Raw genomic sequence first — 124176 nt, forward strand, 5'->3', positions numbered from 1 at the left:
ATGTGAACATGTCTGTTTCTTGGATCGTCCTTTCTTGCCCTTCTCGGACTCTCTTGTTGGCCTGTTAGCGCAATCTGCATTAAATTGCTATCATGGAAACCATAGCGATATTCAGATGAGATTATACTAACTGTGTGCGTGCGCTGTACGTGTCGGCCAAGTGTGCAACAGCGCTTGTGACAAATTCACATTGGGGCAAGCCCTCCCAGAGGCCATAGAAATGAATTGTTGAGTCCAAAATTAGAAGAAAAAAAGACTCTTACCATGATTGTGTATGGGAGTGCCTGAGGAGATTTTCAACTTGACTGAAATCGCTCCAAAAGACGGGGTTTCTGTTTGGAAGTGGCAGGCTGCTGAATTTCGCAACAATATTCAGGCTGCTGATTGGACAATGTTATTAAGTGGCAAAATAAACTCCTTTCCCTGTCTTTTTTTATGTGGTTTAGGGAGGGCAGTGCACCATATCACTTGCTATGGGTCAGCCGCCCCTGCTGGACACTGACCCTCTGTTCTGGCTCTTGACCAATCCCTTTGCCCAGCCCTCTGGATACCTCTGTATCTGTCTCGTGGTTCTGACCCTTGACTGGATTCTGGATTCCCACCTCCCTAGCCCTGTTTCTGGTCGTGTTAAGCTCAACATTTGTGCTGTCAGCTGCACCCTTTACAGCACTGTACTGGAGCCGTCAAACCCACGGTTCAATTCCTGCACAACCTCCTGGACACTGAGAAGGTAAGTGGCTTTTATTGAGTTTTCTGTCACCTTCAGTGAGTTTTCACTCCCCTGTACATTGGTTCCTGTGTGCAGTCTCACCAGTTTCCTGACTGAGCTCATCCTCACCATATTAAATAAATCATTTGTAGCTACTCCTGTTGTCTGGCTGAATTATTGGGTCCAAACTCTGCGCATTTCAGCATTAACTTCTTCACAACTTTCTCCCTGACCTGTCTGCTGTGTTTATTGGTCTTCATGATGCTGTTTGTTCTCTACTGTTCTCTAACAAACCTCTGAGGCCTTCACAGAACAGTAGGATTCATTCAGAGAAGGCATTATTATTGCACATGTGGACTGAATTTATGAATTACACAACTTCTAAAGGCAATTAGGTGCATCAGCTTTTATTTTGAGGTATCGGTGAGCGTTTTCTAATTTTACTTAAAAGTATTGTTGTTGTTTTTTAAGAAAAAACAGTAGGTGACAATTTATTTGAATGGTTGTGCATATGTGACATCAAACATGATACAGAACCTGTCATGAACTTGAAGGAATATTAATCAATGTTTTTGTTGTCGTTAAGTGTCATTTGGTAAATTATGACACTTTAATGCAAAGTCTTTCTTACAAGAAGTTGACATTAACAGAATCAAACATTTTTTTTGTATTGACAACTTGATATTAACCAAGAAATCATAACCTATCCTAAATATGTCCTAACAGGTCTAATTATTAACATTTAAAAAGCTATTTAGATGTATGTGTTAACATTACATTACACAGTTATATGTGATTGGTCTTAACCTTGGCTGTTGTGAGACCATTTTAATTGTGTCATTAATATTTTCCCTTACTTTGAGTAAAGTGGAACATGTAGTTGTAAACATGTTATTAAATGTTTTATACTGAAAAATGTTTTAATAACAGTCATTATAAGCGCAATATCTTCCTTGACCTTAGTTATAATCCAACAATTTAGACATGTCATTAAGATGTCATTACACATTATTACAATGATAAATGCTTATAAATGCCTGAACAACACCAATTGACAACTAAAGAGATACACTTTCTCTTATTTGTTTTGCACGATACGTGCATTTTCTTCTTCCTAAAACCCACATCGTCCCACCACTATCTGTTCAAAACAAGCATGCATCTAAATGACTTTGTAAAGGTTTATATTTAGACCTGTTAGGACATATTTATTGGTTGATGTCAAGTTGTCATAAAAAAGACATTTTAAACAATGTCAACTTTGCATTAAATGTGTTGTAATTTACCGAATGATACTTAATGACAAGTCATGAACATTCAAAAAGACTCCTTCATGTTCATGACAGGTTGTTTGACAGTGTAAAGTCAATCTTATGCACACCGCTTTGAATTGTGTCACCAAACAATGGATTATTTCCTTTCCACCTCAGAACTATCCACCGCCTTGTGTTGGCCGGTTCTGATAAAATACGCTGAAGTTTGGGCTTCTTTTAATGCGACAAAACTGTGAAACGTTCTTATTTTACAAGACCTAGCCAAGACGACAGCAGTTTAAACCGCTAAAATACAGCACAGGTTAAAATGGGTCACTAATATACTTATAGGTCACTAAAAATGTAAAGTAAATGGTCCCACTAACTTGATGCAGTGGTTGAATTAAACAAAATCATCCGATAAAGCATAAAATACTCACTCATTTGATGCGAGTTCCCTCAAATGTAGCTCATTTTGGAGCTGATTTACTTTTTTTTTGTGAGACTGGAGAATTTTTATTATGAACAGGAATGCTAAAATAGCTACATAAATGAAGGTGTGCAAGTGGTTTGATCAAAATTATAAAACAAAGTAGTCTTGAGTTGGATAATCTTTATACTTTTTTATTAAACTTTTGTTTATACAGGTTTTCTCACTGAGATCCAAGATCTCATTCACAAGAGACCTGTCTTGTCGGTAGGATGAGTCACTGGCTGATTTAAAGTATCATAAAGAGATATTCATATGAAATATATAAAGTATTTAGCAGATGCATGTGTTTAATGTTGCGGAAGGGGGGGGGGTGCTCAAATTTTAGCTCCAGTTTTTTTCTCACTATCTGCTTTGATGCAATACTTAAAGGACAAAGAATAATCGGTCAAGATTTGCAGGTATTTACATTCAGACCCTGATTCAATCTCAGAGTCATAAAGGGTGGTCAGATAGATTGAGGTTTCAAACATGACATGATTTTTATAAGTTTTGATTTTTCTTTGTATTAAACTAGTTTAGAATTGCACAAAGTGCACTGAACAGTATTGGAAGATTGGAGCAAATTAAGTGCCCGATGAGATGTGGATGAAACTAAGCACATCACAACATCATCAGGAAAGTAATGGAAATCAGCTTTTAATCATTCTTGGTCAAGATCGTTGATGTATAAAATCAATGAGCGCAGGGGAACCCTCAGCTTTTAAAGTCCTATTAGAGAGAACTTTCTAAACGACTGACACCATCATTTCCACATTCTGATACAGACCATTTTTACTCTAATACCATTTGATCCACGGCATTAAAAGCATTGGAGAGGTCACAAAATGCCAAGTGTTTAACGCTGTCTAGAATCTCCACACACTTCTATTTATTTCAAGGCAGCAGCTGTGTTCTTGTCTTTTAGACACAGAGAAACACCATGAGTAGTTAGATACTCATTCATTTTAACTCAGTCATCTAAAATGCTGTCTTTTATTTACAAGTTTATGAAATGTGAGCTAGAGTTTATTCTGGTCATGACATAGCGAAGGAACGCTCCTATTATGACTACAGCTTGTCCAGGTAGCATGTCTTGTGCAATTCTTTATTTTTCTTTTACCCTTGCCCTATGAAAGAGTAGAGGACCATCATCAGCCCCAAAGGTCTCCACATTTAACCTTAAACCATAATAATAAACCAAATAATATCTTTGCACAGCAAAAATTAACTCCCTATTAACTCCCACAATCCTAAAGGGCTTAAACATCCACTGAAACTGTGGGGCACAGCCAACTTTCTATGAACATGTGATTGAAGTCTGTCTGCAAAATATTTACCCCAGTGCCACCAGATCTCAGTGCAATAAGACAGCCAAAACCCTGCTTATACAAAGACAATGTTTTTTTGTTTTTTTCCTTTGCAACTTGACTATATTTGGATGACCTACAGGAGTTTTTATGTATGAGTGCACACCATATTAAAAGAACATTAAATTACAAATTACAATCTTAAAAAAACACTAATCAGGGGTCCGTAACTTAGTGATAGCAAGGGAGGCATTAAACATAATAAGCTAATGTTTAAGATCCTTTTTTCATTAACTGTTAGCAGAAAATTGTAATTAACAGAACTAAAGGCTTGAAAACGTCAATCTGTGTTTGATGGAGCGAGCTGAGTTACGCAGAAAATTTTACTTTTTAAAAACATTCTAATTTACTGAATATGGCTGTATTTGAAACATCTTTATTTGGCCAACATTTAGTCCACAATCAAGGAATCTGACTTTGGTTTCAGAGCTCACAACATACAGACATCAGGAACACAATATTAAAACTGTATGATTTTTTTTTTAATATAGATAAAAGAAAAAGGGCATGAGTTATGAAGGTACAATATGCTTATTTTTTCACAGCAGTGTAGTGGAACAATCCGGCTGTAAGGATTGATGCCATTCGACTGACAGCTTGGGGAGAAAAACTGATCTGATCTGATCTGAAGGTAAAACTATAATCAGCTTGTTTCCAGGATATGTGGGGTCTGCAGAGATGTTGGCTGCCCTTTTCTTGACTCTAAACCTGTACAAGTCCTGCATGGAGGGAATGTTAGCCCTGACGATCTTCTCTGTATTTTAATTGTCTGTTGCAGTCTGGACTTGTAGTTTTGTGGTGGACAAACACAGGGCAGACTGAACCAGCAATGCAAAATATGACCAGCAGCTCCTGTGGAAGGTTTCACCTTGTCTTATAAATAGGAAGAACAACAGAAATGCATAGAGTTTTGATACACTAATCATAGATGAGTGTGTGGGAGGTATTATTTGCAAGCACAACAACAGTATAGATTGCATATTTTTCAACATTAAATATTTAAAAAACACTACAAGCATTATATGGAAGCCAAACATTTTAATACCGCAGTAAAGTTTTTATTTTAGTGCTTTTAGCCAAAAACTGAACGTTGGCTGTCCAATCACAGAAATGTGTCTCTGGAAAGTTGAGAGGAAGGAAAAGGTGTGGGTGGAAAAACTTAACAAGCAACAGGTTTAATCTCAGCCTTGAGAGGTTCTGGAAGCAAAGCCCATTCAAGACTTTAGGAGAGATTCAAAAGGTATGCACTGCAGTTGGACAACCACAGCCCAGGGGACGGACTATATGTCCCTTCTTCCCAATTTATGAAAGTATTATACCTACAATAAAAAAATAACCGTGCACCGAATGGTTCAAGAACATATAAAATACTTGGTATGGGAGAAGGAATAAAATTGGCAAAAGGGTGAACTGACATGGCCTATATATAGCATGCACTATCCATCATTCAAAAAAAAAAGGCTATATATATATATATATATATATATATATATATATATATATATATATATATATATATATATATATATATATATATATATGAGCTAAATGCAGAGCTGTTTTCATTTACAGCGCTGTTCAACTAAATAATACATTGAGATTATGAACGAGATTATTATAACTGAGAATTATCTGTGTTGTTTAAATACGTTTAGGGATCTTTTTGCCCCTCCATTGGAGAACTAAACTTCTTGAAAATAAGTAACAAAATTTGTAAATCCTTCCAAAGACAACTGATCAAAACAAAAATGCTAATAAAGAGGAAATGAGTCGTTTTAAGTCGATTTTTACAGCGACCTGTCCAGCTCAGGAGCGCCCAGACTCGTTAAATGACGCTCAGACTGAGCATGCGCGCTGTCCTCACTGAAGAAGAGCTCCAGTCGGGGATCTGCCTCCTGCATCTTTTAGTAGCTGGCTGACAACAGCAAGAGGAAAATAACAAACACATGTCGTAACCAAAAAATGGTGAAGCATTAGCATAAGACTCGGGCGAGAGTTTGTTTTTTTCTGGCTGAGGTACGAGGCTGTGTGCATGCGGTGCGGTGGGCTGAATGTTTTCCCCGGGTGGCCAGTCGGAGCGTTGTAGCGGTGCAGCGGTGTGTTAGCTAGCAGGCAGGGACGTGTTGATCTCTGTAGGACACCCCGCAGGTAGCAGATGACAGCGATCATCACCTCTGGGTTAATGCAGCTGCGTTAGTCATGGGGGACAAATGTCAATTCTGTGCGGCGTTGGTCGCCATGAAGCTCTGGTTAGCTTAATAGTCCTGCAGTCTAACAACTGGTGGCTAAGCTAAACATTAGCTTTGTGAAATGATGGCTTGCATGCAGACCAGGCCGATTTAAACGGTGTATTTTTTGCACAAATTTTCTGTAAAAAATTATGTTTTGCAGGAAACTTATTCAGTTGCATGTATGCATCGTGAATCTTGAGGGGAAAAAAAATAGATCAAGATAAAGGTTTTGTTTTTAAAGGCTACCTTGAAATGTGTTTATATACGATGTTATCAGTTTGCAATCAACTGGTCTAAAATGTGTAGTGATTGTTTTAGGACTTCCCCAGAGGTCCATATACTTGTTTTTGAGATGCAATGTTATAGCCTGAACCAGAGAAGGGATGCACTAAACCTCCATTCACAGCCATGACATGGATGTTGATGTATATAAACAGAGAAGCATCTTTCTATAGGCCAGATGTCAGAACCAGAGTTCTTCCCCTTGACTAGCTAATCAGGACATATACTAAATAAAATCAGATTTATTTTTTATTGTGGCTACATAAAGCAACTACCCTTGCAAAATTAATAGCAAAATATGTTTTTGTAATTTGTGGCTGGTATTCGTTAGATTAAAATTATTAATTGGATACAATCAGGGACGTCAGGCCTTTAAAGAAAACTGGAAATTGGTATGGGTCAGGAAAACAGTGACTGGAAAATCTCAAAAACTTAAAATCCTTTCTGCATGATTAGTAAAAACTTCATGTCATCATTGGCCCTTCGGCTCCCTCGGTTTCTTTAAGACGAAAGCCGATACCAAAATGTTCATAGCGTCTTCATCTTACTGTTTAATGATCCTTTTGGCTTTAAAGTTTCATTTCATTATATGATAATGGGTATAGTTTGATTATTTTTAATCCTGATACACAGACTTCAGTCAGAATATTAACACCAGCTATAAGCAATTTTGTTTACTGTTAGCCTCCAAATGTAAATTATTGTACCTTTTTTTGCCATTTTTGTCATGATAAATTTCTAGAGGTCTTTTAACAAGCTAAACTTAGCTGGTTAAGTAGTTGGGCTATCTGCTCAGGTAGCCAGCCTCCTGTTCGCTCTTTAACAGAAATGCCACTTGTAGCTTTCCACCGGTAGTCTTCAACACTATTAAATCAAAAATAAGGATGGGCGCATTTTCTTGTTTGTTTTTTTTGTCCCTTTTGTGAGTGAAGCATGTTAGCCTTCATTCAGCCAGCTGACTGGCAGTGCTTAGTGCCAGATTGGGGCAGGGTCAATGCGTTTTAGTAGTGTTGAATGCATGTAAACCTCTGTGAAACGTGATTATTTATCTACGATTGTATGTGATAAATATCGAATTGTCGATTTCTTTTTTTTTTTTTTAAGCTCATGCTTTAGCTGTATTGATCTGTGTCGCTCACAGGTTAAGAATGGCAGACAGAAAAAGAAAACCAGCAGCTTCCATCAAACCCATCACCAAGAAAGAAAAGGTCGAGCTAAAGAAAAAGGTATGGATGTATTAGCTTTTAGATGTTAAACAATTTTAATTTAATTTATTTTTTGGTAAATTGTTCTTGGTCATTTTAAAACTAATAATTTTTTTTAAATGCTCACTAGTAATTGGCAAAGTTAAACTGTTTTCTCTGACCGCTGGACCGTGATAACGGGTAAGTTACCGGTAGACGCGTGTTTACGTTTTTACCTTTTGTTTCACATTCCAGGAGCAAGAGAAGGCAGCTGAGGTTTTTGAAGAATTCGTAGCATCTTTTGAAACCAGCGAAAAAAGCAAAGTGAAGACTTTCGTACGTGGGGGAATTGTAAATGCAACTAAAGGCGAGTATCAACCGCTCTGGGATGTTTGACCTTCAATCAGAAACTTCAAATTAGATTTTTCTTGCTGTCAGTTTCTGGCACAAAACATTTGTACAATGTTTCTAATAAATGAAAGACACAACAAGATCAGATCATGTTGTGTCTGCGTATTATGTGTATTTATGTTCATTCTGAGCTTTTATGTTCATTCTCTGCTTTACCAAAAAAAAAAAAAATTCACTATGCTTACGCATGACGACAATAAAGATTCTTGACGTTCTTCTACTCGTCTGCTCAGGCGTCAGTTCATCCCACTTTTTGAGAGGTGGAGGTGCCATACTGTTGATTATCTCAAAGAGTAAACATAAATCAGCATATTTAATGCTATTCTCAAAATGCAAAGTATTGTTTTTCAGAATTTCACAATGACAATGTTTCTGTTTCTTAAAGTAACTCTGGTGGTTTAATAGTTGTCGTATTCGCTCGCTCGCAGCATTATAAACTGAAAAAGACGTGAGGTAGAATCGTTGTTTTTATTCGGTTTTGGCGCCTTTTGTTGCCAAAGTTTCTTATACATCTAAAATTAGACAATTTTATTTTAGTATAGGGCTGGGCCTTGATAGTATTATTTTTATAGTTATTGTTAAAAAAATTCTTATGATTATAATTTGGACTTATCTTGTCAACCATAAATTCCAACTAGTGCTGTCTGGAAACCTCCAAAACTGCCAGGATTGTTATTTTTGCTGTTTTAAACCAGTGTTGGTTTATTGAGAGCATCAATAAATAGCTATAAATTCAAAAATATAATTAAATGCAGTTACTATCTGCAGTTTGGTTAAAAAAAAAACACACACTTCTTTATGTAACTTTAGTCCTGATAAATCATATTTCGTATTTTGTTTTAATGCGTTACATTTTTAAGTGTTTTTTAACAACAGTATTTGTGCTTATTGGGCTACAATTGACATGCAGTCACAACCACAGCTACCTGAAAAAGACCGCAAGAAGCTGTAAATACTCTTTTATCGTTTTTGCAACATTACTACAATATATTGTGATAAAATTTAAAGTCCCTGTCGCCCAACCCTATTTTAGGGTATTGCAAATGTTTTTCACTTTTTTTTCTTTTTTTTTTTTAACTGGGTGCAGAGGCTAAATTAATGCTTGGATATTCATACTTGTGTCATTTTTTTCTCCTTTTTAGGAGATATACTTGGGTGAATTTGCTGCTTTCCCCTTAATTAAAGATAATCATCAATCACTCCACCCTTTGGCAATTCTATCCATTGCCCATAATAATTTAGCCGCCACTTGGAGAAGATTAGATTGACCTATTACAGGGTTCCAGCGGATCCTTAAAAAGTCTTAAAAGGCATTGAATTCTGTATTATAAAACTAAGGCCTTAATTGGCATTAAAATGTCTTAAATCAGTCTTTCTTAGTTCTTAAAATTGTTACCAGGTCATAAATAGGATTTTATTTTTGTAATCCTTACCATACGGTAAAATAATTGACACAATTATATTTTTTTAAATTTACCAAACGGCTCAATGTAACCATTATTGGTTCCGTCCCGATAGCAGAATCAATAAAAACTGTTGTGGCCGGACCATAGCTGCCAAAAAGAGTTGGCATTGGTTATGTTGCGTTTTTAAAACTGATTTATAGTTTATTTTAGTAGGGAACAAAACAAAGTTTGTGAATTCAGTTCAGTAGTTGTTAAAATATATATCTGTAATTTGTGTTTGTTTTTTTTTTTGTTTTTTTTTTTAGCTTTCTTCCTATATGGAATGTTTTTCAAATTGGAAACATGTCTACTGGGCCAGAAAATAATGGTTTATGTTAAAATAAACATTTGGGTGAAGTTGTCGCAACCAGGTTTGTCTTGTTTATCGTGAAGTTGGTCCTAACTTTTTATTTCAAGTGGCATCTTAAAAAGTCTTGAAATTAATTTGCCTTATGCTGTAGGAACACTGTATTACTGACAGTGATTGTATTACCTGTGCAATCACAACAGTGATTGCATAGGATGAAAACTGAACTTTTTGGTCCTCGGGATGCGGCGGTGGCGGCATCGTGTTGTGGGGATGTTTGCTGGGGCGCTGAATAAACACTGCGGACCTGTTAGAGGCTGCAGATTCCTTAATTCCATACAGCCCTCGCTACAATGAAAACATTGAAACTCGAAGGATATTAATGCGCTGGAACGGCCCAGTCAACGTCCAGACCTAAATCCAATTAAGAATTTATGACGAGCCTTGGAGTTCGGGCTTGTAACGTGACAAAATGCGAAACGGTTCAAGGGAATCGAGTAACTCATGTTGCTCTCAACTGTACCCCAGATACGTTTTGACTGAGAATGTAAAAGTTTTTGTTTGTTGGGGGGAAACTTTCCGCAGAGGAGGAAGAAGCGGAGATCAAGAAAAGTAAGCTGTACCGACCCTCCACAAAGTTTGTCCCCGTGTCTCAGCATGGCTCGCCAACGTCGTCGTCTGAAAGCAAAAGGGCTGTAAGTTTGTACCCATCGACATCTCTGCAGTGTCGTACTTCCTGTTTGTTTTACAAGTTTTGCTGAAGTGTACCATGAGGCAGCCCTAAATTCTGTATTCGCTACCTGTTTGGTGAACAGGCTTTCAAAAAAAAGGCAGATGAAAAGAAGAAGAGTAATCTTGAACTTTTCAAGGAGGAACTTAAGCTGTAAGTCTGTTGAGATATTTTTTTCCCCCCAGCATTATGCTTTAGTGTAATATGTGTGATATATATTTACCCGCATACACTTATTTTGCTCTGTTAAAAAAAAAAAATTATAGAATACAGGAGGAACGAGAGGAAAGACATAAAAGGAAGAGAGGTGACCCTGAGGTTGGAGGAGAAGGGGCAGGACTCGCAGATCTGGACGTCCCAATAGCGGGACGGTCAAGTAAGTGTGTGCTGTCAATGTTGGAGGTCTATTCAGGAGTCCCACAGAGTCTGGAAGAGTCAGATCTGGGTTTACTGGTTTTCAGGTAAGCTTGGGTGTAGAAACAAAAATAAGAGTGTGGAATAAATCTTTGTATTTCTAGACTTCACTCCCTACACCATTGTGTTAATGTCCGTCCTTCTTTGAGTTTGTCGTTTCCTTCTTGGGTACTATCATCCATCCTCCCTTCTTCCTATCCTTTATTCCTTTCTCTATTTAATCTTGTGTCCTTCATACCTCCACTACATCATTCTTGAAGTATGTCCTTCCTTTCCTGCCATTTCTTTCTGTCTTCCTTCCTTCCTTCCTTCCTTGCCTCCTTCCCATCCTTTTGACATCGTGGCTCCATCCGAACACCCTTAATAATAGCTCCTAGCTCCTGTTCCTTGGATCTTTCACGGGTCAACAGTAAGAACTCTTATCGTGGGGAGGAAAGGAGTTTCGGACTGCTGTGCAGAATTCGGACAGCCTTTAACTCTGATTACGTGACGGAAACGCACACATAAGATGTGAGTCAAACCTGGGACTGCAACTTTCCAAAAATGAACTACAAAGTGCGCTTTCTCTTCTCTGCGGACATTTTGCTTGATTTCCGTGAGGTGCCCGGCTAATATGTCATGTTATGCAAAGGATTATGGGATACCTTAAGGCTTCTTAGCGCCGGTAATGGACGTCGTGGGGTTCCTAGGCAAAACTAGCCTAAGGAGGGAGCATTCAGGCTACTTTTCCTACCTCCTTCCTTACTGACTGCACTATTCGGACAGCACTTATCATGGTGACCACTGACGCACTTCCGCTTTGGCTAAAGAGTCCTTGCTCTATAAGGGCATTCGGATGGAGCCTGTCTTCCCATCTTTTTTTTTCTCTCCTTCTCTTCCTCCTTCCTTCCATCCTTCCTTCCTTCCTTCCATCCTCCGCATATTTCTTTTTCTTTCCCTCTCTTCTTTTGTTTTTCCCTTCTTTGTGACCTGCCTTTATTCCTTCATTGAATCCTTCACCATCTTTTCTTCCTTCCTTCTAATACCACCTTGTCTTTCTGTCGTTCCTTCCTTCCTTGTTTAATATATATCTTCTTTTAATGTGCCCTTTCCTCCCCCCCTCCATCTCCTGTCTGCTCTGGTTCTTATTGTTGCAGACTCTAGTCCCACTGTAGAAATAGCTGGCATAAAGTCATGGTGAACAGTAGTCATTTATATTTTAAATTAATGTAAAAATGCTGTAGAAAAGCCTGTAGGAACCGAGTCTATTAGAACGCCATCAGTCACTTACCTCCGTTCTGCTCCGTCCTGCAGTGCTGTACGACGACCTGAGCGGCCCGGTCACCACTAACCTCTATATTAACTGCATTAGCCCAAAGGTAGTCGAGCACACACAGTTCTTTTGGACTTTGTACCGTCTAGATGTACATGTCTCACCCCTCGTTCTGTCTTCTCGTCGTTTTCAGATGAACGAAGAGCTCCTCTGCAGAGAGTTTTGTAAATACGGCCCCTTGGCCAGTGTGAAGATCATGTGGCCGCGAACGGACGAGGAGCGCTGCAGGACTTCAAACAGAGCTTTTGTGGCTTTCATGACTCGGAAAGATGCAGAGAGAGCCATGGCTGCTCTTGATGGTGAAGGGGGGGCTTGGAACATGGTCCTAATTTATCAAACTATCCTTATTCCATTTGCTTCACAAGCAGCGTGTCTCTGACAGCAGAAATGTGTTTGGTATCCCCAGGTAAAGTGATTATGGGCTTCGAAATGAAGCTAGGATGGGGCAAACCAGCCCGTATCCCGCCTCAGCCTCTGTACACGCCGGCTGGGGTGAGAATGGCACCTCCTCCCCCGTCTGGTCTCCCTTTCAACGCTCAGCCGAGGGACCGCTTCCGCAACGACTTCACAAAGCCGCTGGGCTCGTCCAAAGCGGAGCTGGACAAGGTAAAGCCGCCTCAGCTGGTTGCTGGCGTCAAACTGAAAATGTGTTGATCAAGCTAACGTACAAGACCAGGAATGGTAACCTGTGCCGTGCCCTGAGAAAAGCCTTCATACTCCCTGAACCCAGTCGCATTTTGTTACGCATCAGCCACAGACTTCTGTCTGCGTCCTAGCAGCGATTTCGAAGTTTTACCTCATGTAGATTTAGGTTTAGACAGGGTGGTCGATACAAACAGATAAATACGCATCAAATCAATTAACATGCCTCGGGTTGTCCTTCCAGATTTCTTAAAGGGGACATATGCTTTTTAAAGCCTTACTTTACACATTGAAAGAATTCAGTTGTGGTCTATATAAAGTGGAACTGCAAAGCTTTGGTCTGAATTCCTGGTTAATTTACCCCAACATTGCCCCTTTTTGTCCCGTTTTGAGGTGCATCTGAGAGCAACTCGTTTCGGTGCCGTCTCTTTAAATGCAAAGAAGGCACCTCACACCCCGCCCCCCTCCAGGTTCGCAGAGCGTTTCTCTCCACCCCATTCGGCCATTTTTGTAGTATGCTGGGGGACGGTGTAGTAAACTGTGACTTATAGACCAGTTCACGCGTGACGTCAGCGCTACATCCGGGTCCAGCGGGTAGGCAAAAAACGGTACTGTTCTCGTCTACTACATGACAAAACGGGTGATTTTTGTCATGTAGTAGATGACAAAATCTACTACATACATATGTAGTAGATTTGTAAAATCTACTACATGATGCGGCGTGCTGCAGCACACCGCATCATTTTAGTTTTCTTCGTGCAGTGTGCAATAATGTGCTCCAGACAGCGGCTGCATTACGCCCCCGTTCACGGGCGCTAGTACGTCTGTGTTTACGCTGCAACGTCGCCGACACCCCCACCCATTTTAACAAGACAAAAACACCCAAATAATCCGTAGTAAACAATGTTTATTTTTAACCTACCGGTGGCGGGTCTTCCTCTCTGCTGAGGCGCGGTCTGTGTCCGACTCCGCTTTCTGCTGTTACACAAACATGTCTGAACATCCATCCATTCTGACCCTCTTAATCCCTCTTGGCGTCGCGGGGGTTGCTGGTGCTATGTCCACGATATAAAATAATTGTGGCCGTCCAGTGGTTTCATGGCTTTCATGTTCTCTCGTCTGTACTGGCCTGCCGTGTTTATAAGGCAGCTGTATATGTCGCGGTACGAAACCCTTGGCCAGCATTTCACAGACTCGCTCCGTCCCTTCAGGCTTTTGCTGTGTGGATCTGGCAATCTGACACCATCGACTTACTCTTAAAACGATCTTGTGATACGCTATCTAAAGAAGAAAAATACATGGAAAACTCGTCAGTTTCTCTGTTTGCGTCCGCCATTGTGTTCGCCTTTTGCCTACCAGTCCGGCGCGCATGCGCGAAAAACCCGCATCAAACCAATTACAATGAACTGGTCTATACACCAAACAACCAAACATTTTGACTTACCCACTTGTGGCTTCGCCATCCTTAAGCCTGGACTACAGAATCCTGACCAAAAAAAATAAAAAATGGCAGATTTGCGATATTGGTTAGGTGGAAGTCCATGGCCTTGTTCAGCAGCTCCACAGCAAACACTGTCACATAATCGTAATAGAGAATAGAAAAAACTGAACGGCTTGAAAAATATGACCCGAAACAGAATATAAAGATATCTAAGCTGCCCCTGGAGAGACTGCGTTCAAATTTTCTGCACTCCTAGAGTCTAGAAGTGCACAACAAAACGCATCGAGGTGGATTTTGCATGATATGTCCCCTTTAAAAGCAGCTAAGACAGACTAAATGTGCAAAGGTTTAGGGAGTATGAATACTTTAGCAAGGCTCTGTAGATGACTGCGGAAATCAAGCATAGAAACCGTCTGTTTTTAGATCCCGTTTGCAGAATGCATGAAGGTTGATCATTTTGGCCTTTATGATCATTTAAGCAAAGTCATTTCAAAGCTTAGCGAGCAGCTGATCCATAATCAACGAAATTCCCAGAGTCACCCCTAACTAATGCCACGTGACTTGATCATCTTACCCGGCACTGCGCTGTTACAAGACGCAGGGTCACCTCTTTTTTTTATTGAGCATATTCCCAAATTTCCTCTGCCCTCTTTGGACACAGTTACTAATCTGAGAGTCCTGAGATTTGAAAACACTTTAACCTCCATGTTAAAGTTTTTGCCATCCCTTCCCCAGTTGTCTGATCATGAATGCCGCCGTTGTTTTCTATGCTGTATGTATCCTGCAGTGTTTCATCTGTACAAGTGCTCACTTTGTAATATTTTCACTATTTGATTTGACTTCACAAACAGACTCTGTCCGAAGCCGTAGTCAAAGTGGTTATCCCAACCGAAAGGTACACACTCTCTTCTTCCTACGACTGACCAGCTGTCATAGCACTAGTGTCTTAGGACAGAGGCTGAGGTGCACTCATCTTGTATCCATGCTTGTTCGTTAGGAGGCGGAGCTTTTATTGCACACACACACACACACAAACACACACAAGCAGGTCACATGAAGAGTGGAAGTTAGTGAACATGCTAAAATAATAAACACTCTGTGTTTTGTGGACAGTGATTATTTTAATTACTTGTTATTTAATTTTTTTTAGGCAACGCGTTTGTCTCAAATGTGTATTTTCTTTTCTTTTTTGTTAATGATTGTTCGAGATCGTGATTTTATACCGACGTCTTCCGAGTGCTGGGGTTCACGCGGGTTGGCTGAGACACTGCAGACCGATACAGCTAGAAGGCAGATGGGTTCAATTTCGACCCCCAGTCCGGATGCCATCTGCACGGAGCGCCGGTTTTTTTCCTAGCGTGCCGATCAAAGCGGGTCCTGCCACGTGCCGAAGGGGCGTGTCAGAGTCAGCCGCAGGAAGGCGTAGAGGTCGCAAGACTAGCACAATATTACACGATCACACTTTGCTTTAGCGATGGGGCTCCGACGGGTTTTACGCAGCAATCTGCAAGGAGCGCCTCTGGATATTTTCTTTTACATTTGAATAGTTTCTGTGTTGATGCTTTCATATTTGATAATTTTAATTGTACAGCTGTCTTATACTGTAGTACTAACTGTTAATTCAAAACTATTGAGGTATCCTAATACTGGACTTTGAATCTGAATTGGCTTATTTATAAGGTCTTGTAAGGGTTAAATTGGTACCCTCCACAATAACCGGCACTCCTGATGACATAAATTCACCTTTTATCGCAGTAGTATAATCTCACAGTGCAATTTAGGGAAATCCTGACTATTAAATTGTGTCATTTGTTTTGTTGGGTGAGAAATGGGGATTGAGGAGCCATTTTTCTGTTGTCTTTTATATCGTTATCCTTTCTGAAACACCCGATCATGACCTATTCGTAGTTTTTTTTTTAATTTTTTGGCAGTGGGTTTTTACTTAAATTGTCCTGGTGTTTCAAAGGTGTTCCCTTAGCAGATTTTAGGAAACTCAGCATGTCTGTGTTTGTCAGGAAATAGCTGCGAGCAACAAGATCCTCGACAAAAAAACATGTGTCTGCAGTCAGAGCAATAATGCTCTTTAAGACATCTGGAAATTGGCTTAAAGAGGAATCAAGTTTTTCTCCAGATACAGTAAGCAGGATGGTAAGGATGTAAAAAAACAAACCTCCAAGGCTCGCTGTCACCAACAGCCATTAGACTTTATCCACAGGTTAACCATTTAATTGGTAAACCCGCTGAAAAAAAAAAAACATTCCTATCCTTCCGTCGTGAAGAAAATTAAAATCAACAGGCACCTGCCTTATTTGAACAGCATGTTCTCTAGTCTTACCCATTTTGAAGTGCGGCTAATAGAAATGGACCTCTACGTCACATTAGGGCTGGACGATATAGAAAAAAAGCTTATCGATTAAAAAAAAAAAATGCATATTGATCGATATCGATAATTACTGAAAATATTTAATTTTCAATTTGCAAGTTTGATTTGCAAGTTTTGCAAATCACTGTGGTTTATTTCTGTCAGACTGGCGAACTAGTAAAACCCCGTTTTGGAACAATTTCCTCCACCGCTACTTGCTGCGGCGGCGCTTTGTGACAGCGTGCCTGGGTCCGCGTTTACAATTGGTTGAGAGGAAGTAGTGACTGTAGCATCAACTAATATGATAGGCTGAAAGGAAGAAAGGAAAACTGTTTCTATATCGAAGTCGCGCCACACGTCTATTGATCGGTATATATTGTTATTGAATTATCATCCAGCCCTACGTCACAGAGTATTTATCCACTTGGAAGCAGGAAGTTGTGCATTACTATTTTAACATTTGCTCCAGTTTGATTTGCTTCCTAGGCGTTGTTTGGGATGGTGATAATTCGGGACGTGGCGATTTTGTTAAAAACAATTATTTACAAATAATTTTTTCCCCCATTCAACAAATAAACTAACAAACAGAATCTAGAGCGTAGATTATTTCCGTCTTTTGTTTTTGGAAGATGCTACTGCAGTAAAAGATGAATTGATCTTCAGGTTTTTACACATCTGCCATTAATGGTCCCGTTGACCCAGTAGAGCTCATATGTGGGGATGAATGTTTGAAGTGGAGAACAGTTACTGAATTGTAGATGGGACGACAGGAAGGCGACATTTCTATCGGACTGTAGTTCAGTAAGGAGGTAATTGTTGTCTGACGTATCCTGTTTGACTCAGGGATGAGTGTGTACTCTGGTCTGATACACTCTTTTCTCCCCCCCCCCCACAGGAATCTGTTATTCCTCATTCACAGGATGATAGAGTTTGTGGTGCGTGAAGGCCCTCTGTTTGAAGCAATGATTATGAACAAAGAAAAAAACAATCCAGATTACAGGTAGCTATGCTGCAGACGGTCTCATGATGGTTTGGTTAGAGGAAGAAGAAGAAGAAAAAAAAACACTCGGGTTAATTTGTGTATTCTTCTTCTTTTTCTCAGGTTTCTTTTTGACAACAAAAGCCAAGATCACGTGTATTACCGCTGGAAACTGTTCTCCATCCTCCAGGTAAACTTGCATGTCTGGATTACAAAGACACAGAACAAGCCTCAAAGTCTTCCTCTTGCCTTTTTATGAGAAATGACTGGTGTCGGTTTAAAACGTCTTTGCTCGTCTCGACGCGTCCCACAGGGCGAGTCCCCAACAAAGTGGAGGACGGCCGAGTTTCGGCTGTTCAGAGGAGGCTCGCTGTGGAGGCCGCCCATCCTCAACAGCTACACGGAGCGGTGCGACGAGGGCGCCGGGGTGGAGGAGGCAGCTCCCCCCGCGGAGGAGGAGGTGAAGAAGGGCCAGCTCAGATCCGAGTACGTGTGCCCGGCTGATTTAGAGACACGGCGGCTCCTGGCTTTACTGCAGCTGAGCCTTTTTTCTTTTTTTTCCTGTTCCTGCACGTTCTAGGCACCGACAGAGACTGGAGGCTCTTCTGGAGGAGCTCAGCCCCAGCAGAGAGGAGATCGCCAGAGCCATGCTGTTCTGTCTGGATCGGGCGGATGCCGCAGAGGAAGTAGTGGGACACATTTCTGACTCTTTCTGTCCGCTTCAGGTTCCCCTCCAGAAGAAGGTGAGTTCTCCTCTTTACAGGGCCTTAAAAAAAAAAAGTATCCATACCCCCTTAAACCTCCTCACGTTTGTCACGTTACAACCCTAAGCAACAATTACATTTATTGGGATTTTATGCGGAAAGCCAACACAAAGTAGTTTTTCTCTTTTGTTCAGTCCTTTGTTTTTGTTTTTCTAATTTTAAAAGCTATTTGCTTTATTTCTTTAAAGTGCAAGTTTTGACGTGACGTAAAATTAGTTATCCTCTATTCACTGCAGTTGCCTCTATAGGCTGGGTATTCAGTTTATGAGAGAGTGAATTGAGTCGAATCCTCTGGACGTGGCTGTTGCGCCGCACGCTCTCGTTCACCTGGCTACTTTGTTGAGGCTCTGCAACCGTTGACGCTTTAGCAAGAGAACCCGTCAACTTCAGTATTTGTAACGTTCTTACCTCAGATGACATTACGCCTCTGTACAGAAGACGTGCGCAGATGCAGATGCTTTTCCTCTTCTCCCATGATGCACGTGCACAACTCTGGTGTCATTTCAACTTGTCACCAGAGGGGGCAACTGTCTGCAAATAACCTGGAGTTTACACTATGCTCCTTTAAATAAAGCAAATAATGCTAATGGATATTCTTCCATTTAAGAATAAATTTCCCCTAATAAAGTCTAATTTAGCAAAACATGGCCTCTTCATCTGTTTGGAGCTCTGCAGTATGCTTTCTGTTTTTGGATGAGGGCTTGAACTGGACTGTATGAAACAGTCAAAGCTTAGGATATCACGCTGTATCCTAACTTTCTCCCCTGACCCGTGTCTTCGTTTGCAGAGGTTTGCAATGCAGAGGTTAGCTGGATAACATTCGTTTGTTCACGAATGTTATCCAGCTAACCTCTGCATTGCAAAAACGGAACTAAAAATAAGTAAAATGTTCTTAAAATGAGTGTATTTGTCCTTGATTTTATCAGATAAATAAGATGATTTGCCAATGGAATAAGATTTTTGCCCTTAAATAGGAACAACTCATCTCCATCATCTTATTTCAAGTGCAGGATGTCTAATTATCTTATTTTAGGGGTCAAAATACTCATTCCATTGGCAGATAATCCTATTTACCTGCTTAAATCAAGGACAAATACACTAACTGTAAGAACATTTTACTTATTTTTAGATCCGTTTTTGCAGTGTGAGGCCTTCAGAGAACAGCTGCGTTCATACTGACCACACAAAGTAGCACCCCAGTTTACAAATTGTTCTGCAGGATCATTCTTGCCCTGGATTTTATTTAGAGATATCAGTGTAAAGGGGGCTGAATACAAATGCACGGCACATTTGAAAGTATTAATTGAGGAAAAAAAAAAGCTTAAAACTCACATTTTTCCACCAGCTGTGCATTATTTGGTGTGAAATCCAAGTACATTCAGGTGTGTGTGAAGATGAAGGTGCCGTGAATACTTCTGCAAGGCACCGTGTGCGTCTCTGTTACCAAAGGTCACCAAAAACGTCTAAAAAGTCAAATATGTGCTCCCATAATTTCCTTTCCTCCTGAATCCCACAGCTTGCTAGAATATATCTCGTGTCGGACATCTTGCACAACTCGTGTGCCAAAGTAGCCGGGGCATCGTATTACCGCAAATAGTAAGTGGCCCGTCTTCGCACTCACTTTTAACAACCTGACTTTTCCCTTGAACTAACTTCCCGAAATAATCCGGCTCCCTGCAGCTTCGAAGCGAAGTTGCCGCAGATATTTGATCATCTGCACGCGGCGCAGAGAAACATACAAGCCCGACTGCAGGCCGAACAGTTCAAGGTAACCTCTCTACAAACACATTCCCCCAAAACCAGGACAACAGAAGGAAAGCTTCTAAACATTTGAACGTCCCGTCCCCGCAGCAAAAGGTCATGGGCTGTTTCCGAGCGTGGGAGGACTGGGCCATATATCCCCAACCTTATCTAATCCAGCTTCAGAACATCTTTCTGGGCTTCGCCAAAGCAGGAGAGGAGGACGCGGAGATGGCCGAGGTGAGCTTATCTGCTCGTTTGCAGACCCCGCCGCTGCTTTGTGTCGTGTCACTGCCTGCAGATGTCGGTACGTCCAGTTAGACAAAGCGACTTTTAAGTGTTTGTCTGTCTCTTTTGTAGGAGGTGCCTTGCGAGATTGATGGTGCGCCGCTGGACAGCACGCTTATAGATGGGCTCCCTATGGGAAAAGCGGCGGTGGATGACATAGACGGTTGCCCCCTGGGCTGGGACCCCCTCAATGGAGTCCCTGTTGACGACATCGATGGTATGCCCTTAAGCGCTGCTATCGATGACATCGACGGAGTACCCTGTGAGTCCACCGTCTCCAGTTACGATGCAGAGTCTGACTTTGTCTGCTGCCTGTTGAGCTTTGTTTTGTCTCCTCAGTGGATGAAAGTAATCTTCCACTCTCCAGAGTGCCTCTGTCTAAATGGGAAAAGATCGGCGACACTGGTAGGACATATCGGGATGCTCCTGTCACTATTTTGACCCCCAAATGTCCCGCCAATGGTCCTTTTTTTTTGTTCTTCTTCTTTCAGTCCAGACTGACTCAAAGTGGGATACTTTAAAGGAGGAGGAGGGTGAACGTAAGGTTAATACGAGGTAAGGTCTAGCGTCGCCCATGTACTGTGTGTCATGTTGGAAAGAAACGCTTAGACGATTGCTCTTTTCTGCCAACAGCTGTAACCTACAGGACGAAGACTCGGACTCGGACAGCAGTGCTGATTCCTGCAGGTCGCCGAACTACGAGGGTCCAGTCTTCTCCCAAATGTCGGAGAGTAAAAGAAAAAGGCTGAGGGAGGTGGAAGTAGGTGTTTGCTCCGTCAGAGACCAAATCTGACCGCCTCATTTATCCAAAGCTGCTCTAGAGATGATTTTTTCCCTAGTGTGATTTCTGACGCCGTGCACATATAAAACCTGCAGATGTTTTCAGGCTTGAAGGTTTTTTGTTTTTATATACAAGTATCTCATCTTAGGATGCAGACGGTTTTAATATTGCCTTAAATTTTCTACATTAGTTAGACTGCTACCGTGTTTTCTGGACTATAAGGCGCACTTAAAATCTTCTCAAATTGATGGTGCGCCTTATAAATGATCACCTATGTGCTGACTGACTTTATGTGGTACAATGCGCTCAAATACCTTTTAAAATGTGTAAGTACGACTTTGGTTAGCAATGAAGCCGCTCCAGTCAATGGGTACACTGAGGTCACTACCTGATCGGACCCCTGAGCTGTCTACAAGACTGCCTGACTGTAATGTTAAAACTAGAAGTGCATTCATTTAAGGCCCCCACATTCTCAGGCGTACTTCACTCCGGTCCACGCATACAGCTACGTGCAGAGCTCAATTTTTACCGCCGTGTACGAGGTGTCACGCTATAAACTTCTCAGATGGCAAGAAGTCTTTAAACCAAACTGTTTTATTTGACACCGAGCTTCATACACTGTTCTGTTCTCACTGACGTGCTGGAAAAGAAACGGCTCTAGTTGCTCAGCTCGCTAATCACACATTTTACCATCCGTTCCCCCGCTTCGTCCCACTGCCAGACAGTGTGGGAATTGTAGGAATTTGTCACAAGAAATGTAGGCCACAGTACGCCTGAGTATGTGGGAGCCTTTAGGCAGCCCGCGTCCGAAGTATGCGCTAGCAACAATAAATCAAGTAAGTTAATTCAATATGAAAGTTAAGTTTATTTTGGCCTCATATTAGAAACAGGGCAGTGTAGTTCAACTACAGATAGCTCTCCCTCTCAGGAGATAGACGTGTACGTGAAGGGGCGGAGTGATATTACACACTTGGGGAGAATATTTAGTGTGCCTTATGTGTGGATAAAGACACATTAATTCGGTGCTTCTTATGGTCCGAAAAATACGGTATATTAAACCACTTCTTTACAAAAGACTATCCCTCAGCAATCCTGAATGAATGAAAGGAAGAAAAACATGAATAATTGTCCTCCAACAGATGTCCTCTGCTGCTTCGCTAATTCACACCGGTATGAACGTGTGTAGGGTCTGAGACCTGGCACATGGCGTTTGAGCACATCCTACAATCATAATTTAAACGAGCGCACGCAAACTACTCAGTCAGACGCACATTTCATAAATGTGTCCAATCGGTCCCTCTGTTAGGAGAGACACTGGCCTCTTGTGGAAACACCCATCACAGTTAAACAGCTTGGTATCACATAGGATGTCATTAAAACCACTTAATAGGAGTTAAACAGTGGAACTGACTTAATGCCTCTGATGCAGGTAAAGGTTATGAAGCTCCAGGATGAGCTGGAATCTGGGAAAACCAAGAGGAAGTCTGGGATGAGCATACAGCAACAAGTGGAGAGCTACAGAAAAAAGCTGCTGCAGAAGGTGGGAATCTCCGCTTGGTGTAGTTTTTATTTCACAATTTGAGATTTATGGATCTTATTGCTATTTGTCACACCTTGCATACTCTACCATAAGCCCAAAGTGTGTCCTTTCATCAGAAACCTTTTGTTTTTGAGCTCCGATTACTTGTGCTGTACAGAGCAGCTGAGATTTTCAGCCAGATGTGCGCCATCTAGTGGAAGGAAAAGTGTACCTACAGGCCTTTTCCCCTGGTCTGTGTGGGCCTAGGTTAATGTGGGAAGGTAGTGCCTTGCTCAAGTGCTCATACGACCACAAAGCTCACTGTGATTTGGGGGATTTTCTGTTACAAAGTATCAAACAGTTGAAGTAAAAGTTATTTTCTAGATTCCCAGGTTTACTAACCATCTTTCAGACCAAAGCAGCGGAGTGAAAGCTTTAAATGATTACAGCGTCTTTTCTCAGCGTGGTAGTTCGGCATCTGTTCAGCTTGTCTGGTGTCGATTAAATAGTTTATTTTGTGAGGAATCTGCCAGACCATTGGAGCATAGGTCGGTGTGGAGATGTTTGAGGCTGATCGAACCGTCCGCCTTCACTGCAAAAATAGAACTAAAAATAAGAAAAATCTTCTTGAAATGAGAGTATTTTTTCCTTGATTTGAGCTGGTAAATAAGATTATTTGCCAATGAAATTAGATTTTTGCACTTAAAATAGGGACAATTCATCTCCATCTTATTTCAAGTGCTGTATATCTAATTATCTTATTTTAGGGGAAAAAATACTAATTCCATTGGCAGATAATCTTATTTACCAGCTCAAATCAAGGGCAAACACATTTATTTCAAGAAAATTCTACTTATTTTTAGTTCTCTTTTTGCAGTGTTGATTCAGTAGAAATCTTTTCCGTCTGTTGTAGGAGTTTCACAAAGATGAAGAAAAGAGCGAGAGGTCAAAGTCTAAAGACAGACAGAGGGACGACAGGAGACACAGAGACAAGAGCAAAAAGAACGAGGAGGGAGACAGAAGGCAGAGCGGTAATCCTGGAGAGAAGCCTCGGAGTTCAAGGAGCATCTCTCCTTCAAGGTAAGTGGCAACAACAAAAAAAAAAAAAGAAAAGCTTTTATGGGATGAGCGCCGTATCCTTACAGCTACTCTGTCATGCGCTCATGTTGCAGAACGAAGTCTCCGAAGCGGTCCAAACGCTCCAGATCGCCGTCTCCAGTCCAGAAGGCAGGCAAATCCAAGTCCCGGTCCCCACATCGCTCCCACAAGAAGGCGAAGAAGAGCAAACACTAAGTTGATTCAGGACCCGTCGGCTGCTGTTCTCTTTGGTTCCACCTCAAACAATCCATACCAGACTCGGCACCTTTTTTTCTATCGTCAAGTTTCTCCACTGTAACTACTTATATATATATATTTTGTTTTTAAAGTTCTGAGATGTCGCCGCAAAGTTCTGACTAAATAAATCACCGTTGGTGATGAACGCTTCTGTGGACGACCTTTCCTGAACTCCACAGTGTGACTGGAGGGGGGGGAGAAAAAGAAAAGACAAAAGGGCCGGCGAGTGTTTGTGTGGTTTATGCAGATTTTTTTTATTGAGGAAAGTACATCTTTGTCTACAAAAGCTGTAAGGTAGCAATCTGAAACGCGGGTTTACAGTGCCGTCGTGAAATGTGCTTCTGTGGGACAGGAATTTCTCAGAAACAAATGTTTTAGGAAACGTTCAGGACACCCAGTTCAGGTTAGTAGCTGCAAACACGCCTGCTGTACTGTGAATCCACTGAAATGATTTATTTAAAAAAAAAAAAAAAACAGGAGCCAGAGCTGGAAAACAATGACGGTGCTTTTGTGAAAACATTCGAATCTGAAAGTGTTCTGCTTTTCTTGGACGAAAATCTTTGTCTGAAATGTGAAAACCAAGGAAGGTGCTCATAATGGCCATACAGCTAGTAAGATGTTGGTGCAGATTCAGTTCCTGCTTCAACATCTGAGTGCCAAACCGTTCAGTTATCTGGTATGAAAGATAAAAAATAGAACTATGACAAGGAACCTCGCCTTGCCCGTTTTGTACAGTCTTTCTCCACACATTGTCGGAGGAAACAACCATCAGGCAGGTAAAGGAACGCCGTCTCCTCACCGCCGTCCTCCATCTTTAGAGCTGACCAGGCCCGCTCAGTACAGGTCAAGTGCTCAGTACTTTTTGACGTTGATGAAAACCTTAATCGCTCCGGTGAAGTCGGCAGAGAGCAGAACCTCGGTGTGGTCCGTTTTCAGGGCCCCTGCAAAGAAAGCCAACAATCCGCAGCACTGAAAAGCCGGTCGTCGCTCTGAGGCAAACCTTTAATGACTGAAACGAAGGGGGGGGGGGGGGGACAAACCTGATGGTATCGTCTCCGAGTCTGTGGAATCCAGGCTCTTGCGGTCTGCCTCCGGTTTCTCTGCCGACGTTTCTTGAGGAACGATGAGATCTGGATGTGGCGCAAATATGGCTGAGGTGACCACCGCGTTGTGTGCTGGAGGACAAAACCAAACCATTTTAGAAACGAGCTGCAGGATATTTATAACAGTCAATGCAGCACAGTGGCTACCTTTAATTCCTTCCCAGAAGTCATTGCGGTCTCGTCGTACAGATGTGAATTTGCTCAGATCATGGTAAGTGCTCCAGATGTACACGTATTTATCCTCTGAGCCGCTGACTATAAAGGAGTAGTCATGGCTGTAAGACAGAAACATCACGCTTTGAATGAAATGTATAAAATGATTCACAAAAATGGTCCAAATTCCAGATTTTTCTAGATTGAAATTACTAATCACCTCAGTCTATTGGTCCCGTTACTAAAGTACACATTCATAGATTATTCATAGTTTTACTACAGATAATTCAAGAGCTCTGACTCTATATACAGAAGCAAGGAAGGAACCGACAAACGGTAAAAGGAATAAACGAAGGGAAGATGGAAAAATTAATAAGAAAACAGCAATAAAAGGCAGAACAGAAATAAAGGTAAAAGAAATAAAGGTAAAAGAAATGAATGACAATAGGGAAACATTCAAGAGTAAAAAAAAGGTACAGGAAAAACTAAATGGAAGTGGGGAAGGAAGCAAATGGAGGAGAGGAGGAAATGAAGGGTGGCGATTCAACATTTAGACAATGGAAAAGGAAAAGTCAAGAAACAATTATTCTCCACCCCCCCCCCACCCCCCTGCGTTGTGTTGCAGCCACGCCATTAAAACATCCTATGAACCCTTTGCGTTAAAAAGTGTCAGAAATAATTAATATAATAATTTTTTTATAATATAATTTGAAATTCTCCTTGCAGGAATCATAATAAAGCTATTTACAAGCATAAATCAAGTGGAGCACTATGGCGAAAGCCATTTGCTCCACTTGTAAAAGCAAAATCTGTCGAGCTCTATCTGGCATTGAGACATCAATTCCTATTGCCATATTGCTAGACAGGACACTGGGGGAAAAAAAAAAAAAAAAAAGTGTCAAAACTAAATCATTTTCTCTTCGTAAATGTAGACGCAGCAGATTTCTGATTGGGTCGAAGTGATGGGAGCGTCTCTCACCTGAAGCTGGCTTTAATCTGGCTGCTGCTGTTGACGTAGCCCTTGTACTTCATGGACAGAGAGAGGTCCCGCAGGTCATAAAGGCGAATGCGGGAATCGTTTGAGGTAACCAAAATCTAGCGGAGCGGATAAAGTCGGACACTTAGCAAGCCTCCCTGCGAGGTTATCCGACATGCTGACGGAGGAAGACATTACCTTGTTCTCTCCAGGCAGAGGCTCGATGCCCGTAATTTTCCGGCCTACTTTGTTCCTTCCTCTGGTGGATCTCACGTGAATTTGAGTGTGGTATTTCAGTCGCTGGTGAATAAAGAGGAGAGCCGCATCAGCACAATGACGACTGAGGCTATCTCCAGGGTATAAAAAAAAAAACAACAGCACACCTCTGTGTCGTAAAAGATGCAGCGTCCGTCGTAGGTGCCGATGACCGCGTATTTCCCGTTCTGGCAGAAGTTGGCGGCGGTGATGAGTCGCGTCTGGCCGTCCACCTCGTTCCACAGAGCCACCTTCTTGTCTGGAATGTTCCAAAGTCGTAGTTTGCCGTCCAGGGAACCGCTTAAAAAGTATCGGTCGTCCTGCAAAAGACAAAGGAACAAACGCACCTGCTGCTGTAAAACTGGAAAACACGGCGCCGCATGGATTCACTCGTGGGATTAAATGTATGTTAAATCTGGACACACGAACAGTTCTTTTTCCCTAAAACTCATTTTGGAAAGACAATACATCAAACAACTAATGTTTAAAAAGAAAAGACAAGCAGACACGAGTTGTGGATTTCCTCTAATCTACACAGGGTCAATATTAAACCTGCTTTATCTAGTCTAAAACAGGTTAGGGTCATTACCTTGGAGGACAACCCATTTGATGTCAGGAGGAGATGATTAATTTATAGATCGGGTTCCCATTTTCATTATTTTATACACTTTGTGTAATTCCCCTGTTCCACTGCTAACATGCTGAGCATCAACATAATGCTGCTGCCACCATGCTAGGCAGCAGGCACGGTGTTCTTACGTTTTAATAGCTCTCTTTGACGCATCCAAACATTCTACCCATAGTGGCCAAATCTTTGTTTTCTCCCAACACAGCTGCTAATTTAAGTTGAGCAGACTCCCTCTGAGCCTGTGGCGATGTAAAACCAACCATTTTAAGTTCAGTTGTACACTTGGTAGTTCCTGAGCATCCTAACCAAAGCTCTTTTGGTTGTGGGTGATGGTTTGGGTGAGATGGTTGAAACTGGGGGTGATTTAACGAGCAATAATGGTAACATGCAATAAAACTGGTTTGGATTTACGTTTGCGCCTCAATCCTTTTTGAAAACGTAGAGAGAGAAAGTCTTCTTGAGAAATCCCACAAAGACGAGAGTTAAACTAACCAGCCAGGATTATGTCAGAGGCTTGTTGATGGCTAAAGTGCTTCTCTACAGGTCTAGGGGCAGGAAGATGGCAGCTAGCATGTCTGCAGGCCACACACATCCTGCACAAACTGTTTAGACTTTTTTTTTTGTGAAAAACCAGCCGCCACAGAGATTGTTGCTTCCCCCAGGCTGTCCCGCTGATAAACACCACTACTTGTTTAAGATATAAAAAGGCCGTACATTAAGAGCCAAGCAGGGTCTAAAATTAACACTCGCCAGACGCCAAATGCGAGTAATTTTCCGAGGGCTAGTTGCCACATAGCGAGTAAATGTTTGCACAAAATAAGTCTTGTTTTTCAGTCATTTGGGTGGATGCCTCCTTATGTTCCTCTGCTGTCAGCTCGTATGATGGCAACCGTACACGTACACAAACACGAGAACCACAGCAACTACTCCATGTTCGTTAGCTAACAGCTAGCGTTTAGCCCAGGCTAATTACGTAGCGGGATTATGTGGAGACATTTAGCAGGAGTCAGTCACAATTATTTATTTTGGCCGGCAAAAATATGCTTGACAAGTTCAGTATCTACCAGCCAGCTTGGCCGGTGAATCAGGAAGTTAATATCGGACACTGCAGCAAAGTGAAACCAAAGTCAAAATCCTTGTTTGTGTTCACAAACCTGGCTAATAAAGCTGATTCAGATAAAAGAAAACACTGTTTTCACGAAACTTGCTGAATGACTTAATAGTATAGTATTTGACCCGGATAAAAACAGTTCAAATGCATCGTTTAAAGCCTAAAATGATTATGACATCCATGAACCTCTCACTAGCGCTATAATAATACACGTGCGATCGGTGCCGGGGAAAACGCGTGGTGATCCAGCTTACTCTGGGGTGGAAAGCGATGGCTGTGACGAAGTCGATGTGCTGGAAGCAGCAGAGGCACTCTCGCCTGGATATGTGCCACAATCGAACCGTTTTATCCATGGAAGATGAGAGCAGGAAAAAGTTCTGGACAAACAGAATAAGTCGAGTTAGAGAAAAAAATGCAAAGGCAGGAGCAAACGTGTGTTATCATGGTGACCAACGTCAGTACCTTTGACCAGGACAGGTCCAGCAGATCAGCTGTGTGGCCCTTGTACTTGCAGAAGGGGACCTGACGGAAAGGAGCATTTCTGTCTTCTGTGTCTGGGTCCTCCGGGGCACAACTTGCCTAAAACGCAGGCAAACCATTAAGCAATATATCCTTGTAGGAAGCCGCTCTGTATCCAAAGTTAATCACTAAAAGCTGTGGCCAAAACAACAGATCATCAGAAAGCATCGCCTCGTGAAGTGCTGCTGAACTCACCCCTTGGTCTGTGTCGGATTTCGACGAGCACAAGCTTTCCTGAGAAGGAGAAGGAGAAACCCGACCTGGAGGACCAGAACGTCGAGGATGAGCCTCCGTCATTGTGCCGTACGTCCAAATCGGCACCGAACATACAATCCAAGCTGAAAACAAACGTACCTTCAGTGTTGTACTTCAACCTCATATTATTGAAGTAGTCGAAGGCACTCTTGAGGACCCAGATGCGAACGATGTTATCCTGGCCCGCAGTCGCCAGCAGTCTCCCACAGTGAGAGAACTTCATCGTCCAAACCGCTCCCTTAAGGAAAAGACGTGGAAGTTAAAAAAAAAAAAACACCGGCAGCGAGCCCTGATTTAGGGATAAATATGAGAGTCTCACCGTGTGCTCTCCGCTCAGGTCCTGCACAACCTTAATCTGGTCAAAGTCGAAGGGGCCCTTGAAGCTGTGAGCTGCCTTGAACTTGGCCGGCCTGGTGTACGGCATGCCCTCGTCGTCGCTGGATGAAGGATCGTCCTGATCCGTGTGGAACACTGCAGAGAGAGCACCACAATATTTACCTTACATCCGTCTGCACGGCTAAAACTGACGTAATTTAACACTTTCTATGGTGTCTGTGTCTCATTCGTCAGGGAAGTTCCCAACATGCACTCCTCCATGTGGGCTGATCACATGAAACCCTGATAAAACTGAAATTTGGGGTCGAATTTTGAGAATTTTTTTTATATATACTTTTTTAATGGAGCATCAGTGATACATTATATAATTTCAATTACAATAGACATGATACTCATATTTATATTTTAACCCCCCATCCCAAGAACATTTGACACCAATCTAGCAAGAGTAGATAATTGAAGGTAATACAAAAATTATATATATATATATATATATATATATATATATATATATATATATATATATATATATATATATATATATATATATATATATATATATATATATATATATATATATATATATCTCAAATAAATAAAGTAAGAATTTTGAGAATTTAAGCAAAAAATAATACTGGGAGTATGATCTCTATCACAAGGCACTGGAGCTCAATGTAAACAATCCAGATCCTGACTAGCTGTTCTAGCATGAACCTGCTAACCGTACCTTCATCGCGCACACTTTTCACTTTATTGACCGCCTTCTCCCCGTATTCCTCGGCGAGGTGCTTGGCTTTCTTCACCGACTTGCCCAGGAATTTTTTTAACTGGGTCCTGGATGAAAACACACAATTATACATTTTGGATCAGACCATCGGATGAAAAACAGAAAAAATAAATAAATCAATCAATCAATCAAAAATCAGCAGGATTACGTTCTCTGCTTGAGTTTTCCTCCATCCACGTCGGACAGCGGCGCCTGAGACTTTTCGTCGTCGTCCGACTGAGCCGCATCATTACTGGCAGGAGAGGAGGGAGGAAACATGGAGGCTTCCTTTAGGGTTGGTTAGAGTTTTAACCAGAGTTAATAGACTTTTTTTTTTTTTCTTTGCCTCACGTTATGTACTCCTTGGTCCTCCTCATGATGTGCAGCGTTAGCGGGTTGATCCCTGTAGGAAGTTTCTCCTCCGCTTGAATCAAGGGAATCTCTTCTCCAGTGTCTAGGTTCTTGATCATCACGCTGGCCAGGATTTCCTGAAGAAAAACGCCACATGGAAGTCGCTTTTTAATGGCAAAATAGACTCTGGCTGTGAATGTGGAGCTCTATTTGTGTAAAAAAATATTCAGGACAAACTTATTATTCAATAAAAACGTTAGCGGCTTATAACTGGAGCTCTGCTCTCGATAGACAGCGGTTCGTCGCTGAACAGTTGTGAATCCCGCGGTGTCGACTGTGGTCTGTCACTTAAACTCTGAGGACGGGCGTTTCCTCGTGTCACACAGGCAAACCCAGACCGCACGCTTTGATAAGTGTGGGGAAAATTAAAGTCACACTTTCAGAGCAGGGGCGTGATTTCTTGTTCCTCATTTGTAATGCCGGCCAGCCAACAAAAAGACGAGCAGAGAGAGACTTTAAGAGCGCAAAACAGTGCGATGAAACAAGAAGGTTAACGTAAAAAAAAATAAAAAATCTACATGATTTTCATTATTAAAAAAGGAACCCTGAAAAGTGTGCCAGTCATTTGTACTCATCCCTACTTAATTGTGTTGTTGACCCATATTTCACAACACTTACAGCTGCAAAACCTTTGCTGTGTGTCTCTATAAGCTAATCTATGCTAACATGCTCTGACCCTCAGTAGCTCTGGCTCTTTATTTAGGGAAGGTGAACCTCCATCCCAGGCTAAGCTCTTTATCAGCCTCTAACAGGTTTTCTGCCAGTGAGCGGCCTGTATACACCTCCATCCATCTGGCAATAGCCCTGACCAGCTTCCCTGTCTCTGCTGAACAGCGTAACACTAATAGTTGGCCAGCCAACAGATTCTCCCTCCTGAGCTGAGGCTCTCTGCAGCTCCCCCAGAGTTACAGTGGACCTCTGGGCTGTTTTTCCCTCATTCACGCTCTGTATTCTCCTCAGCCTGTCGGTTTAGGTAGATGGCAGTGATGGCAAAAACTGAAAAGATGGTTTCAACAGAGCATCTTGTTTTATTACCCACCTCTGCTTAAAGGTCACTTTCTTTCAGGTGTGTTGATCCGTCTTTATGAAGATGTTTGTGATGCGGACGCCATTTGTAATGAGTAACTTCTGAAGGTAGCTGGTGGCACTGGACTTTATTTAAAGGTATCAGCGTAAAGGAGGCTGAACACAGCGCACTTTCCCTTTTTTATGCACCGCTTTGTATCGCTCCATCACATAAAATCCAATTTAAACACTAAAATTAGTAAATGGAATGTGATAAAATGAGAAAAACTTCCAGGTGGTATAAATAGTTTTGCAATGCATTGTAAATGTGTTAATTGTGCTTTTTTCTATTCCATTCTAGCTATAAATTCCCTTTTGATTATTATCGGCAGGAGAAAAAAAAAATTGTTTTTAGGACAACCATCCCAGAAAACGTTAAAATTAGTGACGCCTCATAGGGCTGGACGATATAAAAAAAAGAAAAAAAAAGCATATAGATAAAATAGAAATCGTATTGATCGATATCAATAATTATCAACAAATTCAAAACATGTATTGTAAGTGCAGCCCTGGTCATTTTATGCTGTTGTTTAGCGACCTATTTTTAGATACAGTACTAACAAACACTGAATTCAAACTCAACCTATTATTCAACCAACTTTTTACCAAAACTAAGTTTAAAAAAAAAAAGAAAAAAGAACACGGGCTCTCTGAACTCTTTAAAGGGGGCGGAGCTTGGTGACGGAGCTTCTTTTGTCTGCGTTTGTGATTGGTTGGGAGGTAGGTTAATATTACGACTGTAATATTAACCTACATGATAGGCTAGAATGCAAAAGGAAGCAAAACAGTTATTCTATTGTATGTTTTATTAACCTTTTTTTCCTATCATCGACATACGTCTATCGATCGATACATATCGTTACTGAATTATTGTCCAGCCCTAACGCCTCGCTTCACTACCACCCGCCACAAACCGAAAGCAGGCGCACACAGAGCGACTCTTACTTCATCGGTCAGCTCTCGGCCAGAGTTGGAACGTGGACGCTGAGGGCCGGGGGTTTGTCCTCCGCTCTGAGATGACGCCTGTTCATCCTCATTTTCCTACAAATCAAACAAATGAAAAGAGAAAAAAAAGAAGGAATGGTGCATTAGAGAAGCGAATTTCTCCACCTTAGATAATGTTGTGCAGTAAATACAAGCATGAATAGAGAAAAACTATTTAAAAAAAACCAGCCCAGTCACCAGGCTCACTGACCTGTGCCGTCACCACCTTGTCTCCGCTGGTGGCGCTGGCCAGGTCCAGGGAATGCTGCAGATCTTTAGTGAGACACCTCACTGTGCTGGAAGGCGACATCAGGCCGGAGGGCTCCAGAGAGTCGCAGCTCACCGCGCTCAACGCAGACACTGGCCAAATCACACAGGCAAGACACGTTCTCAGAAACCAGTGCTGGTGTTTTTGTTTTCCAACAGGATGACGGACGAGATTCAAAACGAAACGCCACAACGTAACAACACGTTTTATTCATTTCCCCGAGGGGAAACTGAAACGGTGCGCTGTGACGTGTCGTCAACGTGAAGGCGTGCCGTCAAGCTCGTCTGCTGTTCTACCAGAACCGAACCGTAGACGAGCTCCATTCTCAAGCCCCTGAGGGTGAGGAACGCATTTAATATCTTTGAGAACTATTTTTATTTTCATTTATTAGATTACTTTTAGATACAGCGGCTGTCAGAAGTGTACACACCCTGTTAAAATCCCATTTTGTTGTGGTGTGAATAAATCTGAACCTTTCCCACCTATATATAGAATCTGTTGGAAGGAAAAAAAATAAAATAAAATAATCTGATTACCTGGTTGCACGAGTATGCACACCCTTAAACTAATACTTCTTTGAATTTAACTTTAGGTGACCAGCATGCTAGATCTTTAAGGATGTTTGTCCTCTCTACCTTGGTAAAAATCAGACACTGAGGACACCGCCGCCGTCTGCAGGAGACCCCTCAGACTGTCGGATGTAGTTCTGGACTCCGTCTGGGTCTGTCTGAGAGTGCATTTTGCTCTCATGAATCATAATATTGGTTTTGGCTTTTGTCTAAATTCACAGTGTGGCGGAAAACTAAACTCGTCTCCAGCGAACACATACCTGAAGGTTTTGAGCTGACAGAGAGATATTTGTAACCGTTTATCATTTCTTTATCCACCTTGGTAAAATTCTCAGTTCCATCTGGGGGGGACAAAAAAGTAACTAGAGCATAATATAGAGCAGACACCCTGTCTACTTTTAAGACTAATCTTAAAACTTTCCTTTTTGACAAAGCTTATAGTTAGAGTGGCTCATGTTACCCTGAGCTACCTCTATAGTTATGCTGCTATAGGCTTAGGCTGCTGGAGGACATCAGGGTCTATTTTTCTCACTCCACTGATTTCTCTCTCTTTTCTCTTCATAGTAGGTACACCTGGTCTGGCGTTCTGTTAACTGTGACATCATCCAGAGAAGACATGTCACCCGCTATTACCATCTAATGTAGAACAGATTACTGGATCAATGTGAGCTTCTGTGCTTTTTTGTCTCTCTTGTTGTGTCTCTGCTCTGTCTTCTGTAACCCCAGTCGGTCGAGGCAGATGACCGTTCATACTGAGCCCGGTTCTGCTGGAGGTTTTCCTTCCCGTTAATGGGGTTTTTCTTCCCACTGTCGCTTCATGCTTGCTCAGTATGAGGGATTGCTGCAAAGCCATGGACAATGCTATATATATATATATATATATATATATATATATATATATATATATATATATATATATATATATATATATATATATATATATATATATATATATATATATATATATATATATATATATATGTTGTTTTTGACCCGTTTCCACCTTTTGTTTTCAATTACTGTGGAGGAGATATGGTTAAATAATGCAGGTGTTTTTCAGCTGACCTGTGTCGTAGAAATGTTACATTAAAGTGGAAAAGGTCTTGAAATGATTCACCATGTTGTGACTTTCTATCCCCCGAAAAACCTGGCATTTTACCAGGGGTGTGCAAACGTTTGAGATGAGTTAAAAACACGAAGATAATCTGAGGGGGGAGGGGATGTGTGAGTGTTTGCAAACTTTCCACGCCTCAAACTTTTCACCAATGTTTTCAGGCACTGGAATAAAGTTTCCTGCTCTCCTGTTAATAATTTGCTCATTCTTTGACTTGTTCAAACAAACCAGAAGCTTTAGACCCTGTGTCCATATAAAACAGCCCCTGCTCTAAGGATTTACATGCGGTTCTATTGTAAACACTTTAAAACTGCTTCTACATTATTGTTGGGGTTGAAGGATGGGGGGGATTTAGTCTTAATTGTTGAGGAACCCTCCCATGTTCTCTCACCTCCCAGTCCACTTGGCCTCACGCATTCCTGAGACATCCTGGATGGCAAGCTGCGGCAAGACGGCGGCGGGGGTCTCGGCGGGGGAGCGGCGCCGGGAGGCGGCGGCCGCGTCGGCGGAGGCTTCTTTGTGCTGGCGACGATGTCGGGCTCCACCGTGAATTGCCGGGGGGGCTTTAAAGGCCCCGGCGAGTCCGCTTTAACCGGCCTGTCTGTTAAGGGAACCTGGTCCAAGATGTCCGCCGGTCTCTGCTCCGTCTCGCCTTCCGTCACCACAGCAGCGCCGTCGGCCTGGCTGTGGGCGATGGTGCTGGTGAGGTCCGGCGGCTGCACTCGGTCTTGTGACTCCGCCGACGGTCCCGGCGGGTTCGGGGGTTCGGGATCGGCTAGAGGGACCTCTCCGTTTGGGGTTCCGCTTCTCTGCTGCTCCTCCGACCCCTCGACCAGTTCAGGCGCAACAACCAGGACCGTCGTCTCCATGGGAACCTCCTCGGCGTCCCGCTCCTCCTTGGGCTCTGAGCCCGCATCGACCTGGAGCTGATCGAGCAGCTCAGCCACCTCACAGACATCAGCAGCACATCCCTTCTGACTCTCCTCAATGATGCTATCGATGATCTGGCAGCAGAAGACAGGAGTTGGTTTAAACAGGACTACAAATACTAGTTGTCAAACCAAACCATAACAGAGCCCTGCTTTGTTTTTTTTTCTTTTACCTGCAGAGGATCATCCTGCTGAGTTTCCGACGTGGCGCAGCTTACGTTTTCCACAGCATTCACTGAAGCTTCTGGTGTCTCCTTAAAAAACGAGAAATAAAAAGCGATGTTTAAGTTGGAGAGGACATTTAGAACATCTTAATGATTTTAAAGTTGGGGGTTTCTGTTTGCTAAAGCTTGCCATTCATTAGAATAAAACCCACAGCTTTTTTAATGTAGAGGGGCCACACTGCAAAAACGGAACTAAAAGTACGTAACATTTTCTTAAAATGTGTGTCTTTTTCCTTGATTTGAGCAGGTAAATAAGATGATCTGCCAATAGAATAAGATTTTTGCACTTAAAATGGGAACAATTTATCTCCATCATCTTATTTCAAGTGCAGTATGTCTAATTATCTTATTTTAGGGGTCAAAATACTCATTCCATTGGCAAATAGTCTTATTTCCCAGCTCAGATCTAGGACAAAAACACTAATTTTAAGAACATTTTACTTATTTTTACATCAGTTTTTGCAGTGCAATGTTTGATTCTTTTATGTTGCACTTTTTAAAATAAAAAACTTAATTTAAAAAAAGCCAACAATCAGGACTGATTCTCCGAGGTCCCAGCTGCCAAATCCAAATTTCTTTATATCCTCAAAAATATAAAAACACACAGAAAAGTGCTGCTAGTTCCTTGACAGACCTACATCTGCATCCAACAGAAAAGGAATTACAATGGCTCAAATCCTCTTAATCCTTATATAATGTTTGCTAAGTTCAAATACAACTGCTTCCAAGTACCTGTTACTGACTGATGGAATTACTTATAAAAACAACTGAAAAGATTAAAGTCATCGGCAGCAGTTTCTTAACACAACATTTCATAAAATCGTGGAAACAGGGGAGGACACCCTGTTCGAAGCATCCTGCAGAAAAACCTCCAGGTTCATGCAGCAGGTCTTAAGCGTACAAAACATTAGTTTTTAAACTTGGAGGATCGCGAGTCGCCGCTTCTGGACCCAATTCGGGCTCAGATCCACCTGTTCACTTCCTCTCTGCACGGACGGAGCTAACCAAGCCCAAATCGTCTTGGATGACTTCATCCCGATATGTCAAGTCGGCTTTTCACCAAACCCTTTGCTCAGTATCAAAGGCAGACGATCTCCACGTCGGCCGCATCTGTCTAAAAGACGTTGTTTTATAGAAAAAGAGTTCATCTGGCTACGATTCTGCACCTGCAGCAGCCGCTCCTTCTTTCTCCACCTGTGCTGCAATAAACGGTAGCATCTAACCAGCAGAAACTAGGCTAGCCAACTCCGACGTGGAGTTCTCAAGAGCATTGCACAACTTGACCTCAGGAGGAACATGCAGGGACATGCACTCCTGGGAAGACTGGCAACAGTACTAAAAAAACAAAAAAAACAACAACACATGAAGCTTTGTCTCAATAGTCCAAAGGTTTCCCACAGATACAGGGGGAGCAGCGGTTGCCTCTTTAGGCGTCTGCTGCTCAGGCCTGGCAGTGTGCTATAAAAGGGCATTAAAAACTGAAAATAGACATGAGGGGAATCAATAAGGCCATGTGATCAACCAGGGAGGCGTAGTTGTAATAAAACACGAAGCAACGCAGTAGCAGCCCCAAATAAGCGAGAGTTAAAACAAACTTCTGATGGACCACATCTTCTCATTTTTTTTTAGCCTGAATTTCTCTGGAAGCAGCAGAGAAGCCTTTATTTATCTTTTTTCTCCACCCTCTGCCTTTTATCTTAGCTCTTGGTGGCTGTATAAGGACAGGGTCCTAAAAGCTTAGGACTTTAAAGGAGCATCGCCATCATTTCAGCAGTATTTTGAGTTCAAATAAACATACCTGAGCTGAAGGAATGACAAACTTTGCAGGCGACCTGAAACGATAAAAAAAAAGATGGTTGCAGAGATAAGTGCAGTGAAAGGCAAACATAAGAAGAATGTTAAAACAGAACGTGTTTCTCTTTAATAATTACTGCATAAAAGAGCCCCTTTAAAGCTGATCTGCAGTACTTTGTTCCCAGCTGGGCTCTACGGTAAAGGTGTGAATATGACTTTAAACCCTTCTAGCTGATATTTAGTAAATAGGAAGTAGGGGGGGGGTTGAGTTACAAGGAGTGATCCAGACACCATGGAGGCCATCGCCGGTGGCTGTATCTCTGATGTTTTTTTTCTGGTCATTCCTGACAGATAACCTTTGGGGTGTGGAGGTGGAAATTCGCAGAGCAAGCCTTCTCCTCCTGGCTGACGGATCCCCCAGACTGATCACGTGACCGAGCCTCTCCCTCTTCTGACATTTACCAGCTGCTGAGCTCAAGCAGCGTACGACACGTTTAAACTAAAACATGTATGGTGGAGATGTGGGAGGAAAACGGTTATGTAAACTCAAACCCGCTTCTGTGTGTGTGTGTGTTTTTTTTTTATGTTTTGGAAACTGTTACAGAGGTTGTAAATTGAGCGGCGCTATTTGCATATGCAAACAGGAGCTGTCACTGAGTATTTGCATGTGACCCACGGTTAAAAAAACGAGCAACTGTGCGCTGAATTCAAAGAGGAAATAATTTTTAAAAAATGGTTTTCTTACTCTTTTGGAGTCAAGCTGACGTCCTCTGGAGCATCGTAGAATTCTTCGTTGTCGCTTGTATCCGACGCCATGCTAACGCCAGCCTAGCTCATCAGCTAGTCCGACTAAGTCGCTAGACAGCTGTGTCAAAGCTTAACCGGAGACTCCCGCGGCGTTGCACACATGCGCTCTCTCTTTGAAGTCCTGCCTTTTATTAAAACTAGCAATGTAACTGCGGCCGAGGCTTGGAAGGGGAACAGCCTCTCGCTCGGCTAACCTAGCGCCATAGTGTTAGGATATGCTAACCAGCTGACAGGCTAAATGTATCCCGATGCTAACGTAGCCTCCTGCCTGTTTTTAAATCTGTCCCAATCACAGCAAAGCGCCGAGCATGAAATCACAGGTTGGAGGCGAACCTCTCGGCCGCAGGGTCGCTCTCGGACAGCTGTTAAAGCTCACGAGGACGCGGTGAACGACGCCGCGAGCCAACCGTTAACTTAAAACAACAATATTTTAACGGTGAATCCATGGAGCGTAAACGGGTGGGTCAATAGGCGGGTCGCAGCTCCTTCTACTCCGCTGTCAAGACACTTCAACGTGGTTTAGAGACATCACTGCCCTCTAGCGGGGCCACGAGGAACAGCAAGAGAAAGCAACAGCGGAAGAACAAAACAAAAAACTATGTAAGTGTAACGAAAAAACGTTTGAATTCTAAAATATTATATTATATTATATTATATTATCCATCCATTTTCTAACACGTCTATCCCTTGTGAGGTCGCGAGGGGTGCTGGTGCCTATCTCCAGCTGTCTTTATTATATTATATTATATTATATTATATTATATTATATTATATTATATTATATTATATTATATTATATTATATTATATTATATATAATTTTATATTATATTATACATAAAAGAGTAAGGAACCTTTATTTTTATGTAGCACACATTAGGTCGTATTATATTATATTATATTATATTATATTATTATATTATATTATATTATATTATATTATATTATATTATATTATATTATATTATATTATATTTATTATATTATATTATCCATCCATCCATCCATCCATTTTCCGAACCGCTTAATCCCTCATGGGGTCGCGGGGGTTGCTGGTGCCTATCTCCAGCGTTCACTGGGCAAGAGGCGGGGTACACCCTGGACAGGTCGCCAGTCTGTCGCAGGGCATATTATATTATATTATATTATATTATATTATTTATTATATTATATTATCCATCCATCCATCCATCCATTTTCCGAACCGCTTAATCCCTCATGGGGTCGCGGGGGTTGCTGGTGCCTATCTCCAGCGTTCACTGGGCAAGAGGCGGGGTACACCCTGGACAGGTCGCCAGTCTGTCGCAGGGCATATTATATTATATTATATTATATTATATTATTTATTATTATATTTTATTATATTATGTTATATTATTATATATTATTTTATGTTATTTTATATTATATTATATTTTATATTATTTTATATTATGTTATACATAAAAGAGCAGGGAACCTTTATTTTTATTTAGCGCACATTCGGTCGTATTATATTATATTACATTATATTATACATAAAAGAGCAGGGAAACCTTTATTTTTATTTAGCACACATTTGATCGTATTATAATATATATATATATATATATATATATATATATATATATATATATATATATATATATATATATATATATATATATATATATATATATATTATATTTAATGAATATGTTTACTATGTTATATTGCACTCTGCCTGCAATAATAACGAGACTGGGGTTGCTGCTGCTTATCCTAGCGGTGCACCCAAGACAGTGCATGTCACTGTAAATCACAACTTATTTCAGTTGAAACCCACATATATGGACCCCAATAAATATGTGGGTCCCGTTTATTTTCTTATTAGTCCCTCTGTTGGATATGTCCCGGACCATATAATTGAATCTTTAATTGTCAGTATTGATTAAAACTCAGAGTCTTAGTTGAATGCAATCTGCAGTACAGAGCTTAAAGCACAACTCTCAGGGATGTTAAGTTATCAGTCCATCTGATTATATAGCCATACACAGTAATGAATTTAATCAGTGAATTTAATAAGGGCTCAAGTCTGTGAAGCATTTTCTTATAAGCGTTTTATCATTTTTCTGAAGGTATTGCAAATGTTCTTAGCATCCTCCCAGCGACACCTATAGTAATTTATTAGAAGCAATAAGTGAGAAAATGTCGGACCACTGTTGAATCAAACGGGTGAAACTTTGCATAAAATGACAAAACATGTCTGATTTACCCAGGACAATAGTTTAGTTTCATAAACCTGATACAAAAACACTACAGAAGATCACTTTGGGTCTAGCAGCCGCCAGCCATGCCGAGATTTCTCATTTTATTACATTTTCAAGTGAGAAAATAATTCTGCTTCATCCATTGTTTCTAACCATTTACAAATATGTTCATATCTTAGGAAAATTTTAGCAAGACTAACTCTTCCTGCAAGGTAACAGAGAACGTATTGCAGTAAAGCAACAGTGGCAACCTCTGTTCAACCAAGTAGCCCACTTCTGCTTCATGCCTTTTCCTTTTGTGCCTTATTTCATCCTCACTAATATCATCATTCCCACTGGCATCTTGAATCATTACTGTGTCTACCTCTTTGTCAAGACAAAATTACCAGCAAGCGTGATACATCTCCAACAGTTGGGCGTATCCACGGGACTTGGGACATTGTACACAGTGGAATATATATTTACCTGCAGATCACAAGAACATTCAACAGTGTGGTCCTTACTGAAATCACTGATTTAGTAGTAAAGATGCTCACATGTTATCACCAAATTTAAGGTGTCTTTATTACGCTCAGTCAATGCATTCATAGTTTTAAGGTCAATAAGTTTGTTTTGTTGACTACACTAAAGCACTGGGGTGATGCAAGAGTTGAAACAGTGAAAGGCTCATATCTTCAATAAAGACACACGTTATCTAGGTCCCTGTTTATGTATACTTTTAAAGCGTAGACTTCGGCATTGAACAGCTTTTTTTTTCTGAACAGTCTTTTATTTCCTTGATGTTGAAGAACAACATTCTTGATTCTAGAATGAAACATGATTTTGTGTCGAGCACAATCATTTTTTGCGACTTCGTGTGTTTTAATAATACAACTGATATGAAATATGTGTTATCTGCTCAGGGTTCACATTCTAGCACATCAGCGTTTTTGAGGCTGCAGTGTTGTGTGTCTAACCAGGTCAGTAGCACAAAAGCACCTCAGGGGTGGGTACCTCCTACTTTTCCTGAGTAAACCTCTGACTTCAGGAAGAAGCCAGCGTCCTGTCATCTGCAGAGACTTCTCAAACACCACTCCCATCGTAGGGGAAGTAGAGGTGAAGGAACAGTAAAAACACATCTCAGTGTTGAGGCTGCTGTGGTCAGTACAGTCTCAACTACAATCATCAAGCAGTTATAGAAAGCCAATGCTGGTCTGAGGATAGATCTGGAGTGCCTGTAGCTGATTGTTTTGATTTTTTCCTTGGCCTTCAGCGGAGCTTGAATTATTTGTTTTTTTCCCTCATTAATCAGCTGTGTACTTTGTTTTCATGTCTGTTTTATTTTTATTTTTTTAAAATGTCATTATTTATTGATATGTACAGCATTTTGGTCAATGATCTGTTGTTTTTTAAAAGTGCTTTATAAATAAATTGGATTTGGATTTAAAGAACAATGCTTCATAAAATGATTAACACAATTGACAACTTTGAGCAGCTTTTTCATGTGACTGGAAATTAAACAATAAATTCTCTTTAGTCAGAGGCCTCGTCAACAGTTGAGATTTAATTTATTTTTTTTAGTTCTGGTGAAAGGAAATCTTTAACGCTCCAGCCTACCAAGAAATTTTGGGAAACTTTTTGGTAATAGTGTTGGGATGGCCCCTTCCTGTTCCAACGTGACCTGTAGCACCTGCACACAAAGAAAGGCCCCGAAAAACAGATGAACGAGCTCGATGCAGAAGAACTTGACCGGCCAACACAAAGTCCTGACCTCAACACAGTAGAAACACCTCTGGGATGAGTTAGCGTTGACATCAAGCCAGGCCTTCTTGTCCAACATCTGTGTCCAACCTTACAAATGTGTTTCTGGAAGAATTGTCTCACCTTTCCATAGACACACACCTCAGCAATGTGGAAAGCCTTCAGAGAAGCATTTAAGCTGTTAAAGCTGCATAGGGCATCAAACCTTACAGCTTGAGAATGGCATGTGTGTGAAAGTGAGTGTCCCAGAGTACTTTAGGCAATATAGTATGATTTAACTTCAATGTTAGTAAAGTGTTACTGAACTGGATTTAATTGACTTCCACATTCAAACACAAATAGCTTCTGAGACTCATCAAGATATATGCAGTTCTATTGCAAAAAAAAAAAAAAAAAAAAAGGTTTTACTTCTGCTTTTGTACACCACATTATGTGTTATGTAGTAGGGTAATGAGGAACAAGGCACAGATGTAATACTCTACCACATTTACATTACTTTCCTTCATCGTTTCTTTCGTTTCTCTTGAACTATTTGTATGTAACACACGTATGAGTTTTTTTTTTTTTTTTAATACCTGAAACGTTTTAATATGCAGATTTATGCAGGGTTCATTGTCGTTTCGCTACCCGTTTAAAGAGCACAGTACAGCCTGTTCAGCCTGCCTCAGCATGCCGACTCTTCCTAAAACCACTTTATTTAGTAACGGAAGTTTTGAACCAATGGCAGAAGATTGCCAGAGCCTTCAGCCAATGGGAAGTTTCGTTGTTCCCAGCTCTGCAGTAAACCACCACGGCATTGGATTTTAGGGAGGAGGAGGGCGGCCCCAGCCTCGTAAGTGGATTTCAGGGGCTTGGGAAGGAAAACAAGGACGCTGGTAACGTTATCTGGCTTCGAAAGGTAATGGAAATATGTTACTGAAAAGTTCGCGGAGTGCGTGGGGGGAAAAAAGCGGGACGAAGTGTTGGGAATGCCGTGCGTTGCGTGTCTGACTGAGCCCACACCAGCTGACAGTTGGGCACAGGCATCTGCTGGCTGTTGCATATCAATCAACCAGCCAGACTAACTAAACCAACTAACTTATGGCTGGACACCGGTCAGCTACGGACCCGGAGAGCAACCGACCCAGCCCGGCCACATTTGGAGAACCTTTTCCAACTCGTACAACCATATCGTGGGCGAGTCTGTTACCGAGATTGTTTCGGCTAAGCCCCAGCGCCAACGTTAGTGTCGGCTAAGCTAGTTAGCTGGAGCCTGAATCCCAGAGGAGGAGACTGGACCGACATTGAGAAGGCAACAACATGGCCAGAAACCCAACGAAGGCTTCTGACAGCGTCGGCCGCTTCTGTCCGACTAGTTTCGTTTATTGTTTTCATCATTTTTTTTTTTAGCTTTTAAAGCTAGCTAGCAGACAAGTCCGCGCCCAGCCTGAGGGAAGCTTTTTAAAAAAACAAAACAGTTTTAAGTTTTAAAAAACACAATTCCAATGAGATCTGTTGACATCGCTCTGTTGTTGTTTTTTCTTTTTCTTTACCAAACTTAAAAACAGTGTGTCATAATAACAAGGATCAAACTTGAACAGCAAGAACCAGGTGAGATCACTTAAAGGGACAGGACCATGGATTTGCCACTTTGAAAAAGACGAAACAAAATTAGCTTTAAAGTGGGAATAAATGTAATTGGATTAGTTATCATCCCTTTAGATAATTGTTTACCTTTAAATGAACCTAGTTCTACACATAGCAACAAGTTGGAAATATGATGCCTCAAAAGCTTTTCATCAAGAAGATGAACACTGATTTTATTTTTTTATTATTTTTTTTAGATTAGATAATATATTAATGTTTTTTTTTTTTTAAGGCAGCTTTATATCTGGTCAATTTTATTCTGACTGTTTTCTCCTTTTCTATTTTCATGTACTGTATGTGTATTCTGATTGTTGCGACTCGTGTTTTATTCGTACTTTTTGTTTTGACGTCCTGGGCTGTCTTGAACAGAAAACTTTTAGACATGGTTAAAATATCAGAAATCCTGTGGGAGAAGGGGTTGTGTCTAAGTCTCATAAGGTTTATACCCCAGGGAAGTGATACTAGACACCATCTCCTCGGCGAAAGATGGAATTGTCTGTAGATGTTACTAAGTCAAAATGTGGTATATGGATCTACTCCTACCAAGAAAGTTTGAATGCTGAAATTGAGAATTACTAAACAAAAAAACTGATATTTAACAGTGGAGTGTACACCTTTAAGAACCGTGAATATATTTTTCAAAGGATTCCAACTACATGGTCAGCACAAAAAACACCTATAAATAGATAGTTTAGTAAAAAAGCGCGACCCTTTGACTCTCAAGTTACCAAAACACGTGTTCCTGACATGGATTTGTTTAATCCGACTTAAAAATAACACAAAGAACTTTGCTCCGGCTGCTGGTTACTCACGTTGTACACAGCAGAATAAAAAGCACTGTAAAGTCTTTTTAACACCTGTTTCATAGATGTTGCACAAAATAAAGAAAATATACCATCCAAAACCATTTAAGGTGAATCTCAGAAGAAACAGACATGGGGGTATTTAGTTCAGTATGTTATTGGGTCAAGATGCAATAACTGGTCAGTTCAAGAGGAAAGAAGCTGCTGCTCTACTGGCTTGTTTTTTTTATTTTTTTTTATTTTTTAATTTTTTATTTTATTTAAGGTTTTAAAGATGGGTTTAATTCTGCGGGTTGAATAACTGTGCTTACATATTTTTTTTTGTCCAGGTGTGCTTTTGGGGAGGGTATGGATCACCCTGCACACAGAGGGGAGACGATGCCTGTCGGACTACATGACAGGTAAAGTGATGTCACGTTTTGTCTTTTTTTTTTTTTTTTTTTTTTTTTTTTTTTTTTTTTAATCTTTGCAACTATCGTGAAATATTTGATTCTTAGATTGTTGTTTTACTCTTTGACTTCAACGTTTAGTAGACCATCTTCATAATTAATTATAAAATTACTGTTTTCTGTTTGATTTTGTTTTTTTGTTTTTTTGCTATAAAAGAAAGAATTTCACAGAATAACAAAGCGGACTTCATGTAATCCGGCGAGCAACAGGCCTGCTTTCAGATGGGGATTGGCTTTAACATGACATGAGTTGAATTGGGTAATCCCTGATTACTCTTCGAGGAGGAAAAAAAAAAATAGTAGACCTCGCTGCACACTGACCAGGAGTGAGAGCTACTCCTCAGTCTTACTGGAGTACCTCCAGTTCTTTGGAAAGACCTTTTAGTTTTTTTTTTCATTACAACAGCTAAGTGAAAGCCATTAATGCTTGACAGACCTGGGCTAAGTGCTGGCTAAAGTTGTCAAAGTTTCACTGTAGTAACTGTAGCCTTTTAAATGGTTTTTGACTCACTTGGGACGCGACAGCTGAAACGTTTGAACAAGCCTGTTGCAGTGTTTGATGCATGTTGCAAGAACGCTAGAGGAACGCCACACAGAACTGCCTGGATTGTTTCATGTAGTTATTTTAGTTTCTGCCGTCTATGATCGCCTAAAGCTGCATCCGTGAAGCCATGCGTTATTCTTCCGTGACCCGTTTTAAAAGCAGCAAAGAAAGGTGTTTTTTAACGAATGAAATGATTAAACATAAATACATTTGGCCGTTGTCCAAACGTCTCAGACACAAAGCTTTAAAGGATCTACTCTGTGGGGCTGAAGCCAATCTACTAAGACCCTACCTCACAGGTCACAATCCACAGGGCTCCAAAGATGACTTTGCTTAATCTCAGTGCCCAAAAACCCACAGAAAATAAGTTCTTTGTCCAACCCTAAATGTTCAGACTTTGGCTGCACCATATTAGGAAGAGTTGCGATATGCAATAATGATAGTAAATGAACATTTAAGCGTTAATGTCTTTCTGCTTTAGGATTATAGCAAACACAGACCGCAAATGGTGTGTATTCAGCTAATAAAAAAGAAAAACATTCATAATTTCCATCTCAAACACAAGGTTTTAAAGAAAAGGTTGTCTCTCTTTGACGTTATGTTACTTTGGCAATGAAATAGCTTAGATATAGTTTCTTGTCAACTTTACCACTTCTTTACCTTCTCAAACTTTTTATGTTGCATTAAACTAATGTCACCAAACATATTAGGAGCTCTGAGAGCCTGAATGCAGGTTGCTTAAATATTTAGCTAATGCTTATTGCACCTGATATTGTGATGATGATAAACTTGCGATATATTGTGCAGCCCTAGTTTAGACATTTCTCAATTTCAAAAAGGGTACTTAATCTCATAATGATCTTAAACTTATAAGTGACTGGTTTATGGTAAAATTGTCCAATCTTTGTCATAAAAGCATATTTCATCTTTGAAACAAAGTTTTTTTTTTTTTTTTTTTTTTTTCCCTCTTCAGAATTGATTTTCCTGCAACCTTCTATTTTATCGCCGTCATCATGTATTTCCATTATGTGGTCCAAAATGGCGCTCTTTATGCAAACTATATATGCTGATGTTATTTTCAGCAATAAAACTATAGGCAATGAATCTGTCACAGCTTACAGCTTAGTTAAAGTCATTAAAAACGATAAAAGAAAGTGTGACTTTGACAAACGTTACGAGGATTTCCCTGATTGAGACCTGAGAGGGCTCCAATCAGAATTATAAAGTCACATCTAGTGATTATATTCCAGCAGCAACGTTCTGAGAAAATTATAATTGCTTTAGTTGGAGGAAGTTTGTAACATTTACTTTGTTTAATGAATGGAAGCAATGCATAGTCGTGCACAGCAGCATGGTGCCTCGTTTCTTAAAGGCTGGTTCACACGGCCAGATTTAAAAATAGTTTGCTGATTTTTCAAAGCCTGAGAGACACCAAACGATTGAAAAAATCGTAGCTAGAACAGGTTGGCTCGTACAGCGTGTGGTGTCCGGTCGGACTGCAAACACACCACACAAACAGATTTCACTCAGGATCATTCAGATGTCAGACGGCAAATCTTGGGAAGCCTCTCAAGATCAAACGAGAGTTCTGTGTAAAACATGGATGACCAGGAAGAATAATGGCAATTGTTTGTAGCCTAATTTTAACAGGAAAAAAAAACATAAAAAGAAAAGGCAACGGTTAAAGGAGTGAAGATGGCGTAAACGGGGGGGTCCCCTGAGTCCCCTGAGTCCCTGTCATTCTGATTTTATTAAGTGGTGATGCCTTTTTAAGCCGGGAGTGTTTGTGAATGTTGTTGAGTTTCCAAGAACATACCGCCTGCTAGTGGCGTGGCAGGGAAACACCATTTTTCAGTTTCTACTAGTGTGTTGCAGACGGAGATGAAACGAAAACGTCATTTAACTGATTATGCACTCGGGCTGCTCTGAGTAACGGTCTGGTTGGATCTGGGGATAACACATTTCAGAGAAAGACCATCATACCGATGTGTGACGATCCCGTGCTTCTTTGCTGGCTCAGGACGCAAAAGACTTGCCATTTTTCATGGAGCGAGTGAGTTTTGCTCTCTAGCAGCAACCCAGAAGGAGAATATTCAGGCACCAGTTTGTGACCTTAAGCTTTAAGCACACTGGTTTATGGAGCAGGACCAGCAAGTCCACCTCTGCGCTGCTCATAACAAAAATGGAGGTTTTAGAGTGGCCTAGTCAAAGTTTAGATCTCAGTCTGTTTAGGATGCCATGGCATAACCCCATGAATGAAAACTCTGTATTGTAGCGATGTGGAAGAGTGGGACAAATGTCCTCCACATCTACGTGAATAAATGAAATCATCACTTGAAAGCTGCTCTTTGTATGTACTCTGGCCACGTCTCTGTGGAGAAAATGTGGTTTCTCTGAAACCGCTACGTGTGACAGAAAAGCAGAAACCAGAAAACCGTAAGGGTTCAAATACCTTTCACAGCTGTGCATAAGCAGGATAGTTGAAAGTTTGCTGTCGCTAGTTGCCTGACTGTGGTAACTTTTGATTCGTAACCCTGTACAAAAGGTCAACTTATGTGCTCCAGTCACAGGCTGCAGCTCTTGAGGAAGTCTGCGGTTCGTGTTCTTACTCACCGTCTTTGTTGTGGTCTGGGCGCGTGCAACTGCGCTCCAACATTTCTGAACTGCATCTAAACGAAACCGCTGTTGTTGCCCACACCGCACTTAATTAGAGCTTGCTTGACTCTTGTGGAACGTGGCAAACGTCTCGCCGCAGTTTGGAAATGTTGTTGCTGCAGCAAGCAGCGAGTTCAGTCTGGACATTTTACCTCCTTGTTGTTGGCGTCGTCCCTATTATGGATTCATTTGTCACTGCTGTAATCGCAGCATAGCGACGACCATAGCCACATGAGCAACGATGTCTCCGTCACCCCATGAATAATTACTATGATAGTCTGACTCTAAATAGGAAAATGACCGCTCCCTGTGAGGACTGTCCTCACAGGGGCAATTTAAAACTGTATTATCTCTAACAGTAGTGCTTTGTGAACACCATCTGCTCTAATTAGTATTTATTTTCCACCTAAAATGTTTTGGGGTTATGCCTCTGTGTTCAGCGTGTCATTTCTGTCACTGGCTTCCCACCCTGGTCTGGTTTAAACAGTCAAAGCGGTCCAAATGAGTTCTGCCGTCTCTGTGAACTCGCGCCTCCTTTGCCGTGGCACGGTTCTTCCTCTTCCTCGTCTGTAAAAGTTCAGCTCGTGCTTTCATCTCTGAGCTCGAGGGGAACATCCTCCATTCAAGTGTGCAAAGGGAGGGGGGGGTGGGGGGGGGATACTTCCTGGATCTCCCAGCAACTGGTGCCAAATTTGGGAGTGACTTGTGCGTGCACATGCCGCTTTCTGTGTGAAGGTGCCGAGACTAAAATAGTGGAGCGCAGACTTGCGTCGTAACCAGCGGCCCTCTATGACATACTGTACTACTTGAAAACTTTTTAAATTCTGGGTTTTTACAACGTTTTGTACATATCTAGGGTTTTGGGGTACACTTTGGATGCATTGTTGGCTTTACCTTTTGATTGCTTAATGGCGTCATAGTGGAAGAGGAGACGGGGGCAGTTCATGGTATGATAGCGTTAGGTTAGGTAGAAATAATATGTAACCTAGCTTTTTGAACAAAATGTATGAGATGATCTAACCCCGGCTACATCCAGCTCCCTCCTGCCATTTGTTGACCTCCCTCTGGGCAAGGCACTGAACCTCAGGTTCCCCACCGACCTGTGCGTCTGTGGGTGAATGTGGCTCTAGTGTAAAGCACTTTGAGTGGTCAGTATGACTAGAAAAGCGTTTAGCATAGAAAATTAACAGAAATCTAACTGGAATGTTACAAAAATAAGCTGTTATTTATTTATAACTTCTATTTATTTTTAGTAAAGAGAATTAAGCAAAAAAAAAAAGTAAAAACAAAACACCGGCTAAATTAGTTTTGCCTTTCAATTGCTTACTGTTTCTACTCATAGGTTGCAGACTGTAGTACAAAAATCCTGGTGCTCTAGTGAAACTATTGGTGTTTTTTGGGAACATAAATATTCCCAAACAGCAACATTTGTCTTTTGACTCATGCCAAAAGGTGCATTTCTCTTTTTCTTTCGTTTTTCTTCTGTTTTTTTTACCCCATCTGGATGGCTGGTGGCAATGGATGGAGAAGTGACACAAAAATCTACTACATTAATCTTTTTAAGCATCATAAGTTTTTATTTATTTTTTTGTCAATTTGGGTATACTTTAACATAGGTAACCCAATAACGACCTGTGATATCTTTGGGGTGCTGTTTTGTAAACTTGAGGTCAGGTCTAACAGAAGATGTTCAGCTTCTGATCAGAAGCTGCTTATAATCAAATGTTAAAACCGTCGTCCCTTTTTACTATGACTCAGGCTTCCCTGCACAATCTGGAAAAGTTGGCAATGGAATTTGATCATTTTCCAGGCCTAAATAGAAATGGCAAAATAAAAGAATATGGAAAAATATTTCTATTTGCTAACCCACTGTCTGTCTTTTCCTCTTAATTCTTAACTTCTTCGTATACTTCCCTCTTTGTTTCCTTCCTCATGTCCTTCCCCGCCTCTGTCCTTTCTCATGTTCTTTCCTCTCGTCTTTGTGTCTGTCCTTTCTTCCAAGTTTCTTTTCCCGTTCTTCGTTTACTGTAGTTTCCAACTTTCTTCCTTGTGTCCTTTTGACCAACATCTCTTCTTTTTTCTTATCTTCCATTTCTTTTGTTTTTCCTAGAGCTGCACAATAAATGAAACTGTAGCCGTCGATGCAACGTCACCGTCTGCAACATCACAAAAATATATTACCACAGATCACTAAATTTGATATCATTATAGCAAATTTTATTGATATAGCAATACTATAGCAATTTAAATATTTCCCTGAACCCCTGCAGCTCTAGTTTGGTCTATCCTTTCTCCATATTTAATGCCTACCCACTATTGAAATATGTGCCAGCAGGTTATAGTCAGATTCACAGTTTTTTTTTATTATTATTTTGCAATGAACAGTGTTCTCTAGAGATTTAAACTCTGAAATATTTCCATGAAAAATGTGGACTGTAGATACAGATACAGAAAGGAAACCACGGGAATGGCGGTGTTAAAAAGTCGTGGCGTGAAAAGTAAAGACGAAAGCCATTCTGAGTCAAAGTATAAAAAGTTTAAAAACCTTAACAGCGATAGTTTTTCTGAACAGCGAAAGCACCGTATCGGGGAGCAGAAAACGTACAGATCACGATGCGCTAAATGGCAGAATCTACATCATTTACAGACGTGGACGGTGTTTACGGACATTATCTAACCGAAGGGGTTGTTTTTAGCCTGGTTTTTACGGGTTAATAATCGGTGCATACAGAAGGTCTACCTGTTCAACAGAGAAAGGTTGTCGTACAATGGGAGTGGAATGATCTGCACTGCAAAAACGGATCTAAAAATAAGTCAAATGTTCTTTAAAGTTAGTGTATTTATCCTTGATTTGAGCAGGTAAATTATCTGCCAAGGGAATGAGTATTTTTACCCCTAAAATAAGATAATTAGATAAACTGCACTTGAAATAAGATGATGGAGATGAGTTGTTCCTATTTTAAGCGCAAAAATCTTATTCTATTGGCAGATCATCTTTTTTACCTGCTCAAATCAATGAAAACTACACTAATTTTAAGAACATTTTACTTATTATTAGTTCCGTTTTTGCAATGTAAAAGATTTGTGGAGGCCTGAGCTAGCGTGTAGAAGAAAGGGGTTCTGCACTGCAAAAACGGATCTAAAAATAAGTAAAATGTTCTTAAAGTTAGTGTATTTGTCCTTGATTTGAGCAGGTAAATAAGATTATCTGCCAATGGAATAAGTATTCTGACCCCCAAAATAAGATAATTAGACATCCTGTACTTGAAATAAGATGATGGAGATGAGTTGTTCCTATTTTAAGTGCATACATCTTATTCTATTGGCAGATCATCTTTTTTACCTGCTCAAATCAATGAAAACTACACAAACTTTAAGAACATTTGACTTATTCTTAGTTCCATTTTTGCAGTGTGAAAGGGTCCAGATTCTTCGCACCTTCAGAAACTATCTGCTCTCTCACTTTGGCTCCCAACTGTAACCCGTAGCTCTGTAGAAAGGTGGCACTGTTGCATAGCTACATTCTTTTCAGAGATCCTGAAAGGGTGATGAGAAGGCAGGGCTCCCCCCCCCCTCCCCTCTCCTCCCCTCCGTCCCTCCCCTCCCACCACAAGACAACTGTGAATGCAGCAGGGCAAGCAGTCGCGTCGAGCGCAGTCCATTGGCTTCCCGGTGCTGCCGCTAAAGTCCCAACCCTGACTGTAGCGCCTCGCCAGCGTTCCTCCGCAGCTGCTGGTGCCGCCGCCGCTCTCTTCCCTCCCCCCCCCCCCTTTCAATGGTGTGGGCAGAGTGGGATGGAAGACCGCACTGGGAGTCTTTTCACGGAAATGGTCTTTGCTGCCGGTGCTGCCGTAGCACCATACCGGTGACAACAACATGCCGTTGAAATGGAAAAGCGGTTCTCCCGTCAGCTGGAAATTCCCAGTGCCAGTTCTTAAGACATCCAGGTCCTCACCCCTGTCGCCTGCCTACATGTGAGTACGTCGCACAGCTGTGGTAGTGCATTTGTCCGTTTAAAAAAAAAAAAATGTATTATTGCTAGCTCTCTTTCTTTAACTAGATGAAGGTGCTATTGTATACGTTGTGCCCCTTATTGGGCAGAATGCGACTGAGCTTTGTGCGAATCAAGAGATTACCTTCTTCCAACGAGGTTTTTATGCTTCCACCTTGGCATACCTTTTTTTTTTTTCCATTAAAGAAAAAAAAAAAGCAAAGCTTGTTATGCTGCAAGTCCGGACATGGCAGACGCCACATCCCCTGACTCTTGCCCTCTTCCTGTGGCTGTGTTTATGTGGGAGCCGGGAATCAGCGGCTTGGGAGGAGTCTGCCTTTGTCAGGATTTCTGACATGCCCTGGTTTAGAAGCTATTGTCATCCGCCACTGTTCCTGAAGGGGGAAGGGTAGAAAGCGCATGCTTCACCCAGCCTCTCGCCATCCTTGCTTTTACCCCCCTCTGTCAGAGCTCCCGTCGGTTCTCCGCACGGCTCGGGTTTACGGAGGGGGAGAGCCGGATTTTGAAGGGGGGAAAAGGAAAAACGGTTTTCAAGGCAACCCGTGCTAAGTGAGCTAACTCGCCGCCTGCGGGGAATCTCTCATGCTAGCGCAGCTTACTGGGATGGATTTTTACTAAACTGGCTTTTTGCATCCTCAAGTTGTCTTGTAGTTCCACTTGGGAGCTTAGAGGCATAACCACAATAGTCTCCCCCCTATAGTTGATACTAAGGTCAACAAAAGGGTCGTGTTGTCATCCGTTTTAGTAGAATCTCTTGTAAATGTCTACAGGTATCTGTGAATGAATGCCCTGCACATACGCCGGCAGCTATACTCATTGGCACACCTGGTGAAGTCTACTAGCATCTCACACAGAGAGAAATACAACTTTTACATTTAAAGCTTATTTTAAAATGCTGTTTCACTGTTGAATACTTGTTAATTTAGAGGCAGTTGACCCAATTGATTCGGATCGGTAACATCATCGGTGATTTGTAGCGTTTGTCTGGCAGGTGCTCCCAGCGACGCTGAATTTATAACATATCGATGGCGTTTGGTCGTTCATCAGTGCGTTCATTTATCCCGAACTGGGCAGGGGAAACTTGCCGCAGTAGATCTGAGTCACTAATTGGATTTCTGTTTTGCCTGCATCTAGAAATGTTTCTCTTGTTGAGAAATAAAGCTGCTTAAAAAAAATAAAATAATAAAAGCAACGCATGCATTAATCCAGGTACTAGTGTCTTTTCCTGCCACACCAATTAAAAAAAAAAAAGACTGTGAGGAGCTGTAAAGATTGTAGACGTCGCATTAACTTTATTTTTGCCAGTGGACGTTGTGTAAATTTAAGGGAGAGGATCTTTATACCAGCCTTTGGGAGCTTTTGACAGCTCTTGCCATGAAGCTGCAAACCTTTAAGTACACCAAGTGTGCTTAATTGGCTGAGGAACAGCGGCTACATACGGTATCTTCACGGCCAATCATGTGCACTCAATGATCAAGCCAAGTGTACTTGAGCATTAAGATGCCCCCCTTTACTTTGCTGCTTGCAGCCAGACCGCTTACTATTTTGAAATGCGAACGGTTAGCTGCGTTTTTACAGGCTGATATTTGGGGTTAGTCTGTGGTGAGGCAGAAGTCCCTCTTTATAAACCCGGCTGCCCACTTGCCTTATAACATTTAGAGCCGGACGTGCTGCGTCGGTAGGGTCATTTCTGTTGTGTTCTAGCTAGCGACTGACGGAGGACGCCGTTTTTAGAATAGGTGGCGTCCGCGTTCATCGAGTTCACAGCTGAAACCGTCCAGCTCTGTTCCCGTACCTTTCAAAAATGATTTACACGCTTTAAGCGGTTTCCGGTCCCGTCATCAGACAACAGGCAGCGCAGCAGATGGGTCATGGGGATTAAAATGTGGATAAGGTTAGAGTAGAATTAGGTGATAAAAAAAATTTATATATGGCTTTGAGCATTTCACTGAGCTCTAAACGATCCATTGTCTAAAAATGGAAAGGGTGAGACGACCGCAAACCTACCGAGATAAGGCGGTCTACCTAAACTGAGCATTAATCAGAGGAGCAGTTACGAGGTTGTCATTTTGAAAGAAAGCAGTAAGAAATCACGTTCGCTGTTTGACACAGACCTTGTCGGGGACACCCGTGGAAAAAAAAGTGCTCTCTTCAGATGAGACCACGTTTAAATTGTTGGGACTGCTTTAAGAGCACTTTGCCCTGTACATCACCCCTACCACACAATCCTCAATATAAAAAAACAAAAACAGTGGTGGCAGTATTATGCTGTGAAGATGATTTCTCTTAGCAAGGACAGGGAAGCTGATAGGAATTGTTGGAAATGAGGTAGAAGCTAACTAGAGGGCCATTTTTAACAGATTTTACAAAGGATCCACTACTTCAGCCTTTAGACGTGCAAAGCTGGTAGAGACGCCTTAAGACTTGCAGCTGTAATTGCAGAAAAATGTGGTGCTATAAAGTTCAGTCTAAAAAAAAAAAAAACAATCTTTTCGTTTCACAAAAACTCACACACCGAAGCAACACCAACTTTAGTGACCTCCGATCGGCGTGATCGGGTGTCATTACCGCCAGCGTGAATAACAATCTTACTGTATTTACGCTTATCCTTAGCCAGCAGTTTTAGATAAGATTCTATGTCGCCCGTTCTGGCCCCTGGCAGGCATTTAACTATGGTCCCTGGTGTATCTAGTGCCACGTTTCTGACTATTGAGCTCCCAATAACCAGGATCGGCTTCTCAGCGGGTGTGTCGCTGAGTGGGGAAAATTTGTTTGAAACGCAGACGGGTTGGTGGTGAACTGGGGGCTGAAATCTAGAGCTATGCTTCCTACGAACTGTCACCCAGCCGGCCTGCTTACCCGGCTGCTCGGGTGCTTCTGGAGGACCACTAAGTGAACTAACGCTAGGTCTATGTGGCTCCGCGCTAGCAGAGGGGCGGCTATCAGCTGGTCTTTCCATAGCACGGAGCCGGGACTCTAATTGTGACACCCTCGCCTCCAAAGCTACAAAAACACTACATTTATTACAAGTACCATTATCACTAAAGGAGGCAGAGGAATAGCTAAACATCTGACACAGAGAGCAGGAGATAGGAGACTTAGTCAGAGACGGAGAAGCTGAAGTAATAGTTGGAGAGGAAGCCATTGTGGAGCTAAAGCTAGGCTAGGCTAAAGCTAGGCTAGCGCCCTTCTACCACGCCAAGAGAGCAAACCGTGAAACACGAGGAGTTCCCAAGCGTGATGTGCAGCAACAGAAAATGTTTTAAAAGTGCTTATGTGTTAGAAACAGATGTTACAGCAAAGAGATTAAAGATAAAAGCGAGAGAATCTGGAGCAATAAACCGTTGCTCACGCAGTGAAAACAGGAAGTGATACAATACGCCTTACCTCAAACAGGAAGTGACGTCAGCTCACAGTCCAAAAAAAAAAAAAAAAAAAAAAACCCACTACTTAATATCGGTTTATCACAGTCCAGATAAGATCCATGGAAGGATGTGATTTTGAACGCGACAGAATGAGGGAACGAACAGTTCTGCGAGGCGCTATACGTCTTCTCCCGCAGATTGCCTTCTGCAGACGCCTTTGAGAAACGATTTCGATTCGCTGAGAACAACAGCCTGCAGACTGGCTCTCACTTCCGTTTGAGTTATGCTCTATTTTTATTCAAATAATGTCGGTAAATATCACTGAAAGGACCAAGGACTATATTTTAGTCGGCAGACCTAAGCCGTAAATTCCCCAGAGGTGAGGATTTGTTTTTTTTCCTCTCGCAGCACTTTGAAGCACGTGCTTGATGTCTCTTCATCAGAACTGTTTGGTAGAAATTAAAGCTGACCCACTGCCGACGCTCCTCAGATCCAGCAGTAGGTGTGGGCACAGAGATGTTTTCAGTGTGCGAATTGTGAGGTGAGGCTCTCACCAGTGGCATTGCTGGGCTCTCAGCTGATTCAACAGCACCAAACGCTTTCACGTAGCGCTTAGCTTTCTGTGTTTGGTTTAGATTAGATACCAGAGGAGAAGCCGTGGTGTCTTGGTGAGTAAAGGCGTTTTTGTGTGTGTGTGTCAGTGAAGCCTGACTAATGTGTGAACGGGCTGTGGTGATCCAGTAGTCAAACTGCCACAAATTCTGTTTGATTCTTGTTAGCACTTGTCATATCCCTCTGTTTTCCCCCGCCCTGTTCTATTCTTGCTCTTTGTCAAGTTTAATAGATGCAAACTGTAAAAAGTCCAATCAATCTAAGAATGCATATTGTTTTTGTTCCTTTTTTTTTTTAGCTTTCTATTTAAAGTTTAGATTTCCAAACACAAATCTTTGTTTAAAGTCAGACATGATTGCTGTCGGCCTTTGTTTCCTAATGGTATCTGAATTTTAGTGCGCATTAGACATTTTTCTCATTTCCTTCAGTAAATATGTTGACTCCTTTTTTTTTATAAAATGGCTATCTGAAGGTAAAGGTTTCTTTTTTTTTTTTTTTTTTATACATAGAAAGTGTTGATTTAAAGAACCTAAAACTCAACAGTTCTAAAGAGGCTGAAAAGTATCGGTTTAAAAATAGGAAAGAAATGCGTTGACACTCCTATTTTATAGATTGTTGCAAGAACATGTCATATGTGTGGTTTGGGTGCCAAGTCTGCTGTTAAAAATGCAATAACAGGATCTTTGTTGTCCCTGTAGGAATGTGTTTGAAACCATTTCAAAGTCGATAGTCATTTGTGTATCAGTTTAAAGAAGTCGTCTTTTTTTGAGAAAAATCACTGGATGGCTAATTTAAAAAAAAAAAAAAAGAAGGGAGCTGGTTTTCTTCTCTGGAGGATTTCTGGTCCGAGTTGAGTTTGAACATAGCCATTTGGTGGAGGAATAAAAAAAACATCTTCAGGGTTAGAAATATAGAAATTGGGTAATTTTATTTCCTCCTAAGGATCCCGTGAGATGCATCTACACCTTCCTTAATTACACTTACTCAGGGAATATGCCAACAGGGTTAAACTTATTTTGCTTTTTCCAAACTACTGCAATATTATAAACTGCAGCATAAACTGAAGTTTCTAATTTAATCTAGTTTACCATACCAGAGTTGTTGTTTTTTGTGGCAAAGCAAATTCTTGAGGGAAAGAATATCTGAAAAAATGGACCAAGACACAAATATTCCACCATTTTTGCCTCTTAAATGCATTTAACAGAATGTTCATGATACCTTTTTTAAGTTTTAAAGTTAAATGATAAGACAGGACTTGATTAATCTCACAATGGAGAAATTCATCAGTTACATCAGCTCTTATAAATTAGTTTAAGCTGCCATGACATCACTGCATAAACCAGTTCATGTAGTTGATAGCTGCATACGTAAAGTCTCAATTTCCATTATCAATTTCGTAAAAATAACTTCAGCTTGTGGTTTTTGTCAGGCCAAATGGCCTTCCTCAGTAAAAGGGTTGAGTACGGTATTGATATGCAGCTACAACCATATTTGGAAAACCAGTGAAACGCGCCCCCACATCCCCTCCAAACAGCTGGTGGAAGTTGACCAAAGGCTTTAACCCAGCGGCGCGATTCACAGTGCGACCGAAATAAAGCGGCTGACAGCGGCGTTGCTCGTCGGTGAACTGTATTTTAGTTACCAACGCACCGGTCTCACAATCGACAGCATTTAGAAATGGAATAATTTTACGTTTAATGACAGCGCTGTGGTCGCCACCTTCCGTGTTGGTACAGAAGTTTTTCAAAATCTGAGCACCATCAGACAAATCGGCTCCCCTTTTTAGTAACCGCTGTGAAGTCAGTTTGAGGTTGAATATGGGATGTTCATACTCTGCGGTGTCTGGCTAGCATGTCTCAAAGCTGGCTGTATCGGGGGGGCTGTTTACTTGATGGTGTGCTCCGATTATAGAAAATTAAACTGTTTTCTGATCGGACTGTTTTTTGAGGACAAAGACGACTGCCCTTGAACAGGACCTTTTGGTATTGAATTTTGACGTTCACACGGCCTCGTTGGTGCACAACAGCGTTTTGTGTTTAGGACCTGATAATTCACCCGTTCACACAGAGCAGGTTTAAAATGTTTATTGAAGCAAAACGTGAAGCCGGTATATTCTCAGTGGAGAATGGCGTGCGCTGAAGGTGAACCACTAACCTTTCTTGAATCCGTAACGTGGAGTCCAGGACCCTGGACGGTCCTGGGGGCAGTCCAGGGTCATACAATGATTTGGAGGCAGGCAGAGGTAACAGAGGGGAAATCCAGAGGTCCGCACAGACTCCGCTCCAGGGTCTTGTTCCACAAACGCAAAGAGGCAGAGGTAGCAGAGAGGCTGAGTCAGGTACTTGCACGGGTCGCTGTCCAGAATCTGAAGACCCAAAACGAGAGAGTCGGATGAGGCAAACATGCAGGAAGCCACAAAGACCATCAGAGTCACACTCTCTTAATGACTCTCGAGAATCCGGCGGCTGCACGCCGAGGAGGTCTGGTATAAATAGTGCTCCACCCAGGTGTGGCAGCGGCAGTAATCAGCGCAGGTGCAGGTAATCAGGGATAATTGCTAGAGCAGCACAGAGAGCAGCAGAGACAGAATCACAGCATTACAAGTACACCCCCAAAACCTCCGAAAAATGCAATATGTTGTCATGGCCCCTTTAAGAAATATTGAACAAAATGAAGAAAGAAGCACAGATGTATAGTTAAGATAAATTAAATCAACAAAGACAAATTAATATGTATATGCACACATACTTGTACCTAAAAACAAGACACACATGGCTATGCATACGTACACTAGGTGACTGCTAGAAACATTTTAACATAGTCATTTCTTGAAGATTAGATCAAGGTTAGAGACACAGGCTTTGGTGGAAAATTTGGGATATTCCTCTTATGTCTTCAGCGTATGTCTCTGAGATCTTTTTTTTTTTTTTTTTCAAATCAGTAAAAGTTTGAATTGAATCAAAACGTCAAACAAAGACGGAAACCGGTGTCGGCCAAAAAAGCCTGATATGTGCAACTCTTCTGTAAATGTCTTAACTGTTGTCTCAATTAATGGCTTTGGAGGGAAAAACACACACGTACAACGGAAGTGCATTGGTTTTGTTTTCTGGCTCCACGCTAATGATCTCTACTAGGCTGGAAAAACGTTAAAGCTTCAGCTCTTCTGTTGTTAGCGTGAAAACTTCCCAACGTTAAACGATGCCTTCCTGTGAGAAACATCTGCTGCTGTTTTTCCATTATGAACTTTTAGTAATAGTTTTCTATTCATCTGTCTGGCCCTGTGTATACACACACAATGCAGCGTTTGGATGCACACCGATTGCGTTAGAGTTTTAATATACCTGTCCTTTGGAAACGGCCGTTGAAGTCATGCTGATTTGCGGCCTCTTCTCAGAAATGGCAACAGCCGCCCGGGGATTTTTGTTTTATTTTTATTGAAAGGCCAGCAGTAGGTACAGGCGGTCTCAAGTGGGTTTACTCAGGTGACACTGGTATCTGTCTCTATCCATCTCTCTCTCCTTCTCAAAGCCTATTTATGATGAAGTGGAGTTTGCTTTCTCAAAAAATGATTTGCCAGCCAAGATCTATTGAAACGGATTGAAAATAAAATGGCATAAGAACCCAATGCATCACAGATAACTGGTTAAACTCTTCTATATCAAGTCTATTGCATCAGATCCAACGCGTTTCAGTCCGAATGGCAGAGCACCATGATAATAAAGCGAGAAGTCTGTTAGATTTGAACTTGCATTTGTGCAACGAATGGTAGCTCTCCTAGAACTGATGGAAAAGCTGAATTTGTCGAACATTCAATATTCAACTGCTAAAAAAAAAGACAGATGGACCCATAAGAAGCTTGTGCCCTATTTCACCTTACTGATCGCCAGCCAATTTATCAGCGCAAATCTTAAAAAAAAAAAAAAGTATACACGTTTGACGACGTAACTGAAATCAGATCTCCACAGCAATTGTTGCCAAACCTTGAGGTGTATTGCCTCCGCTGAGGTCAAACCAGACCACCTTTATGTTTGAAAGTTCTCTCTCCTTGGGTTTGTGTTTTCAAGGAGGCACAAAGTTTCCCTCAGCCTTCCTCATTAAAGCCTAATGCGTGGTACTGTTTCGGTATGGCGCCTGCATAGCGGCAGCTTCTGAGGTCATAATTAGCCTCATATAATGACAGGTGTGCCCCACCAGAACATTCAGGGTAATTAGATATGGAAATAAACTAGAATAATGCTGACCTACGTGATTATGACATGATCTGCTACTAATCGTGCATCTCTATTTGCGGAGTGACAAATTAAGCTCCTTTTGTATGCAGAGCTGTGCCTCCACTTATTTTTTCATAGCTTTATGGCTTTTGCATTTCTCCTGCCTCTTTGCTCAGATTCGGTCTTGAGGTGAATCTCCTCGTCTCCACCGACCGATGCTTTAACAGGCCTTCCCACGAAGACCATCGCTTATTTCTTCACGTTCTTTTGGAAAAATAAGTGTTTTTATAAAAGCTGGTTATTTTTATTTGGCTTCACTTTGTATGTTGTGTTTTGTCATGTTTCTCCTGAAACGGCTTTTCTCAAAAAGTATCGACAGGGTTGCGGCTTTACTCGCGACCAAACATTTTATAAAGGCAGTTTGGCTTAATGACTTTCTATTAAAACATTATTTATTTATTTATTTTTAAATACTTAAGAGTAGGTACACCATGGCTGAAAAAGTTGCTGTGAGTACTTTTAAGTTTTTAGGATAATAAGTAAATACTGTGAGATCACAGATTCCTTTAGACTAAGTGATATTCGTGGAAATGGGAAGGAATATTTGTATTTTTTTATAAATTTTTTTTTGGTTCAATACGCCCGACTCCCCCACAAATTAATCTTTTCAGCCTTTTTTCCCCCCGTAGATGCTTTGTTTCAATATGTAAATCTATCCAACTCAATAAAATAAAAGCAGCGAAGCAATTTTGGGCCGGGGAAATGTCATGGTAAAATTTTAACTTGATGACATCTATGACGGGTAAATAGTGCATCATGACGACTGATTTATGAGAAATTGGCTAAACAGACTAACACTGTCGCACTCGGGACATAATTATTTAAAATGCTCAGTAAATAACACCGAGTTAGAATGAATTATTAAATAAATGGAGGCAATTCACTCTCACATTCTAAGTTTTATATTTCTGGTAAATTGTTAAATTAACATATTACAATGTTATGTGTTGTTTTCACCATTTATTCAGGTAATATGCAAACATCATAGCTTTGCACTGTTTTCGCACCGGTTTCTTGGTCTACTTTTCTTTTCTGACTAGAAATGCCTGTGAAAGTGACCTGCAGACAGCGTCACTGAATTGAATTATAGTCTACTGTCCTTGAGCACTGCTGACATACGAGTTGTGTGTTTCTCTGTGGTCAGAAGTTGGTCAGCATGTAGCTTTATTACATTTCTGCGGTCAGTGATTGAAAGGGCTCTCGCTATCGGCGTCTTTTATTGCTCCTATTAGAGACAAATGGGGGTTTCCTTCCCAGCTCGACTGGCAATAACTCTCCATTCAGAGGTTTTCCACTCCATCATTGTTCATGCAGTTCTGCTGTTGGGTTTATATATACATTCCCTACCTCTGCTCTAGGAACCCCGTGGTCTTTTCTGAGCATTACGCCGACAAAAACTGACACCAAACTCATCAACATTACAAATCTGTGTTTTCATACCAGACACAGCGAACTAAGAGAAGAGTAAATATATTGCCGTCAGATTGAACTAGAAAAATGTTGCCCTTGTCTCTCCAAAGATATTTAACGCGTACACGGATCAACCTGTTCCCAAGGCTTTTTTTTTTTTCAGTCCTATATGGTTTGTTTTGAGTCGGTTATTTGAAAAGATCAAGCCTTAGCTTTCATCACTAAGGTCAGATCTCAAGCTTTACGCGATGTTTAAGCGAAACGTCCCCTACAGTTTATCCATTTGTATTTTTTATTTTTTTTCTTGTGTCCAAATTTGACGCTTGGATAGTATAAAACAATGACTATGACTGCTGCAATATACACTTTTTAGTCTGAATTATCAAGCATAGATCGATCAATGTTAGCTTTAATCATTTAAATTTTTATAAAAGTTAGTCTGTGAACTACCGTGCAGTGATTTTATTCAAGCTTTTGAATTTCATTATAACGGAACATATTTTAAATAGTGGCCCATGGGAATCAGACCTTGTATGTTAATCAGAATTACAGGAATATTTTTTTTCTTTTAAAGGCAAAACGCCACATGAAGGCTTTCTTATGAAAAAAAATCACTTTGTAATGACTGTAGGAGGCACATTATGTACTATAATGTAGGATGTGTTTTCTCATTATTGCTCATTAGTTCATCCTTCAGTCCACCCACATTGTGTTAAGTGTGATTTGCTTCAATTTATCATTGAACATTAATGTTATAAGCTGTATGTCTCGGTTTAACTTTTTATTCCCAAACACAATGTAGCAACCAATAATGTAATAACATCCAACAAATGTAATGCGTAATACCAATAATTTGAAATGTACTAAAATCAATAATGCAAACACTTTACAGTAATGTAATAAACATTTTTAGCCATTAACATCACAACAATTTGACTATTATAATTTATTATGTTACTGGATGGTTATTACAATATTGGTGTAACACTCAAATAAAATCCTTTTGAAAATGTAATAATTGTGGAATACATTCAAGTCACACAACCACTGTTCTTTCTACATTTTATCTCTTTCTACTGAACAATCTAACTACCAGTAACATTTATCCTGAAATTGCAGATAACTCTCAGAGTCTTATGCACAGCTCATATCCTTGAGTTAATTATGATTACACACTTCACCAAATTCAGTTTTGTTGAACAAACAGTAAAAAAAAAAAAAAAAAAAAAAAAAAAAAATGCAAGAGAATTTCCAGAAAATGCAGCCCTATTTAGGTTTATCACATCTGTGGCTACAGTTATCAAAATCACTCATAATAATGCTAAGGGGGGGGGGGGGGGAATTAGTTTAACACTAGCATTACCAGGGTTTTAGACCTCCCCCCTGAAGTCCCGAAAGAGGGTCAAAAGACCCTGAGTCCAAACTGACGACTCTGGTGGCTCAAATTAGCATCCCTTGTTCAATTGTAAATAGGGCCATTGCCTGAGGAATCAGCAAGGGGGGAGGAGAGCCGAACTCACAAAAGCATTCTTCTGTACTGTCAGGCCAGAAGGTACGTGTGAATAGTCCATGTTGGGGGTGGGTGCGATCTATGATGGAGGCAGCTCTACAGTAAAAAACTAACTAAATTAGCAACACGGGTTGGCGTTCAAAGTTACTGCAGGGCTATCATTGGATGGGGTTAAATAATAATAATAAAAAAAGACACATTTTACTGTAGGCAACCCGTGTTTTCCTTACAAGTTTTCCTTGAAAATTAAGGAGCTGTTTGCTGATTTCATACATCAGAACACCCAAGAAAACAACTTTTATTTCATTAGATTATAATTGCACTGCATTTAACAAGGTCCCCTTTTTTTACTCTGACCAGTTTCCCTGTATCTAGTGAATATAGCATCCCCCAAAGAATAAAAGCAACCAACACTATCACTTTACAACTATTACCCTGCAGTGTGGATAAAACTAAATACTATAATAATAAACATCCATCCATCCATTTTCCGAACCACTTTATCCCTCATGGGGTTGCGGGGGTTGCTGGTGCCTATCTCCAGCGTTCACTGGGCGAGAGGCGGGGTACACCCTGGACAGGTCGCCAGTCTGTCGCAGGGCAACACAGAGAGACAAACAACCATTCACGCACACACTCACACCTAAGGACAATTTGGAGAAGCCAATTAACCTAACAGTCATGTTTTTGGTCTGTGGGAGGAAGCCGGAGTACCCGGAGAGAACCCATGCATGCACAGGGAGAACATGCAAACTCCATGCAGAAAGACCCAGGAGTGTACTCGAACCCAGGACCTTCTTGCTGCAAGGCAACAGCGCTACCCACTGCCACACCATCGTGTGTGGTTTATTATGTATGTATGTAATCAACTAGCTGCTTGGGAGTCAGGGTAGGAAAAAAAAGCCTACTCTGTGCTACCATCACAAACAAGGTAGTTCTGAAAATTATTTTAAAGAAGGAGATGTTTGTCTGAGTGATACCCTGTCAGTTTAGGCTGATGACCATGTCCTGGTCATGTCTAAGTATGCCCCTCTCTTTCCGATTTCAATCGAACAATAACAAGCTTATTGTTTCAATGGAACAGTAAGTTTTGTGTTGACTAGAATTTAGTAATTAAGCAATTTTTTTTAATCTAGGATTGTCAGGCCCTGAATACAAATGCAGTCCACACTTTTTCAGATTTGCCTTTGAAAACCACTTTTTAAACCACAGATCCTTTTCTATTCACATTACAATTATGCACTAATTTGTACGAGTCAATGTCATAAAATACCAATGAAATACACTGATGTTTGTAATCATAATTTAACAAAATGCATAACAGTTCAAGTAGTACGAATACCAAATTGTCCAAATTGCCATTGCCTCTTATACCTTTGTATATTTCTCATGCTGGAATTTCAGTCCTCTTGACTTAGAAACAAATACTTCTGGTCATTGCTCACAGCTGTACCTGGCAGTTAGTAGGGAGTTAAGCTTCCCCCTTCCTTTGGTGCACCAGTAATGGCCTTATTTACAGAACAAAAGCACCGGGTCACAACTGCTTATAGGATGCTAATTAAAATCCTTCAGGTCAGTCGACCCGTCTCTGGGCTCCAAAGGTAGAAATGTTAAATGACCCTTCTCTGGTAATTCTAGTGTTAAACATGGTGTGTTTCAGCAGGGTAATATGTCCTCGTTTTGTTATGTGTTAACGATACAAACATTAAGTGTTGAGCCTCGCTAGCGCCTAGCGATGGACGATCTTCCCTATGGGCGTCGGTGTCGGGTCGAGCAAAGCAGAACGTCTGTGGCGGATGCTGTAGCTTCTGTCTCTCTTGTTTTCGTCCCGGCAGCCACCAGCACTCCTTTATGGTGTGGACAACCCACTCTCTCCTCGCTCCGGCTTACCACCTGACGGGGTAAATGAACAAGCTCTTCGCCTGTGTGCTCTGTGTCACTGTTGTTGCGACTGCTGTATAAACCATCCGTTGCTTAGTGCTGACGCCGTTCACAGACTCCTACTAGACCTAGTGAAGCACCATCTCCGTGTAAGACGTGACCCTTTTTTTTGTTTTATTGTTTTTTTCCAGTCCCACGTTGTAAGTGTTGGCCATCTTGTTTGTAGCAAACCTTCAGCAGATGTGGTCAGATTATCTGTATTTTTTTTTTTTAACCTAAATTTCCTTACCTCTCGTTGTAGTACAGTTTGCTTCTTTATGTGCTTTTCTTTTTCCTTTTTTTGCATTTTCTGTGTATTTATCATTTTTTGCCTTCCTAGGTGTTTCTCAGTTGAGCATGTCAGTGGAGTCAACCTGATTTTTATTTTATTTTTTTTCCTAATGTTTCTACATCAGCGAGGTTAAACATGTTTGTCCTAATGGTAAATCCTTGAAGAAAGACACCAGGCGACTTTCAGTCACTTCAAGCGTTCATGATGTCAAGAGGAGGCGACGCAAAAACACGGCCTTCTGTTGGATTTAAGGTCACCTCAGCGGATCCCAACCATAAAGTAAAAGCCACGCTAAAAAGTTGGATTTCTTCCCTGTTCCATTTTTTTCTAATATTCATCAAATTGTGAAACTTTTCATTCATCACTAACTAAATAATAAAGCAAAAGCTACGTTTTTCTTTCTAATACTGATGTAAAAGAAACGTTCTCGCTTTTCTAGAATATTTAAATGAATAGTTTCCCCCTTTATTGAAGAATGTTCTGTTTTGATATTTTGCAGGGAAGACCACAACTCAAGACTTTTTTTTTAAATAAGTATAATTTATAAATAACTATGTATAATAAATAAATGAACATTATAAAGGGATTTTGCAACATAAACCTTAGCAAATGTATAGATTAAACACCAGCTATGCTTATTAGTAGTGTTCAAGCGCTTATTCCACTTTTTCTAGACCAGTGGTCGCGAACTCAAATCCTCAAAGTCTGGCGTCCTCGCAACTTTTAGACGTTTCCCTACACGTTTAGTTCAAATGGCTAACCATCCTCACTAGCGTGCAGCCGAGCGCTACAGAGCTCTGCTGGTGAGCTAATGTTTAAAGTCGGGCGTGTTGAAGCAGAGACGCATCTAAAAGTTGCCGGACACAGGCCCTCGAGGACTGGAGTTTGAGATCACTGATCTAGAGTAAGACTGGAATCACAAGCCTACTTTCAGCCAGCTGGCCAGCAGTACACAGCATTATACAGTAAGTTGAACGGTGTGTAATAGTCTAAATATATAGTCTTCTTCTGACATTTTAACTAATCAATAAACAGTAAAAAGGAACCGGCTTCTCAAATCTGAAGGAAAGAAATGACAATTCCTTAAAAGCACAGGAATCTTCTGCCTGTGTTTAAAAGCCCCTCTCTCCACTGTTCAGCCAGGCGAGGGTTTTGCATTACTTCATTATATAAATGGTCCATTCAAAAAGCATTAGTCTTCTACATCTGACGAGCGCTGCCTGTCGGAGGACTGGCGCTGAAAACCCTGCTGAGCAAGTCATTTGGGCTGCAGAATATTTGATCAAAACTGGGCCAATCTTCGCATGAAAATGAACGCTTTTCAAACCGCCACGCAGCACTCATTGACTACTCTGATATCGCTATGAGCTCCTCGGGGAGTAGTAGTAGTAATTTACGCCTGGTTTTCACTCAGTCTTTATGCAAGTCCTGTACGAATAAGCTTTTACCAGGAAAAATGCAGCGTACCCAAAACGATGCCGTCATTCACAAGTCAGTGTTTAGGTATTTAAATTCCTTTAAAACACCTTTAAAACCTTTCTATTTTGTGATTTCCTTTTTACTTTCTTTTTAAACATATAGATCTAATTCAAAGGGTTTTATTTAGTGTTTTTATTTGCATGAACTTGCTAAAACATATATGGAAGAGGCTGACCGGTTTTGCTTATTCTGCAGATTAATTGTTGTCCATTCAGTGTGTGTGTGTGTGTGTGTGTGTGTGTGTGTGTGTGTGTGTGTGTGTGTATGTGGTATAGAGTGACATTTTTCCCATATTTCTTCTCTCTGGAGCAGTTAGACTTTGCATCAGGTTACATCACATGTTGAGGTCCTACTGCTATCGTAATCTTTATCCCCCTTTTTTTTTTTTTTTTTTTAAATGCTTTTAGTTCCACAGTCAAGGAAGACAAGAATGTGTGGATTATGAAAAACACTGCAACATCGCTGCTTTTAACCCGACAGGTCTTTACTGGCCTTCAAACGGGTTTGTAACGAATCCCGTATCTCAGGATGAGGGAGCCGTTGCAAACCATTCTGAAAATCTCTTCAGTCTCTCTCATCCTGACGCTTTTAACAAATGCGCAACACCACATATTTCCGTCACATTAATTCTAAAAAACACTTGTTTTTATTTTTAAAGATTGTTCCTTATTTTCCAAATAAACTGAGATGGGATTCGCCAAAGATGAGCAGTTTATCTAAAGCGACCGCTTTCTCACTCATTAGTATTCTGCTTGAGTCAGAGGTGTCGCCACATGTAAAAACAGACAGCAGTATGGGAGGTTTATCATGACGCCTCTCGCAGTTTTATTCTTTCTGAAAAGAATCATTCAAATTCAACTTTTTTTTTTTTTTTTTATAAAGTAAAGCACTTAATAAGGAAACTTGGGCTCAAAGTGCTGGACACCAACGATTTACCACAACTGGTTAAGAGACTCTCTTGTATATTTTAGCATAATTTTGATTTAAAACACCCAGATTCATGCAGACACACTTCACTAACGCTACGCTATTTCTCAGTCACATGCACATAACATGGTGCTTGCTGTGTGGGTATTTAGGCCACACCCCCTACATGCACTGTGCATTTATTCACCACATAAAACACAAAACAATTTATTGACGCTCGGATTACTGAGGACAGCTTCTGGAGCCAGGAGCACAAGACCAGAATAACCAGAAATGTGTGTCGTAAAGCTAAAGTTTGATATTGGTAAATATATGTGATTTATGGTATTAATTGGAGATATTACATGTAACAAAACACTTAATGGATGTGAAAACCTTTATTTAATTACCTCCATCCACAGGTAATTCCACTAATTAACATGGGACGTTCCTTTTTTCATGGAAAGTTTCCAGAAATCTTTGCTCCACAGTCGCTACAGGGTTGTGTAGAAGCTCTTAAAAAGTACTTTAAAAACTAGGAGTGTTGAGAAAGGAGGTTGTTAGCGCTTTTGAAAGCATTACCTTTTACCTTCATACTGGAATCTAGCCTATTTCTAAAAACAAATAAAAAAAATCATATAAAGCCAGTTAAAACACCAGGATTGAATTCAATATCTCACACATCACTGCAAATCAGCCGGTTCCATTCCTCTTAAATGTTGTTGATGTTGATGGGATCTAAATAATGTTTAGCTTGCTCTGGATGTGGAGAGAAATATTGGCATTTTCTAATTGGCTTTTCCATTTGCTTTGCGTTTCTGCCAATGTTGGAGAAAACCTTTTGAAAAGCAAGCGTTCAGCCAACAAGTGCAGCTTTTTTTTTATTAATTTTTTTTATTAAGGCCTTTTTAATGAAAATTTTACAACTCTCTGAAGAGCTTTGTGAACAGAAAACGTTTTACTGTAACATATTTCCTCGGTAACGCTGGGTTGTCTCCGTAAGTGTCGAGCAAATGGGTAGCATCGTTTTCGTCCTTGTAGAACTGTGTTTTCAGGAGGCGGGACCCGTCCCAGCAGAGCGGGAGTGTTCAGTAGCAGGAGAAAGGGGATCCACGCAGAACAGCCTGCTTTTTGGTCTGATGTAAACCTCCTTCAGACTGAAGGGAATTCAGGATGGCCGCAAAACTGGGGGGAAAAAAATCTCTGATTGGATCAAATTGTCCCTCATCAGGAGCACTTTAGCGTTTAATGCCTGATTCACGGACCCTTTGGTGGATCGAGGGGAGGCCTAGACTGAAAAACGTTGATAGGGAGGGTCGAAAACAAGACTTATTCTTTCTACAATGAAGAGTCGCATGTTAATCTAGGCCGATCCAGTCACACCACCTCCTTTAAATTTAAAACTTTTTTCTTCTTCTTCTTCCAGATCCCTCGTGGAGGACGACGACCCTCACATGAAAGTCGCTCTAGGCTACGGTGAAATGGGCATCCCTGCTCACCTTCAGGCATCAAAGACGGGAAACACTCGATTTTTCACAAGCAATACGCACAGCTCTGTTGTTCTTCAGGTGAGCACTCACGCTGGCTTATAAGCCAATTTTTATTTTTTTTGTACGTGGAAATGATCAGTGTTTATTCCCCTTTTTCATTTATGGTGAGTTTAACTGGAGCCTTTGGGATTTGTTTGTCTGTTGGTTGTGTACCACCTGAGTACCACAGGAACCTTAAAACGTCTACATCGTCTTCCATCGTCTTCCATCGTCTGCACTGTGTAAGGTTGTGGAAAAACTTGTTGGCAACGTCTGTAAAGAAGTAGAACAAAACAAAATGTATATGAGTTCATCTTTTATTGCAGTAGCATGGTCTCACATTGAAATAGAAATCATAGGACAGCACCTTTCCTCTCTCTTCACGTTTCACAGTGTTAAATCAACCAGAGAGAGGAACTTTGACCGCTCCTTCGCACAACGTCCGGTTCACAGTCCTGGCTCCTGTCCTTTATTCATACACCTGGCAGATTTGGGTTTAAAATAAAATTTTCATTCAGCCAAGAAATGTGTTTCTGTTTGAAAACAACACGTTTCTCAAAAACAAATTATGAAATATAAAAGGAGTAATGTAGAATTTTCTTTTTCTTTTGATCAAGTTTCTCTTTTAAAAGCTGTCATGTCAAAAAGGATTTCTGATCTCCTATTAATAACCACTGTCAAATCCTTTTTATTTCTTTTTGTTTAGTTAATTTAGCCATAAGTTTTGCATCATTATCCTGCTGAGTGGCATTTTTGAGGGTCGCAGATTTGTGTGGACTTCCTGATGCCATGCTGTCTGAAAAGGTTCTCTGGGCCTTTGAAATAGAAACGGTCCCACAGCATCAGGGATCCCCCACCGTACTCGGCCATATGCCACATATTTATCTTCTGTTTAACACCGTGGCTCTACTACGTTACATTTTTACTTTTGTAGCCACAGGACAGGAAAAAAAGGATTTTCTTTACCGACATTACCCACCTACAGGTAGGCGTGCAAAACAGTAACTACCATAATAGTTGCTATCGAAGGTATGGGTGAATATTGGAGACGGTGTAAATTTCCTGGAATATAAATGTGCTTCAGTTTTATTTAGAAGCGATCTTTTGGCGGCGTAAAGCAAGTTGCTACAGTAGTGGTTTTGTTAAAAACAACCTTTTTTTTAATATTTCCAATTTTTCACCGCTGAATAAATGCCCTCGCACTAAAGGTTGAATTTTTCAAACCTTTAGTGATAAACTTCCCCTTTTTTCTCAATAAAAGATTTATTAATTTTAATGCTTTTGCACACCTGTCAACAAACCTTTTGTCTAAATGTGTGTTTACGCCTGTTATGTTCTGCTGAAGGACTCTTTATTCATATTGACGGCTAACCCTGCGCGTCGGGGCTGATCTGGTGTAAAGTGACGTCGGGCCTGAAAATGTGACGGACCGCGCCGTTCGCTGCAGCGGTTGTCCTCGTTCTCCAGCTTCCTTTCAAAACGAGAAGCCGTCGGCTGTTTTCGCCGTTCATTAATCCTTCGCTGTCAAAGCACAGTGGGGGGGAATGATAATGATTTTTCTTGCCCATCTCCCGTATATTACGTCCTCATCCTGGAATCTGTTCCTTGTGGTGAATTTTGAGGCAGAGTTTAGCCGCTGATTATAGCGGCTCGTGTTGTTCTAACACTATCGACATGTTTTCATACTTTCAGGCTATTTGTACAAGCTACTAAAACCCTTGTTTCGTTTGATAATAATGGGTAGAAATATCAGGTGCGCATAAGTGAGTGCAATATGAATAATTCACTGGAGACTACAGAAAAGGGTGAATTAATTTTATTTCTGTCACCAGGAGCTTTGGTTAGCACGTGCTCTTCTTAGTCTGTTATTGACTCAGCTGAGGAGGGGGGGGGGGGCTACTTAATTTAGGTCCCGTAACGCTGAAGCCAGAAACACTTCCTGCTCGTATAACTCTCACCTCTCCTCCCTTGTGGATTCAGGGATTTGATCAGCTGAGAATAGAAGGCTTGCTGTGTGACGTGACGCTGGTTGCTGGGGACGGCGACGAAGCTTTCCCCGTTCATCGCGCCATGATGGCCTCATCCTCCGACTACTTCAAAGCTATGTTCACAGGTATGTGTGCAAACCCCTCCCTCTGACCAGAATTATGCAAATACACCTCATTTAGGTATATTGGTTGTATTTTTTTCTGCTTTCTAACCCCGTACTTATTGTATTGAGAAATGAATTTGTGTTCTTCCCTGTGTAAGTCATGGTTTTGCATTTATGTTCATAATAGTTTTTCACCACAGTAAAAAAAAAAAAAAAAAAAAGTGTTTTGGTTTTATTGGACTTCTCTTCTTCCTAGCAGACAATTGAGCAGCAAAGGAACCTTGAAAACTTTAAAACGCACACATGGACACTTGGATGGCTGCCATACCCTTGATTTAGTGTTAGAAATGTCTGCATTCTAATTGCGCATAAAACCCCGAAAAACTAAGAAATGATCGTAAACAATGGAAACGCAAGCAAGATATTGCTTGCGTGGCTACACTCTAAAGTTTATTGAAGGTCTAATGTGGAATTAAAAATTAAAAATAAGATTCTGTGAAAATATTATCAGTAATAGTTACATGTAGTAGATTGGTATAATATTGCAGTGGCTTTCTAGATGAGTGAATTCAGTGAATAGCTGTTCATTTATTCGGTTCTGGAGCTACAACAGGAGGACTAATGATGAATGATTTGACGGGGCTGAATTAAAACGTCTTTTTTCAAAATCAATCTTATATTTTGATTGAAAAAAGCTTTGTCTCCGCTGCTCTTTTCACCCTGTGTCGCAGCCAGATCCATTCGCTGATTGGATGCCGTGACATGTTTTGACAGAAAAGTTCAGATTTTTTAGCTCCAGCGAAACTCGCCATTCTGCGTTGACCGCGCGGATCTCGCCGTGGACCGCTTCACCGCTCCTGACCGCGGCGTTTGCATCGGGATAGGCCGCCTCAGTCGCGTCCGGTGTGAATGCACCATTATGATTTAAAGCAGTCAAGGTCATTATTATTATTAAGTTAACATTTTCTAAAATTTACAAGGAAAACCGTCTGATTGTATCAAGTAAGGATTAGCGCAGACTTTGGAGAAATCCACTTAATTGTATTTCATGGAAGTTAACTTTTTTTTATTATTATTATTTTATTTCAGGCATCTTTTAATTTGCTTGTTTCCATTTCTTCTGTTTCCCTTTCATGTTAACTCAACAAGTAAACCCAACAGTGAGCGGCGCCCGTCATGTAACGTTGTTACGTGGCGATCCGAAAGCCTTCTGTTCTCCCCGCGCTCCTCGCCTGTATCGGAGCGCGTTGAGCTGCTTCCATAGCTATGTATAGCTTCTATAGCTTGATCTATATGTGTCCGTACAGCTTCACACATTTGTGGGTGGTGGCAATACTTCAAGCTGCACAACCAAAGGAAAACTGATCTACAGTTAACTGCAGTTGGACTGAAAAACATTAGAAAAATGTTTTTTATTGCGGTATTATGGTTAAATATTCCAATAACCATGTAACATGCATTTAATTTGCCTCACGGAGTGGAAGTTCATCCAAGTGACCAAACGTATTGGGAAGCAGAATAATAAGGATTATAAACCACCTAAAAGTTGCAGTTGTTTGCAATGATGTTCTTGCACATAATGCGGTGACAATTGGGTTAGCTATATTGTCTATATATTGTGCAGCTCTACTCTGCAGTGTAATTTCCCCGGGTGTAAAGCTGCAGGGGCCACTAATGATAAATCCAATCTTTTAAGCAACATGGATCCACGCCTCCTCCTGCTTGTCAGAAACCACGTTGAAAAGCTGTCTTTTGTTTTCTCTAATAATTAAAATGAGGCACCAGCATGTGGGCTTCAGATTCTATAAAGTCCCGGGTAGTTGATAATCAAATCAAATGTCTGAATACAATATTTTATCCTCTTGCCGTCGGCACCTTAAGGGCGCTTGCTCGCGACTTATTTATCACACTGTCTTTGAAACGCACCGGTGTATAAAAGCAATGTTTGTTTTTTATGTTTACCACATAATATTCAGCGGGTAAAATAAGTATTAAACATGTCAACACAAGTCTCATACGCATAAAGAAATCAATAAAATGAGTTCACAAATGAAGTTAAGTATTGAATATCCATGCAGAAATGTAATAAATACTTTGTAGAAAAGCCTTCTTTTTTTTTTTTTTTTTTTTTTTTTTTTTGGGCCATTACCACTTTAAGATGTTCTCTGTATGGAGAAACTGGTCACTAGTATTGTTCAGGTCGGGTGGGATATTGAGCCACTCTTGGCTGACTCTGGTTTTTAACTGGCCTGTTCTTGCAGTCTGACTTTGCTTCTCTGAAGGATTCCTTAACTATGTTTTTTTTTTTTTTTTGGGGGGTGATAGTCTTGCTAGGAAATCTTCACATATCGCATCGTCTGCTTGTTATCTAGAATGTCCCCTTAAATGTCCCCATTCACCCTTCCTTCAGTTATACGCCATTGTAATATAGTGTAAAACAGCAAACTCTAAACAGCCTAAACATACTTTTTCTTCAGCAGTGGAGTTTGGCTCTGTGGCCGTAGTGGCCGTTGCACTTCAGTGGATTACTTGTTGTTTTCATATGAAAACCCGAATCCGCAGAAGCTCTCTGGGGGTGCTGCTTGGCTCTTGATTGTTCTTTTTGACACCCGAGCAATGAGAAGTTTAGAAGTACCGCTTTAGCCATTACAGTCACCATGTTTTGTAACATTAAGAATGTTAAGGCGAGCATATTTTTGCTCTTACCAAATGTTCCGCTTAGGGCTGAACGATTTTGGAAAATAATCTAATTGCGATTTTATTTTATTTTTTTCTTAATATTGCGATTTAATGCGATTTTTTTTTTTCCAGTTTAATTTATCATGTCTTTTTAAACTTATACAAACAACAAATCATTTTGTTTCCTTGCACAGCAAGGAAACAAATTGACAACGTTAACCACAAGCAACAAAAATGGCGTCTAAATAAAGACGTTTGTAAACAAGGACTGTTTAAAACAAGAACTTTTAATGTTTCTATTAATCCGAATATTATTCAAGAGAACAGTTTTTAGTTGATTTGGACATCAATCCTTGTTGAACATAAAGTGCAACCAACAAACAAATCTATGTATTAAACTGATTGACCTGTACTTAATGCTATGTATGATTATATAAACTCTAAAACAAGTAATAAAAATAGATTATCTCACTGCTGCAACTGTCTTCCCTTCCATGTGGAGGCAAACCCACTTTAAACATTTTACCAACACCTAATGGACGTGTCTAATTCCCTAATTGTTACATAGCCAAAAATTGCAGACTCTTCGATTTGGAAATTGCGTTTTTTTTAAATCGCGATTATATTGAAAATGCGATTAATTGTTCAGCCCTAGTCCGCTCTGTGCAATATTTTGGTAATCGTTTTAGAGACCGTCAGTTAATATTAAAACGTCTGATATCAATTTGCACCTTACAGCAGGGATGTTTTCTAAATACTGACAAATTTTAGCTGGTTTCTTTGCTTTCTGGCTTTTTTGCACGTCTTTGTGTGTTCACCACTTATTCCCTGAATCATTCCATTTCTTTTTTCTTTTCTTTTTTTAAACCTATAACTTAATTTGCTGACTAATTTGCTGCTGACATCAGACTTGCATGGCAATGACCCTATCGCAAATGTCTAAACTGGAAAACCTGTCGCCGTGTTTGCTTATTTCACCTGCTGTCATGCCACTTACCCAGACCCCCGCCTTAGTAGCACCACAGGATCTGAGCTATTGAATGCTTTTCTAAGGTGTGTGTGTTAAAAATCGCCTGAGAGTGAGGTGTACCAGTCTCCAGTGGCTGGTATCTCTGATCTACAATTGTGATGATTTGTACCACATGTAATCATAAGTGTATTTCTTTTGGGTTCCCCTCCCCTACCCCTGATGCAGGTGGAATGAAGGAGCAGGATTTGATGTGCATCAAGCTCCACGGGGTAAACCGGATAGGCCTCAAGAAGATCATCGACTTTATCTACACGGCAAAGTTGTCGCTCAACATGGAGAATCTGCAAGACACACTTGAAGCTGCCAGTTTCTTACAAATCCTTCCCGTGTTGGACTTTTGCAAGGTTTTTCTCATATCTGGGGTAAGGAGATAACAAAGGAGCAGCTACATAGAAATGCTTCAGAGCTCATTTGGAGCTCACTGCAAATACAGTTTTTGCTGCAAAGAGCTTTGGCAATTTTATTTTAAATAGGATTTTGAATTTAACATATAATGCGAGAGGATGTACGGAAGCCTGGATAATTGGAACGAATAGTGACTAATTTCTTTTGTGACCTAATACAGGCTATTTATAGCATCATAAATCTGGATTTATTTATTATTTTTTTGCGATTGTGTATCATTACAGCCACAAACTTTGTTATATTATAATAATTTATGTGACAGAGCAACACAACAGGCATGGGTTAAAGTTTTGCACGATGCTGCCACCACCAAGTTTTATCTTTTTGGATGGTGGGTTCAGGTCTTGGGAGACCATTTTAAAAAACTTTACTCTGCTTTAAAGTCTTCCAAACTCTCTCTCTCTCTGACCTGTCTGCTGTGTCCCTTGGTCTTCATGAGGCAGTCTGTTCTCCAATAAACCTCTGAGGGCCTCACAGAACAGCTGGATTCATGCAGAGAGGGAAGAAAGTAGGCTGAATACATAGGCAAGCCGCACAATTTTTAGTTTATGTAATAAAAAAATTAAACCACGTATCCTTTTCCTCGATTTATTAAAGGCATACTATGCAACATTTTTCAGTTAATTAATGTGTTCCATACCGTTTTGGATGATTAAATGAGTCATTTCAGGTTTAACAAAGGTTTTCTCGGCCGCCCTGGTGGTCTGTGGGGGAAATACCGTACTTGCAATTGCAAGAGCTCACGGCCCGCACACACAGATGTCTCGTGTGCATCGCGAGAGTCGGTCTTGCTTTACGGCAAGAACTCCATGTGTTTTTGCCCTGCCATTCACTATATGCACGTGCGCAAAAGCAACAACAAAGAACCGCGTGTTAACGTCAAATAAACATGCAAGCATATCGAGTTTTATTTATTTTATTTTTTTTTGAATGTTGGCGAGACGCTACTGCGGCGGCCGCGGTGGGGCGGCGGCGGCGGCGGCCGCCCCACCAAGATAGCGCTGCGGGAAACCCTGATGTTCATACCTTCACTGTGTTAGTCATTGTTTGTTCTGCCGTTTTTTTCCACTTTTCGTTGCGTTCGCCTGTCTGCTAAGCTCAAAACAACCGCGCCTGGCTTGACGGAGAAACCAGAACAGCTGAGCATCTTTATGACAGTGCACTTTTACTTCGCCCTCTGGGGGGAGCCTCGCTGGAAAATCAACCCCGGTTGCATAGTATACCTTTAACTGCTTTTTCACACGACCGTCATGTAAAATCCCCCAAAAAAGCAGAAGTTTGTGGTTGTGATGAGCCGTGTAAGTGGTTTAAATACTTGGAATTACTATTGTTCATAATTTTGGGTTCCAAAAAACTCTAACTAGCACGTTCCCTTTGTGATGACCAGTCATCTTAATCGTCATGTTGGCTGGATTTTATACTACGTGTAATTTCGCAGGTTTCCCTCGACAACTGCGTCGAGGTGGGCCGAATCGCCAACGCGTACAACCTGACCGAGGTGGACAAATACGTCAACAACTTCATCCTGAAGAACTTCCCGTCCCTACTGGGCACCGGCGAGTTTGTCAAGCTGCCGTTCGAGCGGCTGGCCTTCGTGCTGTCCAGCAACAGCTTGAAACACTGCACCGAGCTGGACTTGTTCAAGGCCGCCTGCCGCTGGCTGCGCTACGAGGACGGCCGAATGGAATACGCAGCCAAGCTCATGAAGAACATCCGCTTCCCCCTCATGAACCCGCAGGAGCTCATCAATCACGTGCAGACGGTGGATTTTATGCGCACGGACAACACTTGCGTCAACCTCCTCCTGGAAGCTAGCAACTACCAAATGATGCCCTACATGCAGCCGGTGATGCAGTCTGAACGGACAGCCATTCGCTCGGACAGCGCCCACCTGGTCACGCTGGGCGGCGTTCTGCGCCAGCAGCTCGTCGTGAGCAAGGAGCTGCGGCTCTTCGACGAGAAGGCGCACGAGTGGAAGGCGCTGGCCCCCATGGACGCGCCGCGCTACCAGCACGGCATCGCGGTCATCGGCAACTTCCTGTACGTGGTGGGCGGCCAGAGCAACTACGACACCAAAGGAAAGACGGCGGTGGACACGGTGTTCCGGTACGACCCTCGCTACAACAAGTGGATCCAGGTGGCGTGCCTTAACGAGAAGCGGACCTTCTTCCACCTCAGCGCGCTCAAGGGACATCTCTATGCCGTCGGTGGGAGGAACGCGGCGGGAGAGCTTGGTAAGTCCATATCCAGCACTTCATTTCCTTTAAACTAAAGGAGGGGAAAAAATAAATGGTTTCCCAAAGGAAAGGGACACCATTAGGCGCCGGTTTTTTGTTGAGGCTTGGATCATTAGCCGCACTCATTCAGAAATGTGCATCACAATTATGTCTAAATGTGTTTATTTTTCTATCGGCTGCTGCAAACAGAAGTCATTGCGTCTGAAAAATCAAACGAGACTCGCCAAACTAAAGACCTAAAGTTTATTTATTGTGTGAATCATTCTCTTAGAACAGGGGTGTCAAACTTTTGGTTTATGGGCCGCATTCAGCTTAATCTGATCTCAAGAGGGCCACACGAGTAAACTCATTGCAAGATTAAATAGAACTTATAAAAGTGAACGTGTTGATTTTTATATTAAATGAATTTCACTTTTACACAATATATTATGAATAACCTCAGCGTTTGTGCAATTTCAACAATACTTTTACTCAGTTAAACATTTACTTAAGTGCATTATGCATAAGAACTGATCACAGTGATTATACAATGTTGAAAAACATTTATTCACATTTTTTGGAACTTAAAAACACTGTCCTGCATGACAAAATGCATCAAACAGATAAAACTTAAGAAATTATTCAAAATCAATTTTACACATCTGAAGCTCAGTGCTACCATCTGCTGATTAAAACAGCGCCCCTCGTGGACAATATAGGAACTACATATTTTCAATTAAACGAAGTACATGTTTTTTTTCAATAATTGTTTTATCATTCTCTTTTTATCTCCTCTTTCTTTCACCTTTTCTTTTGTTCTTCTTGTTCTTCCTTTCCTCTCCTACTTTCCCATTGTAGTGTCCATATCATTTGAGATATTCCCCGCATGAATCATAATAAAACTATTCACATTCATAAATCAAGCGGAGCACTATGGCAAAAGCAGTTCTGCTCCTCTCGTGAAAGTCAAATCTGATGAGCTCTTTTTGGCATTAAGACAACAATTCTTATTGCCACATTGCCAGACAGGACACTGGATAAAAATATATATATATATATATATATATATATATATATATATATATATATATATATATATATATATATATATATATATATATATATATATATAAATCATTTTATTTATTTATTTGAATAATGATAATGCCACTGGGCCGGACTAAATTGTTTGGCGGGCCGTATGTTTGACAACCCTGTCTTACAAGAAGAAAAAACTGAAACATGTTGAAGTTCTTGTTTTGCGCCCGATCGTGTTAATTCAAGCTATAATCCCTGACAACAGCAGTCTGTTCTCCGCAAACAGCCACGCTTTCCTTTTGACTTAGGTCTGCACAACCATTAGGCGATATTAAGGCTTCCAACGCGCTTTGTGACATTTAGCATCTGGAGCTCTCGCGTCTGTGTCAGACGGTCACATCTGCTGCTGCGAGACTCCATCCAACAGGCTGAATATTTTCATTCGAGGGCCGTATTTATAATTGGAAAATGCCAACCAATGAATATTGCTTACCAAACAGTCCTTGAATAACATTAATATGCGCTGATACTGTGATATTTACATGTAGAGCGTTTGCTTAGTTTCCAGTCTGTCTTTTTTTTGTTGGCATTAACCACAGTTACTGAGACAAGGACGCTAATGCAGCTACCAAGTTGTCTTTGATGGTCTGGAAATGTATTTTTCAGGTCTGGATAAGTGTGGAAAGCAGAAAACGGAGCATGAAAAAAGTTTGATTCCTGGCCTTTTATTGCGTTTTCTGTAAACGAAAAGATTTTTTTTTTTTTTTTAATCGGACTTTGTAAACAATAAAGTTTGTCCTAGTTATATGTAAAATTCCTTCTTTATCAAACTTCCTTACCTCAAACTTTTGTCAAATCCAGGCTGGTGTAGGCAAAAGGTTCTCCTGGACATAACCTAAAAAATAGTGATGAAATAATCCCAAATCCCAAATATTTTTGGGATTCATTTGGGTAGACCTCCTTAGATCTGGGCTTTAAACTTGGTTTTAGACGTCAAGCAAAACACAGAAACTCAATTCATTCACTTTCACAGAGTAACTGCAAAAGAGAGCTTTTTTTTATAGTGAATCTATTTTAATAGAAAATGTAATTTAAAGTGGACTGACCTTGCTAAAAGGTAAATATTATCATCACTGTACTAAAATGTGGAATCAGATTTGCTTCTTTATTTATTTAAGACTTTATGCGAGTATTTTCTCTCTTTAAGGTGCTCATTTAATAACATCTGCACATCATCTAAAAGTGTCATAGAAATCCTCCCAAATCTTGCGATCAAGAAGCATATCTGTACACGTTGAGGTTTTAGTGTCTTTGCTTCAGAGACACATGACATGGAGACCCGGCTGAAGCTTTGACAGGATCACCGCTGACGGACGGACGGAGGCGTGGCAACGGCAGCCGACGCGCCCCTCGCAGCTTAAAGTGTTCGCAAAGTCACTCTGTCAGAAACGGCTTTGAGCTGAATTAGGGCTGAACGATTTTGGAAAATAATCTAACTGCGATTTGTTTTTTGTTTTTTTTCTTAATATTGCGATTTAATGCGATTTTTTTTTTTTTTTTTTTTTTTTTTCAGTTTAATTTATCATGTCTTTTTAAACATATACAAACAACAAATCATTTTGTTTCCTCGCTGTGCAGATTAGTTGCTAAAAGACCCGCAGCATCTAAACTCAGAGCAGTAATGATTGCGTTCTGCCTACAATATATTTTCAACCAAAATTGCAATTTTGACTTTTCTCTGCGTTAACCACAAGCAACAAAAATGGCCTCTAAATAAAGATGTTTGTAAACAAGGACTATTGAAAACAAGAAGTTTTAATGTTTCTATTAATCAGAATATTATTCAAGAGAACAGCTTTTAATTGATTTGGACATCAATCCTTGTTGAACATAAAGTGCAACCAACAAGCAAGTCTATGTATTAAACTGATTGAGCTGTACTTAATGCTTTGTATGATTATACAAACTCTAAAACAAGTAATAAAATTAGATTATCTCACTGCTGCAACTGTCTTCCCTTCCATGTGGAGGCAAACCCACTTTAAACATTTTACCAACACCTAAAGGATGCGTCTAATTCCGTAATTATTACATAGCCAAAAATTAAAGACTCTGCGATTTGGAAATTGCGTTTTTTTAAATCGCGATTATATTGAAACTGCGATTAATTGTTCAGCCCTAAGCTGAATCGCAAATTTTCGGACATTTTGATTCTTGAAACTTTGTCAGCAGATCAATCCGCGCACACATCTGTATGCTGTCCTCGTCCTCCTCTGATGCCCAGTAAAGCAGTCTGGGCCTTCGTCACCCGTAGCCTTAAAACCACAAAGAGGTGCCACCCAGTACTTAAACCCGGCCGTATAACTCCAGTAGACCAGGAGAGGAGCCGTCTTCTATTTTGGGTTATAATTAGACCAAAGAACACAGGCCGAGCTCACCGCCTGTCTGCACGACCGCCTTATTCAGCTTTATGTTCCTCTGCCTTCGCTCCGCATGCGGCTAGGGGCCCGATGTATTCCTGGACGTGCCCGTCCCCATCCGCCGTGTTTGTTTACTCTGGATGGGTCAGATGGGTGGGGTTTTATTGTCGCGTCTGGAATGCCCTCGTTTTAAAAAAAGGAAGCCTCAGCTTCATCAAGCCACATTCACAGAGGGGCGTTTTCATGGTTCGATGAGTACGTTACACCGTTTGGGGATCGCATCACTTCTATTTCCCTGAAGTGTAATTCGCCTGTTTTAAAGTCTAGGAAGAAATGTGTGTTTTCCTGCGCTTCCATTTTATATATTTATACATCAGTTCATTCAGCCATTAGCTTCATGGTTTAAAAACAAGCTGTTATTAATATCTGGAATGCAGCGAGTAAATCCATCAGTTTTTAATCCCATGATTACAGATTTTCTAAATGCGGAGTAATTTGGCGACTGTCCGCTACGATGAAGACCTGTGCGCCTCTTCATGGCGATATAGAGCTATAGACCGCAGATGATTTTTAATCTTACTTCAAGCGCAGAGTAATGTTGATGTCTTCCTTGTTAGGGGGGGGTCATAACAAGCAGTCAGTCGCTCGCCTGTGATTATCACTCATGATTCCCAGCGTCCCTGTTCTTGGATCTCAGATCGCTGGAAACCGATCCTCGGGCACATTAGGATAAAGGATCTCGCAATCTACCAATTTCCTGCACAGTCAGCGATGTCAGGATGAGACCCCGGTTGTGGGGGGGCTGTGAGGATGTGTACTGTGTTTAAATCCCTGTTTCAGATCCCACACTGAGACCCTCCAAGGCCTCATTTGCTGCCCGTTTGTCCCCTTCAGTTGCGTCTTGACCTACTTTCTACTAATGCTGTCGTTTTTTTTTTTTTCTCCATCTTCAAGCTACTGTGGAGTGCTACAACCCAAGGACAAACGAATGGACTTATGTCGCCAAAATGAATGAGCCACACTACGGCCACGCTGGGACGGTCTACGGTGGTTACATGTATATTTCAGGTAAGTGCATCCTGGGAGTTGGTCTAAAATTACTAGCCGATGTTTGTGCTTAATTCAAACATATAATTTTATTCGATCTAGATTTCTACCCATAAACTACAGTGCCTCGCAAATATATCCATTAACCCTTTTCCTCGTTTAGATTTGTTACAACTAGACTGGTTACAGCAGCTTGTTCCGTCGTGTATAAAGCTCTACAAATGCCTGCTAAATGTCTTTTTCTGTACCCCTTTGGGTACGTAAATGAAAGTCAAAATAAAAATGTTGAATTTTGCCAAATTCTTTACGTCAACATAACGAACACATTGACATACGTAGTGTTTTTATTTTGGTCGTAGCAGGAGCAGGAATTCTTATTTCTCTGTTATATTTTTGTGGTAGCGTTGACATGCGTCTCTGAATCATCCGGCTGTGGCACAGTAAAGGATGTTTTTATTGTTTTCTGCTCTCCTGAGTGGGTGTTTTGCGGTAATGCCGCCGTGTGCAGCTCCACCCATCTTCCTGTCACCTCCGGCTAGCTTTCCTGGTTTAAATCCTCCCCCACAGCACGATGCTGCCATCTGGCTTCACAGTGGGCATCGTGTGTTGACTGTCATGTGCCGGGTTCGTTTTCTGCCACTCATAGCCTACGCCGTGGTTCAAATCTGGCTCTCATCGTACCAGAGCATCTTCTTTCATGTTTGATGTGTCCTCTTTTGGCAGTCTGGGGAAAATGCGTTTTACCATTCTTCCATTGAGGCCAATTTTTCTGTACTGTGTTACATTGTCCTGACAACTCTCCAGTAGACATTTACAGTTCCTCCAAATTTGCTAAATATATTACTGATATACGGAACCTGAATTCCCAACACTTGACATGTAATACCTTCCTAAATAAGGCACGTAAGCAGCCGTTGCTATTGTGCAGCCCTAAAGGTCAGAGTTGTGGAGTCCTCAAATAGGTGTCGTCCTGCCAAGCTTGTTCAACCTGATCTGTGCTGCTCCTCCAGAGTTACCATGGGGCTCTCTTAGGACTGGACGATATAGAAAAAAAGTTTATCGATTAAAAAAAAATGCATATTGATCGATATTGATAATTATTGAAAATATTTAAAACCATATTTTATGTGCAGCTCTGCCTGGACATTTTATGATATTGCTAAATGATTTGATTTAATAAAGAACACAAACACAGAATTCCAATTAAATCTTTATTTAACCAAGTTTTTTAACCATAACAGAATTTTTTTAAAGAAAAATTACTTAAGAGACCTGAGTTATGTTATTAAATACTGACAAAAAATAACCTAAAGTGACCAGTAAAATGACCAAAATAAATATACCAATACCATTTTATCACAAAGAATGGAGCCCAGTTTAGCTGCTATACCTGCTTTGATTTGGAAGAAGCTCCGTAAGATTTCTCAGAAGATGACGCGGAGCGGCGCAGGGCTGAAACAGCTCGCGCTGCTGCCGGTGTGAGCGACTTACGTGATGAAACAAGTTGGTTGCGTTACCAGACTTTGTTTTTACCGGTTCCTTGCAAATTTTACAAATCACTGGTTTATTTCTGTCAGACTGGCGAACTAGTAAAACCCCGTTTTGGGACCGCTTCCTCCGCCGCTGCTTGCTGCGACATATTCACATGCTCTGTGTTGTGGTTTGAGAGGGCGGGGCTTTGTGACGGCGTGCCTGGGTCCGCGATTACGATTGGTCGAGAGGAAGTAGTGACTGTAGCATCAACTAATATGATAGGCTGAAAGGAAGGAAGGAAAACTGTTTCTATCGAAGTTTTATCGACCCTGTTTATTCCTATCGCGTCGCACGTCTATTGATCGATATATATTGTTATTGAATTATCGTCCAGCCCTAGGCTCTCTGTAAAAAGCGCTTATTGCAAATGCAGGCCGCACTTTTCAGATTTTTCTGTCTTTTTTTTCTTGGTAAAAAGCTCAACAGGTAAGAATTATTTGCAAGACACTGCATTAATATTTCTATTTTGCATTGTTGTGTACTTAATATTTTTATATTTGGTCAGTTTGATAGTTATTTTGATTTACTTAGATACACATTTTATAAAAATGTGTGACTGTGGCATCTGTCTCCTCACACTTTTGTCCGAAGCATGCCTTTAAAGTTAGCGCTGGTCCAGGGTTTGGAACACGTCGCTGACACTGAGAGTGAACCTTTGGGCAATCACTGCTTGCTCCCTAGGCGTCACATTAACACTTGTTCCTGCGACTGGAAACACATCCTGCGGTATGGAGATGAGCCCTAGTTTCTGAGTGTGACTAATCCAGAGCGATGTAACAAAAGGAGAGAACGTTTGTGCCGGTGGAGGGGAATTTAGAGGATGGAGCCGGGAGAACTGAAGGTGTAGGAGGTGTAACATACAACAGACACCGTTAATCCCTCCTGGCAGCGAGAAAAATCTCCCTTCTGCAGCACATGAGCGGCATAAAGGATCATCCTGAAGTTCTCTGATGCTCTGAACGGGAACATTTCACACCAGTCGTCGTACATCATTAAGTTTTTCCAAGGCTGTTGTAAAGTTTTTTATGCATATGCAGTTACACGCAGTACGATTAGTAGTGTCCCTCACAGTTGGTCAGTTTTTTTTTAAATCATGAAACGTCTTGGAAAAAGCAGATGAGGAGAAACAATGTGTCCATTTGTGTTTTTTTTTTCTTTTACTATATTTAGCCTGGCTCTTTTTGTTGTTTTTTGCCTTTTTTGGGTGCCATTGTGTAGCCCAAAACGAGGATATGACGTCCGCAGCCAACGTCTTCCTCAGCGACTGAGTGTGGGATAGAGGGTCTCATTGTCAGAATAAAACTATAACCAATGCATCCGTCACAGCTGCTACAGATGACGTTGTTTGGAGTTGCTGCAAAGTCCGGAGAACGGTGTAGGTGTGCCTGCAACACGTTTTTAAAGGCATTTCGTTGGCATCCTCTGTGTCCTAATCATTGTGAGGCGAGAGAAGTGCAGAGTGGGCTCCAGAGATTAAAACCTATTGTCCTGGCCATAAGCTAGTGATAATTTCACTGCCTTTACACCACTGAGCTGAGTTATGATCACTCCAAAGTCAGAGGGAAATTTATAGCGCCAGCAGACAAATAAAGCCTGAGGGACGTGTCCCAAATGATCATTAACCAGACACGCTGCAGCTGGGATGGGGATCGTTTTGATTTGTGCCTAAAAACATAGATGGGGTTTAAAACTCCGAAATTAACGTTATAATTATGAAGGATTGTGCTCAGTCCTTCACCGTGGATGGCTGCAAACAGGCGTTGATGACTTACAGTCTATTACAGTCAAAGTTAACACAATTTATGAGCTGTAGACGGTGAAAAAATGCTACCTCCCGACCTGATGATCACATTCAGTCGGGATAAAATGAAGTACTCAAATTAGTTTGGATGAGATAATCACAAGAAATGTATTTCACACAATCCAAGACTAAAAACTGACATTTAATCTGGTAAGGCAATTTAACTAATTGCTCAGCTACATCCACAATCGGCTGAATAACATGACTGGGAGGTTGAATGGAGTACATTAGCATAACAAGCTACCAACACCAACTTGAAAAGTTCTCTTCAGCTCATTTCAGCGTACTGGCCCGTTACGCTGAAAGTTGTCGAAGTTACGCTGAAATTAGACCGTGAGCATAACGGTGCTAAGCTAACAGTACGACACGAATGTTTGAGACTAGCATACAGCTCAGCGTGAGTTGTAAAACGCCCTGTAAGCTAGCGCTAGCTGTTATTAGCTTCACCTGAATCAGCCCAATAACAGGGTTCTGTCGTCGTCTGGGCCGTTCTAGCTGCTCCACGCAGCGCTCTGCTGCATGAATGCAGACTGAAACAGCGGAACAACATACAAACATGTGTCTTTTTTATCTGAGTTAATATTACGATGCATTTTCTTAAGTGGTACAAGAACAGCAGATAGTTTTGACAAACCTAAAGCGCCCTCTTGGGGCTATAGACAGTAACGTTTACTACTTGGTTCATGCTGGTCAATATGATTTATCATTGAAGTTTGATATATAAGACGCACCTGACTATAAGTCGCAGGATTGGCCAAACTATAAAAGAAAAGTGAGACTTGGAGTCCGAAAAATACGCTAGTTGTATTTTCTTCTACCGTATGAAGACTCTGAGTCGAGCTGTAGCCGAGACAGTTATAAGACGGATCTTTAATGTGTTCAGGGTGTTGGTAATTCATTTTTATGTAGTTTTTATTTATATTAGCAGTTATCAGCAGTGTTGCCTTGTTGGCAAACAAAAACAGAGAAATACTGACAAATGAACTGAAGTCCGAAAAATACGGTAGTTGTATTTTCTTCTACCGTATGAAGACTCTGAGTCGAGGCAGTTATAAGACGGTTGGTAATCAATTTTTATGTAGTTTTTATTTATATTTTCTTAGCAGTTATCAGCAGTGTTGCCTTGTTGGCAAACAAAAACAGAGAAATACTGACAAATGAACTGAACATGTTGCCCTTTATTGATTTCATTCTAAATCAACTAATGCAGGATGAAGGATCTCTGTCATTACTTCAGCACACCATTATTAGCGCGGATCATGAAAGTGTTCCTTAATTAGATCGTTTTCACATTAAGCTTCAAGAACAAGCGATATTTAAAACCAGCTAGACCAGAAGACGCTGAAGATACTGAAGATGAAAATGAATTAATAGTCTCTCTGTTTTTTGTAGTGCAGATACCTAAAGTGAAATGGACTCTTGCCACACACGTCTCTACTTGTTGTTCTTTACTCATCATTTGCTATTTCTATTCCCTATGTGCTGAAAATACAGTTTTACGATGCAGTTATTGGGCCAGTCGGGTGATAAATTTTGTCCCTGTGCGAGCAGGCTCTGCACCTGTACCACCTAAAAGATTGTGAACTGTTGGGCAGCACAGGCCGCTTGATTACAGCCGCTGTTAGAAGGGGAAAACTGAGCTTCAATAAAAAAAATGCTCCCAGAGAGTTTTGTTGCTCTGCGGCTTCACCAGCTCCCACGGTCTCAGGGGGTTATAGTCTCGCGGTGCAAGGTGACCCCCGCGCTGGAGTGCGCTTCCTTGTCTGTCTGTCACAGCGCATCAGGTCACTTTCCCCGTCTGCGCCGCCGTGCTGTCTGAAGGTATCCTGTCAGCTGGGTGAACCTGACAAATGCACTCAGTCCACAGGCCGTCAGCGCCGGAGCGGCTCGGCAGAATTCAGACATTAGTATTAAACTCCCGCCTCTGCTGTGCCTTTTTTTTATTTTTCAGATCGCTATATACACACAATTTAACTCTCAACGGTTTTTCTCTCGGTGGCGTTTTTTCCCCCTAAAGAGAAAGTTCAATGTTTCACTGAGACAAGCACTCGGATCTCATACTCGACTGTTTGAATCATCTTTGGCAGCGTCTGCAGCTCCGAAGCCTCTTGGGCATGAAATAACACGACTTGCCGTGCACACCTGTATTTAGGGGATTATCCACCGTTCCTTTCTGCAATCCTCTTCAGCTTTGTCAGTTTGGAACGGGGGGTGGGGGGGGGAGGCTGTCAGACGTCCGTTTTCTAGTCTCGTTGATATTTAATTGGCTTCAAGTCGGAGCTTGGTTTGAACCACTTAAGGACATTTTCACGTCTGAAGGTGAACAACAAGGCCATGCGTGCTCTGGAGCAGAACAACACTCTCTTTACTCGCCTGTTTCTAGTCGCTGAAACATTCGTGTAGAGCAGTCATTGGAGGACGCCTCACAGCATCGTGCTGCCACTACTACTGGGCATCCCTATGGGTGAAGATTCAGCTCTCCTATTTCCTTCAGATTTGAGGGGCAACCAATTACTTTTTTTATTGTGTAACACCGGGTAGTGTTATATTTAATAACACGTTTATTAGTGGCCCCTTTCATAAAACACATTAAGGGGAGATTAAGATGCCGTATTGCCGTCTATGGGTTTTGTGAAGGTACCAGTGCCAAGCGAGGTAGTCGGAGGCCCGTGTCGGTCGACTCCTATGGGGCAAGCAGTCTTTGTGGGTCATGGGAATGATCTAGTGATCGGAAATCATTTCCAAGATTCCAAGATTTAGTTTTTCTTTCTTTTAAAATGGGTTTGCAAGACTGTATGCATTGCGTTGACGTCTATACCACACGACACCATCCGTGATCCCACGCTGCCGGGTTTATTTTTTTTGCTAAAATCACAGAGTCTGAAGTCGACGTCTCCTCTTTTGATTACCTGATTGGTCAGAGGCAGCTCGTCTTCAACGGACAACGAAGAAAGGGTTTCGTGACTGCGGCGTTTGAAGCCGTGCCTGAGACGCCTCCTTACCTTATCTCGCTGTGTTGCACAGAACAGATTGAGGTTCAAGTTGACCGGCCATCTGTTGCACATCTGGCCGGGGAGGTGTGTATTTAGCAGGCAGGTGTGATGTGCGGGGGTTGCGCTACAAAGCGGCCAGCGGCCCTCCGTCATAACTGGCAGCGCCGTTGTCACGCTCCGGTTTCGTGACGGTTTCTTTTTACAAGAACAAATTGTTTGCCGGACATGGCCAGCTTAAAGAGAGCCTCCGTGGTCTATACCGTTTTCTGAAAAGGCCACCAGTCTTGTTCTGAGAAAAGGTTTCCCTGTAGCCACTCTTCCATGAAAGGTAAGAAGCAGATTTACTCCTCGGAAATGTTCAGCTACACGACTGAGCAAACAAAACTGTTTTGTTTGCCATTTTCCCGCTCCAACTATGGACGAGCAAAAAGATTTAGCTTTAGTTTTTGCAACATGCTGTCTTTGTGCACCAATTCCCTTCAACCGTGTGGCGTGAGGGTTTTTTTTTTTTTACACTTATGAAAGACCTTCTGCTAGAGCAAGGACAAATTTAAGCCTTCGTTGAATAATGCGCTACTAAGTTATTGAATATACTCATGCTTTTGAAAAGATCTTCGATGGTAAATGAAACAACTCCTTGGATAAATTTGATTAAACGGAAGAATGAATCGTGGCTCCTGTCAAAGATTTGTGGCCATGTTTTGATCTCTGCTTGTTCTGATTTCTCTTTAAAAACTATGAATGCCAAAACTAGAAATGTTTTTCTTTCGAGCCTTCCTGCCATGAGCAGTGATTGTTTGTTAGTAGAGACATCACCCTGCACGTGTAATGCGTGTAATAACACTTCTAAAACTGGATTTTTACTCATTTCAAAGACAAAATTGTTTCAATGACATTTTAAACTGTTTAGCTTCTCACATCAGCAATTAGCACATTTTCCATTCATGATCGAAAGAATGAAACTTTGTAATATGTTTAACCTTCTTGGTATGTGCGTAATTTGTATCCCCTTCACAAATTTGACAAAACACACCCATTTGTTGTACAATAAGCTGGCTTTTTCACACCCCAAAAAGTCTTTTGCAAAACAATAAAAGTATAAAGTTGCCCGTAGCGGTTGATGTCCCGCTGAACAGCAGATGTGCCTCTTGTCAAAAATGGTTTCCTTTCAAATAGCATCTTGCAGCAGCTGTGCTTTAGCTGTTTTGTTTAAGCACCTCAAGCATACTGAAAATAGCTCACTTTGTCCACAACGAAGAACCGGAAGCTCAAAATGTGGTTTGTTGCTCATTTCAGAAATAAATGGGTTCATTACAAAGAGTGAGATATTTCATGTGTATTTTAAATATTTCTTGCAATCTTGACGTTGGCTTGTGAAGGAGCAAAATCCAAAACTCACTCCTTCAGAATATAACCCAGCTGCATTTGAGCTTTGGGTCACAGACACGTGGTCGGACATCCTCTTTCAGGAATTCATGGTTCCATCAATCATGGCGAGTCCTCCAGGTTCTGGAGCAGCAAAGCGGCCGTGGAGCGTCACACTGCCACTGCCGGGTGGGACTGTTGGTGAAAGGTAGACATGGACAAGTCTTAGGAATCATGGAGATGTTTTTTGGTAAATGTGAAAGAGAGTTTTGTGTTACTTGTTGCCAGCAGTGGTTTTTTTGCTTAATCTCTTATTGTTGAATCATGGACATTGACCTTAACTGAGTCATGCAGTGCTTTAGATGATGCTCTTAGTTCTTTTGTCGAAGTTCCCAATGCAACCTTTTGAATAATTTGGTTTGCCATCCACTCCTGGGAAGGTTCACAATGGGTTCCTTTCACCAACAGTGTGTTTTATAGAAGCTTGTGGATCTCGGGCTTCACCACTGCTACTTGTTTTCTGCGTTTGTTAATAATGCGTCATACTGTGATTCGCTGGGGTCGCCAGTCTGTAAAAAAGGCCTTTCTATCCCTTTTTTACAGACTGGTGGATGTGGATTTCTCTTCTGTTAATCAGGACATGACGTGTTGTTCCTTTAATCTACCTCCGTCATATCAGGCAGCTTCTATTTAAGAGATTTCTTGGTTCTGTGGCTCTGGCAGTGATCAGGCCTGGATGTGGCTCTTTAATAACAAGTAAAAACTGTTTTTATACCAGGTTGGTTTGGAATTTTTCTTCATTTTTACAGTAATTAAGGAAATGTTCTTTTTGAAATGTTTCTTTTATTTACCCAAGTAAACCTGAGTGAATAGATAATTTACTCAGATCTTCTTGGTCTGACTATTAACATTTCTGTGATTCAAGCATTTCAAGTATGAACATTTTTTTCCAAAACAGAAATCATCTGCAAGGGCCAGATTACTTTCTTCACCACCTTGTTCTTCATTTGGTCTAAACTGTTTTTATGCAACGCGAATGCCAAGGGGGTTGTAAATGTGCCAGTTCTGTTTCTAAATCTCTCTGAAAAGTGAGATTTGTGCTGCGGTCCGGGTGTTTTTAGTTGGTTTTCTGGTCCTAACAGAGCTGCGTTCATGGCTCCACTGATCAATACCGCGTCTCTCACCTCTTGAGGGATTTAACATCAGAGACGAGTGCAGATCGTCTGTGGGTGATATTCCTGCAGGGTCTGAACTCCTGACACCTGCCGTTGTTATTGGCTGTTTGTAGAAACGACCCTGTGTTAGTCCCCCCCCCCCCCTTCATCATCTGCTGGAGTCCCGCGTGTGCCGGCTCTCGTTCATCCAGGTCACTGCCCGTACAAAACGACTCTGCAGTTATTCGCCGTCCGCTTGGCTGCACGGGGGAAGTGTTTTTGAAGCGGCGCCATATGGCCGCACGCTGCACGAAACCCAAATAATAGCAGGCCGTCCTGCGACGTCTAATAAAGGAGAGACTGTTGGTTTGAAGGATGAGATCAGCTTGGTTAGAAACGCGTTGTGTCACGGTGCCTCTCTAATGTTGGTGATCACACGTTGAGACGCTGGGATCCTGATCAGACGGCACCGCATCAGGGGGAAAAGCCAGACCCTTTAAAACGGATCAAAAATAGTAACACCACCCCCCTCCCTCCCTTTGGGAGGAATCACAAAGCTCCGGAGTGAACTCCAGCACTCCTTTCTTGCCGGGCTTTATAATCGCTCCATACAAATGTTGGATAACGTAGTCGGGCTATCTCGTCGTTTGATCAGCTAAGAAGGTGCAGCATCACAGATCTGAGTCACGGCAGCTGAACGCACAGATTAGGCCTGAACAATGAGCCGAGCACACGGTGCTGGAAGGGGGGGGGGGGGGCTGTTCACGGCACGCTCCGCAAATCCTTCTCTGCGTTCGCTCCCAGTCACCCCGCCTATATGCGTGTGCAGGGGAGGGAGGGAGGGAGCTGGCTCCCACCCAAATGCATGCTGGGATTGTGTTCCTCTTTATTTTAAGCCCTCCCTGTAGACATGTCCTGTATACTTTTTTTTTTTCCTCCAGTTTTTTTTATTTCTCTCCCCATCAGCTTTTTGTGTTGCCGGCATCTCCCGTCTGTTTGTGCATATGTTAACCGGGGCTTTGTAACGACGTCCCGCTTTGTGCCGAGTGCTCACAATGAACGCGTGGTGGTGGTGGTGGTGGTGGGGGGGGGGGAAACAACCGATGTTGCTCTAGTTTGTGTAATTAGTGTTTAATCTGTTTTATTGGCTGCATTTGTAATGTGGGGATCGTGGAAAGATGAGTAAAAAAAAACAACAACAAAGAACCTGAGCTGAGGGCAGCATTATGGCTGGTGCTCAGCACGTCCTAGAAAAAAGATAATTGTTCAGTGGATGACTCACGAATCTGACTGACACGTCCATAAAAAGCGTTTTCCTTCCCCAGAAGCTGAGGATTAAGTTTCCTTCTTCTTCTTCTTCCCTCTTTTTTTTTTTTGCTGCAGGAGGCATCACTCATGACACTTTCCAGAAGGAGCTGATGTGCTTCGACCCGGACGCGGACAAGTGGACGCAGAAGGCGCCCATGACGACGGTGCGCGGCCTCCACTGCATGTGCACGGTGGGCGACCGGCTCTACGTGATCGGGGGCAACCACTTCCGCGGCACCAGCGACTACGACGACGTGCTCAGCTGCGAGTACTACTCGCCCGCCCTCGACCTGTGGACGCCCATCGCCGCCATGCTGCGAGGCCAGAGCGACGTGGGCGTGGCCGTCTTCGAGAACAAGATCTACGTGGTGGGCGGCTACTCGTGGAACAACCGCTGCATGGTGGAGATAGTCCAGAAATACGACCCGGAGAAGGACGAGTGGCAGAAGGTGTTCGACCTGCCCGAGTCGCTAGGCGGCATCCGGGCCTGCACGCTCACCGTTTTCCCCCCCGAGGACATCTCGGGCTCGCCCTCCAGAGAGTCGCCCCTCTCGGCGCCTTGATAAACGAAGAGGGGGGGGGGGGGCTCTGCTCCGTTCAAACCCCCTTCAACCTTCCCCCATGCAAGCGTTTCAATAAACACTCCTTAAAGACATTGTTTGCACTTCTTTCTCAGACGCCCGTTCTGCATCCCTGAGTCCACAATCCCCCCTACAGCTGTGCAGAAAGCCCCCCCCCCCTGAGTGAAGGCTCCACAGGACACGGCTTGGCGACCTAATTACATGTCAACGTTGCGTACTCGGCATATTTTGGCAGGAAATACCTTGACTTGACTTTGCAAATCAACTTTTCTACCTGATGTCCACAGAGTTTTCTTACGTCCCGGTTCTTTTGGCGTTCTACCTTGAGATGTTGACTACGTTGTGACTCTCTTCTACTCTATGCCAGGTTGAATTACAGGTGACCCCCCCCCCATCTCCCCCCCCCCAGGCAACAGAGGTATAGTGACAGAAGAGCTGCAGGACTGATGGTTTTTAACTCAGGGGTTGACCCGGGCCCCGACCGCGTCTCTTTACAGTTTCAGCTCTTTCCTGCTGTTGGTATGAAACTGTTAATGAAACGACGTTTTCTAAATTTAATAAACGATTTAAAAAAAATAAAAAAGTAAAATGAACTGATGTGATTATTTGCTTCAGGGTTTCGCGGTGGGATCATTTTACAACTTTGTTTTTTTTGGTTTTGTTTTTTTAAACCCATGGATTGCATGCATGGATTTTAATTTGTTAAATTTTATATAGTTAAATTTGTTAAATCAAGGTCCAAAATAATTGGGGCTTAATATAAATTTATAGACATTTTTATTTAATTTGAAAAAATTTTGAGGAAGAGGCCGCGGCGGACTGAGCAGGAGAGGCGAGGATGTGGGCGGAGCCTTAAAACCAGCCAAATCTTTACCGGCAGTATCAAATAGGGATTTTCATCATAGGAGCCGATCTCATTGGACAGAGATATCCAGATGACGTTCTGAAAGCCCACATCTGTGGGGCCCAAACTGTCGCTCCCACAGAGCGAGGTTACCAAAGGACTACCTCCAAAATTGGGATCGGCCCGCCTGCAGTCATTAACTCCAACGCTTTTCATAAAGGCGTGTTGTTTGTGCCGGAGTGAGCAACATGGCCGCATCAGCCAGACAAACGCTGCTTAAGGAACGGGAACTCAGGATCACAGCAGTGTGACCAAGCTGATGACCAGACGTGGTTCTGTTCAGTACTATTATGCAGTGAAGGAAAAAAGAATAGATTTTTTTTAATGAAGTGACCACTCTTATCTACTTTCATGGTGTCAGTTGTTTGTTTTCTTGCCACAGAATCTACTTTCAAACATAGTCCATGCTTTTTCAATGGGGCTGAATGATGGCCTGCTCTATCCATCTGCAGTTTGGCATCACTGTCCTGATGGACTTTGTTGAATTTTACTTCTTAATCTTCCTACTTCATTATTCCCTCCACTTTCTGAAATAGACCAGCAGCAAAAAACGGACCCTCGGCATAATGCTGCCACCTCCGTGCTTAACAGTTGGCATTGTTCCACGGTTTAAAGGCTTCACTTTGCCACACGTTGTTCTTGTTGAATAGCTCAGTCTTTGTCTCTTCTGGCCTCGAAAGCTTTTCTCCAGACCGCATTTGTCCGTCTCCATTTAGTCAACCTCAAAGGCGTCTATTTTGTTGGAGTTGGTTGTAAAACTCGCTCCGCTGGGGAGAGCGAAGCTGCTCCAAGAGTTTCCGGTTCAGAGGGTGACTGCGTCAGATGTTTGAAACCTTAAGCTTAAACGCCTTAAAAGCGGTTCTGGGATGGTCAGCTTAGGCCTCTGGGCTGGGCTTCCTAAAACCCATTACCTTTTGAGCACGGTCAACAAATCTTTCATAATGTGAGTCGGCCTGGAAATCAACCAGAATTAACGGCAGCATCTTCTCTGGTTGGTGCCAAACCCACTCGGGGACATTCCACTGAATATTATATAAATTTGGGCCTGCGTGGGACATTTTTGTCAAGGTGACGGTATGTGAACCCGAGTACTTCAGAGATTTCAGACATTTTTTTTTTTTTTTTTTTATCATTCTGGTTAACTCCCCATGAGGATTTATTTAGTCCTTGAGATAATTGAATTCCAGTCATGGTTGGTCTCAGTGAAACATTTGCACCCCGGTTTCCGACGCGCGCTCATTAATCATCCAAAGAAGGGAGGGATGGCTTCTTTTTATCTTTGTTTGGGAACGTGTCTGTAATAAATGAGCTGTGAGGTAAAAGCAGGACCGATCAGCTCGAGTGTACGGGGGTCATCTCGTTGCTGCCGTTACGCTTCACACAGTATTCATTGAACACAAAGAGTTAAAAAGTCGACTTTTCTCCAGAGGTTGTCGGCCATGGAGGGCTCTGTACTGTTCGCCGGCTCAAAAGCAGCGATCCTCCCACCGCTGATGTGAAGATGCCGGTGACCGGTGCTGTCGCGTCTCCTCTTGGCATCACTGCAGACGATAACGTCGCCTGCAATCTTCCATCTGCTCCTGCACGATTAAAGGCCTGATGGCGGCATATGGACGAGGCCCGTCTCTCTGTGCTGTTGGCCACAACAAAAGGTTTGTGTGATCATCAGGTGAGTTTGGTCCGCGGCTTTAAGCACTCATTATATTCTCATTGCAACACATTAATGAAATGCTGCAGAGGCGCTTCTGTTCCTTAAACACTAGTTGGATCAGATTTTTGTTTTTATATGTTTTTTATTACTTGGATGCTGCAATCTTTTTTTTTCAGCTAATGCGTTGCTATTATAGAGCTATTTATTTTTACATTTCAGAAGCTCCATCTTATTGAGTAAAACCCATTATCATTAGCATAATTCGCTTAGAACATAAAAATTTATGTTTTTTGTTTTTGCCAAACACTGATGTTGGATTTTGTTAAAGATAAACTGCATAATGTTTTAACTTCTCACCTAAACCCAGTCATAAAGAGTCAGGACACCCCATGACAGCCTGGATTGGCCACAAGGACATTTGATATTAATTTATCATCAGAACCGGGTTTTATCGCCAAGTTGCTTCATACAACCAGGATGTTGACTTCGGTTCCACTCTGCTCTCCATGAACACTTTTTAAGTACAAATATTGAAAGTGAATTAGAAATATTTTCCTCGTATAAATGATTATTATACGCTTTGAAGAAAAGGGGAAGACGTAAGATTGGGGCAAATAAGCACAGCATTGATTAATCTGCTGACAAATTCAAGCAAATGAAATAAACAAGAATGACTGAAGGAACTTTAAAATGTTCTTTAAATTGAGTTTAGATTAGGAATATATTTTAATTAAGATTAAATTGATGATAAAATTGGGATACCCTCACACTTCCCACTTAAAAAGGCTACAATTTCATCAATTACTAAATTTTTACTCAATGGTCTCATCATTGCTCAGCATTTTGAAGGTTTGCCGTGTATAAACCTCAGATATGAAGTCTCGTGCAGAACTTAAAGGGCACAAATATAAATCTGAAACCTGCCATTCCTCTGTCTGAAAACTAATTTACAAATGGGGGGACTTTGGGGGGACTTTCAAAACAACTAACATGCATCAAAATTCTGCACAGGTTTTTATTGGATAGGAGCTGGGCAAGGAGAAAACGTTTGTCTCTAAGAAAAACATGAAGGCCAGACAAAAAATTAAAAGCGAAAAGTTAACAAAGACCACAACTTCTGAATAATGGCATCTGGACTGATTAGTCTAAAAGTTAATTATTTGGACATCCGAATAAATTTTGCATTTGTATAAAAATATAGCAGTGCAGGAAAATAAGTGTCACAGTTCGGAGACGCTTTGCTGCAGTAGGACATGGCCAATACAGCACCATAGAAGCCACCCTGAATTCAACCGCTGCTCAGGAGGACTGGCTCCCGGAGCAGAAGAGTGACCCTAAATGATGTAAATACAACAAGGACTGTCTGGGAATTCACAGATGGATTTTCCCGGGCCCAGTCAAAGCCCAGATCCTGGTCAAATTGAGATGAAATCGGCGTTATCTGGAAGAAACCTCCTGAAAGAGCGGAGCTTGGAAAACATTTCTTACATCCTCGTCATAGGCTGCTAGGTGGAGTCTCAACGAAGGTGTTTCAGCTAAGGAGAGCAAGACTAAACTATCCTGATCAAAATCCTTAGACCAGTTAAACAATTTCATGAATTTGCATGTTGCACTGTTGGATCTTAAGAAGGTTCTAAGTAGAGCTTCAAAATGGAAAAAAAAAAGAGACCAAAAGTTGTGAGCAGGCAATTTATTGAAAACAACAATTTAACTGAAATAGGCTTTTCATCAGCTCATCAAAAGTTTAAGACCACAGCCTTTAAAAGCCAATATCTGTGCAAACATTTTATCACACTGTGAAGATTTCATGATAGCAAAGGCAAAAAAAAAAAAGCTCTCCGTCTATTGATGAGCTGCATAAACAAGGCCTCTCACAACGTGGCGTCGCTGCTGAGGTTGGACGCAGTAAGACAGCCAGTAGGAAGAACATGTGTGCAGCAGGCGATGAAAATTAAGATGAAACGATGAAGCCTAGAAATTCAGGCAAGGCCAAGATTTGTCTTTTTTTAAAGAGGACGTCATGCAAAATCCACCTTTTTTTTTAGCCCAGGGATGTGAAGCGACTCCTTCGCACCTCAGAACGGGTAAAAGAGGCGCTGTGGCAACGAGGATTCAGACCAAAGCATTGCAGTTCCACTTTATATAGCCCACAATAAAAAAGGGCTATATAAAAGGGAGGAATTACAAAGCGAGACATGTCCCCTTTAAGACTGGATTTTTGGTGAAAACTGATCACCAATTTAATGTACCATAAAAAACATTTTGAAAGGATTTTAATATGATAAACAGGTTACACCGTACATGAAGTTTTATGCTGATGATTTTTTTTTCTTTTCTTTTCACACCCCAAACATCTTTGACTGCGTTGCCATTTCTTTGCCCATATGGTCTCTCCTCGAGTTATAAATTACATTTTAATTTACATTTATATTCTAAATATAATTTCATTTTCAAAAATATTTTTTTCTTGTGAAGATGGTCCTTTCTTAACAGTGTTTACTATTATCAACAACTTTGATGGGTTGATTTATTTTGTCCAACTACATATGTTTTTTCCAGTCGTTATTTGTTTTTAATACCCAAGTCCGTTTTTGCTCCCTTTATAGATTTCATATTCTCATTTTACGTGTCAAAAGTAAACATCCCCGGGGAACTGAGAAGCGTTTTCAGAAATCCAAAATGAATGCTTCCCAAACTTCAATATTTTTTTTCACTCGGCAGATTTATTACCTGCCTCTCAGCTGCTTTTCGCAATGCAAAGATTGGCTACTTGACCGACAGCGGAACTGGCTTAGGTACTGGACATTTCCTTCACCTCCCTGTTGGGGGTATGTCTATCTCCAGGGGTCAATAGGAAATGGACTGTCTTGTAATGGACAGGCCACCAGTTTATCGCAGGGCAAGACGGACATCCAGGACACATAACCATGCACAAACATAGGGCGAGAATGACAATTTAGAGTTGCGGATAATTGTTTTTGGACGGTGAAATGACGGCGGTGCACCTGGAGGAAAACCAGAGGGAGCTATGCTAAGCCATTTAGACAAATAATAAGGGTTGTATTTATCCCTAACCCGACGGTGCTGTTTACTCCTAGGATTTAAGTAAACAGCCTTCAGTTTGGATTTGAAGGGGGGGACTGCAGAGCGTCAATTCAGCCTCATAGTTTGGTAACATTTCTATTCCTTTGGCATCTGGAGAGCTTAACTGAAAATGGCAAGAGGGAAGATGAAATTGGGGAAAAAAGGGTATTTTTACGGATAACTGCTGCATTTGCTTTTTATCACACTTAAATGTTTCAGATCATGAAACACATTTTGTTATCCGAGAAGGACGAAGGGGGGTAAATGTAAAAAGCATTGTTCAAGTAATCGGCCCATTTATTTGTCTATACCTGCTTGTCCTTGCAGGGTCAGGGGGGTCGGCAGGCGTCCGGGTGGGCATTCCCTCATGGGGTTAACGCAGACACACAGGACAACCGTGCCTTCACTCACTCAATACTAAGGAGGATTTCAAAGTTTACCTGCATGCAGCACATTAGTGGATACCGCAGCAGGAGTATCCGGAGAAGACGCCTGCATACACAGTAAAAACTGGCAGGCTTCATGCAGAAAGACCCTGGGCCTGGGATTCAAAGCCAGGATCTTCTTGCTGCCAGAGCTATAGAATCAAGATATCACTGAAACAGAACTTGTCCGACAGCATAAAATAGGTTAAAAGATTTTTAAAAAGCGCCGGCGGCCTGTCCGGGGTGTTACCCCGCCTCTCGGCCAATGATCACCGGAGGTGGGCCTGGTCTGATATTAACCTTGGGGTTCATGATCTGGGGCAACCAAAAAAAGGCAAAAGCAGAGGAAATCTGCACCGAAAGTTTGCTCAATCAAATTCTGCTCATTATCGCTATCGACAAACATTCTAAAATAAATGTTGGCTACGGGAGCGACAAATTTGGTGCCATTCGTCTGAATGTTGTGGCTCATCCAAATGTCGTTAAAGTAAGGTGAAGTCTTAAAGGTTTGCTAAGTTTCTCAGCCATGAGAACTGTGGGCATTATTTATTCATTTAAGGTTTTCTTAAATAGCAATAAAAAAAAAGAATATATCAACTCCACAATGACGAAAATGATGGAAAACAACGACGAAAATTACAGATTGACCCAAATTGACGCAATTAAAAAATGACTGCAGGCTCAAAATTAGTTGGCCTGCGGGAAAAAAAAAAACCCCACAGTTAAACCCAGACTAATGGAAATCGCTGAACTCTTTTACACAAATCCAACATCTTTCCCTTCTTACACCCTCCCTTCTCCCAATCAACACCTTCGCATTGTCGTCGAAAGAAGCAGAAACTCAGCCACCCGAGGCACGGAAGGTGAAAACAGAATCCCGTAGACACGAATGCGAGGGGGCCAGGTGCAAACATTCCTGTTCTCACACCTCCAGGGCTCTGATTTAGCGCTCCACTTGAATGATTAGCACAGTCTCCAAACAACGCCGAAACCGACAGCAAACGGTTCAAAGCCTCGATAATCTGCCCCTCGGTGTATTGCTGCTCTGTTTGCACTCCAGCTCGCGTTTATGTCTGTGCATATCAGCCCATTAGCAGGAAGATCTGCAGCTTAAGTGCACATGTTTTTTTTTTTTTTTTTTTTTTTGTTAAACAAAACATTTTAAGCCATCTGAGCGAAATGCAATTTCCCTCCCTCCTGAATTTTAAAGGTCTAAATTGCTGCTCTCAGCTGTTTTATTTAGAGGTGGAAAGATTAAGCTTTTGGTCCACACATAGGCAGGAATTTCACATAAATATAAGTTAGGGATAATGAATTTGAACCGTTCTTTTCAAAATTAAAAACTTTGAATTTAGTTTTTATTTACTATGCATTTTTTTCTTATTAGAGGTTAAAAATATACATCCAGGCTCAACTATCATATATAAACACTTTCATGGCACAGACCCACTTTTAGACAAAGTCCAAACAATTTCAGCCTAGTGAAGCTCAGAGCTTTCCTAAAGCTCGTTGGCACAACCTGCTTTTTCTCCTGTAAAACCCTTTTTTGATTTACCTTTTGAGATCATTGCCTCGTTGGAGCGCCAAACTGTGTCCAGGTTTCAACCATCTGAGCCTGACTGTCGTATCCGAATGAAATAAAATGCTTTTGAATGATCCGTGTGAGAGCCCAGCAACCACCGAGGCAGATTTGGACTGAGGAGGAGGGCGAGGCCAAAGGGTAAAATAATCCCCTCCTTCAAAACGGACACCTTTAAGCTTACTTAAATCTGCAGCTGCCCCTATGGACAGTCCAAATGCTCCCAAATGGCAACTGTGAGCCTAAATGTCTGATCAGCACTCAGTGTTAAACCTGTACTTCCTCATAAATAATTTTAAGGCCCGTCCTGTCTCTAATGCCTCCAATGTTTGGATCCACGCCCTTTTTAGAAAGTGAAGCTGGCTGTGGAGCAGAGGGTTCTGTCCAGATGTTCTGCTCTTGCTTCAGGTTCCCTCAGACGCACTTTGCTGCATTACGTCATGACGTTGGCATTGCCACCTGGCGACGCACGTTGGCGTGCTGATGTTTGCATTTGGCTCGAACCGCTTCCTCTTGTTCTTCATCTACCCTGAAAGCTGTCGCCTCTTTGTTGTTGTTTGTTGTTTTTGCTAAGACCTCGGCATCATTTCGGTGGGTTCGCTCCGCTTTCTCTGCACATTTTCCTGAAGAAAAAAAAAATCCACTCCTTTGCATCACTCTGAGCTTTGTTCCAGTCAGAAAGCTCTCTGCTGCTGCTCTGATGTGTATCCCTAAAGCATCGGCCCTCATCGGGGACGTTCACTCCATTGGAGTTTAACGAAAAAAGAGGCCAAAAGAGCACTTTAAAGCAACTTTAGATAAAGCTTCTCGTATTCAGGAATCCTACGTGGGGGGCCAGCACGTTATGTTCAGGATCCTCGGTGTAATTCCTGCCACATGCTTGTATTGTTTCTCGGCGAGCCAATGTCAATATTACATGACTCAGAGCTCTGTGCGTCCCAGAGACTGAAGTCTTGGGTATTAATGAACAGCATCTCCTCAGCGCTGAGCCAAAAGAGAACTGGAGCAAGAAATCACAAGCGCTCGCTCGCTCCTCCTTCCTCTCCCTCCCTCCCTCCCTCCCTTTTCCACTTCACTACCTGCATTTCCCTGTGGATTTCATCGCCACTAGAGGCATGTTCTCCTGATTCATGAGGCAGATTAAAAAAAAAAAAAAAAAAAAAAAACAGGAGCGTGTGGATTACGCCCTGACTCTTTGGCACATGAACGCCGCGCACGTTTGCGGCGCCGTGCGTCTCCAGACGGATCCCTCCTCATCCTATCAAGGCTGGAATATGACCTAGTTTCTTCAGGCTGCCGCCTCTGTGTGTTTACACACACACACACACACACACACACACACACAGAGAGAGAGACGGAGAGAGGGGAGCTCTGATGACATTGTCAGTCAGGAAGCATCTTTCCAAGCAGCATCAGCAGCACCAGAGGAGCTGGATGCGGTTACTGTAACTAAAGCGCTGATCCACCTCCCATCATGATGAAATAATCTGCAGCGCCTCAAAGCCCCGCTCTCCTCTGATTGGACGCACGTCGGTGTTAATGGTTATTGATGCTGGCTGGCTTGGTGCCAAGATGTCCCGATGTATGATTGTCTTTATGCGAGATAAAAAATAATTCTTATTTTTTTGCGCAATAATCATGAGCGAGGATTCTGCTCTCGGTCTCCACAGAGGCTTTAGGTGTCAGGGAAGGTGTGCGTCTCGTTTGCCTCTTCATGAATATGCAGCAAAGGTCAAGTCCTTGGGGCCCTCCGGAGCTCTCCATCCCGCCGTGACTGTGTCCTGAATAATCTGCCTCTGGTTCACCTCGTGTTCCGCAGCTTGTTCCTGCTCCGCCAGAGAGGGGAGGGCGCAGGACTAATTGGGATTTGTTTTGTTCCAGCATCTGGCCAGTCATTAGTCCTGGATTTTTTTTTAGTTCGGCCGTCTGTTGCTTTTTACTCAGCTGCTTTTTTTTTTTTTTTTTTTTTGGATCCTCCTCTACTGTGAAGAATGTAAAAAAAAAAAAACTTTGCTGCACTTGAAAGCCAGCTCTTCCTCTCCTACCTAATCTGTTGTTTTTACGTTTATCTTAAAAAGAGAAGGCAGGATGTGCACACAGCTCACATGTCAGCGGCTTTGTGTTTCATCCATTCCCAATTTGAAGCTGTCGCTCTGTTGTTGTGATCCTGAAAAGTACAAATTGTTTGAGTTCAGTTAAGATTTTTCTCTTTTTTTTTTTTTTTTTCTTCTAAAAGTTTTCTGGCACAGCTCAAAGCGGATTGGAGATTTGACAGATGGTAAGCCTGTCAAGGGTGCATCTCTACCTTCAACCCCAGTGCTCGCTGGGATATGCTCCGTTGCCCCCTCCTGACAATGGCTAGGAGGGATGCGAGGAATATAAATCCGGACCGAGTGCAGAGAGAACGAAGCGCTTTGCACGCTGGGGGAAAATTTCTCATCATGCACTCTGAATTAGGCTCTAGGAAAGTTAAGAGCAACCTCCATGTGGACCTGCTGAGAGCTTTGCAGATCTGGAGCAGTTCAGATCCCTCTGGGAAAACGGCTCGACCTCATAGGGTTAAATACAGCTGCAGCTTCACGTCCCTGCAGATATCATGCTGGTTTGATATTCAGCGCTTAAGCTGGTCGGAAGGCCTCCTAGGTGCAGATTCAAGACGAATTACTGCTCAAAACCAAAGGTGCACGATTGCAATTGTCATAATTGCACCATCGGTCTGTGCAATACTGCAAATGCAAACCGCTGATTGATGCACTATCTGGTAGACTGTTATATTTAAAGCTCGCTGCAATCTCGCTCTGCATGCCATAGGTACATTTGACCGGTTGCATCTTTTTACAATCTTTTTTTGCAGCATGGGCTGAAACACATGGGTCTGAGGAAACAAAGGCTGAGCAAAGAGATCAGAAACCGGAAATAATGGTAGCAGCTGTCAGATTAGTCCATCCTACAATCAAAAACCTGAATCTGCTTTTAGATTAAAAAAAATTCTTCTGCTTTTCAAAAACGGGCCTGCAGCAACCAAGCCGAACCGGTTTTAAATAAATTGAAAAGCAATTTCTTGAAAATCCCAATGAAGTACAGCACCAAGGCCCTGCTTCTGTTTTTTTTTTATTTTATTTTTTCCTGGTCACGGACATTTTGGATCTTTATTTGCAAAACATGCTACCAACCAACTCTCCGCTTGCACCTCCGCTGCCTGCTCCACCTCTTGTTGGTCTGACTCATAAACTGGTACTGACAAGCTGTGAAAAGGTTCAAAGGGCGTGAAGATGTTTGCAACACACCTTGAAGGTACCACAGGAGACAAAAAAAAGGTTTAACTTTAAGCACCGATGACTTTGAAATGGACCGGATGCCTAAAAGGGAAGCAAAATAATCCTTTACCACACTACAGATTGAAAAGCTAGTCTTAGTGCTTTGTTGTTTGCATATTTGCAAATAAATAAATAAATAGATGCTTGGCACTTGAATGGTCAGAATTCTATTTAATGTCCAAGAAAAACATTTTTTAATTAAAGTGGTAGGATTCTAGGCTGCTGTCTGTCCTCCTTTTGTTTCCGCATCCCAAGTCACCTGGACGCTTCTTCCTGCATCCGCCTCAAAACCAAGGCCGTCACGCATCCCAATGAACTTGTTTTTGTTGTTTGTGATTTAAAAGAAAAAAAAAAGAAAAAATCTTGTGCGATGGGGTAAAATGTGTGTCGGTGTGAGACGAGCCTGCTGCCAGAATGATTGATGGTTGCTCCCCTCCAGGCTGAGCTCAGTTTCAGCCTTCCTCAGCTCGGCCCTGCATCCTGCCAGGATGCCATGGTTACTTGAGCTCTTCAAACAAGAAAACTGAAGGGGGGGGGGGGGGTGGAGAGAAAATGAAGTCTCCTCTTCATGAAATGCTCTAGAAGTGATATCTCGGGGAGTTTGGAGGAAAAAAGCTGACCTGCCCGTCAAGCAGTCGAATGGAAGATTATTTTGGGATGGAGAGACTGCCTCATACTGTCACTTCAAACGTAAAAAAAAAATAAAAAATGGAAAGTGTGCTATGTGTGTTTGCTGCTGAGCTGATTGCAGCTGCAAACTCGTTTTCATCCTTGTTAGACCAACTAATTTCCATCCCCCTCTCTACACACATCCCACGGTGGCTTCAGTCTCTGCAACAACGGCCTCTAGTGGCTGCCAGAGAAAACATCTTCAAACATTGCACTGCCTGAACTTGCTTAATGTAAAAAAAAGAAAAAAAAAAAAAAACAGGTCTGACTGATGAGAGATGTCTCTCACCTTATCTCTTTTTATATTATTAACAAGCCAAAAAAAAGGCACGAGCTGCAGCATCCGCTCTGCCGCATTTACATAAACTCAAATCACCCTGCCAGCAACATCCCTCTTGCGCCGGGGAGACAGAAGTTAATCTTTTTATTTACGAGTCTGAGGTTTGAACCGAGACAGGCAGACACGGGGGTAAACAGGATGACATGAGAGAGAGAGAGAGAAAGAGAGGTAGAGGGGATTAGTTTCTGCAGCCACCCACACACAGCCCCTGACTTTCCACCGCTGAAGGCCTCCCTGTTAAAAGCAGCTGTTTATAACACATCGGCTCATCAGAACTCGCCTTTTGAGCCCACGGTTTTAGGCTGAGTATTCACTGTGGTCCCTACAGAAAGCTTAAAAGTATCAACAACAAAAAAAAGGCCGCAAACCCCCTTTTAAATTACAAAAGGACATGCGAGTTTCCTGGCTTTATGCTGCAGCCGCTGTAATGGCCGCTGATGGATGTCTGACCTACTTGGACCATTTATTTTATTTATTTTTTTCCTTCTCTCTCTGCGCTGTAAAAAGCTGACCCCAGATGGGCAGAGAAGCCGCCATTATGGCACCTGCTTCTGGATCACTAAGGATAATGACAATAATACTTCTATTCACTTTCCGAGGGCTCGATGCAAATTGCTTTATGAATAACGGCATGGCAGCAAAAAAAAAGAAAAAATAAAAAAGAAAGGGTTTTAAACATGTTCGTCATCATGTTACGAGTTCATTTAAGACGAGCGCCTAATAGTAGTTTCATTGCAGGAAAAAAAAACCTTAATGATTGATGAGAGGTCAATGAGCTGTGTGGCTAACAGAAATGTCAGCTGTTTCTATGGTACACCAAAGTTTAGAAGTAAATATTTAATTTGTTGCAAAGTGAGTCATATTAGCCCATATATTGACTATCCTCTCATTCGGTAGTTTGTCTTGATTTTTATTACTACCTCTGTCAAACCCTTCAAGAATGTTGCAAATTTTCTAGTGACGAACTCGTGAGTGCAAATCAATGCAGTAATCGAAACAAAGGGTGGCTAATTTAATGGATCCAAAATATAACAGATGTTTAGAGTCATTTCGCTTTTTTGATTGCTACATTTTATTATTATTGTTTTGCTTCATAGTGTTTGTGTCTTTAATATGTATCTACGATATAAAAATGGGTGAAAAGACATTGGTGTGTCCAAACTCTTGACTGCTCTCTCTGTAACATAGAAAACTGCCAGCAAAGAAGCCAATACACTTATCAAAAAGCACCAACTATCTATGGTTATTATATGAACTATCTTCTTTTAAGTACAAGTCGGTGAATGTTTGTAATCTTATACAATTAAATAAAACTGAAACTGCGCGTGCTCGTGCAATCCCGCCTCCTCTGCTGCCGTTCCCCAGCAAGCTCTGCACCGGCGGTGACCTCTTCTTGATTGTTCAACAAATAAATGATTTGGGGCAAGGGTTACGGGGCACATGCGTTTCCTTGAAGATAGCTAGGTTTGACTCAAGGAGAAGGATTCAAAGCACCGCTCCCTTGAAAGCTGCAGTCCTGCTCCTCGCATTCAGTCAGAATGATAGAACCAGCTGCACTGTCCTCGCCAATATTTTCCCCTTTTGCTTGCTGAAATCAGGCTGGTCGGTTGTTTTTACGGCACTGCGGAAGCAGAAGGTGGTTACATTTCATTAACTGTCCCTAAATGTGAAATCAATTGCATTTTATTTGCTCGCTCTTAATAGCAGCCGGGGGCCAATGCGCCATAAAAACTAATACAGCAAAGGAACACTGGACAAAACTCTAATCGCTGCTGCTGCCTTAGAAATTGAAAGCTACAGACATTACGGGGCCAGCGTCTACCTCCACACAAACAGGTGAAGTCTGGATAAGTTTTGCTTGCAGACGTCTTGCACGAAGGTAATAAATCTTGCTTTGTTTCCAAAATGCATCTGATTGAAAATGTGGTTGTTGCACTGCAAAAAACAGATCTAAAAATAAGTAAAATGTTCTTAAAATTTGTGTTTTTGTCCTAGATTTGAGCAGGTAAATAATATTATCTGCCAATGGAATGAGTATTTTGACCCCTATAAGATAATTAGACATACCGCACTTGAAATAAGATGATGGAGATGAGTTGTGCAAAAATCTAATTCCATTGGCAGATCATCTTATTTACCTGCTCAAATCAACGATAGATATGCTCATTTTTAAGAAAATGTTACTTATTTTTAGTTCCGCTTTTGCAGTGTTTTTTTTTTTTTTTTTTTTTTTTTTTTTGTCATTGTTCAATGCTGAAAGGGTTCACATTTAAAAAAAAATAAATGGAGAAAACTTAGGATGAAGCTTTAGACCGTTATCATTAACAATACCATATATTGGTAGACATGTGCTGCAGATTTTGAAACCTTTTGTGCCCTTTATACTAGACGGGTCTCCTCAGCCAGGTTTCAGTGTGACCAGCAGAGGGCAATGAATCAGTTACAATTACCCTTCCACTAAATGTGTCTGAGGTAAGAGTTTTACTTCACTCTTAGTCATTAATTTACAGTAACAGAGGAGTCCCGCAGTCAGCTGGGCTGATTCACGACCTTGGGTGATCTCTTAAATAGAAAGGTAAAACAGCTCATCAGATGGCTGGATGAGATAGGAGTGACTCAACGTGACGGAGCTTCATCCAGACAACACATAACCAGATCCTAACCTGCCGCTGAAACAAGTGCTGGCAGAACCCTCCCACATTCCAGATTTATCAGCGCTGATATAGAATTTTTATTCCCACTGTAGCAGCATAAAAGATTTCAAACGAAACTGGATCGCCGCCAGAATTAAAAAGCACAGGGGAGACGGCCTTCCTGGAAGGCATCTCAGACACTGAAAGTTACATGAAACTGGTCCAAGGTAGAAAACTCTGGACAATCTCTCTCCTCAGGAACGCAGAATACGCACACCAGAGTCAACATCCGCAAATAGTTGGCGGATGATGCAAGCGTGTCCTGTGCCCGATCCTCATTAAATGTTATTCAGGTAAAGAAAATTAAACATTTCTTACATCTGTGGCATAAACATGAAAAACTATTTGAAAAAAACAGCCTCCATGTTAGGTTTTAATAAGACAAATAAATGTGGTTTACAAAAAACTATACACATTTAAATTAATGGAATAGTTATTTGTGTTACAGCTGAAGAATTTTTTTAAAGCAAGTGTGTATGTATGTATGTATGTATGTATCTATCTATCTATCTATCTATCTATCTATCTATCTATCTATCTATCTATCTATCTATCTATCTATCTATCTATCTATCTATCTATCTATCTATCTATCTATCTATCTATCTATCTATCTATCTATCTATCTAGATAGATAGATAGATAGATAGATAGATAGATAGATAGATAGATAGATAGATAGATAGATAGATAGATAGATAGATAGATAGGTAGATATGTGTGTGTCAGCTGAAGCACTGCAGAAAGTTTGATTCAACTCCAAAGAGCATCACTTTGTCCTCGAATGCTGTACTTAAACCGCCTAACGTGCTTGTTTTTTTTTATCCAGGCTTTTTTTTAATTTCAACTATATTGACACTTCAAAAAATGGGCACTGACCTTTGACCCAACTGTATTCACCTCTGAGTTGTCTTTACCACAAAAGACCAGAGAAGTTCCTAGATTACTGCTAACATCACTCGTCGACAGGACATCAAGTTAAAGTCTGAGATTAAGAACCATGGCCTTAGACTCAGAGGAGCTAAAAAAAATAAATAAAAAAAAGACATCCGCCTGGCTGCTTCACACACGGCTCCAGGGCCCATTGAAGATCACAGCTTCAAGATGGCATAAGAACAGCATCATCCTCAAAAATCAAAGATGAGACCCTGAGGTTGTCTGTATAGCTCCATCCTTCAAATCCTGTCGGCGCACACCGTTAGGTGACAAGGTCCGACTTTGTGACGAGAATACAGACCCAGCTCTGGCTTTGGTTACACCGGTGCTGGGTAACCCTCAAAATCCATTTACCCCCATCAAGGGACAGGGTTGTAAGCCTTATCTGCAGATCTTCTAAAAAAAAACACACACACACAGATGGAGTGGACAAACAAGTCTTCATGACTCCCTAAACATTTCAAAAAAGGTTCAGGATCTTGCCCGCCGTTCCTCTGTTAGGACGAAATCCTCTCTACTCCTAAATCCATGGCTTAGGAGTAGCCTCACGACGTCCTGATCTTTCAGCATTTTTCGGATAAAGGTGCCCTGCCGCTTCAGACGCGGTGATGTACCCACTGTCCTAAGAGTCCACGGTGTCTGCCTACTCCACAGCAGACATGGGGATCACATGGAGATCCTCAAAGGGCTCCTTCAAGCGCCCCGCAACAACCTCAGCTGAGATGATGCGGTTCTGTTCAGCAACGTTTTCAGGCCATAATCTTCAGCGAGCACAGAAGGGGTGCACAGCCGGGATGAGAGTCTGGCCCCTGGAAGTCTGAGGCCAGAAAAAAGGTGGACTATGCATAGAGTTGTTATGTTTGTCACGTCAAAACTGCAAACTTCAATGTTTTCTTTTTTTATCTGGATCTTTATGTGACAGAGCAGCAAAAAGTACAAGTTCTAAAAGACTCTAAGGTTAGGGACACACTTTTTCTTTTTTTTTTTAAGTGCTTGATATTTTTTCTGCAATCACAAGAACAGCACGAGTGCTTAACAACCGCTCAGGGGGCGGTGGGGGGGTGTTTGTTCTGCACCGTGTTCAAGCAGATAACATCTTGGTGTGTTCAGCCGAGCCGCTCTCGCCTCATCTTGTCCAGTTCATGCAAAGTTTTCCTCCCAGTTTCAGCCATGCGTCATAAAACATTCAGCCCATGCAACAAGCAGCAGAGTTTGTCTCTAAATTACAGACGTCTAAATGACTTCCAGACCGCCCTTTTTGCAATGTGAACCCGCGTAGCTGCAAAAAGAAGAGCGTGAAAGAGAAGAAGCTGGGGGGCTTCTGTGGAAGAAGCGCACGGAGGCAGCCAGAGAGCAGATAGGCACGCCGTAACCTGGAGACATGCAGATGGAGGTTTGAACATGAGATAAACTGGGAAGGATTAAAATACTGAACTTTTTTTTTCCTAGTTTTCATTGTGGCAGGAAATGCCTGCAGCTTCCCAGTAGCTCAATGCTGACTGGGAAGTCTTTCAAAAATCCATATTCGCTCATGAGGGAAACGGTATGACAGCTGGAAAAAGGCGCAGAAGACTGGAGCCGGCCCAGTCCGATGAGGACACCACATCCGAGCTCAAAACAGATGAAAAAAAAAAAAAACAACACACACCCATATCTTACCGCACCCAGAAAAGAGCTCCTCCATACAACGAAAGTCAGCGCTTTATTTCAGTTTTAATGGACGGACTTTTTAACACAGCAAATAAAATATCATAACATCCAAAAGAGAAGAGCATTCTAGTTTTCTAATCCTTAAATCGAACATCTAGTCACGCACTCAAATTAAATACACATAGAGGGCAATAAAACTCTCCCAGAGAGTTTCAGAGGAAATTTAACATACATTTATAATTTCACATCACAATCTGCCTCCAAAATACATATAACTTAAATATGTTTTGCATTTAAAATGCATCTCTGATCATCGACCTTTCCGCCATGCTTCTTTGTGGCAGATGGCGCCAACATATCAATTTATCTCACGCTGAGAAGGCGTTTTTTTTTTTTTTTTTACAAGAAAAAAAAAACATTTAACCTGTGAACAAGAACAGGGTACAGGCTTGCAAGTCTCTTTGAACATCTTATTCAGCTAACGATTAATCAACAACAAACTATTGGCAGCTTAAACCAAAAATGGATTTTTTTTTTCTTAAAATAGTTTTTTTTTTTTTTTTTCTTTACCTTTTTGGCTAAAAAAAAGTTTGTCCAAAGTGCATTCTTATCAGTTATAGATTAAAGTAGTGTACAAGTTACATAACTGGATGTAAAAATTGTCTTTAAAAAAAAAAAGCTGGCTTCTGTACATCGTGCTGCTCTGCTTTCCAGCAGCACAAACAAGTAGTCAAAATATTTTATTTTTTTTGCAGATAAACTGCATAAACTGGGCCTGAGGGTGCTACTTTAAAGTTACCATGCATATTTCTCTTGTACATGTTCATGTGAGCTGGTTTAGTTCCGCAGGATTTGAAAAAGCGTCTCAGTGCTGCCCTCTTAGGGTTGAACGGTGGCTACTGCAGTTGAATTTTCCCCATTGGTTCAAATTGGTACACGCTTTCATCATCGCAGCCAGACACACGCCCCCTTGGCGAGTTGAACCTTCCCTACACTTAGCCCCGCCCCTTTGGGTCTCCTGGCACTGCCCACTTTGGTGGCATTGTTCAAAATGTGTCTCAGGGCGGGGTTATGCTTTTACAGCGGGGTTGGTCAACTGGACATTTTTATCAGTTAGGAAAAGAAAGCTCATACGTTTATGTTTATTATGAAACTTGGCACTGAACAAAACAGTATCACTGTTTTCATTTCTTTTTTTTTATTAAACGTTAAGGATTGTTCTCCTTTAATATCTCAAGGGTTTTTAATTATGCTGTTATATGGTTTGAAGTTGGTGCTTTTGTGTATAAAATCTTTGATACTTACATGCGTTGCTGAAAAGAAGCTGTATCTTAATAAACTACAAGGGACATTCAAGTTTAAATAAAGTAAACCGATGCACACGAATCCATCAGATCTGAGCTTTAACCTACTGGAGCTGCGGTTCAGTGAGGCCCTGGTTTCAGTTCTATTGTGGCGGTTCTGGCGCTGAAAGCCGATGGCTCAGGACTGGTCATCTGTATTTTTTTTTCCCCCTTCTCTATAAGTAGAGATAAGATCAAAATTAGGCTGCCAAACCCAAACCTTTGGGCTGTGGCGAGAACCAGCTTTTTTAATCAGCTGTGAGATGTTTCTGTGACTGTGCGTGTTTTTCATCGCTCGGTTCAGACGTTCGTGAATAGATATTAGTTTGCAGATTGTTTTCCTTAATTCTGTCGGATGAAAGCTGTCATAGATTTTTTTTTTTAATATAATTTTTAATCTAATCCTGAGAAATAAATATAAATCTCCTGATTTTTTTTTTCTGTTGTCTTGATATGTAATGAAGACCTCCCAGTGGAAAAGGTACAGTTTTCATTCCGCACGCTGGTTTTACCTTAATGTAGGTTAAACGGGATTAGTTAAACATTAATGGAAAACTATTTTTCTCATTCCTGTTTCTTCTGTCCATAATAGTAACTTTTATTCAGCTCGAGTTTAAATCAGTTTTTCCTCAGCTTCCACGAATAAACCAAGTGTTGAGATGAATGTAACCAGCTAGATATGAAAAAGGAGTCAATGAACCCTGTTTCCTCCTTCCTTGAGACACGCAGACGTTCTGAAAGCGTTTTTTTTGTTTGCCTGGTCGTGACTCTCTGCTCCGTTCTTCATACGTGTCTGGTCTCCTGCTTCTTTAGCCTCCTGCGCCTGCACAGCAGAGCGACCAGCAGAATTAGCAGCAGGAGGCCCAGGGCCCCCCCGATGAGGCCCGCGGTCAGCGGCAGGCTGCTGCTGCTCGGCTGGTACTCCATGCAGGACCGCTCGCTTCCCCCGGCGTTGTTCAGAGCAGTCACACACACCTCCGCTTTGCCGTCTATCTGCTCCAGTGCGACGCTCCTCCTATCATTTGCCAACAATGGCATCTCCTCGCCGCCGATTGTCACGACGTAATTTTTGACGTGGGAATTCGGTGCACACCACCGAACTACAACCGCCGAGCCGTTCCAGGACACCGACCTCAGCTCGGGGGGTTCTGGACGTCGGTCGTGCAGCGTGAGGCCCGGGCACAGGCAGCCGGAGGAGGCAGCGAGGACCTCACAGAGGGTCTGCTTCTCACGGCAGGGATGGTAGTCGCACCGCTGGAGGGGTCCGGCATGTGTGGACTGTCTGACCGGGGCCACGGTGGTGTCTTCGTCCAAACGATCGTAGTCCTCTGTGGGAAGGATGGGGCCATTAGGAGGCATCCCGGTGCCTGCACATGCAGAGGGCAGTGGACCCCTGATGGAAAGCAGGCACACGAAGACGAGGGGGAGGGGATGGTTCCTCATGGCAGGCGATGAACTGAAAATCATGAAAAGTGTCATGAAAATCAGTGAGCAGCATCAGCTATATATATATATATATATATATATATATATATATATATATATATATATATATATATATATATATATATATATATATATATAATGTAAGAATAAGAATTATTATCATTGTTAATATTAGCGGTGTATATAATAATAAATCACATTTACTATTATCAGAGACCTGACTGTATTTTATTGTGACAGTCCAACAAACGTTTTAAGAAAGTTGTTTTTTTGCAGCTAAAACTCTGAAGTGTGGCACACAGTTATGTTCAGTCCCCTTTATTCTAATCATTCTAAAAAAAAACACACACACACACAAAAAAAGAAACCCCAGTACAACCAATTTTCCAATGAAGATGCGTAACAAGTATATGTCGAAACTCGTCGTCGTCATGAGAATCGTCATCAGAAATTGGAAAGAGCACGGCACGGCTTCAGACCAAGACATGGCTGTTCACGTAGACTGACGGGACAGACGAGCAACCAAAAGGCACGTGGTGGCACTGGAGGAGCTGCAGAAATCCACAGCTCAGGTGGGGGAATGTGTTGACGACCATTAGTCGTTCACGACTCTGGCTTTTATCGAATGGGGACAAGAGAAAGCCGGTTGTTAAGAGGTCCTGTTTGTAGTTTGCCACGAGGGACATTGCAAACATTTGGATCAAGGTTCTCTGCTGAGACCTTTTGGCAAAATCGAGTCCAGAAAACTAATCATTGAGAACAAACAGCATTTCCTTAGCAGGCACAAAGAAGCTGGTCAGAGTTGATGGGAAGATTAATGATGCAATCCTGGACAAAAACCTGTCAGAGGCTGACAAAGAATCGAGACTGTGGGGCAGTGAACATACGGTAGGAGTTTTGATGCAATGGTCCAGTCAAAGTCCAGAGATAAATCCCGCTGAGATGCTGGGTCAAAGATTAAAAAGAGATTCTCTCCAGCCAGACTCACTGATCTCGACCCATTTTGCGCAAATTAATCGGCCAATTTCAGTTTCTGGATGTGCAAAGCTGCACTGCAAAAAGAGAACTAAAAATAAGTAGAAGTTTCTTGAAATTAATGTGTTTGCCCTTGATTTGAGCAGGTAAATAAGATTATCTGCCAATGGAATTAGTATTTTTACCCCTAAAATAAGATAATTAGATATACAGCACTTGAAATAAGATGATGGAGATGAATTGTCCCTATTTTAAGTGCAAAAATCTTATTTCATTGTCAAATCATCTTATTTACATGCTCAAATCAAGGAAAAAAATACTCTAATTTCAAGAAGATTTTTCTTATTTTTAGTTCTATTTTTGCAGTGTGGTAGGGACATACCCCCAAAGCACCTGCTGCTCTGATGTATGTTACACCTGCGGGTATATTGACCCGGAGTGGCTGAGCACCAAAGTTTTCAGACTTTTATTTGTAAAACCAAGTTTGCAAAAACAAAACAAAAAAACAGAAGAAGTATTTCTGTTTGTCTCATATTGTGTTTTTGATAAAAATGAAATGGCAACGTTAGGTCTCTCTGATAAAACGCGTAGGGGTTTGTGGTTGAAAGGTGAGAGAATGTGAGTAAGTGCAACATGTATGGATACTTTTGTCGGACTCTGTACGTCCGGTGACTCAGGTTCTGTTCATCGGGTTCTGAATGAAAGAGCCTGAATGAGGACAAACTGTTCCCCTGTCCTCCGCTGACTCCTCGCCCTGAGTGAACTATATAAAACAGCCAACAGAACAACTGCAAGAAATTAAATTAATCATTTAAATACAGGCAGATTTTTTTTTTATTTAATTTTTTTCAACTAAAGAAATCCCAGGCGGAGACACAAACTATTTATCAAATTAAATCAATCTGTTTCAGCGTGAGCAGATTACAAAACTAAGACACTTAATTAGCCCACATTTACCACCCCGTCACATGTTTTCTCAGTGATTTACGGACTTGTTTACAAAACCGTTCGAAAATGATCCTCATTTGTTGAAGACTTTGGAGGTGCTTCAGTCTAAATCAGCATTCCAGACGCTGTTGCACAACTGGGGCCAAAAATGCCTGCACGCCCAAGGAGAGAGAGAGCGCGCGGCTTGGTCAGCAGGATCTGATTACAGGGGGAGAAAAAAGCCTGCACAGAGGTCCCGAGGAGAGCGTACCTAAAGACCTAAAACTCCACCTGGGGTGGGCTTTAGCGGACAAATGAAGTTGCAGTTTATCCTAAACTTCTGGTTTAACTCTGAAACACAGTGAAAGCAAACCGGGGAGGCCCTCCTGAATACCAATTGACCGTCTGTTTTTTCTGTTGTTGCTGAGGATAAAAATCGATTCGCTTATATTAAACAATCTAGATGTGCAAAAGCAGAAGAAAGCATGAACGTACCTGTTGCTTCAGATTGTAATCTTGATCGGATTCTGAACGGATCTCCTCTGCTGGGCTCTGCTTCACTTGCTCCCTATCCTTCTCTGTCTCCCCTCTTTATGTTTCCCTCCTGCCCAACAATCGCCTCCTTCTTTCTGCCTGCCCCCCTCCCTCCCCCCATCCCCACCTCCCTCCTTGCCCAACAGCAGCGTCACTGGGTGATGTGCATGCCGGCTGGTGATTTAACCACGATCTGATGTTAGTTAGATCATCCCCTGTTGCGATCCCGTTAGGTGAGGCAGAGAGAAATCTGCGCCTGCGTTCTTAGACAGTCTGGACATTATTTACAGCGTGTGTCACTTGTTAATGAGTGTTTGTTCTCCTTTTTTGGAGAGGACGTGCTTGAATGGATTCTAGGGACTTGATTCATTGCAGCTCATCAAGTGGGGCGAAAGGGGGGGTGGAGGGGGGAGGTTTTCCACCTGACTGGACAAAAATGAAAAGAATGGCAAAAGCTCACGCAAAGATGAACAGCGTAAGGTTTAGTTCACCAAACGACTAGAAATGAGTCAGTTGGCGTTTTTTTTTTTCCTGCTTTAATGAGAAATCACCTTCAACATTTAGGTGCCCATGCTGACAAATTATATATATATAAAAAAAAAAAAAAAAAAAAAAAAAAACATCTTCTACTGCGGGAGCATAATCTGAACTTTGGAATTGTTGCCATACGCTGTGGATATGAGCAAATATTTGTAGCCCTATTCTCACTTATTATGCCCACTACTTATTTACAGTAATGTCATGTTCTCTTTTCTTTTGAACAGCGGCTGAGAGAAGTGGGCCTGTGCGTGTTGTCATGGCTGTGCCACGAGTAAACAGGAAGTATCTAACACCGAAAGAAAGTCTTTGTACCCCTTGAGGTTTCGCGCATCATGTTGCAACCGCAGACTTGTGTATTTTAAGTTTTAGATCATAAGTGCATAGTTGTAATGAGCTGTTGTCAATTTTTTATTTTATTTTGTCACTTCAGTGTCTGAATCCATGACTTCACGTTTCCTTAGAATATGCGGTACCCCTGCGACATGATGCATACTCGTCATCAGTGACAAATATGCATCATTTAACATCAATGAATTCTGATAGGATTTTAGATATAACAAACACTAGTGCATTTCTATCTATCTATCTATCTATCTATCTATCTATCTATCTATCTATCTATCTATATGGATTTATATATATATATATATATATATATATATATATATATATATATATATATCCATATAGATAGATAGATAGAGAGAAATGCACTAGTGTTTGTTATATCTAAAATCCCATCAGAATTCATTGATTGATCCATTGATGTTAAATGATGCATATATTTCACTGATGATGAGTATGCATCATGTCGCAGGGGTACCGCATATTCTAAGGAAACGTGAAGTCATGGATTCCGACACTCTGAAAATGAAGCAATGGTTCAGTTGTATTCATTTTATGAGGACTGTTACATGCCCGGTCCCCCTGGTAAAAAAAGTCTTTACCAGAGGTCAAATTGATCTGACCCACAGCATAGATAAAAGTGAAGCAGCTTTGTCTTGTGAAAACAAAAACGACTGAAAGTGTTTTACACGGCATGATCCTGTAAAGGAAAACAACATCCAGTCTTCCAAAACAGGAGGAAAAACGGAACGAGAAATGCTCCTCATATAATCAACAGCCAGATGTTTGCTCCTAAATGACAACTGGGAGAATGTTTAATTTCACTTTAAAATATAAGTGAATTTAGATTTGACTTGAAGTTTCACCTTCCTATGCACCACTCCTTATAAAACTATTTCTCAACCCTTGGGACATGTTTCCCCTGTAATGGCCATATCTATTAGCCTTTCCTCCTGTGCGCCTCTCTGGGGGTAGCTGATTGGAAAGGAAGGAGAGTGTGGGTGTTTAAGCGTTAGCGGGATGCATGCGTTTGCATCCAGGATGCGTGTGGGTTTGTGTTTAAGTGTTGTGTAATGTGGGTCGTGTTCATCCAGGGTATTGTGCCTCAGTCTAATACCTTTAAGCACCGGCTACGTCTGCTTTCCTTAAATGACTCAAGTTACGCTTGCCGCAGCTTTTAGCCGAGTGACTCAGATGCGGGTTTATAAAGACCGTTCTTTCCATAATAAGCACATAAAAAAATTCCACCGGGAACAAATGTTTACAAGCTCGCGGAAAAAAAAAATGTAGCGCAAACGGTGGCTTTTGTAAAGTTTAGAAATGGAAGCGAAGTCGAAAGGGTGGGGGATATTTCTTTGGAAATGACACAAATTACCGTATATATGGAAAATAGGTTGTTGTGCAATGTGCTGCTTCGGTATCCCCCCAGATTTACCACGTCAGTTTTTCCTCCCCGAACATCTGGCCAGCTGGGACCAGGAGACGGCCTGTTCCCTCAGGGATGACTCCACGTGGAATACTCTATTTTTGAGTTTTGAAATGGATGCAGTCCAAACCAGGAACTACGAGGTCCTGCCATGGACGGACCAAAAGACCTTCAGGAGAAAATTACGTGCGTGACGTAAATCCTCCCAACGTATTGTGATCAGTATTTACCTCAAATGATCTTTTAAAATCCTTTTGACGGTTTTATTTTTTTTTTATTTTTAATGAGCCAAACGGGAAAAAGCTGTAAATTTTTGTTCGCCCAGCTCAGCAAAACAACAAATAAATTGTGTTTTAATGAGACACAGCTTTCTCCCAGTTAAATACAAAGAACCAAGGCCCTGATGCTCCATAACGATGTAATAAGCTCACTAACGTGGACCCGCTTAATGAACATTATCTCCCACTCGTTTGCTTCATCTGATGTTCCAGTGAGGAATAAAGCGATAACATGAAGCCTCAAATTGAGATATAAGGGGGAGACCGGTGTTATGTGCTTCCACAGAGCCAATATTAATGTGAAATAAGACAATAACAGCAAAATGCCTTACTTTAGAAACATTATTATGATTATGAAATGCTAAAGAGAACCTCCAGAAAAAGAAGAAAACAAAAGCAAAATGTTGCACGCATCTGTGAACATGTCACAAAGTATATTTCAAATAGCACAGCTCTTTGCCTTGTTTACATTTTGTCATGTTACTACAAAGAACGGCAAAGTGTTTTATAGGACACACTAGGGCTGAACAATGTAGAAAAAAAAGCATATCGATAAAATAGAAATAATTCATCGATATCGATAATTATCGACAAATTCAAAACAAATATTTTAAGTGCAGCGCTGGCCATTTTATGCTGTTGCTTAATAACCTTTTAGATACAGAACACACAAACACTGAATTCAAACTCAATCCTTTATCCAAAACTGCAAGTTTAAAAAAAAAAGAAAAAAAAAAGAAAAGAAGAAGGCATGCTCTGAAGGGGGCGGAGCTTGGTTCCTGGGTCTGTGTTTGTGATTGGTTGGGAGGATGTAGCGACTGTAATACTAATCTAAGTGGCTAAAAGGCAAAAGTAAGGAAAACTAATGTGGCACTTGGTGAAAGGGTGTCAATCTGAGGAAAATCTACGAGGCCAATGGCGGCTGTGGAGGAGGTGTAGAGACCCACTGCTCAGGTGGGAGAATCTGTGGACAGGACAACCAACAAGTCTGGCCTTTGTGGAAGAGTGTCTACCTTAAAAAAAAAAGCCGGAAGAAGTTCTGTTTGCGGCTTAGCCCCAAAACCATGTAGAGACACAGCAACGATAATATATAAAAAAAAGTTGCTGTGGTCAGATGACACCTACGTCCGAAACACTACGTATGGCAGAAGGCTAGGTTTACATGCCATGCTCACAGTTAAACACGGTGGTGGCAGCGTCATGCTGTGTGGAGGCTTTTCTTTAACAGGGACAGGGAGGCTGATCAGAGGTGGGGAGACGGATGAAGGTACAAAAACACATAAAATCTGATTTCCGTAACATTTGAGTAAATTTCAAGTCCCTGCTGAAGAAAAACCCGCCCACAGCAAGATACTGCCACCTGGTTCTGCCAGGGGGGCGTGGCTTCAGGCGGGGATTTCCTCATCAAGCTGTGGGAAACATAAGGGGAAGTATGATGATCCATCCTTGCCTGATGCCTAATCTACCTGGAATTAAAGAGCCACGCTATTCTTTAGATGTTCTGATTCTTGTTTGCTGTGTTCTTACAGAATGTACTTACCTGAGTTCTCCGCTCCTCCTGATGTTACTACCTGCGTGCCACGCCTTATGCTGACCTGGATTCCTCTTCACAAGAACTCCTCAACACGGCTAACCACCAACGGACCTCTCCAAACCACTCCTTCGTCTCTCGATCTCTGCCTGCCTTCTTCTCTAATGCCCTCCATCTGCAACTCTAATCATACTCCAACTCTGTATCCCTCCATCCCGGAGTCCACTTACCTCACCTCGCGCCGCTGCCAGAATCTTTCAGGCATTCAAGTTATTTTACCACAGTAAAATATATCCAGCCAAGCCCGACTGCCTAAACCCTGCAGCTTACACGTTTACCTTGTTTCCTCTCTAAATAAATCTGCTCCTTTTTTTGCGCGCTCAGAGAACTGGCTTGGTTTGTGCACGAGGGTCAGAAAAATACCTGGAAGCATGACAGAGCTGTGGATTTCTGCACTTTCTCCAGAGTTATCTTGGACCTCCGGACTCGTTATCTGAACGATCCCCTCCCCGTCCGGCCTGTCAGTTTAGACTGAAAGGTATGCTGATGATTCTCCTCACTCTTTTAATTTCCACACGATAGACCGAGCAGTGCTCTGTGAGATGTTTAACGCTTGGGATGTTGCTTTTCAACCTAGCCCTGCTTTAAACTTCTCTTTAAAGATATAGTTGAGCTCAGAACCTCACTGAAGATTTTACTGCCAGACCTGTCTTTCGTTTAAACTGTTGTGCGGGAAACACTATTCAGCTCACGTGGAGAATCGCACTGACAAAGAGCAGATCCTCTGCAAATTATCAAGGAGTTTAAGGTTTGTGTGAAACCCGTTGCATTCACCACGACTCGTGCGAGGGACCGAGCCGGACAAGCATGAGGACACAGTGGTCATTTTCAAGTAAATGGGTTTTGTTTCCCCAAAGTAACAAAATTCCAAACAATAATTATAGGGCCCTTTAAAAGAGGTCAAATGAAGAAACTAACTGAAGGTAAAAAAAAAAAGTTATACAAACAAAACCTCAAACTAACTGCACAAACAAACTGACCTGACGCACAGCAAACAAAAGGGTAGTTCACGCGTGACGTCCCGCGTGACGTCGGCGCTACATCCGGGTCCCGCGGGTAGGCAAAAACAGAGCTGCTCTCGTCTACAACATGACAAAACGGGTGATTTAGAGCTTTTAGTTCGTTTGTTTTTGTAATCTAAGCAATGCCTACGACTTGTTGCGCTCCCGGTTGCACAGAGAGGCATTCCAAATCGTTGGATGTACGTTTCTGTCGTTTACCGAAGGAGGAAGGACGCAGAAAGAATTGGATATTTTCAATGAAAAGAGCGCAGGCAGATAATCCCAATGGACTGGGGGAGCGATCATACTACGACAGAATTTGCAGTCTACACTTCATCTCCGGTAAATACAACTTTATTCTGCTCTAGTCATTGTTCTGCTTAAATAGCGGCGGAGGGGAGGTGGCGATCGCTACACGGGCCGGAGAAGCGGCTGCTACAGCAGCAGCAGCCATTGTCTGAAGCAGCAGCAGCAGCAGCGGCTTCTCCGGCCCGAGTAGTGTTTACGCAGCAGCGGCTACAGCTGCTGCTGCTAGCAGTAAGTAAGCTGCTGCTAGTACTTCTGTGTTTACGCTGCAATGTCGCCGACACCGCCACCCATTTTAACAAGACAAAAACACCTAAATAATCCGTAGTGAAAAATGTTTTTTTTTAACCTACCGGGCCTCTGCTGAGACGCGGTCTGTGTCCGACGCCGCTTTGTGCTGTTGCACAAACATGTCTGAACATCCATCCATCCATTTTCTGACCGCTTAATCCCTCATGGCGTCGCGGGCGCTGCTGGAGCCTTTTTCCTGATATAAAATAATTGCAGCTGTCCAGTGGTTTCATGGCTTTCATGCTCTCTCGTCTGTACTGGCCTGCCGTGTTTATAAGGCAGCTGTATGTCGCGGTACGTAACAGTTGGCCAGCATTTCACAGACTCGCTCCGTCCCTTCAGGCTTTTGCTGTGTGGATCTGGCAATCTGATACCATCAACCATCAACTTACTCTTAAAACGATCTTGTAGTACGTTATCTAAAGAAGAAAAATACGTGGAGAACTCGTCAGTTTCTCTGTTTGCGTCCGCCATTGTGTTCGTCTTTTGCCTACCGGTCCGGCGCGCATGCGCGAAAAACCCGGATCAAAACAATAACAATGAACTGGTCTACAAAGAGGGCTTAAATACTGGCTGATCAGACCAGACTGACTCACCGAGGAAGAGGGATAGGGAACATCTACACAACAACAAAATTAACTAAACACAGTTAGTTTAAGGATTAAACTTAAATGACTAATAACTAAACCAAATTAACTAAATAAACAAATCACAAAAGCAAAGGAAAGATTATGCAAAAAAGTTAGAATGAGGACTCCATGGTCTATCGCCCTAGTGGTACCACACAATCAGTCAGTCAATCTGAGATTGGAGTGTGCTGTCCAGAGTCCTCTGCTTCAGCCCAGTTGAAGGTACTCCCCATAACACCAGAAAAGGAAGCACAAACAAAATTTTAAGTATGTCACAAAATTAAATGTACAAAAGTGAACCAAATGTGCGCGCTACAATTGGAGCTAATGTCTTTCAATGTCGTCACAATAAAAACAAACAAACCAATGTATTTATGCTGCAGTATATGTGTGTGAAAACTTAAAGTGAAAAAGTGGTTGTTTGTGGGGATACCACTGCGTGGCCATCACAACACAGATGATTGGGCATATGCACAGGCCTGTTTATCAAGTCTGTACAAGCCACAGGTCAATGCCCCGTGAGTCTTTCCAACTCTAACAGCTATAAATGGTTGCTACGCTGCTGAAACTCAACTCTCAGGCTGACCTTCAATGCGCATACGAACCGTCAGTCTGCAAAGGTAGCAGTTTAGCCCAAAACACGGTTAGATTTGGTTTATACAGGTCAAAACTGCCGGAGGCTATATGTGCAGATCGATCTTATCCTTTGGTTTCCTGGTTTCCATGATCCCATATAGACACAATAACAACAACTGCTCAGTAAAATCTGGGCCTGCGTACCGTCCAGTAAAAGGATCTGTGTTGACATCACAAAATCTATCACAATTACAAATCCTAGCAAAAAGACAGAAAAAATGTGGTGAAAGATCATTTGAATCTCTCTTAAGAAACCGACAACAGAAATCCGCCGAATAGTCTCTTAAATTATCATTTAAAATTGTTATATGGTTACTGTAACAATAACGCCTGCATTTTACTCTTCAAATTGCTCGCACTTTATACATCTGGGTCGGTTAGTTAATGTTGCCTGTCTTGTCTGCTATGACGTGTGCTACTACCTTTCCTGGCCGGGTCACCCTTGTTGAAAGAGGTCTTGATCTCAGTGGGTCTTTTATCTATTTAAATAAAGGTTTAATAAAAACATGCCTTCAGAACGGCTGTGATATGTCGCTTCGGCCTCGCCTCTGTCAGTCTGCCCCAGAGCAGCTGTGGCTTCTAACGTAGCTCACCACCGTCAGGGTGTGAATCTGGCTACGTTCACACTGCAGCCTGAAATGACCCAATTCCGATTTTTTTTTTTCCCCATATGCGACCTGTATCTGATCTTTTTATGACAGTCTGAACAACACAGTTTGGATTTTTTCAAATGCGACCCAGGCCGCTTGGATATGTTGTCCTGAATCCGATACATATCTGATCTTTTCAAATGCGACCTGTGTCTGTACGGCCGGGTCGCATTTACCCGACCTGTACGTCACCGATACTCGACAAACGTCACTATTCTGCGTCCTGCTATGCAGGAGCGGGAAGAAAGACAACACCCATAGCGGACTACAATGAGAAGAGCAGTCAATGGATGGAAAGCTGCGGTTAGAAAATAAATTAATGACAGCAAAATGCGCGCCAGCATTATAATCCATGTTTACTTCCGTAAACACTGAGGACGCTTGCTACGTGTGACGTCATCGCGTCCTCGAGTGCACATGCGGGACACTCAGGTTGAACGCATTCATTTCACACAGGAGATCACATATAAGTCGCATATATATCGAAATGTGAACGACCACGCAAAAAAATCCGATTTCACAAAAAAAATCGGAATTGAGCGTTAAGACCTGCAGCGTGAACGTAGCCTCTGTGTGTGAATGGGTGAATGACTGATTGTAGTGTAAAGAGCTTCGGGGTCGTCGGACTAGTTAAAGCGCTATACAAGTACTTACCATTTACCATTTACCATTCAGGGGTGCAACAATATGTTGGAAACATTCGCACAGCGTCACAGTGTCATTGCAGATTTGTTCGCTGTAAATCCAAGGTGCCAATCTACTC

At 41.7% G+C, this 124176-nt stretch overlaps 4 protein-coding genes across 12 annotated transcripts in view; 2 read left to right on the forward strand and 2 right to left on the reverse strand.

The window, feature by feature from the left end:
- Positions 1-5650: 5650 nt before the first annotated feature.
- Positions 5651-24162, forward strand: zgc:163098 (uncharacterized protein LOC100037380 homolog). Of its 3 annotated transcripts, none has more exons than XM_021312181.2 (24): positions 5651-5766; positions 7456-7540; positions 7754-7865; positions 10247-10356; positions 10477-10544; positions 10658-10767; positions 12099-12163; positions 12251-12416; positions 12524-12723; positions 15052-15095; positions 17458-17562; positions 17665-17731; positions 17855-18027; positions 18122-18284; positions 19822-19901; positions 19986-20073; positions 20157-20285; positions 20406-20595; positions 20673-20738; positions 20825-20888; positions 20967-21093; positions 22544-22654; positions 23547-23713; positions 23806-24162. In XM_021312181.2, the coding sequence occupies exons 2-24, from the start codon at positions 7463-7465 to the stop codon at positions 23924-23926; spliced, it is 2604 nt and encodes an 867-aa protein (XP_021167856.2). In that variant the 5' UTR covers positions 5651-5766; positions 7456-7462; the 3' UTR covers positions 23927-24162. The 3 variants fall into 3 exon arrangements, with proteins under 3 accessions (XP_021167856.2, XP_035999087.1, XP_012710826.2); XM_012855372.3 differs by having other exon boundaries at positions 5657-5817; XM_036143194.1 differs by lacking the exon at positions 22544-22654 and having other exon boundaries at positions 5656-5817.
- Positions 24163-24429: 267 nt separating this feature from the next.
- On the reverse strand, positions 24430-38745 carry wdr44 (WD repeat domain 44). Its single transcript, XM_036143193.1, has 20 exons — positions 38174-38745; positions 37433-37466; positions 35584-35664; positions 34873-35485; positions 32742-32890; positions 32492-32587; positions 30422-30558; positions 30240-30323; positions 30032-30138; positions 29288-29439; positions 29068-29206; positions 28909-28973; positions 28657-28773; positions 28449-28571; positions 26584-26775; positions 26399-26500; positions 26204-26319; positions 25219-25346; positions 25009-25143; positions 24430-24909 (listed from the first exon to the last, which is right to left on the reverse strand). The coding sequence occupies exons 1-20, from the start codon at positions 38242-38244 to the stop codon at positions 24821-24823; spliced, it is 2730 nt and encodes a 909-aa protein (XP_035999086.1). The 5' UTR covers positions 38245-38745; the 3' UTR covers positions 24430-24820.
- Positions 38746-42986: 4241 nt separating this feature from the next.
- Positions 42987-93321, forward strand: klhl13 (kelch-like family member 13). Of its 6 annotated transcripts, none has more exons than XM_036143196.1 (9): positions 42987-43100; positions 44961-45032; positions 65295-65360; positions 69483-69624; positions 71566-71698; positions 75552-75748; positions 77230-78025; positions 82420-82533; positions 92742-93321. In XM_036143196.1, the coding sequence occupies exons 2-9, from the start codon at positions 44980-44982 to the stop codon at positions 93227-93229; spliced, it is 1989 nt and encodes a 662-aa protein (XP_035999089.1). In that variant the 5' UTR covers positions 42987-43100; positions 44961-44979; the 3' UTR covers positions 93230-93321. The 6 variants fall into 6 exon arrangements, with proteins under 6 accessions (XP_035999089.1, XP_035999091.1, XP_035999092.1 ...); XM_036143195.1 differs by lacking the exon at positions 42987-43100 and adding an exon at positions 43773-43792 and having other exon boundaries at positions 92742-93229; XM_036143198.1 differs by lacking the exon at positions 65295-65360 and having other exon boundaries at positions 92742-93229.
- A 17917-nt stretch (positions 93322-111238) lies between these two features.
- The window catches only part of LOC105929379 (leucine-rich repeat neuronal protein 4), a 15669-nt gene continuing 2731 nt past the window's right edge, over positions 111239-124176 (reverse strand). Inside the window, exons 1-2 of one of the 2 annotated variants that reach the window (XM_012867136.3) lie at positions 115682-115827; positions 111239-113294 (exon numbers count right to left, since the gene is read on the reverse strand). In XM_012867136.3, coding sequence (XP_012722590.2) covers positions 112622-113281 — 660 coding nt within the window. In that variant the 5' untranslated portion in view covers positions 113282-113294; positions 115682-115827 and the 3' untranslated portion in view covers positions 111239-112621. Of the gene's footprint in view, positions 113295-115681; positions 115828-124176 lie in introns of those variants that run through there. The other variant, XM_036143201.1, reaches the window with a different exon arrangement.

Source organism: Fundulus heteroclitus, chromosome 11 (genome assembly GCF_011125445.2).
Source record: "Fundulus heteroclitus isolate FHET01 chromosome 11, MU-UCD_Fhet_4.1, whole genome shotgun sequence".
In the NCBI taxonomy this organism is placed as follows: domain Eukaryota; kingdom Metazoa; phylum Chordata; class Actinopteri; order Cyprinodontiformes; family Fundulidae; genus Fundulus; species Fundulus heteroclitus.

What these genes read in the sequence shown, in the direction of transcription:
- wdr44 (XM_036143193.1), bottom strand. Translation starts at nt 38,244, where the DNA reads ATGGCGTCGGATACAAGCGACAACGAAGAATTCTACGATGCTCCAGAG. An exon ending in GAGGCCAAGTGGACTGGGAG is followed by an intron (nt 32,891 to 34,872) that starts GTGAGAGAACAT and finishes TGATTTGGCCAG; the next exon opens with TGTCTGCGTTGAGCGCGGTG. An exon ending in GCATCTTTTACGACACAGAG is followed by an intron (nt 26,501 to 26,583) that starts GTGTGCTGTTGT and finishes TTTATTCACCAG; the next exon opens with CGACTGAAATACCACACTCA.
- klhl13 (XM_036143200.1), top strand. Translation starts at nt 52,156, where the DNA reads ATGCCGTTGAAATGGAAAAGCGGTTCTCCCGTCAGCTGGAAATTCCCA. An exon ending in CTTCAAAGCTATGTTCACAG is followed by an intron (nt 71,699 to 75,551) that starts GTATGTGTGCAA and finishes CCCCTGATGCAG; the next exon opens with GTGGAATGAAGGAGCAGGAT. An exon ending in AGGTTTTTCTCATATCTGGG is followed by an intron (nt 75,749 to 77,229) that starts GTAAGGAGATAA and finishes GTAATTTCGCAG; the next exon opens with GTTTCCCTCGACAACTGCGT.
- zgc:163098 (XM_021312181.2), top strand. Translation starts at nt 7,463, where the DNA reads ATGGCAGACAGAAAAAGAAAACCAGCAGCTTCCATCAAACCCATCACC. An exon ending in TTCAAGGAGGAACTTAAGCT is followed by an intron (nt 10,545 to 10,657) that starts GTAAGTCTGTTG and finishes AAAAAATTATAG; the next exon opens with AATACAGGAGGAACGAGAGG. An exon ending in TGACATCGACGGAGTACCCT is followed by an intron (nt 20,596 to 20,672) that starts GTGAGTCCACCG and finishes TTGTCTCCTCAG; the next exon opens with TGGATGAAAGTAATCTTCCA.